The sequence below is a fragment of the Typopeltis vanoorti genome, chromosome 21 (assembly GCF_054136105.1).
Source record: "Typopeltis vanoorti isolate ZY-2024b chromosome 21, IOZ_Tvanoo_1.0, whole genome shotgun sequence".
NCBI lineage: Eukaryota > Metazoa > Arthropoda > Arachnida > Uropygi > Thelyphonidae > Typopeltis > Typopeltis vanoorti.
The window spans coordinates 40,697,390-40,819,408 of record NC_143569.1 but is presented as its reverse complement, the minus strand read 5'-3'; the positions used below and the strand labels follow the sequence as shown (position 1 = coordinate 40,819,408).

At 35.7% G+C, this 122,019-nt stretch overlaps 1 protein-coding gene across 1 annotated transcript; it reads right to left on the bottom strand.

Moving 5' to 3' along the window:
- Positions 1 to 25,405: 25,405 nt before the first annotated feature.
- On the bottom strand, positions 25,406 to 79,924 carry SelR (methionine sulfoxide reductase SelR). Its single transcript, XM_090411363.1, has 4 exons — positions 79,784 to 79,924; positions 46,085 to 46,283; positions 38,797 to 38,969; positions 25,406 to 26,653 (listed from the first exon to the last, which is right to left on the bottom strand). Exons 2-4 carry the CDS (start codon positions 46,237 to 46,239, stop codon positions 26,400 to 26,402), a joined length of 582 nt encoding a protein of 193 aa, XP_090267489.1. The 5' UTR covers positions 46,240 to 46,283; positions 79,784 to 79,924; the 3' UTR covers positions 25,406 to 26,399.
- Positions 79,925 to 122,019: the final 42,095 nt, after the last annotated feature.

Sequence of the window (122,019 nt, the reverse complement as noted above, 5' to 3'; positions counted from 1 at the left end):
CCAACCTGTTCTCATTAGGTTCATTTCATAGCCCTGCTACCATCTTTCATTTGCCTCTGGATCCTCTCCACCACCTCATTAAGAAACCCTGGCTCTGCACACAGTAGATCTGGGTCTTATCAAGGCTCAATAAAGAGGAACAATAACCTGCTTGTCTCTGCTCATCAAGGTATTCCTCAGTAACTAAGTGATCTGATGAGCTGCTTTAGCCACTTTTGCTATGTGGCTCCTAACCTTTAACTCCCTAACACTCTGGCTTTGTCTATTTCCCATCCACCATTCTGGTATACAGCTGGTAATCTTTTCACTCCAAAATGCATAACCTTACACTCTGCCACCTTAAACTGACATCTGTTCTCCTTTGCCCAGTCTGCCAATCTATCCAAATAATCCTGCAAAATTGACGACAGCTGTATTAACTATTACTGTACCAAACTTTGCATTATGAGCAAACAACTGAACAGTTCCTCTTAGATCCTTTCCTATATCATTAATGAACAAATAAAACATTAGCGGTCCAAAAACAACATTCTGGCACACCACTGGTCACAGGCCTTATTTTGGACTACTCCTGAATAAACTACTCTGATACCTCTCCATCAACCTCCCTCCTATCCATGTGCTGCAGTTTACTTGATTAGAATTCCATATGGTATCCTGTCAAAGTCCTGCAGTACAATCTAAGCCTATTTCCTTTATCTCCTATTTCCTCAGCTGTCACTGTATGTATCATAAAACATGAAAGTTACTGAGGCATGACCTACCCTTCACAAAACAATGCTACCTATACAGTATCCCATTTATCCATGTATTTTGCTCTTGACCAACAACTGATATGCTGATCAGTCAGTAATTTGCTATATATCAGTCTTGGAGCCTCCTTTATGCAATGGAACTAACCCAGCTAAGCTGAGACTTAGATTAAACAATGTGGTCAAGAGCACTGAAAATTCCCTCGCTGCTTCATGTAAAACTTGAGCTGGTATACCATCCAATCCCACAGCTGTAATCATAATAAATCTGTAATTATCCTATGCACCTGCATTTCATTACCTGCTCCTGTATAAGTCTTTGGTGCTTGTGTTCCTACAATATCACCACCTGGCTGATATACTCTTGCAAAGTGTTCACTTAGTAATTTTACTATTTCGACTGATTCAGTTATCTCCCTACTATTGACATTCATTAACATCATTTTGTCATATACATTCTTTTACTTGCAGCATATCAAAAGAACTGTTTGGGATTCTCTTTAGCCTGCAGTGCTAACTTGCTTTCGCCTTTCTTACCACACTAGTTACCTTTCTGGCCTGTGCCTTATATACTGCTCGTGCCTACTGGTCACCTTTCTCTTTAAATTCCCTCTCACAATTGTTTTTTTTTGCAGCTCCAGCTTGATGATATCCACTTAACTCCCACTTGATTTACTCTTCTGACCAGGTATGCAGACTGCCATTACCTCCCACAAACACGCCTTTACCACTTCCCATGCACTATCAACATCCACTCTTGCAGTTTTACATGCCATGGCACCAATCCAAACAATCTCCTAAGCTTGTTATACTTACTAGCCCTGTAATTTGACACATACAGGGTGTTCGGGATAAATTTGACAGTTTCGTAAGGAAAAAGAAAATCTTCTTTGTATCTATTAAATTTAATGAATAGACAAAAAAACATTACAGGCAGAGTTAATTACAATACTATCAACAAGATTTACTCAAAATAACCACCATTAGCATCGATCACAGCTTCAATTCTGCTTCGGAACCTCGAACAAGCTGATGCTACAGTCTCCCTGGGAAGGGCCGCAAAAACTGTTTTAATTTTATCCATTAACTGGGCTTTTGTATTACTGGAAGTGCGATTGGTGTCTTTTTCAACTGCGCCCCATACAAAATAATCCATGGGGTTAAGGTCTGGGGAGTTTGGAGGCCAAACATTTGGACTGGTGAAGTCGTAGAAATTTTCAGACAACCATTTTTGACTTTTCCCAGAGGTGTGGCAAGGGGCCGAATCCTGCTGCCATACATACGGCCTACCATTGGCTACCCTTGTTATCCAGGGCTTGACTACAGTTAGCAACTCCACGAACAAATCCCGAATTCCAATGCCAGGGTTCTTCAACACCTGTTCCTGCAGATTTGCGAGGAATTCTGCTGTACGAATGCAATCAGATCGTCTGCTAGGGATCTTTCTTCTTGCTACATCCTCGTAGTCACCATTGCAAGTCTCTAGTTCATGCCTGATTGTTTTTACTGTATTCAGGGAGCATTGGGCAGCAGTCGTAATATCCTTATTTTGATGGCGGGCACGAATCATCATGATACAAGTTATTCTCTTCCATGATTCAGGTGGGTTCCAGCTATCCATCCTTTCTGACATCTTGTATATGAATGAAGAAGGGTCCAAACTTTTAAATGAAGAGAAGTGTGTGTTAATACATGTAACTTACGGAAAAATATAATTAATTATAAATATGTCAAATTTATCCCGAACACCCTGTATATACTCCATCTTAACTGAAAATTCCACACATTTAGCCACCTCCCGGTCAAAACCATATGATCACTCTCTCATCAGTTGGTAGCAACATGGTCATGCTTGTTATAGACAAATTTTCAGATGCAATTACTAGATTGTGCACTCTGAAACGTCTAGTATATTCTTTCATATGCTGTCTCAAGTAAGCATCCCTTAGTAACTGCATAAATTCCATTTCCTTCCTCCCATATGTCCTCTCCTTCCAATCTATGTTCCCATAGTTGAAATCAAACCATAATAATTAGCTGTCCTCCACTCATTGAGTATTTGCCAATGTATATTCTCCATCTTTTCCATATCCTGGTCTATAGCAGCATCCAACTGTATATTTTGTTCTGCTGGCCTCAGGTGTGCTATTTTCACTGGCCTGCAGTTGGACTTCTCTCTTTGGTTGCAGTTCATCAGATTCATCATCAACAGCACTCCTAGTATCCTCCCTGAACACACTATATCCTTCACATTCTATCCAACTAACTATATCATCTTCTGTTAGCCATGTCTCACTAATGCCAATAACCTCTGGCCAGGATGAGCTAATCAATGCCAAAAAATTCCTCGTGCTTGTTCTGAATTGGCATTAGTGTATAAAAGTGCAAAAGCCCCTTAGGCCCACCACTATGCCGATGATTCTGGTTTGTTACCAGTGATATTAAGTTAGGCATATAACTGCCTCAATGACGTCTACATATCCCCTCAACAGCCTCCCCTGCCCCAAAAGCTGTAGTTTCCCTGATTCTGCACATGCACTTCATTCAACAACACTTTTTCCAGTCTCTGAACACCAAATCCATTCAGATGTAAACCATCCTTCTTGTATAAGTCCTTTTGCCCATCAAACTCAATCCACACCACCACTTCTGCATAAGCTATGCATAGTCATTCACTATTATGGCCCTCCTCCTCAGCTCTACTCTGTCATACTGCAGCAACAGATTCACTACCTTAACTCTCTCACTATTTCTTTCACGTCCTCTCTTATGCCATACTTTTCTCCTTTTAAATCATTCATTCCAGCCACTAAGATTATTTCTTTTGCCCTCTAATATCTTCACTAACATTAATTTTTACACCCAGAAAGCACAATTTTGTCAAGCTCTCGATCACACCTTTTATGATCAAATCGCCATATAACACTGTCCTTGATTTTTCTGTCTTGGTCAGTTCCTCATTTTTCTTATCTCTCACTTCTTTCTTTCTGTTATCAGCTGACCAACTCGCTCCAGCTTCTGCTTAACCCTGTGTATCACTCCGTGCAACCAAACTATCGCCCTCATTGCAGTCAACTCTTCATTCTTCACATCAGTTATACTATTCTTTCATTCAACATTTTCTCTCTCAATCCTATCTGGTATTACATCACACACATTTTAAATCATATTCTGATACGATTGGAAGGTGGCAAAATGTTCTGGAGACTATTGAAAAAGCTTCGAAATGGAAGAAAAGTACTGTAAAAAAAAAAAAAAAAAAAGAATCAAAAATCATAAAAGTGACATGAAAACTGAACAGAAAGATATCCTAGATGTCTGGAGTAATTACTCTGAAAGACTAGAATATTTTCAAGAGGAATGCAGAGAGGAGGTAGAAAAAGCAATCAACAACTTGAAATGCAGAAAGGCAGCTGGAGTAGATAATATTCGACCAGAGATGCTTAAGTTTTGCAGTCGCTACACTGCATAATTCAGGTCAAATTTCAATAATTGGAGCTCTAATTATCAACAAACAGACCTCCATGTCAAGAGATTCATCATGGGAGGTCCCACTCTCACATGCATTCCAATCACCTACATACAAAAGATCTAACCCCCCCCACCTTATAGAACTTCCAGGGATGATCTCTCGTTCTCCCACCTGTTTCCAGATATTCTATGAAAAATTTCATCCATGCTAATCACCCCTTACCAAGTTATATGCCTCAACCATGTATACCCTCTTCCTTCTATCCACTAGGCTCTGTAATTTGCATTCTGTCTATCCTCACAAAAACATGAGAAATTTGATTACATATATCTTTGAGAAAAGATAAATTCACAATCAATGGAGAATGAATATTACAATACCAACATTTAGAAAAACAAAATTTGAACCAAAAAATTATCGAGGAATAAACTTGTGCATCACTCTAAAAAAATATGTACAAGAATTGGAATCAAGACTAAATTATAATGAACAAGGATCTTATGTAAAGGAAGATCATGTTGCATCAGTATACAACATGATCATATTGATGCTATATTTATATATAAAGGCAAATAACAGAAGGAAAAAAAAAAGAATTTAACAAACCAATATTTGTCTGATTCATTCACTTGGAGAAGGCTTTTGACAGAATCAGATTACAGAATGTCTTAGCATTATGAAAGGTACCACAGGAAATTACTGAAATGATATAGGGATTTTTTTATGTATATATATATAAGGATAGGAAAAACAAGGTGATTCTTTAATTACATGTTTATTTAACATAATCATGGATGAAATAACAGAATAAAAATTTAAATTTGGTTGAATATGCAGATGAAGTAACATTACTTGCAGAAAATGAAGACAATCTCTAAAAGCAATTATTCAAACTCCAACAGATATGCAACAGTTTTAACATGCAAATATCAACAGAGATATTAATAAAAAAAAAACTGAACAGATGTAAATTAGAACTAAATGAAAAAATACTGGAACAAGTAATGAAATTTAAATATCTACAAATAACTGAACAGTGGAAATATAAAACAGGATGAAGTAAAAGAAGACTAATAAAATAGGATGTCTAAATTCAACTATATATATAGAAAAATAAAGATCTTCTTCTTCTGCAGCTTCTCCCACTTAAGTGGGATCACTGTTTGTAATGAGTCTCCTCCACACCTTCCTGTCTTGGGCTGTCACCACATCCAAGTTCTTCATCTTCAAGTCCTCTTCTACCAGCTCCCTCCATCTCTTCTCTGGCCGCCCACGCTTCCGCCTTCCTTGCACATCCATCTGCATGACCCTTCTTCCCACATATTTGTCCTCCCTCCTCATCACATGACCAAACCATCTCAACCTTGCCTCCTGCATTTTTGCTCCTAAGTTCGTAACTTTCACTGTTCCCCTGACATAGTCATTTCTCAGATGATCCTTTCTGGTCACACCGCACATCCACCTAAGCATTCTCATCTCTGCTACTTCCATCCTGCTGATGTTATTTTTCCTCAGGGCTACAGTTTCTATAGCATATGTCATAGCTGGCCTCACTACTGTCCTATAAATTTTGCCTTTCAGATTGATCGGCACCCTCTTATCTCATAACACTCCAGCCATCTCCCTCCAGTTCCTCCAACCTGCTTGTATCCTGCATCCCACTTCATTCTCAGCTCCTCCATCTTCTTCCACTGTTGAACCTAAGTATCTAAAGTCTCTCACCTTCCAGCTCCAGTTCTGTCTCCTGGCTGCCGCCGACTGCGCAACACATATACTCTGTCTTACTTCTGCTCAGTCTCATACCTCTCTCTTCCAGTACTTTTCTCCATCTTTCCAGTTTAGTTCCCGCTTCTTCTCTTGAATCTACACACAACAAGATGTCATCTGCATACAACATTGTCCAAGGTGCATCTTCTCTCACCTCCTCTGTTACCACCTCCATCACAATATTAAACAGAAACAGACAATGCTGACCCTTGATGCAAGCCAACTGTTACTTGAAAACTTTCTGTCTGTCCCAAACAGGTCCGAACACTTGTCTTCACATTTCCCGCACCAACCTGACATATTTCTCCGGCACCTTCTTCTCCCTCAGACACCTCCAGACTTCTTGCCTTGGCACTCTATCGTATGCTTTCTCCAGATCAATAAATACCAGATGTAGCTCCCTTTGTTTCTCTTGATATTTTTCCATCATCTGCCGTAACCCAAAGATAGCATCTGTTGTTGATCTACCAGGCATGAATCCAAATTGTTCCTTTGCAATCTCACCTCCTTCCTCAATCTACCATCAAGAACCCTTTCTAGGATCTTCACTGTGTGGGACATCAACTCAACTTTATTCCTCTGTAATTTTTACAGTCTTGTGCATCCCCTTTACCCTTGTAGATGGGGACAAGAGTACTCTCCCTCCATTCCTCGGGTATATTTTCCTGTTGGCAAACTTTCATGAACAGGTCCCACAGCAGGTCAATTCCTTCTTCCCCCAGTGCCTTCCATGCCTCCACTGGAATTCTGTCGGGGCCCACCGATTTTCCATTCCTCATCCTCTTCATGGCCTCCGTCACTTCCACTCTACTGATGTTCTGCACCATCCCCTCAGAAGGCTGCCCATCTCCTCTGAGAGTCCTTGCATTTTCCTCATTCAAAAGTCCCTCAAAGTATATTTTCCATCTGTTTCTTATGTCCACATCCCTCCATAATACTCTTCCTTCAGCATCTTTGATCTGCCTCACATGTAAGATGTCCTTTGCTGCTTTATTTCTACATTTCGCTAGTTGGTAAATTTTTCTCTGTCCTTCCTTTGTTTCTAATTGATCATACAGATCTTGATATGCCTTCGCCTGTGCCACAACTCTCTTGGCTTCTTGCTTTCTCTCTTTGTACACCTCTCTGTCCTCTTCCGCTCTTGACTCATCCCACTTCTGCTTTGCCTTCCTCTTAGCTGTCACTGCCACTTGTACATCATTATTCCACCACCAACCCTCCTTCTGCTCTCTAAACTTTCCAGATGTCTCACCAAGCACCTCGATTGCACAGCTCAGGATTACTTTTGAATTATGTTTCCACCAATCCTGTACACTTTCCAGTCCATCCGAAATCCTCTCTAACACCCTCTCCCTAAAACGATTCCTCACACTCTCCTCTTTTAAGCGAAACCACTTAATTGTCTTCATCCCACAGCATCCAGAAGTTCTTATCTTCGATCTTATTTTAAAGTCTGCGCACAGCATTCGGTGTTGTTGTGCTACTTGATCTGTTGGAATTACTTTACAATTTGTCACAACCTTAAGATGTTTTCTTCTAGTCAAAATGTAGTCAATTTGTGAGCTGTTGTTACCACTCCTAAATGTTATCAAATGTTCTTCCCTCTTGTAGAAAAACGAGTTCACAATTGCCAGATCAAACGCTACTGCAAAGTCCACAACTCTCTCTCCTTCCTGGTTCATCATTCCCACTCCGTGGCCACCATGCACCCTTTCTCTATTCTGTCTTCCTATATGTCCGTTCAAGTCTCCTCCGACAATCACCATCTCATTTTCTTCCAATTCCCTCATTTCTTCATCTAACACGTTCCAGAACTCATCTTTTTCTTCTGCTGTACAACCAACTTGCGGGGCATATACACATAATACGACCACCCGCTCTTCTCCAAGACCCAATTTCATTCGCATGATCCTGTCATTCCTTCTACCTACGTCCAGTACTTCACCCTTCATTCTGCCACACACCACAATTCCTACGCCATTTCTTCCCTCGTTATTCACTCCAGAGTAGAACAATTTATATCCATCTCCCAGTTCCTTTGCCTTTTCCCCCCTTCCACCTTGTCTCCTGCACACATAAAATGTCCAACTTCCTCTTCATGTCTGCCACCTCTCTTCCCCTTCCAGTCATGCTTCCAACATTCAGTGTTCCCACTCGCAACATCCTGTCCACCTGCTGGGCTCACTTCTTTAACCGCACCCACCCTTGATGCAGTAGCCCTCGTCCATTTCTCGCAGCTGTAGGGCGATGTGGCTGCGCGTCGCTTAAGGGGTACGCCCTAGCCCTTATATCATTTTCTCTTTGACTCATAATCATAGTTTGAGCTGGCATTGAAAACTTCAATGCCAGCTCAAAGTAAAGATCTAACAAATATATATATATAGTCTGACCAATATTGATGTATACATGCGAAACAAGAATAGAAACATTAAAAATCTTCTGCAGCTAGACCCACTTAAGTAGGGTTGCTGTTTGTAGTGAGTCTCCTCCACCATCTCTTCTTTGGCTGCCCACACTTCCTCCTCCCCTGCACATCCATCTACTAGACCTTTCTTCTCACATACTCTTCCTCCCTCCTCATCACATGACCAAACCATCTCAACCTTGTCTCCTGTATCTTTGTTCCTAAGTTCGTAACTTTCACCGTTCCCCTTACATAGTCATTTCTCAGACGATCCTTTCTGGTCACACTGTACATCCACCTAAGCATTCTCATCTCTGCTACCTCCATCCTGCTGATGTTATTTTTTCTCAAGGCAACAGTTTCCATAGCATACGTCATAGTTGGTCTCACCACTGTCTTGTAGATTTTGTCTTTTAGATTAATCGGCACCTTCTTAACACATAGCACTCCAGCCATTTCTCTCCATCCTGCATCTCACTTCCTTCTCAGCCTCGCCATCTTTCATTGTTGAACCCAAGTATCTAAAGTCACTGACCTTCCTGATGACATTTCCTTTCCTTCCAGCTCCAGATCTGTCTCCTGGCTGCCATCCACTTTGTAATACATATATTCTGCTCAGTCTCATACCTCTCTCTCCCAGTACTTTCCTCCAACTTTCCAGTTTAGCTGCCACTTCTCTTGATTCTGCACACAACATAGTCCAAAGCGCGTCTTCTCTCACCACCTCCATCACAATATTAAACAGGAATGGACTTAATGCTGACCCTTGATGCAAGCCAACTCTCACAGGAAAACTTTCTCTCCCTCAGGCAGGTCCGAACTCTTGTCTTCACATTTCCGAATAGAAACATCAAAAATACAACAGATAAATACATGTGAAATGAAAATATTAAGAAAAATAGTTAAACAACCTAATAGAGTAAAAAAAAAAAAATTAAGATTTATGAAGAATGTTAACCACAACCCATAAAATGCATGGATAAAAAAAGAGGTTAGAATATCCAAAAATAATAGTAAAAGTAGCAAAAATACCAAAAGACCAGTTTAATAGACAGACTGTCTTGCATCAAAAGTATTAGAGATGCAACAAGCAGAAAAAAATTAAGTTCATATTTGAACTTAAACCCTTGCAATTAATCAGACTACTTAGTCAAAAGGATATTTTAACTTGGCTCAGTGTTATAACAAATTATATATCTGGATTTAAAAAACATCCATGATTTTAGTCAATAAAAATTACATTAATTAAAAAAAAATCATGGCCAGGTTGTATGCAATTATAGCTAAAGCAATTAAGGCTATGTAACCATTATGTGGTGGGATAAGTCTGCTACATCATTATAATAGCATAGCTATGAACTGGTTTAAGTGAGAATTCCTGATTTTTCATTTGATTCACATTTTACCACTTATATATGCATAAAGCAGCAGCCTACTGTTCTACCAAATTGTAGCAAGCTCCATTTACAAATACTGAACTAATTTCATCTTAGTTCATTTGTTATTATTACTTGACACCTCCAGGGAAGACACCTACTCTACAACTTTCTCTGCCAACTACAACAAACCACAACTAAAGTATTTTCACAGACAATTGAAACCATCCATGCTCATAGTGGGATTTGAACCTGCAGCCTTTTTGCTGGAGAGCAGATATGCTAACCACATAGCCAACCAGGCTGGCATCCTTTTGAGGGAGAGTGCCTGATCATATAATGTCATTTATGTGGTTCTCCAAAGTGGACATGACAAACACTAATTTCTCATCCTATCCATCTTCCCATATTTGTTAGGCTCAAAGGTCTGTCATTACCAAGTAACTTAGCTTCTTGGCAACCTAATTAATGCTCTAGCAGGACAGTTAATTTTATCTGCATATAATTATGGCTATCAATTGTATGTGTTCTTCTGGCCTATTTGCCTGTTTGGTGGGAGGAAAAAACCCTGCCACCTCCAAATGGGACTGACTAAGTCACCTTTGATGGCAAGCTCTGATAAAGGTTCTTCATCCTAGAAATGATTCAAATCCAGGTGTTTCTAACTGAAAGATACTGTCAAAGCTGAATGAGAATCCAAACCCCTTTGGCAACATCAGTAATTCTGTGGCTGCCTTCAAACTTTCCAATAATTCTCTGCATGAAATCATCTAAATGTCTTTGAAACATTACAAGACATCCCACCTAAGCAAAATTAAGCAGATCTTTGACAAATAATACATTGGTGGAAGGAAAAACCCTGCCACCTCCAAATGGGACTGACTAAGTCACCTTTGATGGCAAGCTCTGATAAAGGTTCTTCATCCTAGAAATGATTCAAATTCAGGTCTTTCCAACTGAAGGGTACTGTCAAAGCTGAATGAGAATCCAAACCCCTTTGGCAACATCAGTAATTCTGTGGCTGCCTTCAAACTTTCCAATAATTCTCTGCATGAAATCATCTAGATGTCTTTGAAACATTACAAGCCATTTGAGTTTGCAACTTTATTCCTTAATGAAAAGAGCTTCCTTCAAACACAATTTGCTTAATGCAGCCTTTTATCTTGCTACCACATGATCCCTTTGTGCAAGATTCGAAAATTGGCATGTGTACTTGCTTTCTACTTGAAATTGGCAGTTATACAATTTGTCACATGCTGATTTGTGGTTGTAATCTTCAGAAATAGTGTTTGTCCTTATGTTTTGGACACCAATGTATGATCACCTGTATGTTGATAAACACAAAATAGAGATGAGGAGCCATTCTTCCTCTTCAGAAGGCTTTGTTATAGCCACATTTGGACTACTATGTAACAGGCTGGACTTTTTTTTGGGGATTGAAAAAGTAGTAGAGAGCATTCCAAGGCTATGGCTTGACAATATATTGGTGACAGGTCTGTGGAATGCTCATTTGTGGGTTATAATTTTATTTGACAGGTGTTAAAAAGGGGATATTGTATAAGGTGACATGGAAAATACAGCAGGGGGCACACTTATTTCAGCACCTTTTGTCCTTTTCCTCCATGCAGTAACCTGTGTAGGGATTATCTCCTCTTGCAATTTTACAGGAGTATTATTTGTCAAAGATCTGCTTTTCAAGGTAATAACATTCCCATGCTCAACACCTATCACAGATTATGTGTTTATAGAACTTAAAGAAGCAGCAGTCCAGCTAAAATTAAGCAGATGTTTGCTAATAATGGAATTTGTTTATACTTTCAGGGAGTTGTAATTCTCACAAAGGAAGAACCTTTTTTTTTTGTTGTTGTTTTTTTGAAAGCAAGTCTGTTGTTGATTTACCAGTATATCCCTGGGTAATAAGTTACTGATTTTTTTTTTTTTTGAAAAATTTCTTTTTCAATATATATATAAGGTGGTGGTGGTGGGGGTAAATAAGTGATCATTTCTTGGAAATTATGTGAAGAGTGTCATTAGGAAGGGCTCAAAGAGTGGTCAATGAGTTCATGGAGAAGTAGAATTGGTACTGTGTTAATAATGGTTAGCAGGGGCATTCTCTGATGAGTCTTCAGTCTCTGTAGAATTATTGTATAATAATGTTCAGATTATTTGAAATGTTCTTTCTTGGCATTTCAATCTTAACTATTTTGTAATGGAAAATAACATCTTCTTTCACCTACTGAAAAACACATTACTTACATACTGCTCTCCCTTATCCAATGACTATGATGATGGACAATTTTCATTAAATGCAAAGTTTTGAGCCTATTCAAAACTTCTCACTAAATCCTTATCTATATACTAAACTGTCAAATTTAAAATTCAGAAAAGAGAAAAATGACTTTATAAATATTTATTGCTGAATATTTAATTCATCCAACATATGAGCTTTAGGCAATAAATTAAAAGCAACAATTAGTATTACCATTGTCCATGGTTAATAATCTTTGAGCATACAAAATTGATTACTGCATAACAATAGCACTAACAAAAATAAAGCAATGTACAAATCAAATAACATTTCAAATTCTTTACTGCAAAAGGGTGCAGATATAAAAGATATATACCAAAAGCATTAAAGAAGTTTACAAATTTCAAATACTTTTCACAAATCAGCATACAGTACTTAAAATTTCAAATTGAATGCTGCACAAATAACTCATGAGATGATGTATGTTTGTAGAAATATTTATACAGGTATCACTCCTAACAAGTAATAAATTATGGAATTATTCTTATTGCCTACATTACTTATCAAACTAGAAACAGCAAAATTGGCACATAAAACTGTTTTTTTTTTTAGACTTCATTTCCTAATTTATAAATAAAAACCATCTAAGTCATCTTGTTTTGAAATGGCAAAATCAAAAGAAATAATACACAGCTTCCAGAAACTGGAAACACCATTATGCATTCTAAGATGTATAATGATGCTTCTAGTTTTTGCAGAAGGCAGATAAAAATTTCTTAACTTTCTATTTGGAAGAAAACAAACAGGAAGAAATGCTTTTATAAACTACATGTAAAGATGAATATGTCCATGTGAAGAAGATTCCTGAGTTTGTTTTAAATTTTATTAAAGTGCTTGATTTGTAGTCTTTTGTACTAAGAAATAACTCCATAGGCATACAATTGAAAAATGCAGATATACATGAGATTTATTTGAGACAGACAAGAACTGCTGAAAGTTAGATGAAAAAGTTGTTGCACATAAGAAGAAAGAATCAGCTGCAATACAGAAAGATAAATCTGTGTGGGTATAAAAAAAATGCATTATGAATGCCACAGATATGAAGAAAGCAAACATTTCTAAAATTGTGTAGATTTTTATTTAAGAAAATTCAATATATTGAAAAATCTGTTTTGTTTATAAACAAATGCGTGATCCCTAAACTTTCTGGGCACCTTAATAACCCACGTTTTAAAATTTCTTGTACAATAACATTTCTTCTGCATCTTTGTTTAGCTTTTAAATACTGATATGTTTAGTTATAGAATTGACTTAGACCAAATGGATACAGCAAACAGCATTATAACACACTACTGGGAAGTCTTGACCAAATCCCATTCTTTTAGAATAAATTATTCTTGCAGATCATACAAGTTTGCTGTAGTAAGAGTAAACTGCACATTAGAAGCTGGAAAATGACAAAACTTATGCCTAAGAAACTAGGTTTTAAGCTAAAGCAAATATTTGGTGAAAATGAGTGTAGAATACCAGATGTTTTGTTTCATACTCCTGCTGGTAAACACACCACTTGCCATGCTTTTTGAACTATAATTTTCTACTAAAAAACCAAAATCATTATTCTTTGTGTTTTTTTTCTCCCTTTCTGGTAAACATCTTAATTGGATTCAAAGTATAATTTACTCCAATTTCACCATAACTAAAACTGAAGTAAAATTTCAAATATATATTATTTAATGGCAATTGTTTTAAATAAATTATAGTTTGGACTTAACAGACTTAACCATGAATAAGAAAAAAAAAGTAAACCATTTATCATCTGCATTTGCAATGCGGATATGATGAGTGCTTCTGAAGAAAGCGTCTTAGAAACCAAGAGCCTAACCCAAGAATGGTGATAAGAGCTTGATGTTTTAAACATAGCACAAGCAATAAAGTTTTGAAAACAGATTTGCAACTGAAATTTCACTTTTGTGTATATTATAGGTGAAAACCAATCTAATGAGATCTTTCGATCATATCTAAAATATAATTTAGTCTGATTTATGTATTTTGTATTGTAAAATAACAAGAGCTTGTGTTTTAGGTTCAAGGAAGAACAGTTAGGGATAATTAAATAACTGATATTTGCCATGCAACAAGTGATTTTCATACACAAGAATAGGAAAAGCAGACACTGACTTGGTTCAAAACAACACAATCCTAATGTCCTAAGTAGTGCAATAAGAGGATCTTGATCTTTAACCTGACATTCTCATGATGAGTCTTCCAGATTTTTCTGGGAGAATGGATCAGCCCAGTTTGCCTAGATTAGCGACTGTTTAGAGCTATGGTAGATTTCAAAACAGTGATCTGTAGTTACATCTGCATAGTAGAGCATCCCTGCTTCCCCTCTGTGCAAAATGGGATGATTTGCATCCTGAGTGGATGAAATGGATCAGCCCAGTTTGCCTAGATTAGCAACTGTTTAGAGCTATGGTAGATTTCAAAACAGTGATCTGTAGTTACATCTGCATAGTAGAGCATCCCTGCTTCCCCCAGTGATCTGTGTAAAATGGAATGATTTGCATCCTGAGTGTAACATACATGTTGGACATATTTTATGTTCATACATCGAAATATTAGCTGTTCTTCCAGTTTAACCAAAGAATACTTTCCAAAATACTGGATCTACAGTATTCCTTACTCCAGGAAACTGACATTTTGGTTTCAAACTGGAAAAACTAATATTTAAATGGTGGACATAAACATCCAACATCAATATAACAGCCATTTGGGGTTGCAGACCATACTACTGACACAGCTCAGATTCTATGAGGAAGAGGGAAACTACAGGCGTAAATACAAATCTGAGAAACTGTTTTTGAAATGCATATATACATTATATTTCAATAACATGCAATTAGCAAGTCAGAGCATCTTGTATAAGAGATTTTTTATGCAAAAAAAAGTTTTGTAATGCACATTGTATCAGTGTATGTTAGTGTTTGCCTATATTACAAAGTCCATAAGAATTATGTAATTCTTATGGACTTTGCAAGTTTTGTGCATGCACCTGTAAGGAGGTATGGGAAGTGTTGAGATCTTGCCACTGCATTATTAATTGCAGGCCATTGGTCATTGTTTGACAAATAAATTCATTAATTTCTGAAACAGTGAAATTCACCATTCCAGTGGTTTGTGATATTTGAATTTTTAAAATCCCTTTAGAACTTTTACTGCACCTCATGCAGATCTATATACATTTTTATGATTATTTCATATGGTGAGAGTAAATGAAATATCAGAATCTGAGTTCCTAGAACAATTGTAGCCCGCTACATATATTTGATGTTTCAAAACCTAATAAATACAAAACAGAATGTGCGCAAATAAAATAAAAAGCAACCTATACAAATGAATAAATTATCTGTTAAATAAAACAACTTCACAAACTGCTTCAAGAAATGGCCATTTATGTATTAAAATGGTTAAGATAATTCTGATAACATAAAATAAACTATTAACAAAACACAAACAGATAATAAATAGATATACTGTAATAAATTATACAAAACTATTTTTGAATCTAAATAAAAAGTTTAAATCTGACTTGATAACACATTTAATGTTTCAAACTTCATCTATTTGCTTTGTATGCACAGATAAGCAAAGTAATGAAGTACTGCTATCAATAACAAGTGTATATCAATGTTTTAAATATTCCATTAATGTATTCAAATAAAACTTTTGCTGCTTACATTTTTATTTTGAAATTGCTAAAACTGCAAAACATAATGAAATTGCATTAACACAAAGTATGCAATACTAAAACTAATATAATTTTTTTTGTCTTGCACTGGTTACAATTAGATGAAATTGTACCACAATTATGGTGTGTATTTTATAACATTATTGGCTCTACAAGTTACTTTTTTGAAGTAAGTAACTTGTAGAGCCATTGATGTAAAAAAAAAAAAAAGAGTAAAAAAATATTAAAACATTAAAAAAGCTTTCTAGTTTAAAATGTTTTTATAATCTTAATGAAATAATTTTCCTTGGATTTATAAAATACTTTTTAAAGTATGGTAACCAGCTCCTCTCACACACATTTAATGTGAAATAAAACTGGAAATAGAGATTATTCACAGATGTTACATACAGTAATCTCTCAATTCTCTAATCACAGTAGGAAAACAATTTGTTGATTTGACAACTAAAGGTACAATTATGTGGTACTATACTAGAAGATAGTCAGAACACTAAACACATCACGAGTTGGTTAAATGAAGGTTTGGTCATTTGAAGTTCAGATAACTCGGAGATCACTGTACTCAAAAGATAGTGTTTCAAACATTTTTATCCGTTAAAGAAATGACCATTATGTAGTCCATATGAAGTTCTTATATGGACTACATAACTAATACCGAGCCTAAAAAAACTATTAGGTCTACAATTCTCTTTTACACATACTGGCCACTGAATTAGAAACCTTTATGCATAATGTCCATAAACACCACTTATGCAGCAATACTTCGTCATATGTGCCATCACATGTTCTAGGAAACTATTTAAGAATGCTGCTGATCAGTAATCATCAATGTTGATCACAATAAGAAAAAACAAATGATTTTTTGGAGATTAATAAGAGGCTTATTGTGGGGTGCCCATCTGGTTGGAGCCATGATTTTGAAAACAAGAGTTGACTGGTTTCTCAAAAGGTGAGATATCCTGGGCGTGGTTATTTTGTGAAAAAATAACCCAAATTGCTTGTCTAAGAGGTGTAACTGTGGTCCTAAGACATTCTGTCAGGAACAAGATTGTCATCATTTGAGAAGGCTTGTATGGACAAACAGAACTTTCTGTGTGCAACAACTGATCAAAGCATTTAATGAAAGCTGTTCCTGACCCATATCTCACTGAACTATGCACAAGGAAATGTGAAGTGGTGTCAGGAACACGAATGGACACTGAAAGACTGGAAAAAAGTTGTGGTCCGACGAGTCATGGTACAACCTTGTTTTGTACCAACAGCAGGGAGAGAGTTTAGCGAGAGCCCCATGAAGCAATGAACCCTACTTGCCTTGCAAACACAATTCAAGGTTCTAGAGGTGGTGTGGGACATGTTCAGTTGGTATGGAATGGATCCCCTGATATTGCTGGAAAGTCAGGTGTCCTTCAAGTAATATCTAAACATTGTCGCAGATAAGTCTATCCTTCAATTTTGACTTTTTATCCAGCAGGTGATGGTTGTTTCATGGACAACAATGCTACTATCCATCACACAAGAATTACTCAGAAGTGGTTCAGCAAGCATGACAGTGACTTCTACCCTCTTCCCTGGCTACCACAAAACATGGATTTGAATCCCATCGAGAATGTATGGGACATGTTAGAAAATTAGATCCAGGGGCAAAGACCTCTTTCCCACCAATCTGAGCCAGTTACTGTCTGATGAATGCCTGGTATGTTGTAGATGCAATTTAACACCCTTGTAGAATCTATGCCACATATACGCTGTAATTCAGGCTAAAGAAGATCTAACACAGTATTAAACAAAAGGTTCTAATTTGTGGCTGGTATGTGTAGTTTCATATGTCTTGCTGTATACTTCTTTGGAAGAGTTTGTTATATATAAGTTAAATGATAAACGTTTACTGTATTAATGTCACTGGCATAGAATCAACGTGATTTGATACAGTAAATATCTCTATCGTTTAATACTCTCCTGAAGAGGTGTATGAGGTATATAAAAGTAAGAAAATTACAGAACTAACAGTTTTAGTAGCTCAGATTTGTGGTCTGCATACAGAACTAAAAAATTTTAACAAACTATAGAAGCCTCAGAATCTCACTCATTTATGAAGATATAGATAACTGCATGTAAATAAACAGAAGGAATTAAATTATTTTGTTAGAGATTTCAATTTATCAAAATAGCTTGAATCTTGTCATCAACAATGGACATTAGTAGCCCCAATTTTTAAAACAAATTTTTGTTTTAAAATTCTAGCATCGTATTTTACAACATTAAATGGAATTCATTGCTGATGTGAATAGATGTTTAATGCTGCTTCTGCTATCCATGTTCAAAACTCAAACTGTAACAAGTTCTTGAGAACTGACTTGTTACATGTTCGTAAATCTGAATTTTATTCAAGTCTTATAAACATTTGCAATGTTTATATCTGTAGTACTTCAAATTCTTAAGCAGCTGAAAATAGTTGAGTGCAATTTCACTACATATTAAAAATTATCCAAAACCTCACATTACGAATGTAATTGAAATGTACACTATAACCATATATGTAGTCATTTGTGCTAAGTTTCATATATTAAAAAGGAACAGGAAACTTGAATTTCTTAAATTTTGCCTATCATTGCAAAAAAAATCTTAGTTCATATCTGAGATATTAAAAACAAAGTGGTGCATGTACTAGTTGAAGACTAAATAAAATAAACAATATCAAAGTCTTTTTTGATATTGGGCTCTTTATTCTACACATGCTGCAGTTATGGAATTTTTTTTTTCCCCATCCAGTATACTAATACAAATTCATTTTAACATAAATACTGTGGGTCCTAAAGATTAAATAATCTGGAAACTCTGTTTTCAAGAGCAAGCTTGCTTTTTTTTTTTTTTTTTTGTTGCATTTCCACAACAAACACTAAGATTTTGGAGGGGAGGAAAAAAGGCTAAATTGGCAACTGAAAAGTTAATGTTAATTTGCAAGAGATATATAAAAAAATAGTCTGAATGTGCCATGATTCATGCAAACTGAGATTTTCTTTTCTCCATCATTTGCAAATTGTATATGTGTCATAAAAACTATTCTTGTTTGGTGTTCAGACATTTTAGCTGATAACAAAAACAATAACTCTCTTCCATGTAACACTGCATTTTTGACTGCTGTCATACATAATAATTCAATAAGAAACAAAGACAATTTTCTGGATTCAAAAAGAACCAAATGATCTTGTAACAAAAAGTGTTCATATTTAATGTATGATATGCTGTATGGACATTGTGCAATTATGTATTACTTTTTAAAGTGAGAATGGAAGACCAATTATTGTCATTTGGGAGTAATACACAGAAATGATAATGAACCATTTGTTCAAGATATCAAATGCTTCTTCAAAATTCCTAATTCAAATTCAATGGACAGTAATTAAAAAAAGACAGCACAACTTTGTATAATACTTAAATGTCTAAAATAAAAAACTTTTAAGTGCATTCTCTCTCAAATTCCCTTCCTCTCATTGTGGAGATATACTGAAAGATAAATTTTACCATGACCTCATTCCTCAAACCAGTAAAGAGCTAAAAGCTAACATCAAAAGTGTTCAGTCAATTCATCCAAAGAATGACTGAAAATATTCAAAAGAGATAAGTTGTCTGAATGTCATGGTAACATATTGTTTAAACTAATAACATTGGTGTTATTTACCTATCTATATTGCAATTACCTGTATTATTATCAGTGCAGATATACTCAAGTAAAAAAAAAATAAATGAAAACTGTAAATATTTCATCAAGCTGACATGATTATATAGTATCCTTATATATTTCCTGAAGAAATGCTTATTTTTAAATTGGATAAAAGGTAATGCAATGGGATATATTAATATTAAGGTACTGATATATATACACACAACCTAGTAATAATAGTGGTTCTAAAAGAGGAACATAATTCATTGAAATTTTAGATATACTTTTGTTGAAATGTGTTTGAAAATTGTTTCAAATAAAGATATTTCCATTTCTTAAATCTATATATCTTTTAATGAACAAGTGACATTATGTATATTTTTTTTTGTAAGTGCAAATATATATATATATATATATATATATATATATATATATTAAGTATATATATATATTTATATATATATACACTAAAAGACTTAACTATGCTGATTTTTCCCTTACTGGTTAAATTTCAGAACATGGTTATGCAATAAGTTGAGCTCATTAGTTGCCAACTATTGAACAGGAACTTAGTGAATTAAATCTCAGATATCAAAAATTACAAACCTCTAAAAAGATGATCTAATTTACAGGTGACCAACTGACAGTTCCCTGAAACTTTGGCTGTCTTATGTATCTACTGTGCCACATCATACTCACATTTATTGTCTCTCTGAAAAACTCACATTACAGTGGCTCTCTGGTAATCTAAGTGCAAATTATTCCTGATCATATTTAGGTTGGAACCTCTGCTCTAATTGATAAAAATTATGTGAACTTTAAAATGGTTTATCACAGATCATCAAGCTCAAAATTGCAAGAGTAGACTTAGCATTCATACTAAAAAGCAAGCATGGCACCGATTAATGGCAGATTAATAAATATTACTATTAAATTACCAAAATATTACAATTCTTTTGTTGAATGGCTTTCATCAAATAGGCAAATATATCCAAGTGCTTTAGAGGACATAATAAATTAAACATTAATAAAAGTTTATCAAATTTACTAAGATAATTCATAAATACCTTTGAGTGAAAGTTCCAGAACTTTCACTCAAAAGTATATATGAACTGCTTCTAATGCAGTTAAATTAAATCATTTTGATTACTAAAATGTTATTATTTATGATATATTAAAGTGAATCATATCAACTTTTCATGAAGGCCTTTAAAAAAAAAAAAAAAAAAAATCACAAAAAGTTGTAGCTCATTTATTTTATAACATTAATCTAAAGGAATTTGCTCCCTTTCTCTCTCAGCAAGAATCTTAATTCTATACAAGGACAAATGGTGTGTGAAAAATCACTAACCAATTAAAAGCTAAAACTGTAAACTACTATAAACAATTACAAATATCCATCTTTTTTTTCTTTTTTTTTCAAACTCGCCATTGAATATTGATTACTAGTCATTCTTTCTTTTAAGTATTCTAAGGCATGAAAACAAAATTAGAGAGAGCCTTGTGAAACACTATTTACCACAGTACCCACCCATTCTGGACAATTAAAATAGTATACCAAGATCTATTTTAAAGACAATATAATGTATAATACCAAAATCTAATTTCCCAATCTTTTTTTTTTAACCAACTCAAGATTCCTATTAAGATATGAAAAAGTAGGGTTTATTTTTATCTTGTAAGTTAAATTATATATAGGAAATTTTATACTTTTCTGGCAATACCAAAAGGAACAGGCAGAATGTAATGTTTCTAGTGGATAATAAATATTTTTGAGTCAATGCTAATACATTCCATTCTGTGTATCCAAATTTACTGCATAATTAACTTTTGGAAGTGCAAAGGCACATTTTACGAATATAACTTCTCTGAATAATTATTATCAAACATTTAACGATACATTCAAAATAATCATAAAAAAATTTTTCAGTATCTTTATACTTCATTTGAAATGAAATTCAAATTCCCTTTCAAGTAATGACATACCAAAAAAGCTTAAGATACCAAGAAATTTAAATTTCATAAACTTCAAATTACTTAATACCTTAAGCAATGATGATCAAATAAATGTTTCAGGTCCCTGCATGGCATTAAACAATGATTAACAAATACAACAGGTAAAGAAGCCTACTATGTCTGTCGCAGTACAATTTTTTTTTTTGTTTGTTTGCTAGACCTAGCTTCTATAGAAATATTGAACAATGGTTAATTAAAGTGATTTTTATTAAAAACAGTTGTGTTATCCATCAAATATATCCAGAAAAATGAATGCCAATTAACAATTTGACAAAAAAGCAAACTTAATTCTGGATAATTTTTAAAAATAATTTTATTAAAAAAGGAAAAAAAAAAGAAAATGAAAGTCAACAAAAACAAATTTTGTTGGTTTCATGCAGTTTGAAACTAATCACATACAGATAACATTTTTTAAAAAATAATTTCTAAATATTTACCATTCATCTCCAAATGGACAGTAAGACTAACTATTTTATAAAATACGGTTGAAAACCAAAAGAAATTTATAAATTTTTAATTGAATCCCACTCAAAACAGATGATAAACCATTAATACATTGGATATTTCAGGTCCTAATAAGTATGATAATGGTGCCACACTGAGCAATGCAATTCATATATTATCTAAGGATTTTCACAAATATCCATCCATACTTATGACAGGATTACAGGATTCAAACTCCACAGCCTGTTGGTTAGAGGCAAAATATGCCTCGTCTACTCAGTCAGTAAAGTTTCAAAACATGAAGTTTACATCTGTTTACTTTCCTAAGTAAAAATGATGAAAGACAAGAAACTGTTATGTTACATACTTAAAGGAACCAGTAGCCATTATAATTGTATGTGTGGTGTAAGGGTGTGATTAGTAAGGATGTGCAGACAAGATTTTTTGTATGGAGAGCGGTGAGTGGAATGGATTGCCAGAATTAGTTGTAAGTGACCTGACAGTGCCAGTACTCATTCTTTGGAAAAATTCAAAACTAAAAGGATAAGAAAAGAAAACTGAAACAGTTATTTACTGATATTTTTTAGTTTCAGAGTGTGATAATGTTACTGGAATAAAAACAGCAATTTAAGTATATAACACATGGCTTATTAAGCATAAATTTATTGTACAAGCATACAAAAAATATATTAAAAAATAAGTAAAACATCCGTGTTAATTTTAATAAACATTTTATAGGGTAAATATCTCTATAACAGATGTAGTGATAAATGTAAATTTCACTACATAACTAAGCTTATTTGCTTGCTAGATAAACATGTAAAAAATTACTGAACATAAAAATTTCTAAACGTACCGCATCTGTATGTTGCATGTTACTGTTAATAGTGGTGCTGGTAGGTCGTAACCATTGTGCACTGTCACAAAAAAATACTGCGAATGGATAACAGTAATGCAAAATGCATTCTTATACCAGAGCTTTCAGAACATTTCATAAAACATAACTTAAATGTTTCAGTAATGTATCATGCACTATATGCATTTTTAATATTAATAAAAAGATATCATTATTAAAAATGGAAATGTGTGATTGTGATCTGAATTCATTATCAAAGGAATGGATAGAAGTCTGTTTCCAGGTATGTCAAGGAATGCAATAATTATGTGACTGTGTGTGTGTGTTCATAAATTTAAATTCTAACTGCAAATTCTTTCAGGGGACATGAAAAGTCGAAATCAACATCTTGGCACTCCTGACATCAATTAGAAAAAGTAAGCTTTCTGTTAAAAAACAGTGACTCCTACAGTGCCTTGACCTTTTCAATCAAAAATATCCTCATCTGGATATTCTAATAAAATAACTAAAATTTGCCAACCATTAAACGAAGATCTTATTATTGGTTATCTGATCAGATAACCAATAATAAGATAACTAGAACACAGATAATCTGTAATAAGATAATTATTATCTCAGCAAAAGACATAAATATTCAAAGTATGAATAACAAACCAATATCTCTTGTTCATGAGCATACAGCAAGCAAAATCACAGTACATTTAACGTCAGTTTAATTTGTTTATACCAACTGTACACAAAGAGGTTGCAAAACTCATAACACATCAGTGCTGTGCATGTGAACAGTATAATTGTGTTTTATTCAATTTTCTGTTGCTTTATGGAATGCAACTGATATTTCTTATACTGTAATTTACATCATAATTTAGCAAAGATCTGAGAGACTATCATTTTAAGACCTAATAGCTGTACTTCTCTAAATTAACTTTATGATTAGCCAACCCACAGAAGGACATTAAGTGTCAGTTACAATTTAAATTGTTGCTGCAATCACTTTGCTTAGTGCTGTGTGCCTATTAGTTATCATTGTGCTCTGATGATGCTGAGTAGAAAATCAGCAAAATATTAGTGTTTTAATAAATATATTTTTTCTCTTGGTGTTGTTTATACCAGTGCTTCCCAAACTTCTGGATGTCAGGGCACTCTTTGGAAAAATTAAAATATTTCATGCCCCCCCCCCCAAATCGTAATATAGACATTATTATTATACTATTTATTGTATTTATATTTAATACAAAACATACACAGCAAACATTGCAAAAATCATATGCAAATATTACATTTTTAGCATCTTACATACACTCTTTTCTTTTAGTGTTACATGGTGATCAGCATTCATTTTTGAAATTATGGATTCTGCAACCGTGTTAAAATAACTCTTTTTTATCTGGAGCATCATCTGAAGCATACAAAAATATACAAGACAAGCTGTGTTACATTACAAACCATAAGCTAGAGAAACAATGAATTGATCACATGTTATTCTACTGGCATGACCTCTAGTGAAAAAAAAAAAAATTATATCAAGCTAGATTTAATTTATGATTACATTATTCATGTAATCATAAATTAAATCCAGCTTGATATAATTTTTGTTGAAAAAATGTTTATTCAACATTTTTTCTTACAGATAGTTTTCCTTCCAGTAACAGTGATGTCCTATTTTTTATTATTACAATTGTTATTTTTGATTTAAAAAAAAAAAATCATAAATTACAACAAGAATAAACATTGTTTTTTACAGATTTTTTCCTTAACAGTGATGGCCTATTTTTTTTTTTTTTAGTATTACAATTGTAATTTTTGATTTAGGATCCTGGATTTTCTACAGTCCTGTTTATAGTTGTTCTTAGAGAGGAAGGATTTGTGAGACGAATATATGCCTTCCATATGTATGGAACTTTTAGACCATCATTATTGTTCAGATTGGGGTGGTTGATCTCACAGGCTTTAAATTTGCATTCATACCATGTTTTGGTGTGATGTAGACAATTAGAGCTTTTCCAGTCAATTCTGTGTGTGCTCCAGATGATGATCGAGACGTCGGGATAATAAAAAGTTTTTTTAACACGATTGTAGAATCCATAATTTCAAAAATGAAAAAAATGAATCTTACATGCACATTTGACATGGCACGTTATCTCATATTTTTATATAGATAGATATATTGTTATTGTACATTTCCAGTACAAGCACATGAAATGTAAAACGATTAGTAATAAAGAAAGAATTAAAAACATAAAAGAATTTTAATAACAATTTAATGTGATGGATGTGTTTCAATACTGCTACACAAAAAGTCAATATCAGGTGAAATATTTGAAACTGCAATTCTTAGATTTCTGCTTTTAAATGAAACTTATATGAATAAGCATATATTTACTAATATTCATTAAACGCCGAAATATGCAGGAAGCAAAATTTGTGAACCCGCACCAATGTGTAATTTTTTCCCATTAAAATATAAAAAATAACAAAAAAGAAATAATAAAAATTTCTTTTAAGATTAAAAAAACTACTTAGTCCTAAACCATTTTAAATTTGTTTTCATTATTTCACGACCCCTCTCAACAAAACCTATGGCCCCCAGTTTGGGAAGCGCTGGTTTATACCGTTACGCATTATTATGAATGTAATAAAGGGTAATAATGCAAAAATAACTTTTACATTTAAGCTATAAATTAGTAGAGTGACCCCAATTCTTTAACTACTTTATAGAACACAATTAGAAACTGAACAGTTCCACATATTTTTCGTTATGTGAATCCGAGACACGAAGTGTTCAAAACCAGTAGTATCTTGGGTGGGCTGAGGATTAGGTAATCCTGCAATCCTGTTATAGAAACTTAGACCTTTTTCCAATCCACTTTAGGCCTCCAATAAAACAAAAATTACACCAGGCCATGTAATTCACCTACCACCTAAAGTCAATCACAAACATCCATACCAACAATGGGATTCACACTCGCAAGTTGTCAATATTTTGTTGGCCTCACTGTGCACAATTAGGCCAACAAAAGCACATATCAAAATGTCCACTACAATATGTTCAGTCCCCGCTATTCTTCTGAATTCGTTGTATGAGCTCTCATTATGCAGTGCTCATATAATCATCCTCCTGATATAAGACTAAGGACACCCAAAGCTTTAATCTTTTTTGTATTTTTTCTTCATTAAGAATGTGAAAATTAAATGCACATTATATTCAAATCCATTATCTTAGTAGTACCAGTAAGTTTGTGCAGATTTTTGAAAATGTACTTTTAATAATAATATTTATTATTCCCATTAAAAAAAAAAGCATGATGCAATACATACATACTATACTGTCTGAGAAATAAAAAATATAAAAATACTAACTGTAATGTACTATAAAATAGGTAAAATGCTATACAAAAGTTTATCAACAGCGTTATTTCAGCAGATCAAATGTTATGATCCTCAAGCCACTTTCATGACAGGTCTCTAAAGATGAAACTGTTAAGTTTTGGCATGCAGGGAAGTTATGAGTATTTTATTTGACCATCAGTGTATAACCATATAAAATTTTTTATCAAAAAGTTCATGCTAACACACAGCACTATAGTGTCTGGATTACCAAACATTTCTCATTTAAAATAGTTCTAACAAGTATAATTTTAATAAAATTCAAAGTTCACTTATTCAGACAGGCCATTTCACAAATGCAACTTGATGATACATCAGAAGCAGAAGCACCACCTTCCTCCTCTTCTGTTGGTATACCCATTTTTTGGAAATTCAGAGCTGCGGAGTTGATACAATATCGTTTACCAGTTGGCTTGGGACCATCATCAAAAACATGACCCAAATGTGCATTGCAACAAGCACAAGAAACTTCAGTTCTGGCTAAACCAGGATTTAAAGCAAGAAGAAGCAAGTTGCAGCCCACTGAAATAAAAATTTAAAAATGAGAACATTGTAATATACATATGAAATAAAGCACTGTTTCTAAAAGAAAGACATTTAATAAATAATACCACCATATTATAAAAACCCTCAACAGCTCCTATGATATTACCAGTGTTTTAAAGTATGTTAACTGATCAGACAAGCTAACTCTCTTTCAAATGATAAAGATTTCTCACATCCCAGATGGGATGTGAACACAAGTCTTTCTAAATGAAGGATAAACAATCTTCACAACTGCACTACAGAAATGCCTACTGCCTGAAATTATAATAGTGTTGACTACTATTGTTGGAAAACTAACCAAAGTAATTCTAAAGATAAATTATTTTTTTTCAGCTACCAATTACAATACTTTTGTCAGTTCAGATTGAATTTTTATGTCTTCCTTAATTACTTAATGCCATAAGAGAAATTCCAGAAAAACTGCCTTGTTCTTCTGGCATTTCATTGCCAAAACAAACAAGTCAGATTCTTCTTTGCTTTTTCTAATGCTGTATATTTCTTCCCATACTTCTAACTCTCTTCCTATCTTATCCAAACTTTAACTACTTTTTACCGTCTACTTTAAATACTTCAATTTATATGATTTAAATCAAATCTAATATAACTTATTTTTATTCTTAGTCTATAATGTTTTCATAACTCCTTAGACTATTGTGCCCAGATTTGGGCGCCAGGTTTTCTTCTTGATGGGAAGGAGGTGGAGAGGATCCAGAGACGAGTGACCAAGATGATAGCAGGTCTGTGGAATGAACCTTATGAGAACAGGTTGAAGACTTGTGGGTTGCAGAAATTGGTTGATAGGCAGAAGAGGGATGATATGATTGAGACATTCAAATTACTGAATGGTTTCTATAAGATTAATTCAAAAGATATTTTTGAGAACAGGACTGGTGGTGGGAGTACTAGGGGCCCATCGATGGAAACTGGGCAAGGGTGTTAGAGCTAGGTTTTTTTAGTTGGAGAGTGGTGAATGAGTGGAATAAGCTGCCAGAGTCTTGACTGTGAATGAGTTCAAGGCGAAGTATGATAGATGCTGTGCGAATGTTGAATAGTTGTTCTTGACATGATGTTAGGGCCTCCCTCAATGAGTCTAAGCACTCCTTGGAGTTGCCTGTAATAATAATAATAATAATTTCAGCAATTGGTAATTTATAACATGTTCCATCTTTTTCATTCTTATCTCTCAATATCAAATAGAAATTCTACAATTATCTACTAATAATTGTTCAGACACTTTACAATTGATACCAGCAGGCTAACCCTAATATCGGTTATGTCCTCCTTTGGCGTTGATCACCTCCTGCACCTTTTGAGGGAGTCTTTCCACTCACATGCAGCAGACATCAGGTGGAATTTGTCTCCATCAAAGTAGCACTGAGTTCAGCAACAGATCTAGGACATGCTGCTCTGGGCATCCCACAGGTGTTTGATGGGTTGAGGTCAGGACTCTGTGCAGTGCAGTCGTTTAACACTCACCTCTTCATACCATTCCATAACAGCTGAAGCTTTGTGGAATGAGGCATTGTCATCTTGAGAGTAACATGCGTCTGTTCCATAAAAACTCCACAGTGTAGGCAGCTCATGAGCTGCCTTCATGGAACCACAGACAATGACCAGTGGTCCCACGCTGAATGCACCCTACACAATTACTCTTCCACCACCACCAACCTTTACTGTGGGTACAACACACCGTAGTAACAAGCATTCACCAAGCTACTTCCACACCCTGTTAAACTGGAAACAGATGAATCTTGATTCATTGCTCCAAAGTACCGCTTTTTACTGGTCAATTGTCTAATTCACATGCTCTTTGCGCCAGGCCACCTTATTTGTTGTTGTTATGATGGTGGGCTTGTGTGCCACTGCTACTCTGTGGAAACCCAGTAAATGGAATTCATTTTGTAGACCAGTAACACCATGGTGTTACTGGTACTCTGAAACTCACATGGATGGTCTGTGTTGATTGTAGCCAGTTTTTGTGTGCCACCAGTTTTAACACCCTCCTGTCCCTGTCAGTCATTTTTGATGGCCACCCTGGGTGTTTTCCTGCACTAGTGATGCCAGAACGTCTCCATTTGTTGAGCACATCACCAACCATTGATTTTTGATGCTCCAGTTGAGAGGCAATGTGACAGCCCACAATGACACCCTCTCAAAGTCACTGAGTTCACGTGATGTTGCCATACCATCTGTATACTTGTTTTTATGTTATTAACAAACCTGGAATGTTCCATAATTTCAAATAACAGAGGCATCTGGACAATTATTGCTAGATAGATACCTTATCAATACAAAATCTACTGTAAAATTCTTCTCTTTTTCACTTGCATCTGTAGTAGGTGCATGCACTTGTATGAGTGTGACATTTAATGGACATGCCTTCCATCTGATTTGGATTATTTTGGACTATTACCCCAAAATGTATTTTACATACTCTCTTCTAACTATGAATGCCATTCCATTTCTAAAACTTTCATGTCCAGAGTAATAAATTCTAGTCTTCACTATCAAAGTGATTAATTCCTGTCCATCCAATCCAAGTTCACTAATTTTTAACATCTTAATCTTACTTCTCATTTCTTTCATTACAAGCTCTAGTTTTCCTTGATACATACTTTTTACATTTCATGTTCCTATTTTATGTAAATCAGTAAAGAAGAGATATCTGAAATTGATATTATCAGAAGATGAACTTTGGGAAAGCTTTAAGCTGACTTTATCATTCTTGTCAATTTCATAAAATCTGCTCAACCTAAAAATAAGTTCTTCCTTAAGGAAGAACTTCCATTCTTCATTACTTTGACGCATTTCAAATATAACCTGCAGTAAACACAATGATATACCTGGATAAGATCTCAAACAGGTATCATGGATATTGTAAAATACATTAAACAGGCTAAGTGGAGATGGACTAGAAAACAACAGAGTGGAGACCAATGGATGGAGCAAGATAAAGAGGAAGACCGAGAAGAAGGTGGATGGATGAACTGGAACAAACAAATTGCAGGAATGAGATGGATGGGAGAGGCAGAAAACCATTGGAGAGACCTTCATCCAGCAGCGGACAGAACCAAAAGGTTAAAGAAGAAGAAACACGATGACATATTGAAAATTGCATAATTTCATTATTTCAACATTTCAGTAGCTAACAAATCCAGCTATCTTCTTCAAGAGGAGTTGAAGGTGGTCTGTGCTATATAAATATAAAGCAGGTGTTAAGAGTACTTCTTAATGGTTTAAACTCCAACAGTTCAAATAAGCAAAATATGCATATACATTAATTCTTGAATGCGTCATTTTGTATTACATCTTGCCAGGTTATGTTGGTCGTTATAACCATACTAGAATATCTGTAATAATTACTTTGTGAATTGAAACAAGCAGTATAGTACAGTGGCAGAAAACTTCCAATAGGAATACAGTCCATACTTGAAGTAGAAAAACCCATCAAAAACCTGAAATGTGGAAAGGCAGGTGAAGTAGATGAAACTCAACTAAAAATGCTCAAATATAGAGGTCTTTTACAGTGGCTGCATTGCATAATTCAGAAGGCCTGGTCAGATGGTCAAATTCTGGATGATTGGAATAGAACCCTAATAATACTCAACTATAAAAAAAGGAAAAAAAAAACAATGTGAGAATTACAGAGGTATCCCTACTGAGTGTTCCAGGTAAGATTTATGCAAGTATATTTGAGAAACAGTTAAAAAAAAATTGGGGAAGGGAAGCTGGATGAAGAACAAGCTAGATTCAGGCCAAACAGAGGATCAGATGTTTACTTTAAAAAAATACTTAAGAAATCTTGGGAATATAACAAGGATTTGCATTCAAGTTTTGCAGATTTGGAAAAGACAAGGTGTGAAAAGGAAAGCTCTTCAAAATGCTATGGTTAAATTGTGTAAGTGTACAAGGGTGGTCTGAAAAGTTCTCAGCCTAACAATGAAAAAACAAATTTATAATTTCAAAATTATTTTTATTTTTCAACAATCTCCCTTAAGACTAATACATTTATTACAGCGATGCTCCAGCACCATTATCCCGTCCCTGTAGTGGTTCTCAGTAAGATCTGAAAAATACCCCTCTACAGCTGCAATCACCTCTTGATTCGAAGAAAAACGCTGACCAGCGAGGAAGTGTTTAGTTTTGGGAAGAGATAGAAGTCAGAGGGAGCCAAATCTGGGGAATAGGATGAATGTTCCAGCAATTTATAGTGCAGATCCTTAATTTTCCCATTGGAAAAAAAACCTTTGTGGGCAGGTGCATTGTCCTGATGAAAGATGCTTTTTTTTCCCACAAAAAGGGTCTTTTCTCAGAAATTTTTTTGTCTAGTCTGAAATATCGGAATAATATTTCCCAGTTATTGTTTTACCCTTTTCAAGATAAACAATAAACAAATGCCTTTAGCATCCCAAAACACCGATGCCATGATCTTTCCTGCTGATGGAACCAACTTTGTCTTCTTTGGTGCTGAGCAACCAGCTTCTACCCACTGTTTTGACTACTGTTTGGATTCTGGTGTGTAATGGTGAATCCAAGTCTCATCCATAGTTATAAATCGACGCACAAAATCGGTTCTATTCTTGTTAAAATGCTCCAAGCACTGTTCAGAGATTTTCATGCGAGTGCATTTTTGATCTGCTGTGAGCAAGTGCAGCACCCATCTTGCACAAAGCTTTTACATTTGCAATTCTTCATGCAAAATATATCCTACATGTTCTTTTGAAATGCCTATAGTCTCAGCAATTTCAAGCATTTTGATCAATGATTTCTGGTGTTGTTACACTTTTTGGACGTCCTTTATGTGGATCATCTTCAAGGCTGGTACAGCCAAGTTTAAACTTGGCAGCCCATTTCTTAATTGTCGAAATGAAGGAGAAGAGTGCCCATAAACTTTTATGAACTTCGAATGAATTTCTTTTAACATTTAAACCTTCTTTTACAAAGAATTTTATAACCACACGGTACTCAATTTTATTCATTTCAAGGGATACAGACGACACACTTTTGCTTCAGACAGCTGTATTAAAACAAATTACTTGATGGAATGACTTGTAATTTCACATGGATGCTTATGACAGATGTACCAACTTAGAAAAAAAAAAAAAAAATCTTGCCGATAGTGTTGCCATCTATGGTCGAGGCCGAGAACTTTTCAGACCACCCTCATATATTGAGCAATACAAGGTCTCTATTTAAGCTATAAGTCAGCAGTTAGAAAACATGTTTTCTGCCAAGTTGATAGGAGAAAAAAGACCTCGAAGAAGACCATGACGTATGTAGATCAATAGAGTAAAAAGTGTCTTAGAAGAGAGGTATGAGATTTGGTAACATTGGAGTCTTCACAGATAACAGATTAATTTGGAGAGAAATTGTTGATAGGAAGCTAGTAATGATATAACTTTTGCATGTAGTATTATCATAATATCCTGTACATTCCCTGAGGCTACATATCAGGATGATGATGATAATGAGAAATCCTGATGTAGTGTCAGTACTTTGTTTCTACAAGAGGGAAAGCATCTCACATGCCAACCTAGTGCTGTATTTCACTACTGGCAGATGATCAGTTATTTTCTCTTATGCTACAGTATGACGATCAAATCCTTATGGGGTAACTACATACAATATATAAAGTAAAAGCATTCACATCACATGTATATCATGGACAGTATCTCTCTCTCTCTCACACACACACACACACACACACACACACACACACACACACACACACACACACACACACACACACACACACACACACACACACACAGCATGTAATGTTAATTATTATATCAAATAACCCAATTAGGGGTGCTTAAAAGTCAAAGCTGTATAAATGAGAGGAGATCTCCACATAGCCTTTAAAGGAATATGGAGAAATGACCAGGGCTTCTGATCTAATGTCAAATCCTCACTTTCCCATGGTGCATCCTGTTAGGTATCTACCTGGATACTGAATGAATGAGGACAGGTTGGCAATTTGGGATTTAGCTGATCAAATTTGTATTCTTACTGGCTTAACCCAGAATATAAAATGATGGTACAACATGACAGAATTTCATGCCAGCTGGGATGTTGCCCATTTAAACAAGGTCCCCATTGTTTTTGCCAGGGAACCAGGGCGAACAGCAAAAAGTCAGCTACTGGAACAAATCCTAAAATACACCCCAACTCAACATCCCACAGTTCAAGATTAGTACTATCAACATAGAAGCCTGAATGGCAAAGAAATCAAGTTAGCTAAGGAATTGTATAAGTACCAAATCGACATAATAGGGGTGACTGAAACAAAAAAAGACAAAAACTGGCGAGATCTTTCTGAGCAATAAATATAAAATGTTATATTCAGGCAATGACAATGAAAAAGAAGGAGTAGCCATAGTATTCAACACTAAATGCAAGGCTAATCTTAAATGGCAGGCAATATCAAGTAGAGTGATGTGGGCAAATATCAGAATGGGGACAATGAGACTTATTTGTGCCCATAGTCCCACAAAAGATTCTACTAAGGCAGAAGTGGAGGAATTTTTTTGAGGCTTTAGAGAAAGCAACTGACACAATGAAAAATTGGTCCTTGTTGAGAATCTAAATAGCAGAGTAAGAAATGATAAATGATAAATGAAAAAAATAAAAAAGTGGTATTAAACCTGATATCAAAATTGGAGGTGTTAATCTCAGCTCTTTGCTTTATGTAGATGATGATGTACTTCTAAATATATCTGTTACAAGTCTGCAAGATTTCCTGACTAAATTGAATAACTGTTGTAATAGATATCATATGAAGGTCAGCAATAACAAGACAAAGACAATGAAAATAGGCAGAAGCAATGAAAATATCAACTGCATTGTGAACAAGTAAATCATTTCAGCTATTTAAGCATGATTTTTAGTGAAGATGATAAATTAAATATGGAAATAGACAACAGAATCAACTAAGCTGATATGGTAGGAAGTCAACTTAATAAATTTATATGGAATAAGAGAGAAATTAGTCAAAACACTAAATCAGCTGTATACAAGACAGTGTTCAAACCAATTTTAACTTATGGATCTGAGAGCTGGGTTAAAAATAAAACACTTGATCAAAGTGTTTTATTTTTATAAAACATAATAAAAAGACCACAGATATGAGAGTCCTGAAAAAGATTAGGGACGTGAACAAATGGCATCAATGGCAATATCATATTAAAAATGAGGATATTAAGAAAGAACTCGACATTGTTAGCATCCAGGAATGTGTTAGCAGAGCTAATCTCAGGTGGTATGGTCACTTAAACAGAATGGGAGCAGAAAGACAAAACAAGTGTTCTCTTCCACGTAGGCAGGAAAAAGATCCAGAGGAAGACCAAGATACAGTAAAAAGTGCATTAGAAGATAGAAATATAAGATCTGATAATGTTGGAGTCTTGACAGGTAACAGATTGATTTGGAGGAAAATTGTAGATATGAAGTTAGTAATGATGTAAGTTTTTCATGTAGTACTATCATATCCTGTACACCCCTTGAGGGTAAATGTCAGGAATTTGATGATGATTGATAACCCAATTATGTTATCATCTGTAAAACAGAGGGATAAAGATCCATAAAAGTTTTGAGATACAGAGACTGAAAGATCTAATTATTCAATTATATTCTTGATAATTATAGTAATAAAGACTAATATGAAGAGATAGCATCCAGGAATAAATAACACAAATTTTTCAAGTTTTGATACAACTGTCAAAGATCAAAGGTCTTGGATTTGATTATCGAGGATGTTATTACTATTAAGGTGTTGAATTTTCCTCAAGTTGGTGAGAGTGATCATGAAATAATTACTTGGATGGTGGCCAGCTATATGAGGATTTCTGTGAGGAAAGGATATACATGGAACTAAAAGTTGGTGATTGTGAAAATCTCAAGAGATAGCTGGTAATATATCATGAAATGAAGAAATGGATAGAAAGGAGGAGGTTAAATAAGGTAGGTGTGAAATGGATGAAAGAATGAAAGAAGAGGTTAAGCATGCAACCTGTAAGAAAGCATTATGGAGGCAGCATAAGATGAGTAGTAATTCAGTTGCATGAGTACAAAGAACAAACAGAGAAGGTGATTCAATTGGTAAGGACTGCAAAAGTGAAGAAGTATAAGAGCAGCACTTAGCTAATGAGACCAAAAAAAGTCCATTACATTTTGGAAAAAAAGGAAAGGACCAAAAAAAAGAGTAAAAAAAAATAATGATCATGGAAAGAAAATATGGGTTAATAAAAAAATTGTAGAAGGATAACCACTGTGGAGGATATAGTTGAGATATTAAACAAACTGTTAGTAAAGGTATTTCATCCTCATGAATGTGACATGCAGGAGCTTAAGTGCAGTGGGAAAGGAGGAGGAGGAGAGACTGATTGTGAGTGAGTGAATAGGAGGTATATGGATAAATGATAAACTTTATGTTAAGAAGGCAGTGGGATATATATATTACTGTATGTTTTGAGGGAATGTGACATCTACCTTAGCAAAATTGTTTATTATATTCCTTAGAGCTAGTATTACTGATACTAGCTCTAAGGAATGGAAGGAGGGTGAGATTAGTCCGCTTTGTAATATAAGTGAGAAGACGCAAGCTTCAAATTATAGGTCCATTTGTGTGTCTAGTGCTGCAGTTAAAGTGTTGGAGAGGTGTGAAGGCTAAGATCCAGAAATGAGTTGACAACAGAAGCGTTATCTTTGATGGACAGCATGGATTTGCTAAAGGAAAATCATGTTTTATCTACTTATTACAATCAGGTGACAATGCATTGGATAAAGGAAAGGCATACTTAGATTTTGTATACAGAAAGGAGAATGAATTATTTGATAGTTGTGCAACTAGCATGTCTAGGCCACGAGATCAAATAGCAGAGTCAGACTGTTGGCTTGTATGCAGCAGTGTTGAGTACGTTGTTATTTTCCTGGATATTCTATATAGAAATTGGGGGGGGGGGAGATCCAATGTTGTCCAATTTAGCTGTCCGTATATTTTTCCTTTCGATGAAAAATAATCTGAGCATATGTTGAATTTGAATAATTCAAATGTCAGAGGAGAAATGCAGCTTGATGACCTCTCAAAGGTTTTTCTGTCAGTGGTACACTGGTAAATAAAGAAAAATGCCCTCATCAAATTTCAGATGTGTACTGACAGGGGATGTGCAAGATACAATGCAAATACTAGATGAAAATTTTGCATTATTACTAACTTCCTATTGTAAACTTCTCTCCAAATTAGTCTTATCTGTTAAGACTCTAATAGTGTCAGATCTTATATTTTTGTCCTCTAAGGTACTTCTGGCAGCATCAATGCACCTAGATTTTGATCTTCCTCTGGGTCTTTTCTCTGTCATATTGAGGTAAAAGTGGGAAAGATCAGTCCAGCCTGCAATTGCATTCCTCATGTGCAAACTGGTGTGAGGTTGTACACCGTTATGGAGACGGAAGACTTAATTTATATCTGTGGTGAAATTAACCCTACATGTGTTTTTTCAATTTCTACAGTATATCCACCATTCTGAATTACTGATAGTGCTTCTCTCTCTCAAATAAGTCCAGAAGCAAGACCTCATCTTTGTCCCAAAATACAAGTGCCATGACTTTGCCCATGGAATGCAGCCTTTGGAATTCCTTGTACAGTGAATTCAGATGATGCCATTCCATTAACTGTCTCTTTATTTCAGTGATGTAATAGTGAACCCATGTTTTATAATCAGTGACTATGCATGATAACAGGAAAATTGCCCATTTATTTCTATAGAATTTCCATACAGATGGATCTTTATGAAGTATCATTGCTCAGCATTTTTGGGGTCTCACTGTGCACAAACCCTGTTGTTGCTAAGGTCATTAATGATAGTCTTCATTGCTGGCTTTCCAATAGTGAATATGTTGCAAAATTTCTGAGTTGTGATGTGACAATCCTTCTTGACTGGTGCATCGATGCCATTACTAGCCAGCAAATTTGAGATTTGTCTCTGACCTGTTTCATTCCTCTCAAAGTATTTGACTCAGCATCTAACTGTGCACATGTCAAGAGTATCATCTCCATACACATTTTTCGGATGTGTATGAATTTCCATTGGACTTGCACCTTCTGCAGTCAAGAATTCAATCGCTCCTCTGCTTTGTATGTGCATCTATAAAGTCACTGTTTTGAACTATCTGTGTACTGCACTCACTGTGTTTTAACTAGAGACTACCAATGTCTGCGAACTGCCTCCATGCAAATGCAACTGATTGGAAGAATGACAGTATACTGTGCCATCGATTCAAAAAGACCTCAGTTCACTTCACATCATGAAAAGAGCAATCTTTATGCCTTTTCAATTGAAGGTTAGCTGATTTCATGTGGACTTTCATCTACCTCATACAGGCAAATCAGTCACAGAAACACATGCAATTTACAGACAAGAAAATATTATGGTGGATGGCACTGTGTCTATAGATGATAATGGTAGTGGTGGATTAAGTAGTGGAATTGGTGAGTTGTATGTAGTAAAGTAGAGTGCTCTCCCTCAATGAGACCTTGTAGAGGTCATAACAACATTAATAGTAATAATAGTAAGACATAAATGGATTTAAATACTATCTCGTATACGACTAGTTTTGTGTTTGACTAAATTCTTATTCCAAGTAAATTTATTTATTTGATTCCACTCCTCCACCTTACCAGCTTTTCTTATTCTGTTGTCTATCTCCATTTTAATTAGCTATCTTCATTAAATGTGGAGGAAAAACTTGGTTTTTTTCAAATATGCCTGCATAAATCTTATCTGGAACACTCAGGAGGAAAATTCCTCTAATTCTCACATACAGTTTTATTTCTGTTTTTATAGATGAATACTATGAAAGCTCTACTCCAGTCATCTAGAATCCGACTTCTTTATCATGTGTTCTAAATTATGCAGTGCATCCACTGTAAAACCTATTTATTTTATGCTAGGCCTATGCATGAGAGGATGGTTGGTGAACCTATAGTATGTCAGTACCCTGTATGGGTAGAACTGAGAGTTGAGAATAGAGAAACTTGTTTTCATGCCTGATTTGAAGGTCAAGGCTTCCCAACTGTATTCCTTGAGAAACACATAATAGAGGAGATTGTTCCAGAGCACAGCAGCAGAACGAACGTAAGAGAAAATTGTTCTGTCAGCTTGGAGTTGGAATGCGAATAGGTGTTGGGTGGCATTTGCACATGTTTCAATGGATTTAGTAGAGGGTAGATGAATTACTGATACTAGTTCATAACAATTACCCTGAAAATACAGAAGATGCATACAGCAAATTTCACAGCATTTAGTATAAGTGGGTACTAAATGCTGTGAAACTGGGTGAATCAGTAAGAGATGGATCATCAATCAACCTAATTGCTCTCTTCTGTTTTGAGTTCAGCATTTTTAGGATGCTCTATAGGCATTTTAAATGTGAGTTCAGTATTCTACATTTGGCAGATTTGTAATTTGTATTGAGTTAATAGCTGTTCTGAACCTTGGGCAAAACAGAATCCTAGTTTTTTGGCTGCCAAGAAGGCAATGGTTGCAATGTGTTTATACTATGAGGAGCTTGCTGTAAGAGAATTCCAAGAAGTTTCATTTTGTATAGATATTTGAGTGTTGTCAAAAATAGTACTGGAGGAAATCAGTTCTTTCTGTGAAACATAAGGCAGAACTATTTTGATGACATTTAAATTGACAAGGTTATCTGAATCTCAATGAAGAATGGTTTGGAGGATTTAAATGGAAGTAGAGGGTGATGCTCTGTAAGTTGTGATTTGTGCAGTGAGGTTTGTTCAATTAAGTAAGAGGAATGGAGTAAACTATTATCAGTTCACTGGGTTAGTGGTCAAATAGAGCAAGTTAATATACAGAAAGAAAGGGGTGGGTGAGTATCCACCATCAGATGTAATGTGCATCAAGTCACAAAGCTGGCAACCTAGTTGCAAAAGTTTAGTATTGTGTTTATGGGTATTTGGTCAGGACTTTTTTGGCAGTTTGTGATAATGGTATTTGTTATACTGAGAATGTTTCTTTTAAATTTCAAAAATATTTATACTTTTTTGCCTGAAAGAAAATAATATTTGAAACTTAAAATAAATGAAAATTCCTTCTGCTTACCATGTGAAAGATCAGGCTTGAATTTGACTTTTGAGATATCAACAACATCCCAAAAAGATGGCCAACCACATGTAGAATCAAATTTAGTATCAGAGGAAAATAACTCTTCTCCACAAACAACACATGCATACATTCCATTTTCTTTCAATTTGTAGTACTTTCCTGAAAATGCCCTAATAAAAAAAAAATAAAAATAAATAAATAAATAAATAAATATATATATATATATATATATATATATATATATAAATAATGCGCACAGATAAATAAAACAAAGAAAGAAATGTCCTTATGTTTATTTTTATTTATTTATGGATAAAACAACTGAAGCTACAAAGCCAGTATATCATGTCTGCAAACTGAATGTGTGTTAGAATCATTTTGCCTTTGTGGAAGAAATTCCTTATGCCTAAAAACACATGCGCCAACCTGGTTGGCCGAGTGGTTAACATATCCGTTCTGCAGCCAAAAGGCTGCAGGTTCAAATCCTGCCATGGGCATGGATGTTTGCGATTGTTTTTCACCTTCATATATTCATTCATACAAGTGTATAAACACTCTCCCAAGATGGAATGGGTCGCCATGGGAGAAGCAGACACCCCTCCCGCAATGAGAGAGGCATTTTGGACCTCTCCATTATAATAATAAAATAATGGCATGTATGATTCGACAGATTCATAATTAGTACTTTGAACATATCTGGATCTAGCAATTATATAATGAATGTTTTCAATAGGACTGCACTGCCTCAAAAGTGAAAGCACAATAGATAAGGGATGCTTTTCACATAGTATAGGAACAAGAGCAGCATACTAAACATTTCAATTAACTCAGCAATGGATGATGTGCTTTAAAAAGTGATCCAATTTAATCCAAGTGGATCTATATGTGAGAAATCAAAATCACTTGTATTTATTTTTACTGTCTGCATTAAAAGACACTCCATATGTGACAAAGTATTTCTGCTGAAACATTTTAGAAATCAGTAAGTACTGTGTTTTTTGAGCCTGTGACATATTAAAAATATATGCCTACCCCCATATATATTTAAAATGTGTAGGATAAGCAGTTGCAATTTTGCTGTCCCAATACGTTTATCTTCTTCTTCTTCCTAACATGGAATTTAGGCCATGTGGCCTGTTCCGGTCTCATGCCATCTCTTTCTTTGTCTTCCGATTCTTCTTTTTCCACTTATTTTGTATCTGTATAATATTTTTGGTAGTCTGCTGTTGTCCATTCGATTTAAATGTTCTAGCCATTTTTGTTTATACTGTTTTATGTAGTAATTAATTGGTTTTATTTTCAGGGATTGTAAGATTTTTTCATTTGTTTTGTGGTCCCACTTGGTATAACCAGCTGTTTTTCTGAGGAACTTCATTTCTGCTGTTTGAATTAGTTTTTCATCTTTCCTTTTCATGGTCCATGTTTTGCTTCCGTATAGTAGAGTTGGTTTTGACAAGACATATTGTCTGATTCTAGTGTATTTTTGTACCAGGGATGGCTTAAATATATTATTTATTATGCCATTTACTTTGACAAAGTTTGATATTTTAGTGTCTATGTCTTTTTCTTCTTCGTATGATAGATCACATCCCAAGTATATGAAAGTGTTTACTTGTTCTAGTATTTTACCTATCACTATTTTACTTCTTATTGGGTTTTCTCCTTTGAATGCCATTATTTTTGTTTTTTCTTTGGATATTGTCATATTATATTGCTTTGAGATATCATTTAATAATTTTAATGATCTTTGTAAGTCATCTTCTGATGTAGCTAATACTATTTGATCATCTGCAAATAGTAGTGTATCTATCTTCATTTGCAGGGTTATTTGTATACCAAATGGGTTATGCTGTTTCCAGATTGTTAATATTTCATTTATATATATATATATATATATTGAAAAGCAGAGACGAGAGGGTACATCCTTGTCGTACTCCTCTTGATATATCTTTCCATTCTGAGGTGTATTCTAATTTAACTGCTGTTTTATTTCCTGTATATATTTCTTGAATAGATTGTAAAAGTTGGTTTGGTATGTTTAAATCGGTTAATATTTTAAATAATTTTTGTCTACTAATTTTGTCAAAGGCTTTTTCATAACCAATAAATGCCACGTATGTTTCTTTTTGAAGTTCTCTTCTCTTTTCTATTAATAATTTTAAAGTAAAAATTGGATCTATGCAGGATCGGCCTTTTCGGAAACCATTTTGTTCTTCTAGTAATTTGTTTTCTACAATGCTGCTTAGTTTCTCTTTTAATATTCCTGCATATATTTTATATCCTGTATTCTGCAGGCTAATTCCCCTATAATTATTGCAATTGTCTTTATTTCCTTTTTTATAGATTGGGATAACCAGTGCTTTTTTCCAAGAGTTAGGGGTTTCTCTGGACATCCAAACCATATTAAAAAATTTCATAAGTCTTTCATTAAATTTTTCACTTGCATTTTTGTATAGTTCTATATTTATATTGTCTTCTCCTTGCGTTTTCCTATTTTTCATCTTCTTTATTATATTTTTCAGTTCTAACATTGTGATATTTTCTATTAGGTCATTCTTTGTCTTATAAAATTTTAATTCATTGTTCCCCTTATATTTCAGGTATCTCTGAACCTACTGGTGGAATTTTGAAGAAGTATCGCCTTATTTCCACATATTTTCCTATCAACAAAATTTCTCATCTGTTACCATTTACAAAAGACAAACTATCAGTTGGTTTTTACCAGATAACTTGTGAATGTAATTTGACATACTTTGGGCAGACAGGCCGTTCTGTGAAAAAAAGAATTAACAAACATCAATATTATATTGAATAGAGGAAACCTCAAAAGTCTGGTCTGGCATGACATAGTATTGACATTAAACACAGTATCCACTTCTCCATAGACGCAGTTACATACAATGAACAGAACCACCTCCAGTTCTGTCCTTGCATACAACAGCAAAATTCTTTATAGTAGGGTCTTCATTGAGTTTTAAAGGTTTCCTCCAGACAAAAAAACAAAAAGCATGTGTTTCTGCAGTAAAATCTTGATATCATCAATATTTGCAAAACCCTTGACAGTTTCAATTGTAAAAATATTTTTATTGTTTTGGCTTTGCAGACTTGTTGGATTTCCAGGAAGTTGAGGGTTTACCTTTGCCAGGTTTATATTTATCAACTGATTTTGGGAACTATGGACAGCCAGTGTCCATTACTTCCTCAGGAAAAATATTCAATACACCATCAGATGTGTGAGGATCATTTGGGAGGTTTAATTTACTTTCAGTGGATGCTGAAATATCCATTTTTTCTGTGGAGGGTGTCTGGTGGTTTATCTTTAAATGATATCCTTGCCATAATTTTCTGACAAGTATATTGTCATCAAATGAAACCATTTTGGGAGTTGTTTCTGAAGTAAAATGAGAGTTTTACTACTAGATTCACAGCATAAGAGGATCTCAGGACAGGTATGGTGCTGGCTAACTTCCTTTTTGTATCCTGATATATTTTGTCATAAGTTGACATATAGAAATGTAAGACATGATAATTAATAAATAACAAAGTGGATTTAAACTTACATGTACATTTTTATTAGTATAAAGTTTTATGCTGTAGTATCAAGGATATCTTCAATATGTCTTTCAAATTAAACAAGAACAGAAACCAGTATATTCAACAATGACATGCATGAACTGAACATACAGGAACATACTGAACACTCTCCTTGATCTTTAATTTGAAAATGTAGAGCATCATGGTCTAATTATATTTAGGTTCTAGTAAAAATAATTTTAATAAGATTTAAAATATTTAATAAACAAATATAATTAAATTTAAGTTAATTCTGGAATTTGTGAAGCAGAACCATTTACCATGTGAGGGATAATTTAAGTCGAACGTTTCTATTTATATTTTGTCACTCTAGCAAGGTCACACAACTCTCATGAGCTAGGGCAATAAGTGGCTTGCAAAGTGCACTATCACCATCAGACAGAGTTCTTTAGAAGAAAATTAAGGTTTTCCATAAAAATAATAATCTCTGAGAATGTTTATAAAGTGTTGTGAGACTTTGCTACATTGATTGAATCTAAATAGAAATGGACTTAAATTATCCCTCTTATGAGAAATAGTTCTTCACAAATTGCAGAACTTAAATTTAATTATAATTAAACCTTGTTAAATTTATTTTTACTAGAATCTTAACCATAATTGGACTACGATGCTCTACATCATGTATATGCAGTTTGCTCATATCACTGTTGAATATACTGGTTTCTGTTCTTGTTGTTTAATTTGAAAGTTATACTGATGATGCCCTTGATACTGGGACAAAGATTTTATACTAATAAAAATATATATGTAAGTTAAATCCATTTTATGTTATTTATTAATATATATCATTCTGTTTTAATCTTTTGAATCTTTCCACTTTTGACATGCATGGGAGTAAGATGGATGATTTCCCTGACAGTTGACACACTTAGCTGTCTTTGCAGAGCAAGATGCATCTTAGTGGATTAGGAATGTACAATCTAATAGAGCAGTTGAGTTACCCTGTGGTGGTGGTACAGCATTGGAGGCATAGGCGTCAAAGGTGTACGTAGGGATACCTGTCACTCCCTGATCTTTAAGTTCTGAACATATCTCCTCATCAGGAACATCAAGGACATCCCATTCTGATATCACTCCTCTACAAGAATTGAGTATTATATGAGATGTTACTGTGATTGGTCTTTCACTCATTCATGTTGCTCTCAGCAGTTTTTCAACATGATGCTAACATGATATCACTAGAACATTGTTTCATAACTGTTTTTAGGATCCTACCAGTCCAACTAAACCCTTTTGGATAAAGAAAGGTGACAATTTTCTCAATTGGCTTTTCACCTGTTGCTCAAATGATCAAAATGAGTAGTGCATATATACTAGTATCACATGTCTTTTGTTTCTTACTTCTGTTATCAAATGATGTATCTATGGTATCAGTACTACTCGATTTACACCTTGTTAGAGTTCCTTAACCATTTGAAATGACAGCTTGAACATGACAGTTACCTCAGATACCAACATCATGGGAAGTCTTGGATCCTTACCCTGGATCATGGTGGGTGAGAGGGAGACTTACAGCAACACTGTTTACTCTTGCAGACAAGTCCACTAGTAACTGATTATTGTTGGACCATCCAGGACCGCCCATCTTGCCAAAGTAGAGGCTTAAGTAGCACAAGACTACCAGGTCACCGTGCATGGCAAACATGGTGTTGGATCACAGAGATGATCCAACACCATGTTTGAAAGAATATGAGAAGCATATGAGAAGAAAAGCAAAGAAAAAGAGGAAAGATAAAAAACGGGCCAGTACCATCATTGGGAGGTCCCCCTCCACTATGAATAGGTGTCCCATGGTAAACAGGAGAAAGAGGAGTGATATAGAGGTCCGTAAAACTTCAGTTGTGCATGAAGGACATCTATATTACAGTTTTTCTGGAGTGGCAGACCATGCCATGGACATAGATCCCTGGATCCAATCTTCTATACAGAAACAGATTTAAACCAGAGAAACTATTCCTGGAATCTGCCACAGAACTACAATATTCCCCAAACTTAAATTTGGCTGCATCGAATTGCCAGAAATCTGGGAGACTACCATTTTGAGACCTTCGGTAAGTGTCCATCACTGCAACTATAAAATATGCTATTTAGGATAGTAGGAGCCTGCCTTTTACAATCTGTGCTTGTGTCCATGAAGATGGTGACCAATGTAAAATATTGGCTAATTAATCTAATTACTTAAATAATGTTAGTTAATTATTAGCTTTAGATATCTGTTGTTCCACTAGACAGCCTAAGTAATACTGCAATATTACAAGTTACTCGAATATAATAACGTAATTTAATAGAACCATAGTACATAGTATACCATTTGCTGATATAGTAGACCGAGTTAGCACACTCACTCACTCTCAAATCAGAAGGCTGTATGCTCAAATCCAACCATGGCATGAATGGTTCTGAATGTCATTAGATGTGAAGGAGGATTTCATTGCCCATGTTATTTCCACCTTGTTTACTGGAGGCAAGAAATGGCTTGAGTTCTATGTTTGGTCTCTAAAGCAGGGTTTCCAGATTATTTAAAAATAATTAAAAAAAAAAATCTCTAGCCCATCCACAGTACTAATGTTAGGATTACAACCTTTCATGGATGGTAGTCACATAAAAATATACATATATATACAGGGTGTTCGGGATAAATTTGACAGTTTCGTAAGGAAAAAGAAAATCTTCTTTGTATCTATTAAATTTAATGAATTGACAAAAAAACATTACAGGCAGAGTTAATTACAATACTATCAACAAGATTTACTCAAAATAACCACCATTAGCATCGATCACAGCTTCAATTCTGCTTCGGAACCTCGAACAAGCTGATGCTACAGTCTCCCTGGGAAGGGCCGCAAAAACTGTTTTAATTTTATCCATTAACTGGGCTTTTGTATTACTGGAAGTGCGATTGGTGTCTTTTTCAACTGCGCCCCATACAAAATAATCCATGGGGTTAAGGTCTGGGGAGTTTGGAGGCCAAACATTTGGACTGGTGAAGTCGTAGAAATTTTCAGACAACCATTTTTGACTTTTCCCAGAGGTGTGGCAAGGGGCCGAATCCTGCTGCCATACATACGGCCTACCATTGGCTACCCTTGTTATCCAGGGCTTGACTACAGTTAGCAACTCCACGAACAAAGCCCGAATTCCAATGCCAGGGTTCTTCAACACCTGTTCCTGCAGATTTGCGAGGAATTCTGCTGTACGAACGCAATCAGATCGTCTGCTAGGGATCTTTCTTCTTGCTACATCCTCGTAGTCACCATTGCAAGTCTCTAGTTCATGCCTGATTGTTTTTACTGTATTCAGGGAGCATTGGGCAGCAGTCGTAATATCCTTATTTTGATGGCGGGCACGAATCATCATGATACAAGTTATTCTCTTCCATGATTCAGGTGGGTTCCAGCTATCCATCCTTTCTGACATCTTGTATATGAATGAAGAAGGGTCCAAACTTTTAAATGAAGAGAAGTGTGTGTTAATACATGTAACTTACGGAAAAATATAATTAATTATAAATATGTCAAATTTATCCTGAACACCCTGTAAATATACATATGCTCAAAATGAAAAATGTGTTCTTATTGACCAGTGCAAGTTAAAATCTTCAGTTTTCATATGGTGGCAGTATTAATCATTACACTTTATAATCAGAATTCTGAGGTTAGTACTAAAATCTAAATTTAAAAATACAAGAAACCTTTCAGTGCAGCCTTCTTGAGTGACTTGGTACTGAAGAGGAGTCAGTTTTTCTTTTAGTTTCTCTTTTGCAAAAGGATCATCTTCAGATTTATCATTGTGGTGTCCATTTTCCAACACACCATTCTCCATAGTCTTCTGGCATCCCTCAGACATCACTAATAATTCTGTTCATTGCTTATACAGTTCATTATTTAGAACTAAAATTTTCAGGGGAAAAAAAAACATGTTAGAAATACTTTTTAAAAAAAATTACAAATTGTAATTGCATTTAGCATAGTAACAAATTATTCCTTCTTATTGAAACATCAACCTAATAGCAACTGCATACTCAATTTTAGTAAAGAAATCACTTCAATATATTAAATTTCATATGGCATAAACCTCTAAACAGGCTACATTAACTAAAATGTAAGATTAGTATTCCATCCTCATTACTAAGAGTAAACATAAAGTAAAAGATATTCTTTTAAGATGTACAGCTATCTAAAGTTGCAGTTCCCCCCCCCCCCAGTTTATTGTATATGCATCATTATTATATAAAATAACATAAAAGCAATACAAAGAAATAGTTGATATTAAAGATCCAACATTATTTCAAAGTCGCATGTTTGTAGAAACTATTGAAAGTTTCTACAAACTTTCATATAAATTTTAGTTGATACTTACAAGAATACAATCCTTGGCATAGAAGCTGTTAGCTTGAACTACTTAAAAGAACACAACCGCTGCCCAGTCAGATTCTAGGGAAGTGGTTGTGTTCTTTTAAGTAGTGCAAGCTAAGGCAACTCCGATGCTGAGGATTATATTTTTGTAAACTCTCAAATAGAAAAAGAAATAGAACATGAAATAGAACAAGTTACTTCATATGTATATTTGGACCAATTGTTATCCTTTGAGGAGTACCAAAGAAAAGAGATTGAACGAAGAATTCACCTTGGATGGATGGCTTATGGGAAAATGAGAGACATATTCAGAAGTGACATCCCTATGAGTCTAAAGCTTTCGACCAGTGCATACTTCCTGTCCTAACATATGGAGGAGAAACATGGACTTTAACAGAAGCCCTAAACAAAAAGCTGAGAACAACACAACATCGCATGAAAAGAAGTATGCTAAAAATAACATTAAGAGATAGGAAGACAAATATCTGGATAAGATCTCAAACAGGTGTCATGGATATTGTAAAATACATTAAACAGGCTAAGTGGAGATGGACTGGCCATATTGCCAGATGCAGTGACAGGAGATGGACTAGAAAAACAACAGAGTGGAGACCAATGGATAGAGCAAGACAAAGAGGAAGACCGAGAAGAAGGTGGAGAGATGAACTGGAACAAATTGCAGGAGTGAGATGGATGGGAGAAGCAGAAAACCGAATGATCTGGAAAATCATGGGGGAGACCTTCTGATCTTCTTCAATCTTCTGGTTCTGTCCAGCAGTGGACAGAACCAGAAGGTTGAAGAAGAAACTCTCAAATAATTTTTGTAAACTCAAATTTACAAAACTTTCATAATTTCTACAAACATTCAGCTTTGAAATAATGTTCAACCTTTAATATCCACTATTCCTATGTAATTTACATCACCAAAATGAAACTGTATGGCACTTTCTTTATTAATAATAAAAGCAATTTTCTTTCATGCATGCACTTTGTAGCAAGTTGACAAGAAACTGCATTCTTGGTTTCATCCATATATTCCAACAATAAAATTTAGTTATGCTAGAGTAAGAGTAGTTGCATACAGAAAGCTAGCTGTAATTAAGATACTAAGTATCATAATTACAGTAGTTTATTTCATCATAAGTTGCTCCTCAAGGCGGCTAATAAATGCATCGATATTTTCAGTAATAGAAAACAAAATTAGTTGTAAAGATACTTCATTCAAACTGAGTTTAGGGATCTTTGCAACACCTTTTTAGCTAATGGCTACAGCCTGAAACCAAACACACAGGATCACAGCAAAACTATTCCCATCCCATATATTAAGGGCACATCAGAAAAGATAGCTAAAGTTCTCTCCAAATATAATCATCCATGCCACCTTCAAACCACTCATGTGCATCTGCCTTGAAGAACACAAAAATTACATCCTTGATCATCTGAGTGGCAAGTCAGGGCTAACTGACCATGCTCTGGATACTCCTTCACATAGGATTAAAATGGAGGTAGATGTCAGTATTTTTAGAATCAGCATCTGCTATGAAGCACTGCTCCAACCTCAACAAGTATGGCCACTAATTTGCCAAAGGTCTGGTAGACAGTCATTCAATGATAAGATGGCATGACATCTCCAATTTAACTTTATGGTTATCTGGCCCAGAGAGGGCACCATGTTAAGATGTTAGTTCTATTTCAGTTACAATTTAAATTGTTTCTGATGATTTAGTTTAGTGCTTATCGCAGTTATAGTTGTGCTCTGAAGATAAGTAGAAAACTAGTGAAATAGCTCTAAAGAGATTATGTTAACTAAAATGAGATTAATATTCCATCCTCATTATCAGAACTGTGAATACAAAATACCTAGGACTTTCTATATAAAACCAGTACTTTTTTGTATTGAGATAAGAATTCTAAATAAATTTATCCAATTTGATTTACAAAAGAGGATGATGAAGATCAATATGGGATTTTGCTACCTATACAATATGATATATGTAAGGATTTTTGTCACGATGACTTGCGAATTCTCTTTAAACTGTGTACTGGTGGTGAGGAGGCGCGGCAGTCGTAACAACGGAAGCAGACGACGCTTAGGACTTCTTTTAGCAAAGTTACTGCCGAGTGGTATCCATTTTTTTTTTTTAAAATGTGCCCGAAGTGAGAGAACAAGTACAACATTAGTGTTTTGAAAGCAAATATAATTTTCTAGTTAGATCATATACTACAGTATAATAGGTCATCAGCATTGCAAAAAAGAGCTATGAGTTAATTTCAGCGAGCATTCATTCTGCGTAATGATCACGACTTTCACCAGCTTTACCATTCATCACGAGTCCGAGTTTTACTGGCGCAGTCGATAGGATCTACAAGGTGAGAGCAATTGGTTATGTAAATGCATGCTCCCATGTTTTAGAGTTCTATTTTGATTATTTGGGCGAAAGTCTGTTTCAATACAAAACAAAAAAAAAAGGCGTTCGGAGTTTGTTCCATCCTGGAACAGTAGTAGTTTTGATTTCTCGGCAGAGAAAGAATACATCAGTAAATAATAATATTTGGTTAACCGATCAAGTGTTGATCAATTTTATTAATTAACTGGACCCACTAGTTTCGCCACACTTATCTGTTGGCTTCTTCAGGGCACTTACATATAGGTTTAAACACTCTCACAATTATGCGTAACTGCAAAACTGACTAGAATAATTACAAATAAAATAGTATCGAACGTGAGTGAAACACGTATCGCGTGTACAAGATCAGCTAGCTGTTGCTGAGGAACCTTCTGTAGTTTGTATTAAAGTTCATTTCTTCCGTTTTTAAGGCTCTGATTAGGGTTTTCCATATCTCTGGGAGTATTAGGCCTTGATTTCTGTTAAGGTTCACAGTAGAACGGGCGACTGTGGCTGCTTCTTTGACCATTCTTGAATGGTAATCTTCCTCTAAGTAAGGGGAACAGCTTTTGTCCCACTCGATGACATGGTTAGTTGTGGAGAAATGAGATGATAAGCCAGAAATGTCCTGTCTGTTGTTTTTGACATAGCCAATGTGCTCCTTTTGCCTGATTTCGAGGCTTCTCGAAGTCTGTCCGATGTAATTAGAGCCACATGAGCATGGAATATTATAGACTCCAGCATATTTGTAGAAAGGATGGTTGTCTTTTGGAGATCTTAGTAGTTTACGAATAGTATCTATAGGCTGAAATGCTATTCTTATTTTGTGTTGTTTGAGGAGATTGGCGAGCTTTTTGGAGATGCCACTTACATACGGAATTGCAATCGTTTTTATATATTGAATCTCTTCTTGTTCTCTTTGTGGTGGTTCAGAGAAAAGGATTTTATTGACTAGTCTTCTTGGATAGCCATTCAAGTACAGATTGTTAGAAATAAATTTTAACTCATCTTGAAGGGTCTTGTTGTCCGTTGTGATGCAAATAGCTCTTTTCTTTAACATGTGTATAATGCTGAGTTTATGTGATATGTGGTGAGAGGAGTTAAAATGTAGGTAGCGACCTGTATTGGTCGGTTTTCTGTACACCGATAGATTTAAACTGCCATCAGTTTGTTTTTTGATTAAGATGTCTAAAAACGGAAGTTGTTTTTCTCTTTCAAGTTCCAGAGTGAATTTAATAGAATGATGGAAAGCGTTGATCTTTTTGAGAAAATCATATATGTCATCTTTGTTATTGTATGGAACAATAACAAAGTGTGGCGAAACTAGTTGGTCCAGTTAATTAATAAAATTGATCAACACTTGATCGGTTAACCAAATATTATTTACTAATTTATGATCAAGAAAACAACCTTCATGATGAATACATCAGTATCCAAATTTTGTTCCATCCTGGAACAGTAGTACAATAGTTTGGATAAAAGAAAAACACGGCAGTGTTCAAGCTATATTTTCATCCCAGATAAATCAGAATAGTTGTTTTTTTTTTTTTTTTCATTTTAAATTTATTTTGTTCTGTTCTGCATTTACCGATTTGTCCTGTTTTGCATGTTTGTTCCATCTTGGAACAGTCAGTACTTGTGATTTCTCGCTAGAGAAAGAACACGACAGTGTTATCATAGTTCATTTTTGCATACTGTTTTGATAGTTCTGTTTCGAGATTTAAGTTATTATATAGTAGCAGTGTAAAATCGAAACTATTTCTTTTTTGTTTTGGTTTTTATATATATATATATATATATATATATATATATATTTGTGTATTTGAAAGTGTAGTTGAAGTGTTTTTTTTTTATCTGATAATATTGTAAGATTTATCTATGTTTACAAATGATATGTTGAATTTAGTTATGAGTCCCATAATCGCCAAATATATACATCTCTTTCTGGGCATTTAAAAAAAAAAAAAATTGCAATTGATTCCTTTTTAAGGGTGATTTTTTTTTATCAGTAAAGAGAGTTATTGTTAAGCACCATGGCTTATTTAACCAAAGGTAGAAAGGAAGATTTATGTAAATTGGCTGAAGAATTGGGAGAGAAGCCAACTGTTGAAATGAAAGTGATAGATCTTAAAATGATTATTACAGGAAGTAAATTTTATGAAGAAGAATTTGTTAAAGGGATGCTGGAGACAATTATTAGTACCAGACTCGAGGAAGAACTGATGAAGAAAGAAGAATTAGAAGCTCAACGGCGGAAGGAAGAACTAGAAGCTCAATGCCGGAAAGATGAATTGGGAGCCCAACAGAAAAGAGAACAAATGGAGTTCGAGTTGAAGAAACTGGAAATTGAAGCGCGTGTTCAACCAACCTCAACTCCAGTATCCAGTGACAATAAACCATATTGTCTTGAACTAATTAAACTAATGCCTAGGTTTAGCTTACAAGAGGATAACATTGTGATATACCTATCCCTGTTTGAAAGACAAGCTAAGAGAACCAAAATAGATGTTAAAAACTGGATATCATGTCTCTTGACTTTGTTACCATTTCAGATTGTCCAATTAATTGGTAGAGAGTCAGAAGAAAATTGCGAAGATTATGAATATATTAAAACAATTCTACTAAAGAGATTTAGACTGAATCCTGTAAGTTTCAGAAAAAAGTTTGTGATGCACCAAAAGGTTGCTGAAAAATCTTGGAGGGATTTCTGTTATGAAATAACTAATTATTTTGAAGAGTGGATTGGTGGCCTTGATATCAAGGATTTTGAAGGGTTAAAAGATCTAATTATTACGGATCAACTGAAGAAGAAAGTACCACACGAAGTGAGAGAACATCTCTTAGACGACTGGGCAAAATTCGTTTCTCCAACCAAGTTAGCCGACAGATTGGATGAATACGACAGTGTTCGTAGTACATCAAGGAAGCCCATTGGAGCTATTCCGAAGGACAATGTTACTGAAAAGTTTAGACCTTATACTCCACCTGCTGAGCAAACATTCAAGAATAAGTTATTATCTCCCTTTCAAAGTCCACCAAGATGGTACCAGCCGCGGTGAATTGATGATTCATACAAGCCTCACTACAAACCAACTTGTTTTACTTGTAGAAAGGAAGGTCATATTGCCAAGTTTTGTATGAAAAATAGTCAGCCAAAAGGTACTCCTGCTACAGCACACAGTAACCTAGTTCAAACGTCTACCACTGGGGATGACAATAAATCAGGTGTGTTGACTGCCAAAATTTCCATTCCAGTATCCAAATCAGTGGACATTGGTCGAAACGTAGATGATTTGAAGGTTGTCAAAATCAAATGCGGAAGTAGGGTTTTAAATGGAATAATAGATATGGGAGTGCAAATATCGGTAGTGCGCGAAGATTTAGTGGCAGATACGCCCCATGATGGAGAAAGTAAGATAGAAATATCTTCTGCTTTCGGAGAAAATGAAATAACACCCTTGAGAATTTTTGAAATGAAAATTGATGATAATTTACATGGTAATGTTCCAGTCACATGTGCCATCTCAAGAAGACTGGTTACCGATCTGCTACTGAGCTCCTCTGCCTATGAAATACTGGTCGAAAGCGTCGAGCTACATGAGAGTAGTCATCATTGGGAGACACCAGTTCTGAAATCAAAAGATTTAAGTGATAAACGGTCAGAAGATGATGAAGACAAAGACATGCCTTCGAAAATAACCAGTACAGCATTGGCAGTCAGTACGATAGAGTCCCCACCAGGTGCAGAAAATGAGTGTATACCAGAAAAAACAAAATTCGAATTCGGCAAACTTCAAGAGGATGATGAGAAGCTTCGAAGGTGTTTTGAATTGGCAAAAAGGCAGAAAAATGCCTATGCGTTTGACAATGGGGTTCTGCTTCATAACGAACATATTTGTGGCGAGAATATTAGACAAGTAGTGCTACCGTGTGCGAAACGAGAAAATGTCTTAAAGATGGCACATGAAATCCCTCTTGCTGGCCATCTCGGCAAAAAGAAAACCCGTCAGCGAATCAAGTACTCATTCTTTTGGCCTACCATTAAACAAGATGTGAAAAAATATTGCGAAAGCTGCAAGGAATGTCAAATGAGAAGGACTGCTACATATAGAGATAGAATCCCTACAACCTATCGTCAGACCAGAAACTCCGTTTGAGGTATGGAGTGTGGATTGTGTCGGACTGTTAGAACCTCCATCAGGAAGAGGACATCGATTCATAATATGTGCTGTTGATTTATGCACTAGATGGGCCAAAGCCATACCTGTCAAGGAAATAAATGCTAAAACTACATGTAATGTTCTGATGAGGATTTTTACTCAGACGGGATTTCTTAAAATGGTCTGTACCGACCAAGATATGAATTTCACATCTAAACTCACTCAAGCTTTTGAAGATCTGCTAGGCATAGCTCCACGTTTTTTCACTCCAGGACATCCTGAGAGTATGGGCGCTGTCGAACGTTGGAACAGAACTTTAAAAGAGATGATGAATAAGAATATATAGGAGCATGGAAGAAACTGGGATTTACATCCTCCTTATCTTCTATTCGCATACCGAGAAATACCATGTAGCACTACTGGGTTATCACCTTTCCAGATGGTATATGGAAGATTACCTCCAGGCTCCTTATCTTTGTTAAAGGAAATTTGGACTGGTGGACGAGGCATCCCAACCACTGCCTCTCGCTCGATTGAAAATTATTTACAAGAGCTTCTTGAAAATCTAAGAAAAGCTCATGAAATTGCATCCGAGAACGCCAAAGGGTCTCAAGAACAATACTCCTCCAGATATAATCTTCGTTCCAAAGAAAAATCCTTCATTGTTAGTGAAAAGGTTTTAGTATTGTTACCTTCATCCTCTCATAAGCTTCTAAATACTTGGACAGGACCTGCTACAGTCGTCCAACTTACTAGACCACATTCTGCGAAGATTGAGATGAAGGATGGAAGTATCAGGGAGCTCCACATAAATAAGCTTCGACCATATATTCAAAGAATTAATCATGTCGGTCTAGTTTTCGAGCTAGATGATTTTGGAACACTCCACTATGCACCCGCTGACAAGATGAATAAATCAGTCGAAGATATTAGGAAACACCTTGAGGATATGAAAGCTCTCTTGACGGGAGAACAAAAACAAGAACTTTGTGACATCCTCCGGAAATATGCAGATGTTTTTAGTTACAAACCTGGTCGTGCCAAAGTTGACGGCTCCATCAAAGTTACAGAGAACTGTTCCCCTAAGAGACTCAAACCTATAGGGTGCCAATCACTCTACAAAAGGAAGTAGATCGACAAGTCAAAGAACTGTTAGATATGGGTCTCATTGAGCCAAGTGTCAGTGAATGGGCTCATCCCATGGTTTGTGTGGCTAAGAAAAATGGAAGTGTCAGACTATGCATTGACTTTAGATTGCTAAATAGTTTTACTATTCCAGATGCTTATCCAATGAAAATAGCTAGAGATTTATTATTTGAGGTAGGACAAGCAAGATTTATCACTGTAGTTGACCTCACCAAGGGATATTGGCAAATCCCTATAGAAAAGGAAGCAAAGCCCTTCACTGCATTCGTGACACATTCTGGTCACTATCAATAGAACGTCTTGCCGTTGGAATGGAGAATGCTGGAAGTACATTCCAGAAATCATTGGATAAGGCACTAGCTCCTCATAAGGCATACTGCCGATCTTATATCGACGATTTGGCTATATTTTCTAAAACATGGTCTGAACATCTCACCCATATAGATGAAATCTTCAAATCATTAAGAGAGGTGGGTTTAACAGTAAACCTAGAAAAAAGGGAATTCGGGAAAAATCAAGTGAAGTTCCTAGGTCATTTGATTGGATCCGGTCAACATTCCCTGGACCCAGAGAAGGTCGAGGTTATAAAAAGTTTAGCGACACCAGCGACAAAGAAGGAAGTAAGAAGTCTACTTGGGCTGGCTAGCTACTACCGTGACTACATACCACGATTCTCCCAAATTGTATTACCACTGACAAATCGGACTAAGAAAAGTGTCCCAAACAATATTCCTTGGACTAGTGATGCTGATGAAGCTTTTACGAAACTCAAAGAAGAGCTTATAAAAATGCCTTCTTTGCATACTCCAGATCTCGACAAGCCATTCCAGTTGTATACGGATGCATCAGCAACAGCAATTGGCGCATGCTTAGCTCAAAACAACAAACAAGGAAAAGAATTGCCCATTGCTTTCTTCAGTAAGAAACTAAATTCCTGTCAAATGAAATGGTCAACCATTGAAAGGGAAGCTTTTTGCATCTTGGAGGCGCTGAAAAAGTTTGACACATGGGTATTTGGTGCTGAAATACAGGTAATTTCAGATCATAACCCTCTGACCTATCTAACTAAAAGTGCCCCTTATGGTGCCAAGTTGTCCCGATGGGCTTTAGCCCTACAACGTTATAATATGACCGTTACATATAGAAAGGGTAGTCGTCATGGTAACGCCGATGCCCTTTCCAGATTAAAAACTGATATAATTAATTAATGTTATTAGCTTGTTTCTTAATAATGATTATATATTTTCTTGATGTTTGGTTAATGATCATTATATAGTTTTTTTTTTTGTTTGTTTGTGGGAGCTGCATCGCACCATAAAGCTCTCACCTCATTTCTTGTATTTTAGAATCAATTACTCGCCTGAGTTTTCTTTTAGATGCAACATTGACACTCCTGTGACGAATGTGCTTCCCCCAAAGGGAGTTGTAAGGATTTTTGTCACGAAGACTTGCGAATTCTCTTTAAACTGTGTACTGGTGGCGAAGAGGCACGGCAGTCATAACAACGGAAGCAGATGACACTTAGGACTTCTTTTAGCAAAGTTTTTAGTGTTTTGAAAGCAAATATAATTTTCTAGTTAGATCATATACTACAGTATAATAGGTCATCGGCATTGCAAACAAGAGCTATGAGTTAATTTCAGCGAGCATTCATTCCGCGTAATGATCAAGATTTTCACCAGCTTTACCATTCATCACGAGTCTGAGTTTTACTATATACAAATTAAAAGTCTGCTGGATAAGCATTCTTGTAGCATACACATAGCAGATCATACCATCACTCAATCCACAAACATACAATTACACTATCAAAAAATGCATTCTATACTCTTGCACAATTCTGCAAATAGATCTTTTAAAAAATCTCCCAGTGTCTATTTGGCACATCTCTTGATAATTTATGTCTCAAACATATCATACCTCTTAACTAGACTGACAGCGTGGGCAAAGGATAACAGTTATCAGGTTGGTGTGGTAAAGTGTAACACTTTGGAATGACAAGGTTATATGCTCTACATTGGAGGGAGACTGGACTGCAGAAAATTGTTGAGACTAAGGATTTGGTGTAATAGTAGACAGGGAGTTGAAGTTTGGTGCTTATATCCAAGTGATCCATTTTGGCTGTTTGCCCACAGCTAAAAGGGATCACTTGGAAGATGAAAAATACATATGAGTAGAGATAGAAAGAAAGGTTATTATCTCTCTTTATAAGGCTCTGACATGGTCCAATCTTAATGACTGCAAAGGTGTTTCATCATCACCTGGGTTTGTTTTTTGGAAAAGAAGTGGAACCAAAGCCAAGTGATCCAGATGGTGACAGGCCTGTGGAATGCTCCTTATGAGAAGTGTAAGCTGAAAAGTTTAGTTAACAATTGGAAAAGAGGGAGTAATATAAAAACATATGGAATTATATAAGATTGATGTAGAAAATATTTTTTAAAACACAGCATGTAGGGAGAGAACAAGAAGATCACCCTAGAAAATGTACATGAATGTGTAAGGGCTACATTTTTTACTTCAAGACTGGCGAATAAATGGAATGGGTTGCTAGAGCTGGTCATGAATGCTATGTCAGTGAATGAGTTAAAGGAGAATATGATAAGTGAATAACAGTAGTGTGGACCTCCCACAGAGTCCTTGGACTGCATGGAGACACCAGTATCATAATATTTTACAGACAATGACTAAGACAAACACAGACTAGTTGTTAATATTCTACCATTTAACTGGTTACCAACTGAGAAAATTAACATCTAGCATCCAAGAATTTCAAATATCATTATTGTAAGTGGAGGTTTTTGTGGTTTAGAAGTTCACATGGTATATTCCGGTAATTGGATCACATTTTTTTAATAAGCTATATAAAACACAATGAATTAATAAAAGACCCAACAAGTTTCGTAAGTCATTTGACTTACATCTTCAGGGGTAAAAGTTAACTTAAAGTTTAAAACACAAAGAAAAGAGAAATTATTAGTAATAGTTCATGCTATACAGTTGTGGCCGTCTGACTATTCATAAAATTAAAAATCAGAATGCAGATTCAAAGCAGTGCTGATTTTAAACAATGCTGGATGATGCCACATTGTTGTTCACATTCATAATGTCCGAGGTCTGACTGAGGTATCTTTTTTTATTAAAGCTGACCAAACTTGGTGGAGAATTAATCCATGATTTTTATTGCATTGTGTTGGTATTTTAAGTATGTTTGCAGCTTCTTTAAATTTCCTTATGTAACAGTTTTTTTCTATGTACGACATGTTTGTTTTCTGCCAGAGTACATTGTGGCCGGTGGAAGTGGTATGGAAAGCTAGACCTGATTTGTGTTCTCTTCTGTTTTGCACATCCTTTTGGTGTTCATTCATGCGAATTTCCCCAGATCTTCCTGTCTGTCCTACGTAGCAGATGCCGCAAGGACAATAAATTTTGTAAACACCTGGTTTTTTTTTTAAAGGATGATGAGGAGGTTTCAGGGATGTAGAAATCTTGAATTTTTTTTCCAGCAGCAGAAAGGCTACTTTGATGTTATATTTGTTAAGTAATTTAGCCATCTTGTCTGTAACATTTTTGATATATGGAAGTGTGATAGCATTTTTGAAATCTTGTTTCTGAGAGATGCTTGTAGGAAGTGTGTGGAGGATTTTTTTGATAGTCTTGGTTTCATAACTATTCTTTTGAAAGATCTATGTTAGATATTCTAATTCTTCATTTCTCTGTTTTTCTGTGCTGGAAATGTTATACGCTCTGTCCCTTAGGGTTTTTATTAGACCTATTTTTTGTGAAGGATTTCACAAAAAATAGGTCTGTGAGGTTTTGTGAGGCCGCATTAAGAAATCTTCCTGTGTTGGTGGGTTTTCTATGTATTGAGAAAGAAAGTTTATCTTTTTCATTGACTTCTAATAGAATGTCTAGAAAAGGCAGTTTCGTTTCCTAAATTCTTCTTGTTCTAAAGTAAATTTTATATTGTTATGCAAATTATTTAGGTAATATTAATTATTACTTCCATGATTAATTCCTATTAATTGCATAATTAATAGGAATTAATTACATAATTAATCACATTAATTATGTAATTAATGGGTAATCTTTAAAAGCAATGAGTTCATCTGTTGTTCCTGGCCATATGATGAATATATCGTCTACATAGTGTAGCCATATTTTTGGTTTTTTATGATAATTGTTTAAAGCATTATTTTCAAAGTTTTCCATAAATAGGTTAGCTAAAGCCGGAGAGAGGGAAGAGCCCATAGCCAATCCTTCCTTTTGTTCCCAAAATTTGTCTTGATCATGAATAAAGTATTATTTATACAATGTTTATAAAGATCTACGATGTCCAGAGGGAAAAAATCATCTTCATTGTTGATTCTGGCTTATAATGTGCTTCACATTTCCATATCTTTTAGGTTAAAGCTTTTTTTTTTTTTTTTAATCAAAGTTCAGGAAACATTTAGGATTTTCTAAAGTCACATTTCATATAGCTCCTATATTAGATAATAAGTAAATATATCTGTACACCAGAGGTAAAGGGCACTATGTCCAATTTTTTTTTTTTTTTTTACACATCAGAAGTAAACGACTACTTGTCCACTTAGTGCTCTTTATCTCGATACCATGATGGCACATAGTGCCCTTTCCAACTGGCTAATCCACTTATTATTACACACAGGAGATAGTGCTTTCCACAACTGAAAAGAGAGCGAAACAAAACATTAAAATATACCTAAAACTCAATTCCATAAAAAAATGGACAGTGCCCTTTACCTGCGGTATACAGATATAGGTTTCATGGTAATAAAGCTTCTGATCCTATGCTGACCAGAATAAACAAATAAATAAAACTTTTAATAAAATAAAAGTACTAAATACATTTTTTTTTACATTTCAATGATTATTATTCAGATATACATTCAGATATTTTAGAAGGTAAAAGATAAAATGTTTCATAATTTAAGCCAAGAGTAATGAGATTGGAAAATAATGCTAAAGGCAAAGTAATAAATGAGAATAAAAATATATCAAATAGCAGGATTAAATCATGAATAAAGAAAATTATAATGACAATAAATTACACAACTATGAATTTTAAGAGAATAAGACTAAAAATTAAGTAGTGCATATTAAGCCAGTAACATAATGAATAACAAATTCAACAAATTCGTCATTCTTCATTTATCACACATACAATAATAATAATAATAAATAACGATGGCCAGTACACCATCATGTTACTGGCTAATGTATTATACTATGGGGTTTATGTATTTAATTCTTAACCTCTTAAAATCCATAGTTTTGTTAAATTTGTTGTCTTCATAATTTGCTTTACTATGTGATACATCTTTATGCTCATTTATTAGATTCTTCGCCCTCAATACTATTTTCCAATCTCATTATTTTCAGCTAAGTATCAAGTTCCATCTCAATACTACATCTTTACTTGGAAAACTCAAATAAACCTTAGAGATGATGTACCCTTTGAAATATAAAAACAAAAATAATTAATTAATAAACTATTAACTTATAGCCTACAAGTTAGCTACATTCAGTAAACATGTTGTTTTAGTTTTTAATCACACAGAATGTAGTGTACATCATCTCTAAGGTTTATTTGAGTTTTCCAATATAGTCCCTATAAATATGTATAGCACTTTTGTCTTGGTTTATATAACATTATACCTTTTTTTTTTCTGGTATGGGTATAGAAAGCTAAACAAGATTTGTCTTTTTTTTTAGTTCTTCAATGTCTTTTTATGTGTGTGTTTATCCAATTTCTTCCAAATGCCCTGTTTAGTCTACATAACTATGCTGCATGCATTCTAAATTTTGCATATTGTTTCTTTTTTGAAGGCTAGCAGCAAGTTTGGTGTATGAGCGGTATCCTCTAAGTTTGATAGCTTTTATGGTAAAGATGCATCCTTTCTGTCTGCAATCTGGGTAGGAAAGGAAGGGAGGAGGAAAAGAGAGGAGAAAAAGAGAGCATTTTTGTAGCTGTGGTCTAAGTGCTGATTAATCTCATGTCTTGGTTCCTGTCTTAATATCGCACAAACATCCTGAATCCAGATGCATGTACATTAAGAATTCTATCAAGATGTTCTTTACTTGTTTCGAATTCATGCTCTCTATCTTTTCTACATTACCTGATATGGCATTTGGCCATATCCCCAAGGATTCTGATGACTTGTTTTTTTTGGGGGGGGAAAAGTGACAGGAGTGCTGCAGCATACAGGTACCTCCTTGTGTTTATCTTTTTCACAGACAATGTGACATTTATCAGTAATTTATATTTGTAACAATGTAATTTGTATTATATTTCTGAAGAAGCCAATAATGAGAATCAAATAACTAGTTGAATAATTAAACAAGTTACTTAAAAAAATACACACACAAAAGCAACTTATTCCATCAGTATAAGAACTAAGGAACCATCCCTGATAGGTTCCTTAGTTCTTAACTACAGACGGAGCATGATCTAAGTTAAGAACTAAGGAACCTATCAGGGATGAGCCAAGGATGTTGTCATCCAGCTGTATTTTGCTTCTCTGTCATGCCATTAAATGTTCATGGAGGTAATAATGAAATATTATATGATATGAGAATATACAAGAATCTTCTTGCAGGCATAGATGCTTGTGATTGTTTTTAGATATTACATGAATTTCATCACCTAATGTAAGACCATCATTGTACTAAATGAAGATCTTAAAGTAGCTTGAAAATTCCATGCTGGTGTGTCTAGAGCAGGGTTTCTGCAAATCCTTAGCCCACCCATGTACAAACATACTATAGGTAAGATTGACAAAAATAGTGACAAATAATAAACTATTTGGACTGAATAGGATATCAAGATATATTTAAGGGAATATACAAATGAACTAATAATGGCTATTCTTTGGTTGGTTCAAGGAGTTAGAAATGGAAAGGTCCCAAAAGAGTCCTAACACATAAAAGAAGATAGTTAAATATTAACATTTACTGTTCTTTTATTCACCCTTATTAATGTTCTTGTGTTATTGACCAACTTGTATTTCTGGATAATAATAATGAGGATTATAGAGATATTAGAACTAAAACATAGGACTGTAAAAATGATAAAAATAATCTTAATGAAGGACAGCATAGGTTTCTTGATGATGTCTTGTTATAAACATGGTTACGTTTGACAATAGCACAACAACAGTACTGCACAGGAGAAATGCTCATACAGGCATGTGATATTTCTCAATTTTGCATATGTTTCACACAATAACTTAGTAAAGGAGGATGTGCCCCCCCCCTCAGGACTGATTTCTCTCTCTCACACACACACACACTCTCTTCTAGGATACAAGATAGTGACAAATCATCACTGACATTTAATAAGTACAATGACTCCTCTTTGACATGCCATGGCAACTTTGTATGTTGGAGTCAATGAGTCTGTATGACCAAATCAAATGTCTTATCAAACCCGCCTATGCAAATATGTTTCAAGTGTTTATATATATGTGTTAAAGATACCAAGCAATTTTATAAACTTGGTTTTAATCGTTTTTCCCAAGTAAGTAAACAGACAAGTAAGTTGAGTTTGCGCCTGAACTATGTTCAAGTCTGAGGCAACTCGTGGTCAAGGTGGAGTAAGCTCCGATCACTTTCCCTTAGTATCTCCCCTAATGCAAAGCACATCCCCTTGCAGAGATGTATGATGCTATGCATTAAAGGAAATGGCCACTACCCAGACCAGTTTCGACCTTTATTGAATGTTCAAGTACAGGTCAAACTCCAAAAACTCAGTGTTGCTCACCTTAGTAACAGGCTCATCCCGCCACTGAAAACTATCAGAACTTGGCTCTACATTGTGGCAGGCTCACCCCACCACCAGGCAGAGCTGTTCATTTGCTCATATCTCATCCGAGGGGTAACAGCAACACGATGCCTCGGTTAACTTCACGGGCTACAGCATTACCATTCATTACCCCCCACCCAGGACCTGGGTGACAGCAACAGCCAAGCCTCAGTTCAAACTTCATGAGCTACAGCATTGCCATTCATCACCCAAGCTTCCAACCGGTTTCGATCTTTACTGAGGTCTTGTCAGTGGGAGCCAGACCCAGAGATGCCAAGGTAAGTCATGCAGAGCTTATAAATTTTACCTATACAAGTTGCCCCAAGGTGTTTTGACCTTATTAAATAAATATCTCAGGATGACAGAAAGACGTAGAAAGTTTTTTACCTTGGGTATACTATACGTCAAAGATACAAAGCAATTTTATAAACTTGGTTTTAATCCTTTTTCCCAAGTAAGCAAACAGACAAGTAAGTCGAGTTTGTGCCTGAACTATGTTCAGGTCTGAGGCAACTCGTGGTAAAGGTGGAGTAAGTTCCGATTACTTTCCCTAAATATCTCCCCTAATGCAAAACACATCCCCTTGTGGAGATGAATACAGTGGTATTTCACAAGGCTCTGTTCTTAGTTCATTGTTGTTGTTTAATCTGGATATTAATGATATTGGAGACAATTTACAGAGTGCTATTCAGTTTGTCAACCTTGGCATCTCTGGATCTGGCTCCCAATGACGAGACCTCAATAAAGGTCTGGGTAGTGGTCGAAACTGGTCTGGGTAGTGGCCCTTTCCTTTAATGCATAGCTTTTATGTCATTGTATACTTAAATATTTTACCTCTATTGTTCTCCTTGTGCCTACCGAGATCTAGCTTCTAAACTGACTTTCTGGGGCCGTTTCTCTCTTCGAGCTATTGATGAAATTTATTTGTTAATGCATTCTTTTAAGCTTGGATTATACTCTTATATAAAGATTAAACTTCAAAGTTCCCTCCCTTTTTCTTTTTCCAAAATTTTCAAAATGTCCTGATTGCTGAGCATGAGACCGAAGACCAACTCACGGTATTTGATCCAGTTCTTTAATTTCTTTGGATCAAGCACATCCTACCGGCTGCGCCATTACCTCATTGTTTTCTTAAATATTTTACCTCTATTGTTCTCCTTGTGCCTACTGAGATCTGGCTTCTAAACTGACTTTCTGGGGCCGTTTCTCTCTTCGAGCTCTGACGAAATTTATTTGTTAATGCTGCGCCAGTCAGAACTCTATGATAGAAATTCTTATCCGAAGAAACTTTCCCAGAATTCAAGTAATACCTTATGTAGATTAAGTAGTTAGATAGATTGAGTTCTCAATATACAGCCATGGCATTGACAATCTAAACTCCCCCTTTTACCTCTAAACATAGGTTCAATATTTTCGTGAGTGGTAAAATTCAATCTCTTACTCAGACAAACTCAGGTATACATGGAAAAACATATTTATTATTTATCTAAGAACATTACCATTTAAACAACACATGTAATCAAGCAAATCAAGGTTAATATAATACTAAAATACAAGTAAAGCAGGGTATAATAATCAAACAGACAGGCTATTCAAACACACTCATGAGAACGTGATGTTCATCTATATTACAAACGTGGATGTCGGTATTAAACTAGATTGCTGCTACTAACGACCCATACACATTAAACTTAGTCTAGACAGCTTATGAAAGTAGACTACCAGTCCAATTCGATTAACATAATACAGGAAATTGTCTCAAGATTTTCTCTCTTCTTTTCTAAACTCTGTCCATTTTACACCTTCATCACCAATAGATAACACATAAAAAAGAAGATTTGTACATTACCACCGTGTTAGACGATTTCTCGATCCTTCCGTCTGTTCTTTGTTATAGATTGTCCCTCTGTACGATGGATTGCCACCACATGGGAGTCACGTACTCGTCCCAAATTAGCCACTTGTTTCTTCTGGGCTTACGAACTTTTCGCGTTGCCATTTCTAACATGATTTACCTTCAAAGGAATCATTTGCTGCTTTCTCATCAGTTAGATCCACACCGATGGTCTAAAACTCGAACACTGCTTTATTTTCTTCGATTCGCATTGCTCAGCAACGGGAAACACGTTGCTGCTTTTCCGGGTATCAGTCATGCTGATCTGCTCGGGAACTTCGAGCAGAAGACCCACGGGGAGAGCACACGCAACCGGGGAACACCACGGGAACCAAGAGAAAAACGTAAAAAGAAGCAAAAAGGAGATCCACTCTCAACGATGTGAATCCGTTTTAAACCCCATTATAGCACCCTCTTTCCGCACTCCAAACTTGTCTACGACGCTCTCCCATTTGCTGTCACCGAGTGACATCACCTACCTGCTGTATGTGCATCGCTTTTTTCGGGGAATGCGAATTTCTTGTGCCTTCCATGAATGCCTACTCATCGCTCATTACGTTATCTTTGGTGGTCAAACTGCAACCTTTGAACTTTTGTTCGCACAATGATACATGACCTTGTAATGGCATATTTTAACATTGATGTTTTTGACAAATTAAGATTCCGTCTATTTTAGACAATAACCTTAAACAGTACAATTTAATATTTATTTCCTCCTTTGATTTCATTTTAATTTAAGATTCAACCTCTTCTTTTATATTTTAATTCCTTTCTAAGCAAAGTTAATATCTGCATCTTCACATATTATGTCTGTTTTGCCAAGAGCACAAGTGTGCTTTTGCTTGATATTGTTCTCTTGTTAAATCTTGAATGGAGCAGTTCTATTCTTGATAGAGCCATCATTTAAGATCTAACACTTCATACATCTCTGCAAGGGGATGTGCTTTGTATTAGGGGTGATACTAAGGGAAAGTGATCAGAGTTTACTCCACCTTTACCACGAGTTGCGTCAGACCTGAACATAGTTCGGGCGCAAACTTGACTTACTTGTCTGTTTGCTTACTTGAGAAAAAGGATTAAAACCAAGTTTATAAAATTGCTTGGTATCTTTAACATATAGTATACCCAAGGTAAAAAACTTTCTACATATATATGTTATGTAGAAATAAATTAAATTAAATTAATTAAACAAGAATAACGAATTAATGAAATGTTGAAAAACTTGCTTATACTTAACTATGAAGACAGCACATGAATTCAGCATGTCAGCAGAGGGAAGAAAGCTATAAAGTAAATTAACCTGAGAGTGAAATAAGTGCAGTTTGACAATAATAACAGGCAGAGCCTGTGAGTGTATGGGGGAGGGCTGTACCACCATCTCAGTTACTAATTCAATCAGGTGGTACAGAGCAAGTTGAGCAGCACATCTACAACTTAAGCTGAACTGTCTTCTGTTAACCTTGATGGAATGCAAGTTCAGGGGCTGTTGTGTATCATAATCAGCTGTAGTGTATAAACTAGCTTATTACTACTGTAAAGTGACTACTAGTGTGAATTTTTCCCTACACCAATATCAGAGAAGGATTTCAAGGATGTCCAGCAGTAAATGGGGGCCTGTGCAAGAGCATTAGTACATATTATAACAGAGTCAAGATCTTGTTTTTAGAAATATTCGATAAAAAAAAAAATTGCTATCGATTCTGGATATTTCTCTTGGAAGCACAAAATTTATAAACGGATAGAGAGTACCTCTATGGGTTCTCCCCTCTCATCCCACCCATTGCAAATTTTTTTTATGGACTATTTTAAATATATGCTATTTCCTGAAAAATAATAGTTATGAGTCTTGATTTATGATTTATCTTGATTTATGGAGAGCAGTATCCGAATTGAAATATTGTTTAGATACTTCAATAAGGATTTAAATTACTGACAATAATGTTTTCATGTTAGAAGCTTAATAGAGTGAAACAGCACTGAGAAAGGATTAAAAATAATGTTTAATTCTTTCAATATTTCATCTTAGTCACTGAGTGAGGGAGTACAATACGAAACTTGTAATACATACATAATGGCAACACAAAAGTAGCTAGGATGTCCTCTGTGGGCACCTGTTGGTGGCCTAACTAGATCTCAAAGTCAGAGCCGGCGCTAGGGTCTTTGCTGCCCGCATGCAATTTCTATCTAAGCGTCGCTGTAACGATCCGGGCGTGTGTGGTTCTTTTACTATAATAAATATTTAAATAATTTAAAATTTCTTAAATAAATTTTGACAGAACAGCTACATGTTGGTTCGCTAAATGTAACGAACCGGGGGTGTTGACTAGGCAGGATAATCGTTAAAAACCCGAATATTAAAAAAATTCTCAAAAGTTAAAATTTGATAAAGTCACTTAACTTTAATAGTTGAATATAATGATACAGGAATTATAGCCTTCTCACCGACCCGAATCGCTAACAAAATTAAAATGAATTTTAATTAAAGTTAAAAGTTATTTGAATTAAAGTTTCAAAAATTCTTGCATTTTACAAGTTACTAAATTCTTAGTAACTTGTAAAAATTGTTTAATATTTTTTATAAGTGGAACTATCTTTTAGGAAAATAAAAGAAACTCAAGATAGATGAGAAAATAAGAAAAGAATTCAGAAATAATTAGAACATTTAATATAAGTATTCAAAAAATGATATCTTTACAGAATAACAGAAAATAAATTAAATAACATAAATATACTTGAATTTTTTTTTATTAAAATTTTGGGGGTTTTGATTTCATATTAACAAAATTAGAAATAATGGTCTTAACGTCTAATTCTGCACATATATCATTTTCAATAGCTATTAACGCCAAACTAACAAGCCTTTTTTGTGACATACTTGTTCTTAAATTAGGTTTTAATCAATTTCAACTTGGAAAAGGAATGTTCACCGCAGGCTACACTAGCAGGTAAGGTTAACAGTATTCTTAAAGCAATTGAAAAGTTAGGGAAAGATAAATTATTGGATACAGTAAAATTAAGAATATTGAAAGGCTTTTGAATATTTAAATTATCCTTCCGAAAAATATCCCAGAAAGCACATAACTCGTCATATAGTTCTATTGCATTTATGTCTTTATTGTCGCCGTTCTTCAAGAGAATTTCTAAATCATCACAATTTTTTCGTAAAACTTTGTTATTAATTTGTAGTAACCTATACAAGAAATTGAAATTATCATAATATGTTTTTAGTTGTTCAAAACGTTCTATTAACGATATTAACAACACAACATCTAGAAATGTATAAAACACATTCACTCTAAATTTATCTTCTGGCGATTGTGGCATTTCATCGTGATGCTCGTAGTCAAATTGTCGTGTCTTCTTTCGTCGTCAAACTTCCGTACCAGTTTTAAATTCTTGTTCTTCATCCACCTCTTCCCTCAGTTCTTTTGCCATTTATAGAACTTCTTTAAAATTTGTATCTGATCGATACTCTTGTAAGAATATTTTTAAATTTTCGACAGATTCTAAAGTAACTGCAATGTTCATATTTTTGTCTCGAAGCATTTTACTCACAGGATTTATTCTGTTAAGTAAATCATGCCAAGTGATAAGAGAGCAAACAAATTTGTAATCCTTTATTTTAACGCATAATGTTTGTGCTTCATGCTGAGTTTCTTTATTAAAATTTTCATTATTTAAATTTTCAAAACGTGCATCGTAAATTTCTCCTAACTGATATCGTAGAGGGTGGATTGCATTAATTTTACTTTCCCATCGAGTTTCTGATGGCTGTTTCAATGTTAATTTTTTTTACGACTTTAAAAGGATTGACCAATGTTTGTAAGAGAATGAAAAGAAATTGTATATTTCTTGAATAATTGCAAAGAAACTAATTGTATCTGCATTCACTTTGGCTGCATCGTTCAGGATTAAATTTAGAGTATGAGCAGCACACACTTTTTAAGAAAAAGCTCGAGGATTTTTGTTGAAAAGCAAATTTTGGAGCCCATATTTTTTCCCTTTCATATTTGCCCTATTATCATACCCTTGACCTCGCACGTCTTCAATGGGAATGTTCCATTTTTCCAGTTGTTCCATTATTATTGCACATAAACCACGTCCTGTGGATCTCATATATCTGCAAAACCTAAAAAGTTTTCCTGATCTTGAGAATTCCATTGTCACAGTAAACAAAGCGAATAATAATGGTCATTTGTACTGTTTTACTTGCATCAGGTGTGCAGTTTAAAATTATGGAATAATATTTAGATTTTCGAATTGATAATAAAACTCTATCCTGATTGCGTTACTTAAAGTTTCTAATATTTCATTTTGACTGTCTTTACTCAAATAGTGTACTCTATTGTTTCGTTGTAGGGCCCTTTCAACATGATTTTCCATAACAGGATCAAACTTCGCAAACAGTTTGACTAATTTTAAAAAATTGCTGTTATTCCTTTCATATAATTTATCAGATGATCCACGAAAAGCTAAATTTTGGCTACCAAGGAATTTTATCATTTCAATCAAGCATTCTAACACACTCGTCCAATGTTTTTTTTTTTTTCATTTCATACATGCTTTGAGTCTGGCAATCAATACTAGTTTTGTTTTTTAAATTTTTATCAAGTTCCTTCCATTTTAAGAAACTTTTCATGTGAGTTAAACTAGTCTCATGTCTATGCAAAGTTGTACTTACATTTCTCCAAACGTTATAACCTTCTACAAGACCTTGATTCAGTAGGTGCAAAAAGTTTGCAACAAAATCAAAAAACAGAATTTAAAGTTTCAAAATGAAACTTTAAATTCTGAGCCATGTTCTTGGCACGAGCTCCCCATTTTCCATTTTTCTATTATAATACATGGTGCCAAATTTAAGACCATATGCATCTCTGGGATATATTATATTTTTCTTTTGAACAGGTCACATTTCAATTAAAACAACTCGTAATTTTTCATCAATATTTCCCCATTCACCTGGATCTTCTAAATTTACAGAGATTAACAATGTGTTAGTTTCGTGGTCAACTACAACTAAATCTTCTAACTGTTTTTCACTTAAATCATGCATCTTGTTATCTTGTTGAATAGTACTTTCATGAAAACTGGATGATGTGCACGGTTCTTCAACTCAGATTTCTGATGTATCGAGCTGGTTACAATCTGCATCAGTATATTTTAATATTTTAACAAATTTATTAACAGCTCCAGTTTGTTTCTTAATATCTGCTTCTTTTGCAGCATGATGTGCAATCCGGATAATTTTTTTTAAATTTTTAAATTCATTTCTATTTTATACCCACAAGAAATTATTACACAACACGACACAGAGACGAAATAATAGTCCGCACTGTCAGTAGCCTACTGAGATGCGTACCATATTACTCAACACGACACAGACGAAATAATAGTCTGCACTGCGCTACTGTCAATAGCCAACTGAGATACGTACCATATCACTGGTTAACTAGTAACAAATGTATAATAAAATTAGTTTAATCCTTTATCCAAGTGTGAGCAAACAAAGTTTGCACCTGAAAGTATCTTCAGGACTGGGTTATGGTGGTACAACACCAGGGCAACTCGTTGCAAAGGTGGAGCAAGGTACCAACACTCCTATCTCAGTATCTCCTATAATGCAAAACACATCTCCTTGCAGATATGTCTAATGTTATGCATTAAGGGAAGGGCCACTACCCAGACTAGTTTCGACCTTTATTGAGGTCTCTTCAGTGGGAGCTAGGCCCAAGTAGAGATACCAGGCAGAAGCATTAGCAGGTCATCTCTACCTATAGGAGTTGCCAAATGGTGTGCCACCCTTTTTTTAATAAATTACTCTGGATTTAGAGAAAGATGTTGAAAGTTTATTTTTCAACTAGCAACAAATGTTTTGTACGAAAATTCGTTTCTGCGCATAAAAGCCGTTCACCGTTTCACTTTAGATAGACTGCAGTAGACACAACATTCTGCAGGCAAGCATTTAGCCCTCTCACTGCAAAATTGTAAACAGCTGGCTGTTCAAAGAGGCGGCGATATACAATTTTTTTTAAATTTTTATTCGGTGTATCAGGCCTTATTTATTTTAATATTGATCATTCTAAGAATTTTTTGTTTTATGATAAAAATTTTGTTTCTTAAAAATGAACTTATGAACCGTGCCCCTGCGGCGGCACCCCCTTCGTAGTAGCGCCCGCATGCATCGCATGCCCGCTTCCAACAGCCCTGCTCAAAGTATCAGTGTTACCAGAAGAATCATCCCTTATGTCCAAGGCACTTCAGGAAAAATAACCAGAATCTTAAAGAAATACAATCTCTGCATGGCATTCAAGTCCTACTGGAAGCTTGCTACCCTTATACATTCTACTAAAGATCAGCTCCTTCCCTCCTCCTTTCTCTCTATCTTTGTGCCTGGAGCATATAAAGTGCTCTGTTTCTGCATGTTGGCCTACTATGGACAGATCAGCCGACATCTGCATTGAAGAACACAAAAAATACATCTGCAGTCATAACTATAGTCAACCGGACCATGCAAACTATGCTTTAGATCCAGCTCATAGAATCAATTGGAAAAAGACTACCATGCTCAACTGCAGTAAATTTAGAAGAGAAAGACTATTTTTGAAATCTGCAGCTGCTCTTAGAAATTTACTAATTTAAATAAATATGGCTTCATTAAACTCAAAATATGTGAAACACTAATACTTTGAGATCCCAGTTCCCAGTTCCCAGCCTACATCCTAGGCCTCCCACAGAGGACATCCCACCTAGTTTTGTGTTACTTATGTATGTATTACAAGCTTTATATTATACTCCCTCAGTGACTAAGATGAAATATTGGAAAAATTAAACATTATTTTTAATCCTTTCTCAGTGCTGTTTCACTCTATTAAGCTTCTAACATGAAAATTATTGTCAGTAATTTAAATCTGAACTGAAGTATCTAAACAATACTTCAATTCAGATACTGCTCTCCATAAATCAAGATATCAACACACCCACATGATATACGTGTGTCACATGACTAACATCACCAGAAGTGATCTTGTTGGTGCTTTACATTATGTTCATTAAGGCGTTTGTTTCTAATATCTGAAATGGTGCGTTGTTAGTTTTCCCCTGAAGGCTATTGTTTTAAGTGGTTCTTGGTAGTGGTGTTTCTAGAAATGTGTTTGTTGTATTGTGATTATATATAGTTTGTTGATTTTAATCAGTTTTTGTTTTCCTAGGGGTGATGAGATAGTGTTTCTTCACATTTTTTTCATAAGTTTTTTAAATAAAGAGTCAAAAGACTTCACTTTGGCAATGCAAAATTATATAAATTAAGTGGATAAGTTTTTTTTGTTTTTTTTAGCAAATTAAATTTGTTGAGGAATTTTCAAGGAATTAGATAAAATGGCTAACATTATGAAAAAAGGAAGAGTCATTCCTTATTGGAGATAAAGAAAATAATAGCAGAGTAGGCAATGATTGCTAGATATACAGAAATGTTGTGGGAAAATTTAGAGAAAAAGAGCAAAGCTAATAATAATAATAAGTGCCTGCTTGATTTCTGTTCAGGACATGGATTGGTTATTATTAACACTATGTTCCAACATAAAGATGTGAACAAATTCAAATGGAGAGAAGATGCAAGAAATAAGAAAGGTCTTATTAAGTTATTGTTAACAGGGATATCTTCATGCTGATTCAGAACAAGACTGTAATATGTGTGTGCTACTATTTCTTGTTATTTATAAAGCTTGCTTGGTTACTGCGCCTTTGAAATACCGTTATTCTAATTAGCAGTGCATGCTTTTTCTCTCGTAACCTTTCTTGCTTATACTACTGTGTACTATGTTTATCTACTTTCCGCACTACGAGTCTTATGCCTATGGATACTAGAAAATTTATTTTATTGAGACTGCGCCACTAATATCTTTAACTGGCATAAAACTCAGTAATATGGCCATTGATTTCTCTCCCTCTTTCTCTAACACAAATTCCTTCAGTAAAACTTTACACAAACAGTCGTGGTCTATTTGCACTTAACTATACAATTCGGCTATCTCACTTGGTTTCCCACTCACAAGTCCGATAATTTTTTTAGGAACAGTGCATTGTGAAATAAACAATCAGGCGGCACTCTATTGACATATAATTAAAACACATTTATTTACATTAAATAAGCGATAGGGAGGTTTCTTTTCTCTACCTATCCTTTGTACTTTTGGTATAAAGAAACAAACTTTCCCTTTTCAATATTAAATGACTATACAATATATATATAATTACTCTGTTACTTCTCTGTTTAAAAAAATTAAATTTCCGAGACTAAATTACTCAAAGAGATTAGCTAGCTATGGCAAGTTATCTTACAATTAATATTCCAGTTAACAACTGAGAGGACTTTAGAGATTAGCTAGTTATTGCAAGTTATCTTACAATTTATATTCCAGTTAACAACAATTCAAAGGACTCTCTTATTACTATTTCTTATCAGTCCATCTATGACATATGTCCAAGATTACAAAAAAAATGTACATTAAAGGTTGGACACGCTTACGAAGGCTCTTTGTCATTACACCTTCCATAGGGCCTGCATCATAATTTCTATGGTTCTTCTTTCATCTCAGGATTGCTTCAGGGAGCATTTAGCCGGAGTATTAGTAGTTCTTGGACTGCAATTTTCCCAGTAATCAAAAGCTCAGGCAAGAAGTTTCAGCATACAGGCTTGAAGATCATTCTGCGGCTTTTGGTTTCGGTTGACTTCCCAATTTTTTCCCTCTGGCGTGGGTTTGCCATAAAGTCTGTTTCTCTGGGTCAGTATGCTTCTGATTTTCTGCCGACTGCCTCTGGCTCTCTTCAGTAACAGCACTTCACCTCTTCTGCTTCAGCAACTGGACCTCGCCTCCTCTCAACTGCCTCTGGTTCTCTGCCGAAAACTGCCCACGATATTTGGTTCAGTCCTCTTTTATTTTCGCTTTTTCGGGACCTTGCACCAAGGGTTGTAAACCCCGAAGAAATCGGCAGTTCTCCTTGATCCTTTTGTTAAGGTCAGCCCATTCTTTTTTCTCTTCTATGCACTCTATTTTCTTTGCCTTGTCAGGCAGCGGAAACTTCTCTGAAACTAGCGGACCTCTTTGATACTAGCTTTGAAGGTGTTCATGCGCAGAGCTTACAAACAACTTTCTCACACACTTAATCGTAAACAACTTTCTTGAGCTCTTATACATATATAAAGTTCTGATGGCAAGGCATTGCCTTTATTTTTGACATTCTAGAAACTTTAGTTTAAACAGTAAATACAATCAATTCCCATAGGGTTATTTACATTAATATTTAACATAAAATACATAGAGACAAACAAGGTTATTTTTGTAACATTCTCATGAGACTTGACCTCTGTAAAAATTGCTGTAAAGCACTTTGGTTTTTCTAAGCTACATTGAGTTTTACAAGACTATACAGAGGATATGAAATTGGACATGATCACCATTTAGTTTTAAGATTGATAAATATTGAAAAGAATGTGCAAGAAATTTTAAAAAAGAATCAAAGTCGAGCAGCTTTCAGAGGTGAACTGTAGACTCAAGTACATAAACATTATTCAGAGAAAAATGAGAACCAAACCTTGGAAATTCAATATGTGACAAACCATGAAGAAAGCAATTTATTCAGCCAGAGTATGTGGTGAGGTTGTCTGCAAGAATAGAAAATTAGAACTCCATGGTGGACACAAGAACTTAAAGAGGCAGTCAAGGAAAAGAAAAAGTGCATTGAAAGTTCCAGGAAATAAGTTGGCTTGTACTCTGAGAGAATATCAAAAGGTGTGTTGATGTTCATGTTTCTTGGTAATTGCATTCATTCCTAGTACCGGCTTTTAGATATTAGTACTGGTATGGCTGTTTTTTTTAATTTCCTATGATGTGTTGGTTTCATCGACTTTAAAACATACGTTGTTTATCAAATTAGGTGCTTCATTTAAGTTATAAATATTATTATTGTTTTGTTTTGAGTTTAGTGCATCAGTGTTTGATGATGGAAAAAACATGTTTAATAATCTGCAAAGAGGAGGACATGGTTCCTGGTGAAGAAACATCTGCTAATTAATTTTTACTACCATACTTGCACTTTTCCCAAGGCAGGTGAAGCCCAAGGGACTTGAGTGCTCTAGGGTCCCTCCCTCATTGTTTGGAGCTCTTAAATTGGCCCTAATATTCAGGGCTTCAGCTAGAGCCTCGTGCACCTTTGCATAAGTACGACCCTAGAAGTGATAAAATACAACTAATGACAACATTATATTAGTTATATTTCATCAGTACTTTAGCAGCATTAAATGTGACTAGAAAAGTAAAACAAGAATTTACAGAATGTAATATAACAATTTTTAGTTACTAAGATATATCAGATAGTATAATAAATTTTTTCTTTTTATTTCTATGTTTTTATTGCTTGAATTTATATAGTCAAAAAAATGCTAAGTACAGTTCAGAATAAACTCAGAAAACTTCATATTAATTCTTCATAAGAAAAACTGACACAAATCATTTAAGTATTATAAAAGGTAATGAATCAAGGATCATTGCCAGAAAAAGAAAAATGAGAAAATAATAATATAAAATATAATCAATCTTGTTGCATTGTTTTTATTAGTGCTTTATTTTTTGTAATGCGATGTTTTTTGTTCTTATTTTCGAACAAACTGCCAGTTCACTAGAACAACCCTCAGGTTGTTAACTGCAGGTAATGGTGAATGGTTCCTTTCATCAGATTTTTTTTTATTAATACTGGTGTATTGCAGGGCTTGGTGATGTCACCTGCATTCTCCTCCCATATATCAATGATCTTGTCTAACATCCAATCCTAGTCATAGTTGCTAATGACAGTATTATTCAGTCCTTATTTTTTCATTTTCAAAACCTTGTAGTGCGTACATAGTTCATAATTACTTTAACTAGTGTCTTAAAAAGGGATGGTAGCAGACACTGAACTGGCCATTATTATCCCTCCACTTTCCTCTAATCACATAGGAATATGAGCAGTTGGTGGTCAGCACCCATATATAGTTCAAATTCCAAACTAACTGAGTCAACTTCTTGTCCTCCGCCTTCATTCCCTACACCTCTATTCTTTGGAACAGTCTTCTCCACACTTGCTTTCCCCCCAATAATTACAACCTTCAGGTCTTTAAAAAACAACACTTCAACAAATTCCTTTTTTTCTTCTAACCATGCGTCTCTGTTCTACTCACAATACTGTCATGTCACAGCATCTTAGGATCTCTTGTGTACAGGAATGATACAAAAAACAGTCTTTTTTGTAGGATAATAGGTACTAAATTAAAAGATTTTAGAAGTTGTGTTATGAATAAAGATATAAAGAGCGGATGTTTTATATGGAAAGTGAAAAGCACTGCCATAAGAGATGGTGAATGCAGCAACTAGGGCTGGAGATAAACATTTTGTTTTCACCTGAGGAAAATATGACCTCAGCTGATGAGGTCATATTTTCCTCTTCTACAAAAACTACCAAAAAAAATCTCTAAAAATATCAAATATTCTTCAAAAAAAAAAAAATAATCAAACACTGATACATGTTTATATTATTCTTTGCCATGACTATGACTATTCTGCCAGTTCTGACAACAATATTAATTAACAGACTATTTTCAATTAGTGTTATGACTGTATGGAGAATATATAAATAACTGGTAAGTTCTATATTCATGGCATTTTCATTGGTGGCACAAAACAAAAAATACTGATACTGCAATTAATAGAATGAAATTAATACAGTAACCAAAACAATCCGACTGCTGCTTACTCTGCCAGGTTGTGCCAGCAATGAGTCCACACACAGTAGTTTGCAGGGGGGGGGTTACTGTCCGAGGCTACACTTGGAATGAAGCTTGGGTACTCCATACGTGGGAGTGATGATTCCTCAAGACTTCACCCCACTGCATATCCCTGCTCTTTAAATTTTCCATTACTTTACTCACAACCATAATCAACAAAACAAAAACTTCAGTCACTGGGTTTAAAAAAAATCTTCTACAAAAACTACCAAAAAAATCTCAAAAATGGTTCGAAAAATAAAATAATAATGAATGAAATCTCAAAATTCCATGCAATGAAAAAAAAAAAAAAATCACTCTGAGCTAATTAACATTAGAAGTCTTAATTCTAACATCAATGATGTGTGCCATTACCTACAGGCATCCAAACTTGCCATGCTATTTATTACTGAACCACTGGCACCTTCTGCAACATCACACCTCAACTTTCCTCATTACATCATCCATGGTGCCTTTCATAAGAAGGGCAGGATTCTCAGCCAAAGTTACTGGACCTGGAATCCCCTTTAGATGATCTGTTTCGCCTCAAGATTTCTTGGCTGAATTTAGCATACTACCCAAAGCTGCAGTCAAAAATTCTACCCTCTCATTCAGCTTACACAGCTAATAACAACTGCAAAAAAAAAAAATATTAACAAATCCAAAGTAGACTTTGCAAGGGTCCAAATGCACCAAGTTTACCCCATTCAAGCAGCAGTCCAGCCTTCTACTCTCACAGCAAGGTGTGGAATGTAACTAATGTCCTTCCACGTTTCCATCTCTCACATCCTAATGTTACCTTTTTACCATCTCCCAAAGGCAAGGCAGATCCTCTTGACATTGGCTTTTCCCTCCAACTCTTGTATGAACAACCAAGGCAGATCTCCTTCTGCTATTCCACAAACTATCTGCAGTATGACTTCTGTGAAAGTTTGCCAGAAGGTATCAGAAGAATACTCAGTATCTTTGATACCCAAGTCTCCAAGCATGATGGTATTCCTCCAGTTGTACTTAATGTTTATGCTCTAGAGTTCACACCCATCCTGTATCATCTGTTCCAGCTATCATATTCATCTGGGTCAACTGCTTGAAAGCAAACTTTTATCCAGCCTGTTCCCAAAAAGAAAGATAAAAGTCAACCAGGCAACTATATCACCCTATTGCTCTGACCTAAATATTCTCACAGTTAACAGAAAAAGACATCAAAACCCAACTGTTTGACTCATTAGAGACTCACTAATAACTTAGTAATCACCAATAAGAATTCTGTCATTCCTGTTCCATTGCAGATCTCCTTAACAACTCACCCACCTTTGGATGCCGGCGATTGAAAAGGTTGGAAAACCTCAAGTGGTCATTCTTAATATTTCAAAGGCATTCACAATTGAGTCTGGTATTGTGGCCTTCTTATCAAGCTACCATTTCATGGTATTTCTCCTTCCCTTTGTGAATGGATTGCCAGCTTCCTCTCTGACTGCTAACTACAGGTCATGATAGATGGTTTCCTTTCATTAGTTTTTTGGTTAATGCTTGTATATATCCCAGGTAGGTACACCTGCATTAACCAAAAACAGTGCTGACTAGCACTCTTATATATCAATGATGTTCTCTCCCTAACATCTAATCCTATTCAGAGCTTTGCTGGGAACAGTACTCAACTTCTCTTTTTCATTTTCAAAACATTACAACACTCAAGTAACTCATGATTCAAGATCATCTTTAACCAATGCCTTAAACGCTGACCTCTTGCCATTCTCAAGTGATACAAGGACAACCTAGTGAATTTTAATGCAACCAAACTACAATACCGTTTCATTTTCAAGACGAAAGACCATGCCCCTCCCTCTTGACAATATTCCTCTTGCCAATGAACCAGTTTTATCTTCTTCGATTAACTCTCACATCTACACTAGCATAAGCACAGGTCCATGGCTTCTTCAGCCTCCAAAAAAGGTCTATATTCTTGAATATATTGTGCCCACATTTTTGGGGTGATGAACCTAAAATGCTTGATTGTATACAGAAGCAAGCAATTTGCTTGATGATCCCTCCCTCACTGACTCCCTTTAGTCACTTTCCAAATAGTTACTCTGTTTTTGTATTATGTCCCTTCTATAGGTATTTCCATGGGTGCTTCTCCACTTAAATAGCTACTACCATCCATCCACTTTCATCAACCACATATGAACTTGAGCAGCTGCCAGTCAAGAACCTATAAACACATTATCAGTGTTTTTTTTTTGTGTGTGGGGTGGGGTGCATGTGCAGTCTGAGAATGAAGTTTATTGGCATTTTTCGTGAGTTGCAGTTGTTTGGGAATACTTCATGAGAAAAGCTGTTTGAGTTCTTCTTTTAAAGGAGCCAACAGAAAGTGGAAGAATGATGGTTGCCAGTCTAGCAGACTGACCCAATGCCCCTATAGACAGGGTGTTGAAACATTGTATAAATGAGAGATATTGAAGTGAGTCTGTGAGGGAGGAATCATATATGAGCTGAATTGAGATTTTGTTAGGAGGATTTAGGTGCACCACTCCAAACAAGTAAGTGATAGTCTAAAGATGGTTTGGAATTTGTATAAGGTTGTAGATGAGTGGGTGTAAAATAGCATCTTGAACAGAAAATAATACTTAGTTTTTTTTTTGGATGCTGAGGAAACTAATGATGTGATGTATTTATACCATGAGATGCTGGATATAAATGTTAGCGTCCAAGTAGAGAGATCCGATCCTGTCTGGTGATTTGCACATTACAGAGGGTTAAGGAAAGCTAAGTTGAGATCTCATTTGCAAAAGAAAGGCAAGACTGATTTGGTGACATTGAAAGTAACCATATTGTTTTCACTCCACTGAAGGATGGTATGCAAATCAGTGTTTAAGGCACTGGTTGAAGATGATATTGAAACTTGGAATGCCTGGGCACTGCATTGTGTGTGAGCAAAACTGTGAATAGGATTGGTGATGATTGAAAGTAGGACAATTATGTACAGGAGAAAGAGAATAGGTGACAGAATAGAGTCCTGAGGCACTCCTGCATTTGTGGCAAAACTTGAAGAGATGGAGCCTACTGCTCAGTATAGACTTGCCCTATAGGTGTCATAGAAAATTGTCCTAGGCAGTGTCATGTAATAATAATAATATATTGTATAAAATCAATGCTTTTCATTTTTGATTTCAAACTTCTCCAATAAAGATGGGTAAATCTTGATATAAATTCCTGAAAGGAAACAGTAATGTGAGGAAGTTCAATTATCTTAAGGATGCATGATTTATAAAATATCATTTTTTAACTATTTTAAGCTGTATTATAGTTCAAAGAGCATATATATTTTTGTACTGTGATTTTAAAAAAAAGAAGTCTCCCAATACTATGCGGGGAGGAAAACGCATCTCCCACTTCTTTTGGATCTGTCATATCCAAAAGGATGATTATTCAATACGTTTATTGCCTATTCGTTCATATCTCTTTTGCGAATAGGCAATTCATCTTCTGATTTAAAAAAAAAAAAAAAAAAAAAAAAACGGAGTTTATCCAGAGCATGTCGTTTCTCAGCCTATATACCTAAAACTGCCACGAATCGTTATGCGGAAGTTGAATCTATGGGTAAAAATAGTAACAATAACAAACTGCCAAATATGATGATTACTTGGGTACCTAGGTAGTAAAGATAACTATACTCTGAAAGCAACTAAGAAGCAAATTTAACTTAAATTAAAACAAAACTAAGAGCTGTGAAAATGCTGGCACACAATAAACCTGCAAAATAAATATTTCGCATATTAAACTCCCGTGAATACGGTCCAATTTAGCTACATATAAAGGTAAATATGCTTACCTTATAGATGGATAGCTAATGCATGGTGAAATGCGGAAATAAGATAAATAGTGGAGAGTATTCAGAGGTCGTCAAAATACAAAATGACAAGCTGATATTATACGTGTGCTCCTTACACCTAGACCGCTTTAGATACAAATAGAGATCTCACTTCTCCTGTAAGCAAATCTCATTCCTGGATCTACTGGTTTAGCAAGCTGCAAGTTTCCGGCAGTTACTAAGGCTACCATGCTACCCTCTAGTGTTACAGAAATTATGTAAGAATTAAAATAAAAAAAAATCAATGCTCTCATTGTTTTTCAAAAAAAAAAAAAAAAGGTGGGGAGGAATAGACACTATACTATTTATGCAGTTAAATCCATTTTTGATAAGTTCCAAACAACTCAAAGACAAAGACATATTGCTTTCAAAACTACTTGATGTAATATTAAAAACATAAACAACACATACTTTATGATTTCATTTGAGATAAGCTCTCTCTGAAATCTGAATATATCTCTAGCTTTTACATAGAGCTCAAAAGCAGAAAATAAATTGGTGATATTATTTATCTGCAATCTTGCTGTAACGTCAGTGTAATCTTAATTATGTTTGGTTCTAATGCTGAGCATTATGACTTTGCATGCCGTCCAAAGTTGGTATCGTAAAGAATTTTACTGTTCCCAGCAAAATTTTCTGAATTTCAATTTTAAAAGTTATGTAATAAATCAACAGCTCTAGTTGCAACAAATCATCAGGGGGTTGCTGCATCTAGCTTCAAAATTCAACTTAGTGATAATTAAGCTGACGACATAGATGACAATATGGGGACAAAAATACAGTTTGAATTGAAGTCGTCCATATTGGAACATATGAACTTTACAAATGAATGACAAAGGTTAAAAGTCCGATGTAAATATTATTATTATTATTAATATTATTATTATTTGACACCTCCGGGGAGTTCAAAGACTCATCGAGGGAGAGCGTGCCAACAGCATCGAACGATTGAACCCTTCCAACTACTAACCGTGCTCAAACTTACTTAACTGAGCCATTAGTAGCAGAGGCTCTACCAATCGACCAACCTTTGCGGGCATTATAGGCTATAGGCTAAGGAGTTCTTGTACGACGCAAATATGGCTAGAAACAATCATAACTAAAAGCTTAAATGAAGCAAATCGGCTTTAGAGCTGATTTATTTCCTTTAAAGCACAGCCTTTATCATTACAGTGAAGCTTAGTTGCAAATTGCCAAAGATGTAGCATTCAGCATGAAATATCCTATTGGAACAAAAACGTTTCAATAGGATATTGAAACGATAGGATATTCTTAGACTCAAAGAAACATAAAGAAGTATGGCTCTGGAAAATAACATCTCCAAAAGTTTATAAATTCAGGCAGTTCCCGACTTACGTAAATTCAGTCTTACACGATTATCCTGAAAGGGCTATAATGGGCTACAAAATAGTAAATTATAAAAATTTTACTTAACTCGCCTATGTTTTTCGCATGCCATCTAATGACTGTCTTCTGTAAGGTATGCACTCCATATGCCTACTCTTTTCTAAGTCCTGCTTTCAACACAGAAATTATATTTTTAATGTTTTAGTGCAGCAATGAGTGCTATATATTTTAAGTGGTTTCCTGATGCCCCTCTGCAAAGTGAAATAGATGATGTATTAGTCTATTATCTAGAGACTTATGAAGAGAAGAAATAAGCCACTGTTCAGTGATCAGATAAAAGTTTCACCGGCCTGATAGTTGTTTCGAACTGTTGGTTCCCTGCAGAAACTAGGCTGAAACCTAGAGGGCAAATCATCTGTCGGGAAAGTGAAACCTTTATCAAATGCACTAATAAAAGGTGAGGAGTATAGGGAAGCGTGTGCAGCGTTCGTCTTCTTTTAACAGTGCAAGCTAAGGCAACTCTGATGCCGATGATTATATTGCCATTAGTTCTCTGGTCAAATTTACGAAACTTTCATAGTTTCTACATACATTAACTTTGAAATAATAAGGGATCGTTAATATTCACGTCTGTACACATTACATCGCCGAAATGAAGCCGTATGACTCTTTCTTTATTCTTCTTCTTCTTCTCCAGCTTGCCCCATTTAAGTGGGGTCGCTGTTAATGATGAGTCTCCTCCACATCCTCCTGTCTTGGGCTATCACCACATCCAAGTTCTTCATCCTCAAGTCCTCTTCTACCAGCTCCTTCCATCTCTTCTTTGGCCGCCCACGCTTCCTCCTTCCTTGCACATTCATCTGCATGACCTTTCTTCCCACATATTCGTCCTCACTCCTCTCCACATGACCAAACCATTTCAACTTTGCCTCCTGTATCTTCGCTCCTAAGTTCGTAACTTTCACTGTTCCACCCACATAGTCATTTCTCAGACGATCCTTTCTGGTCACACCGCACATCCACCTAAGCATTCTCATCTCTGCTACCTCCATCCTGCTGATGTTATTTTTCCTTAGGGGCACAGTTTCCACAGCAGATATAGCTGGCCTCATTACTGTCCTATAGATGTTGCTTTTCAGATTGATTGGCACCCTCTCATCGCATAGCACTCCAGCCATCTCTCTCCAGTAACTGGAGTCCAGTTCCTCAACCTGCTTCTATCCTGCATCCCACTTTCCTCCTCCATCTTCTTCCACTGTTGAACCTAAGTATCCAAAGTCCCTCACCTTCCTGATGACATTTCCTTCCGGCTCCAGATCTGTCTCCTGGCCACCGTCCACTTTGCAACATATATACTCTATCTTACTTCTGCTCAGTCTCATACCTCTCTCTTCCAGTACTTTCCACTTTAGCTGCCACTTCTTCTCTTGAATCTGTATACACAGCAAGATATCATCTGCATACAACATTGTCCAAGGACCGTCTTCTCTCACCTCCTTCGTCACCACTTCTATCACAATATTAAACAGAAACGGACTTAATGCTGACCCTTGATGCAAGCCAACTCTTGTCTTCACATTTCTGTACATCTACTGCACCAACCTGACATATTTCTCCGGTACTTTCTTCTCCCTCAGACACCTCCAGATTTCTTGCCTTGGCACTCTATCGTATGCTTTCTCCAGATCAATAAATACCAGATGTAGCTCTTGTTGTTTCTCTCGAAACTTTTCCATCATCTGTCATAACCCAAAGATAGCATCTGTAGTTGATCTACCAGGCATGAAGCCAAATTGTGCCTTTGCAATCTCCACCTCCTTCCTAAATCTTCCATCAAGAACTCTTTCTAGAATTTTCGTTGTATTTCTAGGATTTTATTAATGTAATAACATTTTAATTGTACATTGTACACAAATCTGAACATATACAGGGTGATTATAATTAAAGTTCACATTTTGAAAGGCTATAACTGCTCAGCGGAACGATTTAACATTTAACATGATTACTCGTAGGTGTGTTCGAATGGAATTTTATTTTGCGCAAAAACTATCCCTAGTTCTAATAGTTGCTACTAAGGCGATACATGGCTGCCTTCTGTAAGGTATACACCCCATCAGAGAAAAGAGCAATACATTCCTGGTATGCAGAGAACCGCTGCCACTATACCATTTATGCAAATGACAAATTTCCCCAGTGATGTATACTTTGAAAGAGGCTTCGATAAAAGCTGGTAAGTACAGAATCGTCAGTTCATTGCATGTGAGCAGACAACGTGTTAAAGCACAATGTCACCATTACCGAGGGATCGTCCACTTTCCGTGATTCTTTTAACAAAATAACAGCTGTGCTTTAACAGCATTGCAAAAGTTCAGAACATTAAACGGATTCAAAACACGTCCTATGACCGCAAATCGTTCACGCAAAATGATCCAGAAATTTGTAGAGGTTTCTTAGATATCAAAATTGGCGCAGCACGGAAGCCAATCGAACGGCAGACAGTGGAGGAAGTAGACATATCATTAGAGAAAGACAGAGTGGCAAAGTCAGGAAGCAGCAAATTTCAGCATGGCATATTGAATGGTCTTTACCCAAATCCGTAAGTACGGTTCACAAAGTTGTAAGGCAAATTCTGAGCTATTTTCCTTAAGAGATTTCCCACGTTCAGCAATTGCTTAATCCTTAAAGGGATGCACGAAAAACATTTGTCCTGCAGTATCTTGCTCAGACTAAACTGAAGAACGACTAGTAATGGAACATTTTCTGGACTGACGAAGCCTGCCTCCATCTGGACGGTGCTGTGAATATGCACAATTGCAGAATTTGGGCAACCGCAAACTCACACGTCGGTCCACAGATTCCGCTTCATACCAGAAGGTCAACATTTAGTGTAGTTTCCAGCGAAATTCATTATCGCACCTTTCTTTTTCCAGGAGTTTGGTCCTGCTTGTCTCTTTACCTGCACTGGTCATGGAGAGCGATATGTATCTCTCTTAGCCAATCAGGTGATTCCAGCACTTAAACAGCATCGATGCTTAGATTCAAGTTTTTATGCAGGATGGTGTCCCTCCTCACATCGTCACCCATGTCAAGTGGTTGCTTCAAACACATTTTACCGAGTGCAGAATCACCAGCCGCCATTTTTACAACATGGCCAGAGCACTTGCCAGATCTGAACCCCTGCGACTTTTGGCTGTGGGGATATCTCAAAGACGTTGTCTATCGTGGGCACATAGCGAAATTAGTGGATCTCAAGACCAGCATTGCATGCGATATCCACAACATTTCGAGTGAAACTCCACGTTCTGTGGTTGAGCATGCGATTTTGCGATTTCAGCATGTTGCCGACAATGGAAAACGGAATATCGACCATGTTGTTGTTGTGTAACCACACAACGCGCTGTATATACCCTACATTTTGTGACGTTTTGAATTACCCACTACAGTACTACTACAGCGCCATGTATCACCCTAGGGGAAACTTTAGGAACTAATTGATTTTTGCGCAAAATAAAATTTCATTGCCGCACACATCATCATGTTAAATATTAAATCGTTCCGCTGAGTGAGTAGTTGCACAATTACAGCCTTTCCAAATGCTCAATTTAATTATAATCATCTTGGATATCAAGGATTTTATAATATTTTATAATAATAAATAATATATAATAATATTATTTATTATTTTAAAATGATAAACATAATATATTATAAAAAAAATTATCATCCTCCAACACCTTTTATTTCTCTTATACGGTGTAAGCCGTTTGAATGCTATCTAGCTTTTGAAGACTGAGTGGGAACAATCAGTGATACCATTCTGAGATGGAAGTGCAGGGTGGAACTGCAAGTCTTACCACAGTGGACGACCCACCATACTCACCCAACATGACCATAGGGTGCTACGAAGGATAATATGTGAAAACTACTATTCGTCGGCCGACACATTGAATGTGGAGTTTCGGCCATCGACTGGAACACAAATCTGCACAAAAATATTCACAAACGAGGTTTAGTTCATAACATGGGTTTCCATGGTAAGACAGCAATATGCAAATTCCACATTACCCGAACTAACATGCAGCGTCTTCTTCAGTGGGGAAAAAAGCATGAACAGTGGGATGTGGAAGATTGGAAAGCTGCGTTATGGAGCGACGAATCACGCTACACCCTGTACTAAGCAGATGGGAGGATGTGGATGTGGCGGATTCCCGGATACCACAGTGTGTAACCACAACTATGAAATTCGGAGGTGGTGGAATGTGATGGTATGGTCCCATTTTCCCTAGTTTGGTCTCAGACCTCTGTTTGTGGTGCCATAAACACTGAACTCCTAGATGCATCTGAACATTCTAGACAATGCAATGATTCCTACTTTGTGGCGTTTCTACGGAACTGACCATTGTCTCTTTCATTGAATATTGAATTGAATAATTGTGAGATTAACTGGAGCATAGGGTAAGTTCAAGGGACATCTGCCCCACAACAGCACGGGTCCTCATTACATGCCTAGAGAGAGAGAATGCTCCAAATTCCCATTGATCGCTATCGTAAGCTTGTGGAGAGTATACCCCGTTGGATTGCTGCAGTCATCACAGCAAAAGGAGATCCTACCCTGTTATTAAGGTGGCCGCCATGGCTGTTTGTTTCTCACACTATGGTATTCGTTGACTTCTTTCCAAGCTGCACACAGTGACTCTCTTCAAGTGTAAATCATTTTATCAATTACAATCAATTATTACTTTGCAATATTTATATGCTGGGAAATCTTCATCCTCGTTATATGTGAACACTCTTCGCTCTTATAAGTGATCAGATGATTTTTCATTTCTTATAGTCTTCAGCAGTTCTTAATATCATAGTTACTTCATCATGCATTTCTACACATATGGCTATTAAAGTCTCCTCTTATAATAACAACTTCATTCTTTGCAAAAAGCTCATCTAATGAGTTCAAAACTTCATGCCACTACTATTATCCAAATCTGCCTCTAGTGTATAAACATGTAAATACTTATTACATTCACATATTTTTCCAGTATCAACTTTACGGTCATCAGCCTTAGAGCATTACACATTTTCACATTCAATACTCTCTCTCTCTCTCTCTCCAACATACTATAACCCACAACATATTTTGAATTACTCTTATCCTTACACTACAATTTATATCCTACAGTCCATTAAGTCTTTTGCCAATATACCATTTATACCCTCCTGTATTCAGTACATGAATAGCCTTCTCTATCAGTACCAATTTCAGACAATGATTTAAAATGTTCCATTGTTACTGTATCAATATAGAATATATCTTCGTTCACAACACCTCGAAATGATCATATGTGAGTCAATCTTCAAGATCTTCTATAACCAATGTTTTAAATAGCGACCTCCTCGGCATTCTCAAGTAGTGTGAATATAATTGTAGGATATTTTAATGCCACCAAAAAGCATATCTGTTTTATCGTTTTATTTCTCAGAAGAAAGAACGTGTTCACTTTCTCTCACTTTTGTTAGTATTCTGCTCTCGCCAAGATCTGTTTTGTCTATTTTTGGGATGCTTTTCACATCTGGCTAACTTGGCACAAACATATCACGTCGACAGTCTCTTTAGTCTCCAAATAACTTTTCTTTTTTTGTTTGTTCTAAACAATAGTTCTCTTCTGCTCAACTCCAAAAACTTTATAAATACCAAATCAGCTCGACCTTAGAATATTATTCTCACATCTGGGATCTCTTTTAGAATGTTGATTGTATTATTCGGACGGACGCTCCTCCACTGATCTGGCCTCCATTCCTTCGCTCTTCCTTAAATAATCAAGTAAGTACACGGGAAGTCGCTGGTCAACATCCATGTAGGGTTCAGTTCCAAATTTATCAAACCAACTTTTCATTCTCATTCTTCTTCTTCTTCTGTTTTTGGAACATCCTACCCATACCGTTTTTCCCAATGAATACAACCCCAAGCTCTTAAAAAAAACACGTCAACACTCACTAACCACTTTTCGTATATTGGGAGGGGGGGGGGGTACTAATATAAAAAATTAAGTACTGAAGTAAAAAAAAAGTATCAAACAAGTACATACATAATGAAATACTATCATTTTGATGAATTAGCATGACTGTAAACATGCTACCATGACAACAGTAGGCTCTTATTTTGAATATTAATCAGTACGTACTTCCAATGTCGCCCCGAAAACATTTCCAATAAATGGAAAATTATTAATTTTCCGTTTATTGAAAATTATTGATTTTATTATTAATTTAAATAATAAAATGTATTTATTGAAAATTATTAATTTTATTATTAATTTAAATTAATAATTTAAATGGCGTTGATGGAGATGATTCGTAGTAGAGGTTCGGTGTAGTGGTTGAGATAGTTGTAGGTGTCCTCCCGCGATGAGTCTTCAGACTCCTTGGAGATTTCAGGAATAATAATAACTAGGGTTGCCAGATTTTGAAAACGAAATTCGGGACATGAGTCACCCATGTCCCGTATTTGGTTTTCCGAATACGGGACAATTTTGGTAAGTTGGTTTTACAAAAAAAAAAAAAAAATAAAAATAAAAATAATAATCTGTCATTTGATTTTACAAAACAAGTATCAATACTTTTGGAACTGGAACTCGAAATGCTCAATCTGTGTTTCTGAGTGTTAATATATTGTGTAATATACGATCATCCCCCATGTGCAGTACTAAACGTTCGTCTATAGATTTTGCATTCAACTGCGTCATTATGTTTTCCTTTTGCAATAAAATTCCATTTTTTCGAATAATCATCATTAAAAACGCACTATCGTTTTGGCATTGTTAAGGGCTTAAGGAAAGAAACAAAACTTAATTTACCTTTAATTATATATTTTATGTATTAACCAAACATCGCACATTCGAAAAAGGCGAGATATTATTTTTTAATAATTATTGAAATAACTTCCACGTACTGTACCGATACCGTACCGCACAATGCCCAAATAAGAACTGTTTGAAAATAAGCAAATGCAATATATCTGCAATAAATGCAATATACCTGTACAGAATTATAAATAAAATGTTTATTTAAAATAAAGAGCCAAGAGGCTTCAATTCGGCGACGTAAAAATTATTTTAATTTAAGGAATGAAATAATGTGGGATTTAATATCCCCTAATTTATTTTAAATAATTTATTGGTACACTTTCTTGGCAATTCGTATAGCAGAGTATATGTAAGTTCTGTTCACTATCATCTTAGTATTATTCAGGTCTACCTACTCACTGATGAGACCTCAAAAAAGATCGAAACCGGTCTGGGTGACCGTTTTGCAGTGAACTTCTCTCATAATGTAGAACAGTAATACAACTCCTACGAGCTGTTGTTTAACATTATAGGTAAATATTAAGAATAGTGATCAGAGCTCGATCTACCTTTGCAACGAGTTGCCCTGGCACTGCACTACCAGGTGTTAGCTTACGCTTGGACTCGCCGAACTTTATTTATATTTATATATAGCTTCTATATTCGGCATGAAACTCTTAGATTACATTAGCTTAAATTTCTATCTTTGGGTTTCTTATTCGGCTTTGAAATAATGTGGAATTTAATATCCCCTTAAATTAAAATAAAATGCTTATACGTCGTCGCCATGCCGCAGCCTTAAACTATAATCAGAATTAATTTCCTCGAATTGTCAGGTTTTATGGCTTACAAATCAAGTTGGATTATTCGAAAAGAATATTGAAAATTATAATTAGTTAACATAATATTTATAATCTCATCTTTTTGTTAAAATACGGGACAGTCCCGTATATACAGGACGTCTGGCAAGCCTAAATTTAACGAACAGTAGATGTTATTGTTTTACCTTCACTACATCAAGCCGTAATAGTAAATACCAGTATAACAAAATTACAGGTTTACAGGTCTGCTACTAAAGGCTAGCTAAATGCAAGTAAATAAAGTAATTATTCTGTTCTGTGCTATTGCGGATGGTATAGTTTATACAAATGTGAGCGTTCGAAGTCGTGTCCTTTCAATGTGAGGATCGCGTGATCTTTAACGCCCAAGAGTACGTTATAAATGTCAGAGCAAGGCCGTCAGGTCCGATTTTCCTAAGAATGGCTAACTTTCTTTAAATTGATTTTTTACTTCTATGATCTGCAAGTATTCTGCTTGCTAGTAACAAAAATCCCTCTTCTTTATTTATATTTAAAATTTTATATTGTAATTTTTTTAATCCTCTTAATGAAACATATCGGCAGAAATATTGTCATCTTAGACATTTCACGTTTATTATCAACATTAATTGCAAATTCATAGTGTTTAATTCATCGTACAATTTAAATCATCTCTTCATTCACTTATTCATTCATGCTTAAACGGAATTAAACCCTAGCAGGAAGTCGTGCACATCATACTAAAACTGCACGTGCTACTTAACGAAAAGTGGAGGCTATTGTTGTATTTTTCTACCTTCAATGGCCGTGTGAGATTACGTCATTAATAGCCAAATACCAGTTCAACAAAATTACAGGTTTGCACAACTGTTTAGAATATCAGTGACGCGGAAAAGAGTCTTTATTAGAAAGAATAATGTTTGTTTTCACTCTATCAGTGCCCAGAATCTGACAGGAAGTAATAATAATGATAATAATGATATCTTTTGCAATATTACGGCATCATGCTCTGATGAGCTTCTTCAGATTACAAACCATCATATACGTGCCTCTTTACGTGTGCACATATCACACACAACAATTTTGAATTTATAAAAATAATTTTGTAAAGAAAATTCACATTACACATATAGTTCTTTATTCTAAAGACACATTACATCTTGATTAAAATAATACCATTTTCTGCTTAGCTAAACTGTTTATATCTAATCATTTATTATGCGTATTTGCATACAGTTCATTTCAACCGAATAATAGCTCTATAAAGAAATTACGACTTAGTAAAGAGTTATTTTTTAATTGATTTAATTGAATTTTTCATTTAATAAGTGAAGATAGTATATGTCTTGGGTTTTCAGATAACCAACAATTGATGCTTATTTTATTGAATATAACTATTTCTCTTACTTTCGTTAAAAAAATAAATAAATAAAAAATTAAAAATAAATTGACTGAAAATATAAATATTCCGAATAAATCAAGGATATATATATATATACTTGATTAACTGCACCGGTTTTTTAAGAAAGATAGGGTGGGACTATAACGAAAACACCATGAAACACTAAAAGGAAAAAGAAAGAAAAAGAAAAAGTTAACATTGTGTTTGATAATGCAATTAATGTGAACTTAATACCACCTCTCAGTAAAGTTACCGTTACAGCTACATGAACATCCTGTTAAATCTACATTTGGAAAATAGTCATTTGAACATCTCAGCTCTCTCTCTCTCTCTCTCTCTTTCTCAGAAAGTAAACTGAATATCAGTAATCACTTTTCAGTATTTCTAGGCTGCGATTAATCCTATCAACAGAGGAAGGGGGGGGGGGAGAAAAGACTTCGCATTTAATATTATGCTGCTAAACTCCGTTGTTCAGTTCATGGAATCCTACTCTCTCCCACTCTCTCAGCGTACACGTTAATCATAATTAGAGTTTGTGTATTAGCTGAACTTAATCATCATCTAAAGAGCTTTTATAATTTCTTTAAAACTAGTTTGATTAATGAATGCGAATAGACTTTTTGAAACAAGAGGATTGTCAATCATTTTGTATCCACTGCAACATACATCGATGTAAAAATATCATGTTGCTAACCAACTCAATTAGACATAAATTCAAAGAGGTATGCTGTGCCGATAGCATATCCGTTCTACAACCAACAGTCCCCCCCCTCCCCCCTCCATCGAATCCCGTAATAGGCTATTCGGGAATGTGTCTAAATTTAGGTGGAAGAGACGAATTTCACTGTCCAGTATGAGACCACCGTTAAAAAGGTTCGCATTTGGTCTCTAAAATAATATCTCCCGATTATGCAAAAAATAAATTACTACACACACACACACACACACACACACATATATATCAACTGTTCACACGAGGCGCGGTATTGATATTACCATAAGTTCACAACTTTTCGTGGGTGGGAATCACATGAAAAAGTCAATAACTTTCATGATTGATGAAAGTTATTGACTTTTAATAATAATAAAAAAAAATTAGCGCTTTCTCGCTCGAGATTTAGTAATCCTACAATAGTATACAAATAATAAATGATGCATATCTGGTTTCATTAACAGTAATTTATCTCTTAGCCCACGCAAAAAATGCCATTCTTTTTATATCCACTCTCTTCCCTTGTCCACGAAAGATTCATGAAACGTATAGTGTAACGTATACTGAATGAATTAAGGATTATATTAGTTGGCTACTATGAAAACAAAATAGCGTTTTCGAGATATTTCAAACATCCATTAAATGAAATGATGGTCATCTAGAGCAGTGCTTCCCAAACTTCTGGATGTGAGGGCCCCCTTCAGAAAAATTAAAATATTTCACGGCCCTCTCGAAAAAAAATCGTAATACAGACATATATTATTATAATATTTATTGTATTTATATTCAATACAAAACATACACAGCGAATATTGTAAAAATCAAATGCAAATATTACATTTTTAGCACCTTACATACACATTTGATATGGCACATTATCTCATATTTTAATATAGATAGATATATTGTTATTGTACATTTGCAGTACAAGCACATGAAACGTAAAACGATTAGTAATAAAGAAAGAATTAAAAATATAAAAGAAGTTTAATAACAATTTAATGTGATGGATGTGTTTCAATACTGCTACACAAAAAGTCAATATCAGGTGAAATATTTGAAACTGCAATTCTTAGATTTCTGCTTTGAAATGTATGAACACGCATATATTTACTAATATTCATTAAGCGCCGAAATACGCGGGAAGCAAAACTTGTGAACCAGTGTGTGATTTTTTCCATTAAAATATAAAAATTAACAAAAAAGAAATAATAAATAATAAAAATTAAATACGTTTCTTTTAAAATAAAAACAGTCTGCTTAGTCTTAAAACATTTTAAATTTGTTTTCATTATTTCACGCCCCCCCCCCCTCAACAAAACCTACGGCCCCCAAGAGGGGCCACGGCCCACAGTTTGGGAAGCGTTGATCTAGAGTAATGAAAAAAAAAAAAAAAAACATTTCGTAACATCGCCTATTGACGATATACATCTGCTCTACCACCTGGTGTACGCAACCAAGCAGAACCTACTGTTACCATGGTAACAAGAACGTCACATCCTTCTTAGTCTCCTGACATTGAAAAGTTACTGACAGATCAGGTAGTATATGCAAAAGTACATACGATCACTATGGGAATACAACGCTACATCTATCTTAGTAAAATAAATAAACAAAAGTATATTATTATATGGTGGCATCCATAATATTTTACCACCATTTCAAAAGTGACAGAATAAATAAACAGCGTACAGATTATGAAGTCATAGTTCAAGAATATTCAGTTGTAATTGACGTAATATTTAGAACAAACACTAATATATGGCGTAGTGTATGCTGTATGCGTCGCAAAATAATTTGATCAGGTGGAGAAAGGCAGGTGTGTTCGCCGGTTTACTAAGACCAAATTAATCGTAACAGTACTGTACAGAGACGATAAAGTGTTGAGTTGTCTTTCAATGAGCTAACTGATTGAAAGACAACTTAGCAATGCCATTGATATCATGGATATGGTATATAATTTTCTGCCCACCCATGAATTATAAATACTGGATCTAACCAGCGCGGTATAGTGATTAAAAAAAAAAAAGTGCTGGGGTGCCATGAGGTAGTAAGTCCTTCAAGCTCCGCTCACTGCCCTCTCTCTCTCTATCCTTTGTTGGTGACTTACGAATTAGATTAAAAAGAAAAAGAAACAGCATGAATAAATTTTATAGAAAAAATCCATATAAAAATAAAATAACGCCGACCTGGTGAACTTTAGCCCTATTGCAAAATTGGATTCATATTGTCCAAACATGAACTACGCAACTAGATAGTTGGAAGGCATGAAGACATCTACAGCGACATATAACTTGCTGTCACTATAAATAGACAAATGCTGCAACTTTGCCTTTAATGATTCATCAGAGGTTGAAGAAAGACTGCGAGAGTAAAGGCAGTAATGATGAGGATATTGGCGAACCGTGACAAATCCAACTGTCCGGAAGACCTCATTAAGTAGTCACGCACAACCGGCGCAAAACTTGTGTGGCTGAGTGACATTGGGATAGTTATATTGATATCCTAGTTGGCCACTCGGGTAACCAGTCAAATCTATCCATATTCCTTAATAACGAACCGGAGAGTCTGACAGACTGTGATGTTGTACACGGTACCCCAAACCATTTTCAGTGTCGAGAGAGGACTGCATGAAATCAACTACTGTGGCACGTGGTACACGCGAGTATGACGGGCTTGGGATACTGTTGGCTTTATTATTATTATTCCCGTCACATTCATTCGAAGAGCTTTCAAGGGTTCGCTGAAAGCTCGTTACGTGGGAATTGCACTGTGCCTGTTACATTCCCAATACTTACCATATACTGTTCATTGACGGAATAAATGCTGGTGTCTGCTAGAGTAAACTAAAAACTGAATTTCGCTGAAACGGTATTCCAGATATCGATGGTTAGGGTGCAGCAGTACTCCTTTTAGATATGCACTATCTTTCCAAATCAATCCCGCCTCCGTATCGCAATTAGCGATGACGTCGCACCCTCAATCGGAAAGAGCTGAAGTGACCGACTCCTGGACAGGCTAACCAGCCGGAGAATACACGCAATAGACATAATACATTAACTTCGTAGCCTTAGTTGCTTCGATCATTATTCCAACCAAAAATCACAGGAAATGTGCAGATATAAACAAAACATCTTTAGAAACTGACATTACTAATGCAGAAATTATCCTGCATTTGGTTGTCATAATTCAATACCTCGTGGAAGACTGTGATTTCTGGTAAAAACTTGGTGGTACTATATTATACTTGAGCGCTTTAGTGTTAGTCTCTCTCGGCTGTGCAATTATGCGTTCTGGTACATTCCCACAAATGTTACCAAGCATAGATTTGGGTATGCTGACTCTATTGTAATGTTCTGTTTTTATTCTCTTCAGAACACGTGCTTACAATCATTGCGTGGTCTTTTTCAATTCACTTCAGTCCTCCAATAAACAGTGGTGATGGCTTGTATACAATGAAAACTCATAGAGGCTTCTCGGAGCATACAGAAACATTTGTAACTTATATTAGACGTAGTTTATGTGGGGGAAAATACTAATTTTTATTAAACTGATTTATTTCTAAGACACGTATATTACTTTATTATTTGTTTGTGTATCATGTGTTTTCTTACTCAAAATATTTTACATGTAACCGTTAATTGTCATAATTCTTTTCCGATATTTTTATGAAAAAAGCAATATTTTAGGTATGGTTTCGCAGTTTTAGAAAGCTTAAGAAGCACTGGTCCTCAGGGTATAACACCATCTACTGCCTAAATTTGACACGAAGGAGACGAACCAGTTAAAGTTCTGTGGTATTCTGTGACGGGGCGAGGCATCTATCGGGATATGCCTGTTAAATAAGTATGACATCATTTAGAATTTTCCCCACCCAAACTAATAAAATATACATATCCATAATTTGCGAACGTACTATACGTCGCGCCGGCAACACATACGAACATAAAACCGAATTAAAATGCCTGAAAATACGCTACTACAAAACACAGATATTATAATGAGAACAAATCGAAAACATTGGTGAAAACATCTTGAGTTAATCCAAATAAGGAAACCTAATATACGAAGCATATATGGCACACTGTTATTTGGAACGAAAAGTAAGCCGATATCACTTTGAGATTTGGAAAACTGCCAAACATACACTTATTACGCACGGACAATTATCAACCCAAAGAAATGAAGTAAAAACCTTTTGTTGAAAATGATTACACTACTGCTACTGCTTCCATAGCGTGGGCAATCCGTGGGAATCTGAATGCCGTCTCTGTTAAGTTACTTAATTCTTCTATTGTTACGGTAACTGCGTTTTAGCCTAATAGTGCACGTGAAGCCTTCCAAGGACGCGAGCATGCGTGATGAGTTACTAGAAAGTTCAAATGACTGCCTGAGAGTACAAGGGCGACCTGTATTACCAGCAGAAGAGTTCGGGTAGATTAAAGAGCTAAAAATAATCGGAGAGAAATTATGTAAGTCTGCTTCTAAAGTAAGCGATTAAATGTGTTCTTGTTTGGCTGCATTAAACGAAGCACTAATGGTTCAGTGGAACGTATAGTTTAGGTTTCTTTTCCCTCCCTTTTTTTATTTTCAATTCATTGATAATAGGTTATAGGTACGCTGGTTTCTAAACTTTAAACTAAAGAGGAATAAAAGGCATTAGTAGATGCCTAAAATTAAAAAAGAAAAATTCGAAGTAACTTTGCACATTTTAAAGAACATTAATGGAAAATAATCTTCTTCAGAGAGGTATCAATAAAGCACTGCCCTCATCGCTAAAACTTTCATATGCAAATCCTTTTCAATTGCAAAGTAGTTCGAATAACTACATACGGATATGGAAATAAGGAAAAGAAATTTTAGCATGTGTCTAGTTCTTAAAACTATACATGCTAGAATTCAGATTCAGTTTACAGTGGAAAAAAAAAAAATTGTCATAACTCTCCATATAATTAGTGTCCGGATTTCAAAATAATGAAAATGTGGCTTATAAAATTTTGGTACAAGTAGGATAGCATAGCATATAAATAAATATATAAATAGTATGAACTTTGTCGCTATTGTTGTCTTTTCTTAGTTATCTGATGGAAACATTAAGTTTCTGGAAGTATTTTTTGAAAATTGAGTAATTAATTCGTACAGATTAAGCAAGAGAGTATTTGAAGTACTTTTGAAAAAAATTATATTGTAGTATAGTGCTTCAGCTTTAATTACAGCACGGTTTTCAGTTCCCTTATCTTAATCCAATACCAAGAATGAACAGAATAGGTGAGATCATAAAAGAAGATTCCCTTCGTTCTTTACTCTTATCTCTCTCTCTCTCTCTCTCTCTCTGTCTCTCTTTGCATAGGGTCCACATGGCCTGCTGGTATAATTGAACAATTTTCAAGCCTACCACGATTTTTTTTTTTTTTTTTTGAAATGTTGTTTTTCCCTGCATTTACGCTCTTTTCCTGAAACTACAATATTGCAGTGCAAATGCCAATACAACTACGGTATTTGTTTGCTGTAGGATTTTCAATACTTCGTGAGCGGAATTGCTAGTTAATAATAATTAAATAAATGAAATAAATATTAAACTCGACAGGTGCCCACTTAGATCTATTTTCTTTGGTTTCGAAAGAAAGACATTCGAATCCCATTTAGAGTGTGAAAAATTACAAGGATTTTTCAAATAAAGATCAGATAACCAATCTTGACAAAGGGTTTTTTTTTTTTTTTTTTTTTTTTTAAGCTCGTAAAACGGGTAAAAAATTGGCAAACGGTAATATCGATAAAATTAATTTTCCTCCAGAGTATTAATTAAGTTTATATGAAGCTAGTTTTATGTTATCATGTTGATCCATTTGAGTCTGATATGTGAAAGCAGAAGATCGGACGTCATGAAACGGATAACAAAGAAACGCAATATTAACTTTATCAGAGTAAGGCAGAGATAATTTTGTTTGTTGTAATGATTCTTTGCAATCACAAAGAAATTTCATCTATATATATTTTCATTTGTTAAGTTACAAATGGAAATAGCTCCACAATTTCAGTAAGGATTTTCTTCAGTACCTCTACAAAAATGTATGCCAATATTGTACGTTGTTGCAGTCCATGACCAGGCGCTACTTCATTAAATTTATAAGAAATACAAAAAGAAATCAGCTTACACAGTAAATTACAATATACAAAAGTATTCAAATCATATATTCTGGAACTTGAAAATCGATCTGCAAAATGTTTGACTTAGCTAGTAACACTAAAGACTCGTACCATGTAAAAAGTACCATCGACAATTCCAATAATGAATTTTAAGTTCAGGAATATTTCACTGTGAAAGAATAATGGATTTTTAATATCTTTTCATTCAACTGCTTCAGCTAAACTAAAGGTTCAACAATTATAATTCATGGAGAGACCAAGAAAGTCATTTATTAAAATATAAAATTAAGCAGCAAAATAAGAAAAGCACAGAATCAGATAAGTCAGTAAGTATATCAGGTAAGTAACGTTTTTTTTGTAAAAAGAAGGATGTTATTTGGTATGGCGACTCTATCATATAACATGCTGTTGATGAGCGGGTAATTACGTCAAGTTTTCCAGGAGCAAGAATTAAAAATATAGCACATGCAATTCAAAAACAGAAAAGAAAAGTAAACGAGATCGTAACTGTAGTAGGGACTAACTTACAACTTAACCAGTTATACGTTCACTATGAGAGAGAGGACATGAAAGGGTTGTTGGAAGAGGCGAGAGTGAAGAGTGAGAAAGTGAAAATAGTAAGTATATTATTTCGATATGACAAAAATGAATTAAGAAGGACTATGGTGGTAAACGATTCGATGCGTAGGCTGTGTAGAAGGAATGGATGGGAGTTTTTGAATGTGTGGAGTAAGTTTGAGGGAAGATTAGATTTGTAGCCTACACCTGAATGCGTTTGGTATCAGGAGTCTCGAAAAACTAATAACTGGTATGAGCCCTAACACAGAGAGTCAGAGAAACTAAATTATAATGGGAGGAATGATGAGAATATGGGAGTAAGAGCGACAATGTTATACAATTGCGCTAATGACGGGAATGGGCTTTGTCATGGAAATGATTACGAGGAGAGAACGATTTCTTTGTGTTCGTCCGGTTCGCATCAATCAAAACTTGTGCAAAGATGTCAATATCTATAAGGCACTTGAGAAGAACAGAGATCTGCAAGATGTCCAGTTGTCATGTAGACCGCAGACAACACTATACAAAAGAACATGCAGGTAGATTATTATGTCTGTACACGAATACTAGGAGTATCAGAAACAAAGGGGTAGAGTTTGTAGCCTTGCTCAGTATGTCGGACCCTGAGACTGTAGGTATTAGTGAGACCTGGCTATCAGAATCAGATATACTAACTGGTGTTGAGTGTAAAATATACAGTATTTCCAGGAAGGATAGACAGGATAGGAGAGGAGGGCCTGCTGCTAATGATATCGGATAATTTGAATCCATTTAGTGCTGAGACTTATTATTGTAGTACTAGTAACATTATTTCATGCGGCTGAATTGGTGGAATCTAACAACATCAATTACATAGTGGGGTGTTGTTACAGACTTGATGGATCGGTTGCTAGTGATGACGAAATGCATCACCAAATAGAGACGATGGGCACGAAAAGAGTAATCATAATGGGACACTTTAATTATCCGAATATTAATTGGGTAGCAGTAAAATCTCATGAGAAGAATGAAACTGAACTTATTGAGCTGTTGAGACACAACTTCCTAAAGCAGCATATGACAGAAGGAACTCGAGGTCAAAGAGTGCTAGGTCTGATTATAGTGTCAGAGGGTGTCTCCGTTAAAGACGTAACTATTTGTCTCCGGTTGGTGACAGTGATCATGCGGTACTCACTTGTTCGGTTCGAAGTGACTAAGTTTATGAATGTTCCATTCAGGAAAGGTTACCTGCTGAACTCCAAAGCACGAAATTATGACTAACTGAGGAGTATATTGAGTTCAACGGAACTCAATATACTCCTCAGTTGGTAGTGGTTGTTGGATGGGAAGAATATGGATAGTGCATGAGAAGCATTTAAAAAATACTTAAATGATGCAATATCAGAATGTGTCCCGAGAGTTGGAGGGGTAGGAGTCAAATTAATGTGTAATATTATTAATCAAGACATTCGTAAGAAGCGGACGATGTGTGGAAGAAATACTGTGTGCAGAAAGATAATGTCCGTTAAGAAAATTATAAGCAGCAGGCTAGAATAGTCACAACTGTTGTACGGAAAGCTGAGTCTGAGTATGAAAAGAAACTCTCTCTGCAAGCTAAATGCAACCCACAATAACTCTATCGATATGCTGGAAGTAAATAAAAGAATGAATACGAAAAAATAACTCTTCTAAATGCAGATAGTGTGAGGACGACAGATACAGAGGAGCTTGTTCAACTGAGTGTACATTTTTCTAAAAGCTATCAACCTGGTATATGCAACCCGTATATTGAATTCACTGCTGTTTCTTCACTGAATGAAGTAACTCAGATGGACGAAGAGGAGGTATTTCTCTATTGAGGTATCACCCTATTGCTGAGCTGATCACAAAATGAATAACAATTCAGCAACAGGGTTTGATGAAGAGCGTCTGTTCTGATTATTCCTTTGACCAGACCGATTAATGAGTCTCAGAACTGGGAAGGTTCCGCAGGAATGGAAAGAATGTATGGTAATCTCGTTGCACAAGGATAGTGCAAAGACCGATGTATTCAAACTATCGTCCAATCAATATCCCAGAAATGGTGGTGAAGATTTTGAAAAAAATTGGTCAGGGCTCTCATTCAGAAATAGGTTGATAGTGAATCTCTACTTTGCAATGAACATCATAGGTTTACAAAGGGAAGGTCATGTTTTAGCAACTTGCTCACATTCTATAATAATGTTACCATTAAACTAGACAAGGGTAATGGATGCATTATGACGCTTTTGGATTTTGCTAAGGCTTTTGATAGAATACAGCACAGAAGACTGCTGCATAAATTGGAGAATATGGGTTTGGATTATAAAATATTAGCGTGGATAAGAGGATGGCTAACTGACAGATATCAGAAAGTGGTATATGGGGAATGTGAGTCTGGAAGATTTAAAGATGGGCCATCTTTTTTCTGATTCCCGACGCGGCCTTAAGCCTCTATATATGGCCTCGGCACCTCCAAAAGGCCTTTGATAGCATCTCCCTTCCTGCTCTCTTCAAGCGCAGTCTATTGCTGGATGTCCAGAGCCCTTTCTTTCCTATGTTATGGAGTTATACTTGGGTAACTCCGCCACTATCACTACATGGTCACGTGCAACTTCTATTCCAGCAGTACGGGGGTGTTCGCCAGTGTGATCCTCTATCTCCCCTTTTCTTTAACTGCGTCATAGATGAGTTTCTTCATTCTCTTTCTAGCCATATAGTCTACTCTCTAGGCGTTTCTTCCTTTAATGCTATGGCCTTTGTGGACTCTTATTCTTGTAGTCTCTACTAAGATAGGCTTGCAGGAACTCCTTGACCGGGCAGTTGACTTTTTCTCTATTCGAGGCCTTTCTATTAATGTAGAGAAGTCTTGCTGTTTAGCACTTGTCCCCTCTGGTCGTGACAAGAAGCTTAGGGTCGAGACTACAGAGTTTTCCCTGCACGGGAGACCGTTGTATGTTTTGACCATCCTGGAAGAGTGAAGATACCTCGGTATCACGTTCACCCCAAAAGGAAGGTCTACTGTCCCTTCTATCCTAGAAGCTGGGATCGCTTCTTTGAGGAAAGCTCCTCTGAAGCCCCAACAAAGACTGTTTCTCCTTTCCCACTGTCCCCTACCTCGCTTTTACCACAAGTTGATGCTTGGTAGGACATATATCTCGGTACTATCCCGAATGGACAGGACTATCAGTTCAGCCGTGAGATCATGGCTACGACTGCCTCCTGACACCCTACTGCATATTTCCAAGCGATGGTGAAGGATGGTGGGCTTGAGGTTCTATCATTTAGATGGCTGATCCCACGCCTGCTGCTGTCAAGAATCGCGAAGTTAGAATCTCCCTATCTACAGAGAGGCTTTCTACAGCCCATTAATACAAGAGGACTTTAGACAGGCTAAAGGCTGGTCCCATTATCAAGAGACTTTAATTGAGTCAGCACCAGCAGGACGCAAGAGGTGGGCATCTCTGTTGATGGTGCTTCTTTAAGAGAGGCATATCTGGGGAGGCCCCAGATAAAAAAAGGGATGGCACCAGACTCCTTCCTGGGTTCGAGTATATTGACCTTATCAGGACGAGGACCAATGCCCTGCCTACTCGAGCCCGCACAGCTCTATGTGGTAATGACGACTCAAACTGTAGGGCTGGCTGCCACTACAGTGAGACATTGTCTCATATAGCTCAGTGTTGCTTCCGCACCCATGGGGTCCGCGTGCGGAGGCATGATGCCGTGGTCTCCATTCTGAACAACTACTTTAAGATCAAAGGTTGGGAGACCGCGGTGGAACCACGTTATAGGACTTCTGCGGGTTTGCGTAAGCCAGACTTAGTGATTAAAAGCGATCGTAACTTTTGGGTAGTTGATGCCCAGGTGGTGGGAACAGGGCGCACACTAGCCTACAGCCATAATAATAAAATAAACTACTATAAAAATAACCAAGATCTGGTTAGTAGGATACGGGAGGAGCATGGGGCAACTCCGAGGTTTACCAGTGCCACCATCTCTTTACATGGCGTATGGAGCGCAGATAGTTATAAGGACTTAAAACAGTTTGGGCTTACGCAGAAGGATATAAAAGTTCTTTCCTTGAGGGCCCTACAGGGCACACTGGTGGCCATGGTGAATGACTACAATGATAACTAGGACAGGCGTATAGGGTAAAACTAGTAAAGGCTTGAGCATATCTCAAGTCTGGACGTGATGTAAGGGTAGTACTGTCCATAACCAGTACAAAGATTAATAAAAAATAAAATAAAAAAGATAACTAGTGGTGTACTACAAGAATCAATCCTTGGTGCAGCGTAATTCAATCTGATATTGGGAAAGATTTGACAGGCAACATACAGCTATTTGTTGATGATGCAAAGATAGGTAGGGTAATCAGGAATGCTGATGATAATTATTTGAATAGAGTACTTGTAAAATTATTTGAATCGAGTGGAACTGTGGGCATAGGAAAATGGATGTCGGTTCAATGTCAGTAAATCCAAAGTCATGTACTTTGGCGTGATTAGATATCCAGTGCTGTGCTATATTGGAGGGATTATGCTAGAAGAAACTGATCAGGCTAGGGATCTTGGAATGTCAGTACATAGAAAGTTTAAGTTCATGGGTGATGTAGCAAAATTGCAAATACAACTTTTAATTGCAATGCTGAAAAGAACTTTAACATGTAAAGATAAGGATGTCATTTTGCCTCTTTACAAGCCATTGATAAGACCTCACTTGGACTATGGTGCGCGTGTCTAGTCTCCTGGTATCCATCATGATTCGGTAAAAACGATATCAGATTTGTGGAATACTGATTATGAAGACAGATTGAGAAATTGAAGACTGCAGAAACTAGCAAACATGAGAAAGGGGTGTTATGACTGGGACTTACAAACTTCTGAAAGAGTTATACAGGATTTCAGTTGGTGGAATTTTTCATTTTATGGAGAATGTGGAAAACATAAGAGGGCATCCTTGAAGCTGAGAATGAATGCTGTTAAGAAAGTGGATGAGGGCTAGATTTTTCTCTCATAGGGTGGTGCGTAATTGGAGTGGATTGCTATTGGATATCGTGTGTAAGCACCAGATATCATACTTATTCTTGAACAAATTCAAGAATAAGTATGATATCTGGTGCGTATAGTATGTGGCCTCTTCGATGAGTTCTTGACACCCTGGAGTCTCTCTTAATAATAATAAAAATAAAAATCTAATAATAAGATGGCAACAACCGTTGGAAACACCTCTCAGATTAGTGAAACCTTTACAAAAGCACTAATAAAAAGCGAATATATACGGGCTCCTGACCAGAGTTTGTGTTTTAGTAGAGCAATAATACTATGGCAATTCCAATACCAACGCTGTACTCTCATAAGCTTTCTATATTACTTAATTTCGAAACTTTGATATTTAGAAATATTTAGCTATGAAAGAATAATGGCTTTTATTATCTTCTCAATACTTTCTAAAGATCAAAATTCATTACTTTGCATTGGAAACTAAAACGAAAAGCAAATTAAGTTCCATTAAAAAAACGAACAAAAAATTTATTTTAATTTTGTATTGACAAAGCGAAACAAAGTTTCAGATTTACGTATATCAGATCTCCAGAGATTCAGGAACTCATCGAGGGGGTTGGCATGCTATCCGCACCAGTAATCATACTTGTTCTTGATTTCATTCACACTACCTGCACAAACAACATCCAACGGATATCCATTCCAATCACGAACCACTCTATGAGAGAAAAATTTAGCCTTCACCCCCTTCTTATTCAATTCAATCTCAACTCAATTTAATCTCAACTTCCAAAGACACCCTCTCGTCCTTTTCCTACCCTCCATAAAATGAAAAATTCTATCTACTGAAATGCTGTATGACCCTATTATATCTTAATCATATTATTCCTCTTTCTTCTGCTTCCTAGTGTCTGCATCTATAAATTTCTTCATCCGTCTTCATAATCAGTATACCACAATCCCAACATCATTTTAACATTCTTCTTTGCACTCTCTCTCTCTCTCTTCGAAGTATCAGAACCTCCACTGAAAGGAGACCACTTTCGCGCAATAGTCCAAGAGAGAGGTCTTATCAAGGTCTTGTAATGAGGCAAAATGACCTCCTTATCTTTAAGTGTTAAAATTCGTTTCAGTATTACAATTATTCTCTAAGTTATATTTAAAATCTTTGCTATACTTTCAATTTCCTGTCTAGTGAAACTCCAATATCCGTGCATGATCAGTTTCTTCTAGCATAATCACACCAACATAATAAGACATTGAATATCTAATCACACCAAAGGGCATGATTTTACATTTACAAATATTGATCTGATAGCCATTTTCCCACGTCCCGCCTATTTAAATTATTCTCAAAGTACTGTATATCAGCAGCACTCCTGATTACCCCACCTATCTTTGTATCATCAGTAAATAGTCTCTCAAATCCTTCCCAATATCCTTAATGTAATAGATGAAATAACAATGGACCAATGACTAATCCTTGTGACATACCACTGGTTATTTATTTATTATTTATTATTTTTTTATTTTATTTATTAAACATTTTTTTTTTATTAATCTTTGTACTGGTTATGGGCAGTACTACCCTTACATCACGTCGACATTTCGTCCAGACTTGATATAGGCCTAAGCCTTTACAAGTGTTTTACCCTATGCCTGTTCGAGTTATCATTGTAGTCATTCTCTGGTGGCAACATCATGCCACCAGTGTGCCTTGTAGGGCCCTCAAGGAAAGAACTTTTATATCCTTTTGCGTAAGCCCAAGCTATTTTAAGTCCTTATAACTATCTGCACTCCATACGCCATGTAAAGAGATCGTGGCGCTGGTAAACCTCGGAGTTGCCCCATGCTCCTTCCGTATCTTACTAACTAGATGTGGATTATATTTATAATAATTTACTTTATTATTATGGCTGTAGGCTAGTGGGCGTCCTGTTCCCACCACCTGGGCATCAACTATCCAAACGTCCCATCTCTTTTAATCATTAAGTCTGGCTTACGCAAACCCGTGGAGGTCCCATAATGTGGTTCCACCGCAGTCTCCCAACCTTTGTTCTTAAAGCGGTTCTTCAGAATGGAGACCACGGCATCAGACCTCCTCAGGCGGGACCCATGGGTGCGGAAGCAATGGACTATATGAGACAATGTCTCACTGTAGTGGCAGCCAGCCCTACATTTGGAGTCGTCACTACCACATAGAGCTGTGCGGGCTCGAGTAGGCAGGGCATTGATCATCATCCTGATAAGGTCAATATACTCCAACCCAGGGAGGAGTCTGGTGCCATCCCTTAACCAATCATGCTGGGGAGGCACCAGATATGAGACTCTTTTAAAGGAGCACCATCTACAGAACAGTGCAACAGAGATGTCCATCTCTTGTGTTCTGCGGGTGCTGATTCGATTAAAGTACCTTGATAATGGGACTAGTCTTTAGCATGCCTAGAGGCTTCTTGTATTAATGGACTATGGAAAGCCTCTCTGCAGATGGGGAAAGAAGATAATTCTAACTGCCTGATTCTTGATAGCTGCAGGCATGGGATCAGCCATCTAAGTGATGGAACCACAAGGCCACCATCCTTCACCCTTGCATGGAAATATGCAGTAGGAGCGTCAGGCGGCAGTTGGAGCCATGATCTCACGGCTGAACGGATAGTCCTGTCCATTCGGGACAGTACCGAGATATATGTCCTATCAAGCACCATCTTGTGGTAAAAGCAAGGTAGGAGATAGTAGGAAAGGAGAAACAGCCTTTGCTGGGGCTTGAGAGGAGCTTTCCTCAAAGAAGGATAGAAGGGACAGTAGACCTCCCTTTGGTGTGAACATGATACCGAGGTATCTCCACTCTTCCAGGATGGTCAAAGCATGCAACAGCCTCCCGTGTAGCGAAAACTCTATAGCCTCGACCTTAAGCTTCTTGTCCCGACCAGATAGGACAAGTGCTAAAGAGCAGGACTTCTCTACATTAATAGAAAGGCCTCGAATAGAGAACAAGTCAACTGCCCGGGTAAAGGAGTTCCTGCAAGCCTATCTTAGTAGAGGTTACGAGAATACGATCGTCCGCAAAGGCCATAGCATTAAAGGAAGAAGCGCGTAGAGATTAGCCTATACAGCTAGGAAAATAATGAAGAAACTCATCTATGACGCAGTTAAAGAAAATGGAAGATAGAGGATCACCTAGCAAACACCCCGCACTGCAGGAATGGAAGCTGCACGGGACTCTGTAGTAATAGTGATGGAGCTACCCAAGTATAGCTCCATAACATAGGAAAGAAAAGGTCCTGGACATCCAGCAATAGACAGCGCTCGAAGGAGAGCAGGAAGGGAGAAACTATCAAAGGCCTTTTGGAGGTTCAGCGACGCCATATATACAGGCTTAAGGTGGCGTCGGGAATCAGAGAGAACAGAAGAAAGAAGATATATATTCTCGGCATAGCCATCCGAAGGGACAAAAGCTCTCTGTCTATAATCATGCTGTATATGTTGCTGAAGTGGTTTAACTAATATTTTATGATAGAGTCTAAGTAACACAGGGGAGAGGATAATAGGTCTAAAGTCTAATGCACAGCTTGAAGTTTGTTTCTTCGGAATGAAGATAGTTCCTGAAGGACGTAAGTATGGTGGTATTACTTTACTGGAAAGGAAAATTTCCGCTAACTCTTGAAGAATTTTTAACGGCACCTTCCGAAGCCTAGACGCAGGAAGGCCATCAGGTCCGGAGGCAGAGAAATTGGATAGAAGAGCTGCTTTAATCTCCTGGATGGAGACAGGCTGGTATATTTGAAGGGCAGGATATCTTTCAGTCAGACATCATCTTATACATGCCAATAATTTATAACCCAATCCCATATTCTCCAATTTATGCAACAGTTTAAATAAATTATAATACCGGAATTAACTAACGTAAAATATTATTTATTAGGATAATTTCCCTGAATAAATAGAACAATAACTGACAATTCAATTCCAAAAGGCGCCACATAAGTAGCTAATGTAAGATAACTAAAAATAAGGTCATTAAATTCTAAATTAATAAAATTTAAAAAAATGAAATAAATAATGACAAAAAAAAAATATATATATATATATATATATAAGTGAGAACCGAAAGGTGCAAAAATAAGGTATTGCATGGAAAATACCTTCATAGCATAGAGGACAGCGCTGATAGCAACTTGACCTGGCAATGGTTGAGAAATGGGGCACTAAAGAAAGAAACAGAGTCGGTAATTTTTGCAGTACAAGAACAGGCCATTAAAACTATAAGTGGGTGCAGCAAAATCGTACAAATTCAGTACCGTAAAAGGCACGATAACGTAGCTAAGATAATTCACTGGCATTTATGTAACAAGTACCGATTTAAAGTATCTAAAGACTATTGGAAGCATAAAGTTGTCAGTCTGGATTTTGAAATCCAGACTGACAAAAACTTGGAATGTAATTCACCCGATATAACAGTGGTTGAAAAAAGTGAAAACAACGTTGTTCAGTTTATCGAAATATCAATACGAGGAGATAGTTGAATTGACGAGAAAGAAACTGAAAAAAAAATTACAAAGTATCGTGAGTTGCAAGTCGAAGTTGAACGAATTTGACAAAAGAAAACGAAAGTTGTTCCCATAATAATAGGTGTTTTAGGCGCCATCCCCAAAACATTGAAAAAACATCTCGAAGCACTCGAGTAAGATGGATTAAAAGCTGGGCAGCTACCCAGAACCTAGGGCTCGAATTAGTGGAATATAACCAGCCTTTTACTCAAGGCTGAGGAAGCAAATCAAACTTGACAAACTATGACAACTTGAAATATATATGCACACACACACACACACACACACACAATTAACAACAAGTTAGGAAAGATTAGCTGATTTAAAAAGTACTATCTCCCACAAAGGGATAGATGTAGAATGTAGACCATCGGATCTGTTTAAGTTAGGAGAGTGAAGTAAAGTTTCACGTTTCTTTAAAAGGCCCTTCCATGAGGAACCGACTTTTGTGAATGACTCTTGTCTTGTTCCAATGAACTCTATGTCTAGTGTTGATGGCATGCTCTGCAGATCGAGACCGTTCAGGTTCAAGGTATTGAATATAACACTTGTGTTCTTCTAGCCGAATAAAAGCAGATTTTTCCTGTTAGTCCGAAATAAGATAACGCACAAGAACAATGAATCAGGTAGACACCTGGATGATTGATATGTGGAAGCTAGTCCTTTTGAGAAGTGAAAAGATTTTTCTGATGGGGCGAAAGGTAACAAAAATATTTAGTGGTTTTAAAACTTTTTCAATGCTTTCACTAATGTCTTGCATAAGACATTAGTGAAAACATAGCAAAGAATAGGAATACGAGTTATTTCTTTTGTATTTGAAGAGGTAGAGATACTAAAACTGCTAGAAGGTCTTTTGATGAAAGAAGAGTAGAAATAATATGTTGCAATTCTTTCTGTGATAGCTCATTGAAGAACATAAGGAGTACGCCCGATGAATCAATATTTTAATAGATTCAGCCTTTTGACTGGGATGGTGATGGGATTCAGCATGAATATAATGGCCTGTATGAGTCTTTCCTAAAAACTGAGAAATCCATATCCATTATATCCATGCTGAATCTCTTCACCATCTCAGTGAAAAGGCTGGAACTATTAAAACACTGGTTCACCCGTTCCACTCCTTATGTTCTTCCGATGAACTATCATAGAAAAAATTACAACATATTATTTCAATTTTTTATCCAATGGTTATAAGAATTCTTTCATCAAAAGACCTTTGAGAAGTTTTGATTTCTCTACTCCTTCAAATACAGAAGAAATAACTCGTATTCTTATCCCTTATGTGCAAGACATTAGTGAAAGTACAGAAAAAGTTTTAAAACCACTAAATATTTTTGTTGAATTTCGCCCCATCAGAAAAATCTCCACATTCTCTAAAGGAAAAGCTTCCACATCTCAATTATCCAAGTGTCTACCGGATTCCTTACTCTTGTGGGTTATCTTATTTCGGACAAACAAGAAGATCTGCTTTTATTCGGCTAGAAGAACGCAAGTCTTATATTCAATACCTTGAATCTGAACAGTGGACCTGCAGAGCACGCTATCAACACTACATAGAGTTCATTGGAACAAGATAAGAGTCCTTCACAAAAGTTGGTTCCTCATGGAACAGCTTTATAAAGAAATATGTGAAACTTTACTTCATTGTCTTAACTTAAACAGATCCGATGGTCTACGTCTATCCCCTTCGTGGGAGATAGTACTTTTTAAATCAGCTAATCTTTCCTAACTTTTTTAAATTGTGTGTGTGTGTGTGTGTGTGCGTGTGTGTGTGTATTATTTTATTTATTTTATTTTTTTAATAAGTAAGGAAATTTAATGTCCTTTTTTAGTTATCTTACATTAGCTATTTAGGTGGCGCCTTTTGGAATTGTCAGTTATTGTTCTATTAGCTTTGTACTGAAGATGCCCTTGAATACTCAGGCAAAAATTATACTAATAAATAATATTGAACGTGTGTAATTTATTTAGATATGCCTACTCACGGTATTTCCTTATTGAAACACTTATGCAACAATCTTTCATATTGTATTCTTTCAAAATCCTTAGCAACTCAACAGTAACAGTATTATAGAATGTGTGCAAGCTGCCTTAATAAATCCATGCTGTTCATTGCAAAATATAGTCTACGTACTTTGTCAATCCATTTCTGTGTGCGAGCCTAACCAACTTTTCCAAAATCTTCACCACCACTCTAGAGATTTTGACAGGTCAATAGTTGGATTAATCAGTCATTGCATCATCCTTGTACAATGGGATTAGGAGTACAACACATTCCTTTCACTGCTATGAAATCTTCTCTATTCTGAGATTCAAATTATATAGTTTGGTCAAAGGAATAGTCTCTTTCAGCTGAACAAACTTTTAGCAACCGTGCTCATATCTCATCAGTCCCTATTGTTGAATTGTTATTCAGTTTGTGCAACAGCTCCAATACCTCATCTTCATCTCTGAGTTTCTTCATTCAGTGAAGAAGCAGCAGTGAATTCAATATGCACAGGTTGCATATACCAGGTTGATAGCTTTTAGCACAATGGACACTCATTAGTTGAACAAGCTACTCTGCATCTGTCACCCTCACATTATCTACATTTAGAAGAGTTATTTTTTCGTATTCATTCCTTTTTTTTTTTTTTTTTTACTTGCAGCATATCGATAGAATTTGCTTTGTTTTTTGGTTGTTTTTAGCTTTGGTTGTTTTTAGCTTGCAGAGAGAGTTTCTTTTCATACTCAGACTCAGCTTTCCGTACAACATTAGTGACTACTATTCTAGCCTGCTGCTTATAATTTTCTTAACGGACATTATCTTTCTGCACACAGTATTTCTTCCACACATCGTCCGCTTCTTACGAATGTCTTGATTAATAATATTACACATTAATTTGACTCCTACCCCTCTTATTCTTCGAACTCTCGGGACACATTCTGATATTGCATCATTTAAGTATTTTTTAAATGCTTCTCATGCACTGTCCATATTCTTCCCATCCAACAACCACTACCAACTGAGGAGTATATTGAGTTCCGTTGAACTCAATATACTCCTCAGTTAGTCATAATTTCGTGCTTTGGAGTTCAGCAGGTAACCTTTCCTGAATGGAACATTCATAAACTTAGTCACTTCCTAAATGAGTACCGCATAATCGCCAACCAGAGACAAATGGTTACGTCTTTAACTGAAACACCCTCTGACACTATGATCAGACCTAGCTGACCACGAGTTCCTTCTATCACATGCTGCTTCAGGAAGTTGTCTCTCAACAGCTCAATAAATTTAGTTTCATACTTCTCGTGAGATTTTACTGCTACCCAATTAATATTTGGATAATTAAAGTATCGAATTATTGATTAATGTTTTCATGCCCATCGTCTCTATGTGCTGATACATTTCTTCTTCACTAGCAATTGATCCACCAGTTCTGTAACAACACCCGCACTATGTAACTAGGAATTTGAAGCCACAAATGGCTTCAAATTCATTGCCAAATGAATTACTGTTACTAGTACTTCAATCATAGGTCTCAACTCTAATTGGATTGAAGTCATCTAATATCATATATAATTTTAGTTTATAGTATCTTTTAGTATTTTACTTTAATTTTGTGTTAGGTACTTTCGTATGTCTTTGTTTTCGATCAATTAATATTATTTTTCATATCAGTATGAAATAATAATAATAATAATAATACCATTGCTTAAACGGTATTTAGACAGGCAAAAAAATATAAATAAATAAATATAATTAGCAATTGACAAGTGGCAGTACGAACTGTAGTTAAAATTATAAAAGCATTCCTGGTTCAGACGAGTTTTAACCAATGAATTTAAGAACATGATTTGAAAACAAACTGGTAAGCAAACGCTAGAAATTAATTATAAACAAAAATTAAGAGCGCTAAATAGCAAAAGGAGATTCCATAGTGATTTTAAACATATAAATGGTACATATTTATAAGCATAACACTTCTATGACAGAGCTACACTTGCTTAACTTGTTACGAGATGTCGCTGGAGTCTCGCTAATGCTCTCTCTGATAGATCATTATTAATTTTATAACAGCAAAGATTTGTGTATAAGTACTGCAGTCAATACAGGATTACAGAATAGAACAGAACAGAATGATTAAAACTATGAATTAATTTACAGTAATGCTTCAACTAAATTCTTAAATTATGAGCATTTGAAAGAAATGTGTTTTTAATGCATATAACTGGGCAATATGATTTGGCGAGAGGAGCCTATAAGATAGTTATTAAACACAACACGTAAGTCCACAGTAATAACTTTAATTAATAAATAAGATAGATATTTTGTAATAAAACTAATAGTACATCTTCAGTATTACAAACAGATAGGAATGGAATACAAGTAACGAACATTCGGTGGATCACCTATTAAAATACAATGTTGTCGCGAGCTAGGAAATGAAAGAAATTAATCATCATCATCATCATCATACGTATCAAGGATTTAGGCCTAGTATGGCCTGTTCCGGCCTTAGAAGTCATCGTTGAATCGTTTAAGAGGACGTCCTGGTTTTCTTTTTCCTAATGGCTTGAAGGAAATTAATAAATAATTAATATTTAAGATAATTAGTTTTTTAATGATTACATAAAATAAAAGTCTCACAGATCTTCGAGAGAGAGAGGCAATCATTTCGATTTAAATTCGGTCGGTGTAAAACAGCTTCACAACTTTCTTTAAAGAGGCGTTCATATTTGAACATGCATCTATGAAGGAGAATAGCTTCATCCTACTGGATATTATGGGTAGTGATAATACCGTGTTGTGCTAGACCAGACTTCTGAGGTTTGTTGTTTTACACCGAGCGAATTTAAATCGAAATGATTGCCTCTCTCTCTCTCTCTCTCTCTCGAAGATCTGGGAGACTTTTATTTTATGTAATCATTAAAAACCTAATTATCTTAAATATTAATTATTTATTAATTTCTTTCATTTCCTAGCTCGCAACAACATTGTATTTTAATGGGTGATCCACCGAATGTTCGTTACTTGTATTCTATTCCTATCTGTTTGTAACACTGAAGATGTACTATTAATTTTAGTACGAAATATCTAACTTATTTATTAAATAAAGTTATTACTATGGACTTACGTGTTGTTTTTAATAATTATACTGTGCCACAGGTTCCTCTAAAAATAAGAATCCTATAAGATAGATATAAAGAAATGAGTGCATAGGGGTAACGGATAGTGAGAGAAGGAGAGGATATTCTGGAAGCTGTATGAAATTAACCATGTGAGTAAGGAAGTGAGAATTCGATTTTTTGCGGAGTATGAAGAATAAGTGGAATGCGTTGCAGCAGTGGGTGATAAATACGTACACCTACGCTAAATGTGTTTCAAGGCGAGATATTGAAGCCTAATCAATGCTTATATGGATCCCATTATGGTGATATTATGCTGAAATCAAAATTAGGAATGTTAATTTCAGTTTTTTAATTTATGCAGATGATCATATACTTCTAAATAATTTACTACAAGTCTTCAGGATTTTGTAATTAAACTGCGTAATTGCTGTAATAAATTTGGTGAAAATCAGCAATAAAAATACAGTGAAAATAGGTAAAAATATTCAAAACTTCATCTGAGTTGAATGGAAAATCTCATATTTAATTCAACAAATTAAATATGGAAATGGAGAACAGAATTAATAATACTGTATATATACGGCAGCGTTCAAATCAGTTCTGACTTATGGATCTGAGAGCAGGGTAAGAAATAAAATGTTTGATCAAAGAATGTAGAGCACAGATATGAGCATTCTGAGATATTATTATTATTATTATTATTATTGTTCCGGGAAACTCCAAGGAGTCGACAGACTCATCGAGGGAGGCCCTAACATCATGTCAAGAACAACTATTCAACATTCACACAGTAACTATCATACCTTGCCTTGAACTCATTCACGGTCGTAGCACCCACAACAGACTCTGGAAGCTTATTCCACTCATTTACCACTCTCCAAGTAAAGAACCTAGCTCTAACACCCTTGTCAACCACGCTCTTGCCCAGCTTCCATGCATGGCCCCTAGTCCTCCCACCACCAGTCATATTTTCAATTGACTTCTGGATCAATCTTATAAAAACCCTTCAGTAATTTGAATGTCTCAATCATATCACCCCTCCTTCGCCTATCGTCCAATTTCTGCAACCCACAAATCTTCAACCTATTCTCATAAGGTTCATTCCACAGACCTGCTATCATCTTGGTCACTCGTCTCTGGACCCTCTCCACTTCCTCCCCATCATGAAGAAACCCTGGTGCCCATAACTGGGCACAGAAGTCCAGATGGGGTCTTATCAAGGCTCGATACAGAGGAACAACAACTTGTTCGTCTCTGCATGTTAAAGTATTTTTCAGAAGCCAAGTGATTTGGTGAGCTGTTTTAGTTACTTTTGCAATGCGCACCCTAAACTTCAACTCTATATCCACCAACACTCCCAAATCCCTGCCCTCATTAATCTCCTGGAGTATGGTTCCACCAATGCGATATACTGCTGCTATTCTTTTCACCCCAAAGTGCATAACCTTACACTTTGCCACATTAAATTGACATCCATTTTTCCTAGCCCAGTCCTCCAAACTATCCAAATCATCCTGTAAAATTTTGACATCCTGTGTACTCATAATTGCTCTACCCAACTTTACATTATCAGCAAACAAGTGAACACTTCCTCTCAGATCCTTTCCAATATCATTGATGAACAAATTGAAAAGCAGTGGTCCAAGAACAGAGCCCTGTGGCACTCCACTAGTCACAAGACGTCTTTTAGACTCCACTCCTGAATAAACCACTCTTTGATATCTCTCCTTCAACCACCCTCCTATCCATCTCACCAACCCTATATCTATACCCATCTGCTCCAGTTTACTGATTAGGGTTCCATGTGGTATCCTATCAAAGGCCTTGGCAAGGTCCAGTAGTATCACTGTAAACCCATTACCCCTATCCAGTTCAGCCGTCACTGTGTTATAAAACATGAGCAAGTTACTGAGGCATGATCTACCCTTCACAAAACCATGTTGTCTCCCATACAATATCCCATTTTCATCTATCCAATCCTGTATTCTTTTCTTGACTAATTTCTCTAAGACCTTGACAATGATTCCTGATATGCTAATCGGTCGGTAATTTACAACAGCAGTCTTGGAACCACCTTTATGCAGTGGAACTATTTTCCCCTCTTTCCACCCGCTCGGGACTAACCCAGACCCGAGACTCAAATTAAACAAAATGGTCAAGGGTACTGACAATTCTTTAACTGCTTCTCGTACAACACGAGCTGGTATATCATCCAATCCCACAGATGTATTGACATTGAGGTTATGCAATAGACTACTCATCTCCACTTCATTAACCACAATTCCTGTATAATCTACTGGTTTATTCGTTTCTGCAATGTCACCACCTGGATGATATACTCTTGCAAAGTGCTCACTCAGTAACTCAACTATCTCAACTGATTCAGTTACCTCCCTACCATCGGCATTCTTTAAAATCAATCTGCCATGTACATTTTTCCTTTTACTTGCTACATATCTAAAAATCTGTTTAGGATTCTCTTTAGCCTGCATGGCCAATGTTCTTTCGTAATCCTTTTTTGCTTTTCTTACCACACTCGTCACCCTTCTGTCCTGCGCTTTATACCGTTCATGTGCCTGCCGGTCACCCTTCTCCTTAAATTCCCTCCATTGTTGTTTCTTTCTTTGCGACTCAAGCTTAATGGTGTTATTCATCCATTTAACCCCTACTTGATTTATTATTCGGACTCTAGGTATACAGTCAGCCATTGCTTCATGCAAGCACTTCTTAAATACCTCCCATGCACTATCAACTTCTAGTCCTTGCAGTTGTACATGCCATGGCACTGAACCAATCAAACTCCTAAGCTTGTCATACTTTCCAGCCCGATAATTCCACATGTACCCTGTCTTAATTGAAAATTCTACACCTTTAGCCACCTCCCAAGTTAAGACCCTATGATCACTCTCACCGATTGGTGGCAATGTGGTCATATTTTTTACAGCCAAATCCTCAGATGTAATTACTAGGTCAAGCAATCTCTGACCCCTAGTATTTTCCATTACATGCTGTCGCAGATAGTTATCCCTTAACAACCGCATAAAATCCAGTTCCTTCCTTCCGTGTGTCCTCTCCTCACTCCAATCAATGCAACCACAGTTGAAATCTCCCATAATAATCACCCTCCTTCCACCCATTTCTTCTATTTGCTTGTGCATACTGTCACCACCATCTTTTCCATCACTTGGTCTATAGCAGCACCCAATTGTATATTTAGTTCTGCTAGCCACAATCTCACACCAAATGGCCTCAAATGTGCTCTTTTCTCTATCCTGCAATTCAACTTCTATTCTCCTTGGCTGGAGCTCATCAGCTATCATCAACAATACTCCTCCCCCCATTTTATTCTCTCTGTCATTCCTGAACACACTATACCCATCACATTCAATTCCACTAGTTATATCATCTACAGTCAGCCATGTTTCACTAATATCTATAACCTGTGGTCTGGAAGTGCCAACCATGGCCAAAAACTCTTCCTTCTTGTTCCTAATACTCCTAGTATTAGTGTACATGAATTTAAGACCCCCATTAGCCCCAACCCTACCTTGATGCCTTATATTAACTATCCCACTCAGATTTGTTGTCCTTATTTGCTCTGGCATATTATATTCATTCTTACATTCAACTGCCTCCATAAGGACTGTATATCTACTCCCCCCCTTAAAAAATCTAGTTTCCCTGAATTTGCACATCCACTACATTCAAGCAACACTTTCTCAAGTCTTCTTACACCGCAACCATTCAAATGCAAGCCATCCATCTTATATAGATCCTTTTGCCCATCAAACTCACTCCACACATCCACAAATTCCACACCACTCGTCATACATAACCCACGCATAAAGTCATTCGCAATTATGGCCCTCCTTTTAAACATTTCACTGTCATACCGTGGCAAAAGACTAATCATTCTAACTCTCTCACTCTTTTCTTTTGCTACCTCAGGCGAATGAGTAGATGATATCAATGACCGAATCATATTATATACTAGGATATTAGGTAGTTACTTGGCATTGTTTATACTGAAGAATGTGTGAGCAGGGCTAATCTCAGGTAATATGATTATTTCAACAGAATAAGAGAGGAAAGGTTAGCAAAATAAGTGTTTTTTTTTTTTTTTTTTTGTTGTTTCCCCACAGGGACGGCAAGAAAAAGACCCAAAGAAAGACCAAGATTTAGGTGGGTTTATACAGTAAGAATATCTTTGAAGATTGAAATGTAAGATCTGACAAATTCTAATAGATAACAGATAAATTTAGAAGAAAATCACAGATAGGAATTCAATAATGATGCAATCTTTTCATCACGGCAGAGTAAAGTAATTTTGGCTTATTTGAAACCTAATCAATGATCTGGTAGCGCAGTTAATCCTATCTGTATAGATTATGGCTGTCATTTGCGTCTATTCTTCTAGTGGTTTACTGTCCGACCACACATGCGAGAATCCTGGCTGGCACAGTGCCAAGAACAGTCCATTCATGCTGAGAGGGGAGAAAGGAATAAGGCGATGTACGGAGGATTCGTCACCGACACGCGAAATCACGTATACTTTGTACTTAAAATTTTCCGACTGTTGTACAAGCAAAATAGTTACCACTTTAAAAACTAGAATTAAAGAAAAGAAAAGCTAATTTTCCGACGTATAATAATAAACACTCATCATTGATTACCTATTATCAGAATGGATTCGCCTTTTTCTGCCGTGCACAGAAGTGTCGAGGGGGTCTCGCATCTGTGGTCGGACAGTACCTGTTTTGCAGGATGAAAAAACCGATTCGAATGAAAAAAAGAGAGCGCACACACACGCACGCACGCACACACACACACACACACACACACACACACACACACACACACACACACACACACACACACACACACACACACACACACACACGCACACACACACACACGCACACGCACGCACGCGCGCTCGCTCGCTCGCGATAACAAAGTCTTTGGTGTATAAAGACATGAGAGAATTTATATATATTCGTGGTTTCCGAAACGACTCACTACCTCTAAGGGCAAATTATTCCACTCACTCACTGCTCTCTGGGAGAAAAACCTAGCTCTTACCCCTTTCTTGACTGCATATAAATTTAACTTCCATGGATACCCCGTGTTCTCGGCCCACCTTCAATATAACGAAAAATTTCATCAGTTGATATCCTATTATACCCATTCAAAAGTTTATAGACCTTTATCATATCACCCATCTTTCTCCTCTTTACCAGAGTCTGCAATCCACATACTTGCAATCTGTCCTCATAATCTAAATCCCACAATCCGAATATATTCTTTGTAACTCTTCTTTGCATCCTTTCCACAGCTTCTTTATCCCCTTGGAACCCGGGAGACCAAATCTGCGCACAATAATTCAGATGTGGTCTTATCAAAGCCTTATAAAGAGGCAAAATTACTTCCTTATCCTTACATGTCAAGGTTCACTTCAACATCACAATTAGCCTCTGCGTTGTATTTGCAACTTTTGCTATGTGACCTTTGAACTTTAAATTCCCATCCACCAATACGCCAAGATCCCTTGCCTCTTTATTTGCTTGTGGCATAACCCTGCTAATATAACATGCCGCTGGAACTTTAATCATGTCAAAGTGAATAACTTTACACTTACTAACATTAAATTGACAGTCATTTTCGTTCGCCCAAATTTCCAGTCTATTCAAATAATTTCGTAGTTGCTGAATATCAGTAGCATCCCTGATTGCCCTGTCTATCTTCCCATCATTGTCAAAAAATTGCACATCTGATGTTAGATCCTTCCTGATGTCATTAATGTATAGAGTAAACAATAATGGTCCGAGGACTGAACCGTGAGGTACCTTAAATTTAAGGTGACGTACTGGTCACCTTAAATCTGACAGATTCACACCAACTGTATACCACTTTTTTGATATCTGTCTGTCGACCATCCCCTGATCCAAGTCAAGAGTTTTTCCAATCCCATATTCTCCTCTTTATGCAACGGCCTTTCGTGTGGTATCCTATCAAATGCGTTAGAAAAATCCAACATTATCATAGTGTATCTATTCCCTTTATCCCACTCGGTCGTAATATTGTTATAAAATATGGGCAAATTGCTAAAACGTGATCTTCCTTCAGTACACCAATGCTGTTCCTTGCAGAGTATAAATGTTTGTCTACCCATTTTTATATGCGAGTTCTTACCAACTTCTCTAAAATCTTCACTACCACACCAGAGATACTGACAGGTCGGTAGTTAGACACAGTTTTTGCACCACCTTTGTACAATGGAACTAGCAGGACCGGCGGAAGCGGGCATGCGGGAGCCGCTACGAAGGGGGCCGCCTCTTTGATCAGCCGGCTGTTTACAATTTTGCAGCGAGAGCAGGCTAAATGGTTGCCTGCAGAATATTGTGTCTACTGTAGTATATCTAAAGTGAAACGGTGAACGATTTTTATGCGCAGAAACAAATTTTCGTACAAAACATTTGTTGCTAGTTAGCCAGCCATATGGTACACATCTCAGTAGGCTACTGACAGTAGCGCAGTGCGGACTATTATTTCGTCTCTGTGTCGTGTTGTGTAATAATTTCTTGTGGGTATAAAATAGAAATGGAATCAAAAATTTAAAAAAAAGTTATCAGGTGCACAAAATCGTAAGCGTCATGCTGCAAAAGAAACAGATATTAAGAAACAAACTAGAGCTCTTAATAAACTTGATCAAATATTAAAATATTCTGATGCAGATTGTAACCAACTCGATACATCAGAAATCAGAGTTGAAGAACCGTGCACACCATCCAGTTTTCATGAAAGTACTATTGCAACTATTGAACAAGATAAGAAGACGCATGATTTAAGTGAAAAACAGTTAGGAGAAGATTCAGTTGTAGTTGACCATGAAACTAACACATTGTTAGTCTCTGTAAATTTAGAAGATTCAGGTGAATGGGGAAATATTGATTACGAGTTGTTTTAATTGAAATGGGACCTGTTCAAAAGAAAAATATAATATATCCCAGAGATACCTAAGGTCGTAAATTTGGCGACACGTATTATAATAGAAAAATGGAAAACGGGGAGCTCGTGCCAAGAACATGGCTCATTTATTCCGAAACTTTAAATTCTGTTTTTTTGCTTTTGTTGTAAACTTTTCGCGCCTACTGAATCAAGTAGTCTTGTAGAAGGTTATAACGATTGGAGAAATGTAAGTACAACTTTGCATAGACATGAAACTAGTTTAACTCACATGAAAAATTTCTTAAAATGGAAGGAACTTGATAAAAATTTAAAAAACAAAACTAGTATTGATTGCCAGACTCAAAGCATGTATGAAATGAAAAAAAAAAAAACATTGGACGAGTGTTTTAGAACGCTTGATTGAAATTATAAAATTCCTCGGTAGCCAAAATTTAGCTTATTGCGGATCATCTGATAAATTATATGAAAGGAATAACGGCATTTTTTAAAAATTAGTCGAACTGTTTGCGAAGTTTGATCCCATTATGGAAAATCATGTTGAAAGGGTCCTACAACGAAACAATAGGGTACACTATTTGAGTAAAGACAGTCAAAATGAAATATTAGAAACTTTAAGTAACGCAATCAGGATACAGTTTTATTATCAATTCGAAAATCTAAATATTATTCCATAATTTTAAACTGCACACCTGATGCAAGTAAAACAGTACAAATGACCATTATTATTCGCTTTGTTTACTGTGACAATGGAATTCTCAAGATCAGGAAAACTTTTTAGGTTTTGCAGATATATGAGATCCACAGGACGTGGTTTATGTGCAATAATAATGGAACAACTGGAAAAATGGAACATTCCCATTGAAGACATGCGAGGTCAAGGGTATGACAATGGGGCAAATATGAAAGGGAAAAAATATGGGCTCCAAAATTTGCTTTTCAACAAAAATCCTCGAGTTTTTTACCTGCCATGTGCTGCTCATACTCTAAATTTAATCATGAACAATGCAGCCAAAGTGAGTGCAGATACAATTAGTTTCTTTGCAATTATTCAAGAAATATACAATTTCTTTTCATTCTCTTACAAACATTGGTCAATCCTTTTAAAGTTCGTAAAAAAATTAATTGAAACAACCATGAGAAACTCGATGGGAAAGTAAAATTAATGCAATCCTCCCTCTACGATATCAGTTAGGAGAAATTTACGATGCACATTTTGAAAATTTAAATAATGAAAATTTTAATAAAGAAACTCAGCATGAAGCACAAATATTATGTGCTAAAATAAAGGACTACAAATTTATTTGTTCTCTCTCTAAATATTATTGACATGATTATTCCATGTCAATAATATGACAAGGGTATGACAATGGGGCAAATATGAAAGGGAAAAAATATGGGCTCCAAAATTTGCTTTTCAACAAAAATCCTCGAGTTTTTTACCTGCCATGTGCTGCTCATACTCTAAATTTAATCATGAACGATGCAGCCAAAGTGAGTGCAGATACAATTAGTTTCTTTGCAATTATTCAAGAAATATACAATTTCTTTTCATTCTCTTACAAACATTGGTCAATCCTTTTAAAGTTCGTAAAAAAATTAATTGAAACAACCATGAGAAACTCGATGGGAAAGTAAAATTAATGCAATCCTCCCTCTACGATATCAGTTAGGAGAAATTTACGATGCACATTTTGAAAATTTAAATAATGAAAATTTTAATAAAGAAACTCAGCATGAAGCACAAATATTATGTGCTAAAATAAAGGACTACAAATTTATTTGTTCTCTCTCTAAATATTATTGACATGATTATTCCATAATTTTAAACTGCACACCTGATGCAAGTAAAACAGTACAAATGACCATTATTATTCGCTTTGTTTACTGTGATAATGGAATTCTCAAGATCAGGAAAACTTTTTAGGTTTTGCAGATATATGAGATCCACAGGACGTGGTTTATGTGCAATAATAATGGAACAACTGGAAAAATGGAACATTCCCATTGAAGACATGCGAGGTCAAGGGTATGACAATGGGGCAAATATGAAAGGGAAAAAATATGGGCTCCAAAATTTGCTTTTCAACAAAAATCCTCGAGTTTTTTACCTGCCATGTGCTGCTCATACTCTAAATTTAATCATGAACGATGCAGCCAAAGTGAGTGCAGATACAATTAGTTTCTTTGCAATTATTCAAGAAATATACAATTTCTTTTCATTCTCTTACAAACATTGGTCAATCCTTTTATAGTTCGTAAAAGAATTAATTGAAACAACCATGAGAAACTCGATGGGAAAGTAAAATTAATGCAATCCTCCCTCTACGATATCAGTTAGGAGAAATTTACGATGCACATTTTGAAAATTTAAATAATGAAAATTTTAATAAAGAAACTCAGCATGAAGCACAAATATTATGTGCTAAAATAAAGGACTACAAATTTATTTGTTCTCTCTCTTATCACTTGACATGATTTACTTAACAGAATAAACCTTGTGAGTAAAATTCTTCAAGACAAAAATATGAACATTACACTTGCTTTCGAATCTATCGAAAACTTAAAAATATTCTTACAAGAGTATCGATCAGATACAAATTTTAAAGAAGTTCTAAAAACAGCAAAAGAACTGAGTGAAGAGGTGGATGGAGAACAAGAATTTAAAACTTGTAAGGAAGTTTGACGACGAAAGAAGACACGACAGTTTGACTACGAGCTTCAATACGAAACGCCACAATAGCCA

What these genes read in the sequence shown, in the direction of transcription:
- SelR (XM_090411363.1), bottom strand. Translation starts at nt 46,239, where the DNA reads ATGTCTGAGGGATGCCAGAAGACTATGGAGAATGGTGTGTTGGAAAAT. An exon ending in CAAGAAGGCTGCACTGAAAG is followed by an intron (nt 38,970 to 46,084) that starts GTTTCTTGTATT and finishes TTTTTTTATTAG; the next exon opens with GGCATTTTCAGGAAAGTACT. An exon ending in CAAGCCTGATCTTTCACATG is followed by an intron (nt 26,654 to 38,796) that starts GTAAGCAGAAGG and finishes TTTTTATTTCAG; the next exon opens with TGGGCTGCAACTTGCTTCTT.